The sequence below is a fragment of the Canis lupus genome, chromosome 21 (genome assembly GCF_048164855.1).
Source record: "Canis lupus baileyi chromosome 21, mCanLup2.hap1, whole genome shotgun sequence".
Classification (NCBI taxonomy): domain Eukaryota; kingdom Metazoa; phylum Chordata; class Mammalia; order Carnivora; family Canidae; genus Canis; species Canis lupus.
In genome coordinates this window covers 15,049,179-15,193,357 of record NC_132858.1, presented here as the reverse complement: position 1 = coordinate 15,193,357, position 144,179 = coordinate 15,049,179, and the positions used below count along the sequence as shown (strand labels likewise).

At 37.1% G+C, this 144,179-nt stretch overlaps 9 protein-coding genes, 1 long non-coding RNA gene and 3 pseudogenes across 13 annotated transcripts; 4 read left to right on the top strand and 9 right to left on the bottom strand.

Annotated features, from left to right (window-relative positions):
* Positions 1-17,158: 17,158 nt before the first annotated feature.
* Positions 17,159-18,076, bottom strand: LOC140613339 (olfactory receptor 4A15-like). The gene has a single exon (XM_072791872.1). It carries the CDS (start codon positions 18,074-18,076, stop codon positions 17,159-17,161), a length of 918 nt encoding a protein of 305 aa, XP_072647973.1.
* A 12,634-nt stretch (positions 18,077-30,710) lies between these two features.
* Positions 30,711-31,628, bottom strand: LOC140613338 (olfactory receptor 4A47-like). Its single transcript, XM_072791871.1, has one exon. It carries the CDS (start codon positions 31,626-31,628, stop codon positions 30,711-30,713), a length of 918 nt encoding a protein of 305 aa, XP_072647972.1.
* An 8,999-nt stretch (positions 31,629-40,627) lies between these two features.
* LOC140613337 (olfactory receptor 4A47-like) lies at positions 40,628-41,687 on the bottom strand. Its single transcript, XM_072791870.1, has one exon. The coding sequence runs from the start codon at positions 41,555-41,557 to the stop codon at positions 40,628-40,630; it is 930 nt and encodes a 309-aa protein (XP_072647971.1). The 5' UTR covers positions 41,558-41,687.
* A 4,846-nt stretch (positions 41,688-46,533) lies between these two features.
* On the bottom strand, positions 46,534-50,135 carry LOC140612758 (uncharacterized). The gene is made up of 2 exons (XR_012013913.1): positions 49,737-50,135; positions 46,534-49,622 (listed from the first exon to the last, which is right to left on the bottom strand). It is a non-coding gene; the product is annotated as an uncharacterized lncRNA (long non-coding RNA).
* On the top strand, positions 49,632-77,394 carry LOC140612757 (patr class I histocompatibility antigen, A-2 alpha chain-like). 4 transcript variants are annotated; one of them, XM_072790818.1, is made up of 8 exons: positions 49,683-50,009; positions 50,217-50,489; positions 50,696-50,971; positions 51,564-51,839; positions 51,940-52,053; positions 52,684-52,731; positions 52,856-52,897; positions 53,056-53,432. In XM_072790818.1, exons 1-8 carry the CDS (start codon positions 49,922-49,924, stop codon positions 53,082-53,084), a joined length of 1,146 nt encoding a protein of 381 aa, XP_072646919.1. In that variant the 5' UTR covers positions 49,683-49,921; the 3' UTR covers positions 53,085-53,432. The 4 variants fall into 4 exon arrangements, with proteins under 4 accessions (XP_072646918.1, XP_072646917.1, XP_072646919.1 ...); XM_072790816.1 differs by lacking the exon at positions 52,684-52,731 and having other exon boundaries at positions 49,647-50,009; XM_072790817.1 differs by lacking the exons at positions 52,684-52,731; positions 52,856-52,897 and having other exon boundaries at positions 49,632-50,009.
* LOC140613336 (olfactory receptor 4A47-like) lies at positions 60,089-61,018 on the bottom strand. The gene has a single exon (XM_072791869.1). The coding sequence runs from the start codon at positions 61,016-61,018 to the stop codon at positions 60,089-60,091; it is 930 nt and encodes a 309-aa protein (XP_072647970.1).
* Positions 77,395-79,330: 1,936 nt separating the features above from the next.
* Positions 79,331-83,541, bottom strand: LOC140613604 (POU domain, class 5, transcription factor 1-like; annotated as a pseudogene).
* A 2,032-nt stretch (positions 83,542-85,573) lies between these two features.
* Positions 85,574-86,503, bottom strand: LOC140613335 (olfactory receptor 4A47-like; annotated as a pseudogene).
* Positions 86,504-96,400: 9,897 nt separating this feature from the next.
* On the bottom strand, positions 96,401-97,953 carry LOC140613603 (olfactory receptor 4C12-like). Its single transcript, XM_072792037.1, has 2 exons — positions 97,058-97,953; positions 96,401-96,440 (listed from the first exon to the last, which is right to left on the bottom strand). Exons 1-2 carry the CDS (start codon positions 97,951-97,953, stop codon positions 96,401-96,403), a joined length of 936 nt encoding a protein of 311 aa, XP_072648138.1.
* Positions 97,954-101,399: 3,446 nt separating this feature from the next.
* Positions 101,400-104,125, top strand: LOC140613602 (large ribosomal subunit protein P1 pseudogene; annotated as a pseudogene).
* A 4,499-nt stretch (positions 104,126-108,624) lies between these two features.
* LOC140613333 (olfactory receptor 4C46-like) lies at positions 108,625-112,891 on the top strand. The gene is made up of 2 exons (XM_072791867.1): positions 108,625-109,542; positions 111,902-112,891. The coding sequence occupies exon 2, from the start codon at positions 111,931-111,933 to the stop codon at positions 112,858-112,860; it is 930 nt and encodes a 309-aa protein (XP_072647968.1). The 5' UTR covers positions 108,625-109,542; positions 111,902-111,930; the 3' UTR covers positions 112,861-112,891.
* A 4,067-nt stretch (positions 112,892-116,958) lies between these two features.
* On the bottom strand, positions 116,959-117,888 carry LOC140613334 (olfactory receptor 4C12). Its single transcript, XM_072791868.1, has one exon. It carries the CDS (start codon positions 117,886-117,888, stop codon positions 116,959-116,961), a length of 930 nt encoding a protein of 309 aa, XP_072647969.1.
* Positions 117,889-136,772: 18,884 nt separating this feature from the next.
* Positions 136,773-137,770, top strand: OR4C5 (olfactory receptor family 4 subfamily C member 5). Its single transcript, XM_072791866.1, has one exon. It carries the CDS (start codon positions 136,838-136,840, stop codon positions 137,768-137,770), a length of 933 nt encoding a protein of 310 aa, XP_072647967.1. The 5' UTR covers positions 136,773-136,837.
* Positions 137,771-144,179: the final 6,409 nt, after the last annotated feature.

The following is a 144,179-nucleotide window of genomic DNA, read 5'->3' as shown; positions in this document are numbered from 1 at the left end:
CTGCTATGGCCAATGTCAAAGAGGTTGCTTCCTATTCTCCTCTAGGATTTTGATGATTTCTTGTCTCAAATTTAGGTCCTTCATCCATTTTGAATTTATTTTTGAATATGGTGACAGTATCATACTGTCCTGATGACAATAGCTTTGTAATAAAGCTTGAAGTCCAGAATTGTAATGCCTCCAGGTCTGCTTTTCTTTCTCAAGATTGCTTTGTATATTTGGGGTCTTTTGGGGTTCCATACAAATTTTAGGATTGTTTCTACTAACTCTGTGAAAACTGTTGGTGGTATTATCATAGAGACTGCATCAAATGTGTAGATTGGTATGGATATTACAGATATTTTAACAAATTTATTCTTCCAATCCATGAGCATGGAATGTCTTTCCATTTCATCTGTCATCTTCAATGTCTTTCATCAGTGTTCTATATTTACAAAATATATATATCTATCACACCTTTGCTTGAGCCTATTCCTAAGTATCTTTTAGTTTTTGGTGCAGTTGCAAATAAGATCAATTCTTGATTTCTCTTTCTGCTTCTTCATTACTGATGTATAGAAATGCAACATATTTCTACACATTGATTCACGTTGGTGGAGTCTTTCAGGTTTTCAACACAGAGTATCATGCCATCTGTGAACAGTGAAAGTATCACTTCTTCCTGTTGGAAGGCTTTGGATGCCTTTTATGTCTTTTTGTTGTCTATTGCTGAGACTAAGACTTCCAGTACTGCATTAAATAGTAATAATGAGAGTGGAATCCCTGTCTTGTTCCTAAATGTGGAGGAAAAATTTGCAGTTTTTCCCCATTGAAGATGATATTAGCTGTGGTTCTTTCATATATTGCCTTTATGATGTTGAAGTATGTTCCCCCATTCCTAGTTCACTGAGGGTTTATATTAAGAACAGATGCTGTATTTTGTCAAATGCTTTTTCTGAATCTATTGAGAGATCATATGGTTCTCATTCTTCTTTTATTAAAGTAGTAAATTATGTTGATTGATTTGTGAATGTCAAACCACCCTTACAGGCCAGGAATAAACCCCACTTGATCATGGTGAATAATTCTAATAATGTATTGTTGTATTCAATTTGCTAGTATCTTGTTGAGAATTTTTGCATCCATGCTCATGAGGCATATTGGCTGTAATTCCCCTTTTAAGTGGGGTCTTTTTCTGGGTTTGGATTCAAGGCAATGCTGGCCTCCATAGAATGAGCTCGGAAGTTTTCATTTTATTTCTACTTTTTGAAACAGTTTAAGAGAATGGATATTAACTCTTCTTTAAATGTTTGGTGGAATTCCCCTGAGCAGCCATCTGGCCCTGGACTCTTGTTTATTGGGAGATGTTTCATTACTGATTCAACTTCTTTGCTATGTATGGGTCTGTTCAAATTATCTATTTCTTCCTGTTTCAGTTTTGGTAGTTGCCCTGTTTCTAGGAATTTTTCCATTTCTTCCAGATTCCCTAATTTGTTGGCATATAATTTTTCATGATACTCTCTTATGATTGTTTGTATTTATGTGGTGTTGGTTGTGATCCCTGCATTTCATGCATGATTTTATTTATTTGGATCTTTTATCTTTTGTTTCGTTTTTTTTTCTGTTTTTTTTTATTTATAAATTTATTTTTATTGGTGTTCAATTTGCCAACATATGGAATAACACCCAATGCTCATCCAATCAAGTGCCCCCCTCAGTGCCCATCACCCAGTCACCCCACCCCCCGCCCACCTCCCTTCCACCACCCCTAGTTCTTTTCCCAGACTTAGGAGTCTCTCATGTTCTGTCTCCCTTTCTGATATTTCCCACTCATTTTTCCTCCTTTCCCCTTTATTCCCTTTCACTATTTCTTATATTCCCCAAATGAATGAGACCATATAATGTCTGTCCTTCTCTGATTGACTTATTTCACTCACCATAATACCCTCCAGTTCCATCCACGTTGAAGCAAATGGTGGGTATTTGTCATTTCTAATGGCTGAGTAATATTCCATTGTATACATAGACCACATCTTCTTTATACATTCATCTTTTGATGGACACTGAGGCTCCTTCCACAGTTTGGCTATTGTGGACATTGCTGCTATAAACATCGGGGTGCAGGTGTCCCGGTGTTTCACTGCATCTGTATCTTTGGGGTAAATCTCCAGCAGTGCAATTGCTGGGTCGTAGGGCAGATCTATTTTTAAATCTTTGAGGAGCCTCCACACAGTTTCCCAGAGTGGCTGCACCAGTTCACATTCGCACCAAAAGTACAAGAGGGTTCTCTTTTCTCCACATCCTCTCCAACATTTGTTGCTTCCCATCTTGTTAATTTTCCCCATTCTCACCGGTGTGAGGTGGTATCTCATTGTGGTTTTGATTTGTATTTCCCTGATGGCCAGTGATGCAGAGCATTTTCTCATGGGGTTGTTGGCCATGTCTATGTCTTCCTCTGTGAGATTTCTGTTCATGTCTTTTGTCCATTTCATGATTGGATTTTTGTTTCTTTGCTGGTGAGTTTAATAAGTTCTTTATAGATCTTGGAAACTAACCCTTTATCTGATACTTCATTTGCAAATATCTTCTCCCATTCTGTAGGTTGTCTTTTAGTTTGTTGACTGTATCCTTTGTTGTGCAAAAGCTTCTTATCTTGATGAAGTCCCAATAGTTCATTTTTGCTTTTGTTTCTTTTGCCTTCGTGGATGTATTTTGCAAGAAGTTACTGTGGCCGAGTTCAAAAAGGGTGTTGCCTGTGTTCTCCTCTAGGATTTTGATGGAATCTTGTCTCACATTTAGATCTTTCATCCATTTTGAGTTTATCTTCGTGTATGGTGCGAGAGAGTGGTCTAGTTTCATTCTTCTGCATGTGGATGTCCAATTTTCCCAGCACCATTTATTGAAGAGACTGTCTTTTTTCTAGTGGATAGTCAATCCCATTTACAATTGCACCCAAAAGCATAAAATACCTAGGAATAAACCTAACCAAAGTGGTTAGTGTCCCAAACTACAGGACACTTCTGAAAGAAATTGAGGAAGACACAAAGAGATGGAAAAATATTCCATGCTCATGGATTGGAAGAATTAATATTGTGAAAATGTCAATGTTACCCAGGGCAATTTACACGTTTAATGCAATCCCTATCAAAATATCATGGACTTTCCTCAGAGAGCTAGAACAAATTATTTTAAGATTTGTGTGGAATCAGAAAAGACCCCAAATAGCCAGGGGGATTTTAAAAAAAGAAAACCATAGCTGGGGGTATCATAATGCCAGATTTCAGGTTGTACCACAAAGCTTTGGTCATCAAGACAGTGTGGTACTGGCACAAAAACAGACACATAGATCAATGGAACAGAATACAGAATACAGAAGTGGACCCTCAACTTTATGGTCAACTAATATTCGACAAAGGAAGAAAGACTATCCACTGTCTTTTGTTTTGATAAGTCTGGTTAGGGGCTTACCAATCTTATTCATTCTTTCAAAGAACCATCTCCTAGTTTCATTCTCCTGTTTTAATGATTTTGCTGTTGTTGTTGTTTCTGTAACATTTATTTCTCCTATACACATTCTTATTTCCCTACTTCTGCTGGATTTAGGCTTTATTTACTGTTTGTATTTTATTTCCTTTAGGTGTAATGATTGGTTGTGTTTTTGAGATATTTCTTCCCTATTGGGGTAGGACTGTATTGCTATATACTTCCCTCCTATGACAGCCTTTGCTTCATCCCAAAGGTTTAAAACATGCTTTTACTTTCATTTGTTTCCATTTATTTTTTATTTCATCTTTAATCTCCTGGTTAGCTGATTCATTCTTTTAATAGGGTATACGTTAATCTCCAGGTATTTGTGGTCTTTCCAAATCTTTTCTTGTGGTTGACTTCAAGTTTCATAGGGTTGTGATTAAAAAGTATGCATCATATGATCTCAATAATTTTGTGCCTGTTGAGGCCTGATTTGTGACCCAGTATGTGATCTACTTTGGAGAATGTCCCATGTACACTCAAAAAGAAATGTGTAGAGAGTTGGGACAAGATGACGGAGAAGTAGGGGTCCTCAATTCATCTGGCCCCACCAACTTACCTAGATAAATTTCAAACCATCCTGAAAACCTATAAATCTGACCTGAGATTTAAAGAGAAAACAGCCAGAATGCTAGAGAGAAGGGTTTTCGCTTCTAGCAAGGTAGGAAGGCGGGGGAAAAAATAAAATAAAAAAGAATCAAGTGGGGAAGGGGCCCCGCGAGGAGCCAGGCTAAGGCTGGGAGGCTAAAGCCTCGGGAACAGGAAAGCCCAGCCCCCAAGAAGCAGGAACTTTAAAAAACCCATGCCATATTCTTCCTGGATGGAAAGGCGTTTAGCAGGGAAATCGGGCAGGATCGCAGGAAGGACAGAGATGCCTCCAGTCTCCTGTAGTCACTAAGAGAGGAAGTGTGCCCCAGGGGAGAGCATACCACAAACTATGGGCTGATCCTGGTAAAGGACTGGAGCAGGCCCGGTGGGGACTCGGGAAAAACTCAGGTGCGGCTTGGAGCAGAGGGGACTCCGCCCCGCTGCCTTCGGGAGCCATGGCCCTGGGAGCGCAATTCTGGCAGCATAGGCCCCAGATCCCAGGCGCCAGGGGACACAGCCCAGGATCCTGCGCTCCACCTGGGATGGGCAGAGACGGGAAGGGCACAGGACAGCGAGGACTCTCCTGCCGCCAGGTGCACCCAAGTTGTTCAGGTCAGCGCTTCCACCCACACCCCCACCCTCCAGGGAGCACCTAGGCCAGTGAGGACTGGGAGCTGCAGTAGTTACTACGGAGCTGACTCCAGAGCTGGAGACCTGGCCACTGCCAGTGTGTCCAAGAGGATCACCCTCTAAGACCCCTGAAGTAGACTACATTCTCCCTCCACTACATTTTTTCACCACCACCATCTCACAGTCCCCCGCTTTTTTCTTCCACTACTTTTCTTTCCTTTTTCTGCTTTACTTTGCTTTTTTCTCTTCTTTTTTTCTCTTTTCTTTTTCTTTCTTCTTCGGGATTCTTGGCCTTTTTTTTTTCTACTTTGTTTTAAAATTTGCTTTTCACTTTAGTGGTCCTTTTGTTTTATTTCATTCTGATCTTTGTTTTCAAATTCTGGTCTTGGACTTTGTCAGAATCATTTAGGGTGAAATTTACTTGGTTCCTCATTGATATTCTTGATGCAGCTGGCTGGATGACTGAGCAAAATTACTAGAAGGAACAACTCACCACAAAAGATAGAACCAGAAACAGTACTCTCTACCACAGAGTTACAGAATTTGGATTACAATTCGATGTCAGAAAGCCATTTCAGAAGCACAATTATAAAGGTACTGGTGACTCTAGAAAAAAGCATAAAGGATTTAAGAGACTTCATGACTGCAGAATTTAGATTTAATCAGGCCAAAATTAGAAGTCAATTAAATGAGATGCAATCCAAACTGGAGGCCCTAATGACGAGGGTTAATGAGGTGGAAGAAAGAATGAACAACATAGAAGAAAAGTTGACGGCAAGAAAGGAAGCTGAGGAAAAAAGAGACAAACAATTAAAAAACCATGAGGAAAGGTTAAGGGAAATAAATAACAGCCTCAGAAGGAAAAATTTATGTATAATTGGGGTTCCAGAGAGCACCGAGAAGGACAGAAGGACAGAAAGCATATTTGAACAAATAATAGCTGAGAAATTCCCTAATTTTGAGAGGGAAACAGGCATTCAGATCCAGGAGATGGAGAGATTCCCCCCTAAAATCAATAAAAACCATTCAATATCTCGACATTTAATAGTGAAACTTGCAAATTCCAAAGATAAAGAGAAAATACTTAAAGCATCAAGAGACAAGGAATACCTAACTTATATGAAGAGAAATATTGGATTAACAGCAGACCTCTCCACAGAGACCTGGCAGGCCAAAAAGGGCTGGCAGGATATATTCAGGGTCCTAAATGAGAAGAACATGCAGCCAAGAGCATTTTATCCAGCAAGGCTCTCATTCAGAATAGAAGGAGAGATAAAGAGCTTCCAACTTAGGCAGAAACTGAAAGCATATGTAACCACCAAACCTGTTCTGCAAGAATAGGAAGGGGGCTCCATAAAAGAAATAGGAAGCCCAAAGAAATACTCCAAAAAAACAGGGATGAGTAGGTATTATGATGACACGAAATTCATATCTTTCAATAGTAACTCTGAATGTGAATGGCTAAATGATCCCATCAAAAGATAAAGGGTTTCAGACTGGATAAAGAAGCAAGACCCATCTATTTGCTATCTACAAGAGACTCACTTGAGACCTAAGGACACTTACACCCTGAAAATGAAAGATTGGAAAACCATTTACCATTCAAATGGTCCTCAAAAGAAAGCAGGAGTAGCAATCCTCATATCAGATAAATTGAAGTCTATCCCAAAGACTGTAGTAAGAGATGAAGAGGGACACTGTATCATATTTAAAGGGTCTATCCAAAAAAAAAAAAGGGGGGTCTATCCAACAAGAAGACCTAACAATCATGAATATATATGCCCCTAATGTTGGAGCTGCCAAGTATATTAAACAATTAATAACCAAAGTTAAGACATGCTTAGATAATAATACAAATAGTAGGAGACTTCAACACAGCACTCTCTGCAAATGACAGATATTCTAAAAACAACATCTCCAAAGAAACAAGAGCTTTAAATGATACACTAGAACAGATGGATTTCACAGATAATTACAGAACTTTACATCCCAATGCAACTGAATACACATTCTTCTCAAGTGCATGTGGAACTTTCTCCAGCATAGTCAACATTCTGGGTCACAAATCAGATCTCAACCAATACCAAAAGATTGGGATTGTCCCCTGCATATTTTCAGACCATAATGCTTTGAAACATGAACCCAATCACAAGAAGAAATTTGGAAAAAAACCAAACACGTGGAGGTTAAGGAGCATCCTGCTAAAAGATGAATGGGTCAACCAGGAAATTAAGGAATAATTCAAAAGGTCATGAAAACTAATGAAAATGAAGGTACAACCATTCAAAATCTTTGGGATATAGCAAAAGCAGTCCTAAGAATGAAATACATTGCAATACAAGCATCCCTCAAAAAATTGGAAAAACCTCAAATACACAGGCTAACCTTGCAATTAAGGAACTGGAGAAAGAACAGCAAATAAAACCTACACCAAGCAGAAGAAGAGAGTTAATAAAGATTCGAGCAGAACTCAATGAAATAGAGACCAGAAGAACTATAGAATAGATCAACAAAACCAGGAGTTGGTTCTTTGAAAGAATTAATAAGATAGATAAACCATTAGCCAGCCTTATTAAAAAGAAGAAAGAGAAGACTCAAATTAATAAAATCATGAATGAAAATGGAGAGATCACCACCAATACCAAGGAAATACAAACGATTTAAAAACGATTTTTAAAACGTGTTATGAGCAGCTATACACCAATAAATTAGGTGATATAGAAGAAATGGACACATTTCTGGAAAACCACAAATTACAAAAACTGGAACAGGAAGAAATAGAAAACCTGAACAGGCCAATAACCAAGGAGGAAATTGAAGCAGTCATCAAAAACCTCCCAAGACACAAAAGTCCAGGGCCAGATGGCTTCCCAGGAGAATTCTATCAAACGTTTAAAGAAACCATACCTATTCTACTAAAGCTGTTCCAAAAGATAGAAAGGGATGGAATACTTCCAAACTCATTCAATGAGGCCAGCATCACCTTAATTCCAAAACCAGACAAAGACCCCATCAAAGAGAATTATAGACCAATATCACTGATGAACATGGATGTAAAAATTCTCAACAAGATACCAGCCAATAGGATCCAACAGTACATTAAGATTATTCACCATGACCAAGTGGGTTTATCCCCGGGATGCAAGGCTGGTTGAACACTAATAAAACAATCAACATGATAGATCAAAATTAGAGGAAAAAAAAGAACCATATGATCCTCTCAATGGATGTAGAGAAAGCATTTGACAAAATACAGCATCCATTCCTGATCAAAACTCTTCAGAGTGTAGGAATAGAGGAAGCATACCTCAGTGTCTTAAAAGCCAACTACAAAAAGCCCACAGCAAATATCATTCTCAATGGGGAACCACTGGGAGCCTTTCCCCTAAGATCAGGAACACGATAGCGATGTCCACTCTCACCACTAGTATTCAGCATAGTACTAGAAGTCCTAGCCTCAGCAATCAGGCAACAAAAAGAAGTAAAAGGCATTCAAATTGGCAAAGAATAAGGAAACTCTCCCTCTTCGCAGATGACATGATATTCTACATAGAAAGCCCAAAAGACTCCACCCCAAGATTGCTAGAACTCATACAGCAATTCAGAAGTATGGCAGGATACAAAATCAATGCCAAAAATCAATGACATTTCTATCCACTAACAATGAGACTGAAGAAAGAGAAATTAAGGAGTCAATCCCATTTACAATTGCACCCAAAAGCATAAGATACCTAGGAATAAACCTAACCAAAGAGGTAAAGAATCTATACCCTAAAAACTACAGGACACTTCTGAAAGAAATTGAGGAAGACACAAAGAGGTGGAAAAATATTCCATGCTCATGGATTGGAAGAGTTAATATTGTGAAAATGTCAATGTTACCCAGGGCAATTTACACATTCAATGCAATCCCTATCAAAATACCATGGAATTTTTCAGAGAGTTGGAATAAATAATTTTAAGATTTGTGTGGAATCAGAAAAGACCCCGAATTGCCAGGGGAATACTGAAAAAGAAAACCAGAGCGAGTAGCATCACACTGCCAGTTTCAAGTTGTGCTACCAAGCTGTGATCATCAAGACAATGTGGTGCTGGCAAAAGAGCAGACACATAGATCAATGAAACAGAATAGAGAACCCAGGCAATGGGCCTCAACTCTATGGTTAACTCATATTTGACAAAGCAGGAAAGACTATCTCCATTGGAAAAAGGACAGTCTCTTCAATAAATGGTGTTGGGAAAACTGGACAGCCACGTGCAGAAATATGAAACTAGACCATTCTCTTGCACCATACACAAAGATAAACTCAAAATGGATGAAAGATCTAAATGTGAGACAAGAATCCATCAAAATCCTAGAGGACAACACAGGCAACACCTTTTTGAACTTGGCCACAGCAACTTCTTGCAAGATACATCTATGAAGGCAAGGGAAACAAAAGCAAAAATGAATTATTGGGACTTCATCAAGATAAAAAGCTTCTGCACAGCAAGAGAAACAGTCAACAAAACTAAAAGACAACCTACAGAATGGGAGAAGATATTTGCAAATGACATATCAGATAAAGAGCTAGTATCCACGATCTATAAAGAACTTATTAAACTCACCAGCAAAGAAATAAACAATCCAATCATGAAATGGGCAAAAGACATGAACAGAAATCTCACAGGGGAAGACATGGACATTGCCAACAAGCACATGAGAAAATGCTCTGCATCACTGGCCATCAGGGAAATACAAATCAAAACCACAATGAGATACCACCTTACACCAGTGAGAATGGTGAAAATTAACAAGGCAGGAAACAACAAATGTTGGAGAGGATGTGGAGAAAGGAGAACAATCTTGCACTGTTGGTGGGAATGTGAACTGGTGCAGCCACTCTGGGAAACTGTGTGGAGGTTCCTCAAAGAGTTAAAAATAGAACTGCCCTACGACCCAGCAATTGCACTTCTGGGGATATACCCCAAAGATACAGATGCAGTGGAAAACTGAAACACCTGCACTCCAATGTTTATAGCAGCAATGTCCACAGTAGCCAAACTGTGGAAGGAGCCTTGGTGTCCTTTGAAAGATGAATGGATAAAGAAGATGTGGTATATGTATGCAATGGAATATTACTCAGCTATTAGAAATGACAAATGCCCACCATTTGCTTCAACGTGGATGGAACTAGAGGGTGTTATGCTGAGTGAAGTGAGTCAGTCAGAGAAGGACAATCATTATATGGTTTTACTCATACTGGGATATAAAAAATAATGAAAGGAATTATAGGGGAAAGGAGAGAAAATGAGTGGGAAATATCAGAGATACAAGATACAACCAAGAGTATATGAGAGACTCCTAACTCTATGATATGAACAAGAGGTATTGGAAGGGGAGGTGGGCAGGGGGATGGGGGTGACTTGGTGATAGGCACTGAGGGGGGCACTTGACGGGATGAGCACTCGTATTATACTATATGTTGGCAAATCGAACTCTAATAAAAAGAAAGAAATGTGTAGTCTGGTGCTTTAGTATAAAATGTTCTGAATATATCTGTTAAATCTATCTGGTCCAGTGTGTCATTCAAAGTCATTGTTTTCTGGTTGATTTTTTGTTTAGATTATCTGTACATTGCTCTAATGGAGTGTTAAAGTCCCCTATTACTATTGTATTGCTATCCATGAGCTTCTTTCTCTTGTTATTAGTTGATTTATATATTTTAGTCTCCTGAGATGGGGGCATAAATATTATAACTGTTAGGTATTCTTGTTGGATAGACCTCTTTATTAGGATATAGTGCCATTCATCATCTCTTCTTTTTTATTTTCTTTTTCTTTTTTTTCATCATCTCTTCTTATAGACGTCAGTTTAAAATCTACTTTGCCTGATAGAATTATGGATCCTCTGGCTCTCTTTGACATCCATTAGCATGATAAGTGGTACTCCATCCTCTTATTTTCAATCTACAAGTGTCTTTAGGTCTAAAATGACTCTCCTTTAGGCACCATATAGGTAGGTCTTGTTTTTATCCATTCTGATATCCTGTGTGTGTGTGTGTGTGTGTGTGTGTGTGTGTGTGTGTGTGTGTGTTTATTGGAGCATTTACTTCATGTGGAGTGATTATTGATAGATATGAATTTAGGGCCATTATACTACCCTTAAGGTAGTGTTTCTGGTGATTTTCTCTGTTCCTTTCAAGTGTTTGTTGCTTTTGGTCTCTAATTCCCACTGAAAGAGTCCCCTTTAATATTTCTGGCAGGGCCAGTTTACTGGTTGTGATCTTCCTTAGTTTTTGTTTGTCCTGGAAACTCTTTCACCCCTTCTATCTGATTGATAGCCTTACTTGATAAAGTATTCTTGTCTGCATATTTTTCCCATTCAGCAAGTTGAATAAAACATTCCACAGCCTGAATCCAGTAGATCCCTCACTTATCAGTTAAATAACAAAATGACTTCAGTTCTAGTCTCACGAAGCAGAAAAAACACTCAGCAACCTCTGCCTGGATTTCCAGCCAACAAAATTTTTAGATAAATTAAAATGGCTGTTGTTTTAGGTCACAAAATTTTGGAGTCATATGCCATGTATGAAAAGATAACCAGAGCAAAAAGTGGAAGTTTTCTTTCATAAGAAAAATGTAAAGCATATGGTATTGGCTTTGGCATCAGGAGTGGATGGGAACTGAAAAGGCATTGAAGTGTCTGTTATTAAAGCCTTAAAAGACAGGAGAAATCGTGATTGGAAGCCGAAGAAAAGGTGATTCATGTTACCAACTGTTAGAAGAATCCAGCTATCCCTCACCGGTAGTAATATGGAAAACAGGAAATGTCCCATGAACATATGGATTTAACTGTGATTTCCAAGAAGAACACAGAAAGTGCTAGCTGTTTCCTCAGCAGTGTATGATAGGTTGAAGATGAAAAAAAAGAGGTGAGTTAAAAGAGTAACTATTAAGTTCTCAAGCAGAATTTGGGAGCAACATGAAGGAAGCCAAGACCTGCTTGGTCCAAGTATAATACTGGTTCTCATCCCCAGACTCACCAAAGAGCAAAAAGCTCTCAATTAAGAAATGTACCAAAATAAATATCAACTCAAAATGGTATAGGTAAGACCCTAGTGGAGGCTTCAGGAAGATTTCAGGTGTGTCTCATAAAGTCTCTTAACTAAGAAAAAATATGCCTAAGAAGATTAAGGGTATTATCCAATGGAACGCAGATTTCCAGCCCTAATCTGAGAAGAGTTAGTCTCAAAATATCTCTGGGTATGGCCCTTGTATAAACTTAAATTAAAACATATAGAAAGTCAGCAAAATTTTTAAGAAAATTGTAGGAAAAAAACCAACACAGCATTCCCTTTTAGATAGGAGTATCTGTTTGGTTATATTTTACACCTTCAAATGTATAAGATATATAGAAGAAACAGCATGTTTCTAGTACATAGACTTTCTCAGTTCTTAAAATATAATTTTCTTTTTAAAAAGATTTTATTTATTTATTCATGAGAGACACAGAGAAAGAAAGGCAGACACATAGGCAGAGGCAGAAGCAGGCTCCTCGGAGGGAGTCCAATGGGGACTCAGTCCCTGGACCCAGGATAATGCCCTGAGCCCAGGGCAGATCCTCAACTGCTGAGCCACCCAGGCATCCCTCAAATTTTTAAAATTAATTTATTTATGTTTTACCAGCTTAATAAGATACAATATATAACATTGCATAAGTTTAAGGTGTACAAGTTGATGATCTGATATATCCATATATTGCAAAATGATTCTCACAATCAGGTTAATTAACATACATATATCACCTCACAATTAGAATTTTTATGTGGAATGAGAATATTTAAGATTCACTCTCTTAGTGACTATTCCTATATAATACATTGCTGTTAAGTAGTACACCCTGCTGTATGTTAGCTCCCGAGAACTTATTCATCTTGCAACTAGAATCTGTACCTTTTGAAAAACATCTCCCTATCTCTCTCACCTCCCAGGCCCTGGCAACCACCATTGTCTTGGCTTCTGTAAACTGAGTTTTTTTAATCCACACAAAAATAAAAGCATTTGTCTGCCTTTGTCTAACATAATGCCCTCAAAGTCTCTCACTTAGCATAATGCCCTAAAAGTCTCTCATGCAGTTGCAAAAGGAGGATCATTGTCATTTTATAGCTGAATAATATTCTCTTGTGTATATATACCACACTTTCTTTTTCTGTTCATCTACTGATCGATGCTTAGATTGTTTCCATGTATTGGCTATTGTGAAAAATACAGCCACGAACATGGGAGTGCACATATCTCCTCAAGATTCTGATTTCATATTCTTGGATATATTCACAGAAGTGGCATTTCTGGATCATATGATAGTTCTCCTTCACTTAGTTGAGGAAAATCCACACTGTTTTCCATAGGGGCTTAAAAAGTTTATATATCCAACAAGAAGAAGCTAGGGATCCCTTTATTCTCCATCCTCTCTAACACATATTATCTCTTAATTTTTTATACCTTCATCCTAGAAGGTATGAGGCAATATCTCATCATGGCTTTGATTTGCATTTCCCTAATGATTAGTAATGTTGAGCACCTTTTCATGCTCCTATTGGCCATTCAAATGTCTTCTTTGGAAAATGTCTGTTCAGGTCCATTGCTCCTCTTTAAATCATTTTTTGTTATTATTCCCATTTGCTATTTAGTTGTATACAGTCCTCATCCATCTTGGATATTAAACCCTTTTGAGGCATATGATATGCAAATATTTTCCCCATTTCATAGGTTGTCTTTTCTTTTGGTACAATAGCAGTCTGGATTTAAAACTTGAGATCCTGAATTTCAAGTTCATATCAGGATGGGATGACTTCTTAACTGGCATAATTGTTTTGTGTCTTCCCTCTGGAAGTCCTGAACTGCCATTTTGCAAGTCTGACAAACTCACTTGGAGAAGGAGAAGGAGCCAGAAGAGACTAGTCATTCTAGTCTCCCCTGACAAGGCACCATTCGTATGACTAAAGTCATCTTACACACTTTCTAATAGCCCAGCAATTAGCTGAATACCAGAGAGGGACCTCAGTCTATGCCACATGGGACAGAAGAATTGTTCAGTCAAGTCCTCCCAAAATTCACATGCAGGCAGATACAGACCTGGGTATGGCAACATATAGCCCTGTGTCTAGACAGATACAGGCCTGTGTGTGATCATATCAAGTACACATACATACACATATGCATTCATATGGGTAGTCAGATACTCACCCATGTGTTGTCAGATACAGACCTCTGTGTCTTCCCATATAGACACTTATGTGAAGTTGGATACAGACCTACAGATCATTGAATATGTACCTATATGTGGTAATACAGAGGTAATACATGAGGTCAGATATAGATCTCTGTGGTTGAATACATATTTGTGTATTGTCAAATGCAGGCCTATGTACATTCGCATACAAACATACATCCATGCCTTTAAGAATCATGCTAGCAAAAGATACTGAGCCCTTTCTGATCAGCTAATTGAAAATGTGAATCAAATATAAATAAGCCAAGCTCATTTTTAATTAACAAAGCCAAAAGGCAAGATTTATGTTCATTCTATGGAGATAATTAAAAATTTTTACTGAGACATTGATCAAGCACTCACAATACCTGTCTCATTCTGGACGAGAAAACAAGATATGAAAACATGCCATTTTCCTAAAAATCAATGTGGCAGGTTATGAAACTCTAAATATAGTTTTATGGAAAGATTTCAAACTTCACAAAATAATCTTAGATGTATCAATAAAAATAAATATTTAGAAATTGCAAGAAAATTGAAAAGGCTGACTAAGGGAGATTATCCCTACAAGGTAAATGAACATTAAAATCCTTCAGCACTGACATAGAATGTTAGTGGTAGGGAAAGATGCCAAAGGAAAAGAAGGAAGAGGAGGCAGAAGAGGAGGCAGAAGAGCAGGGGAAATCTGCCTCAAATCAAACACACTAGGTGTATAAAATTTAACATATTAAATAGAAAAATTTTAAATTATTACCAAAATTACTAATAACCCTGGCAGATCATTTTTCCTGTTTGAGGAAGATAGGCTTAGATATGTCTTCATCACAAACAAAAATAAATCCTAGGTCAGTTGCCTGGGTGGCTTAGTGGTTGAGTGTCTGCCTTTGGCTTGGGGTGTGATTCAGGAGTCCCAGGATCTAATCCCACATGGGGATCTCTGCATAGAGCCTGCTTCTCCCTCTGGCTACATCTCTGCCTCTCTCTCTCTCTGTATCTCTCATGAATAAATGAATAAAATCTTTTAAAAATTACAAATAAAAATAAAAAATAAGTCCTAGATCATTTTAAAAGAAAACTTTTTAAAGTTATTTTTATTTTATAAAAATATGTTAAAATTTATAAATTCACTAAATTAAAGTAAAAATTTTTCCAAGATGATATGATAGAAAGAATGTGGTGTCATCATTATAGAAAATGATTACAACATAAACAAGGTAAAGATTTTGAGCAAATATCAAAGAAGACTACTATAAGAAATATACATATTTAATGTAGAAAAAGTTCATTAAAATTAATCAGTAAAAATTCTCCAATAGATCAAAAATATAAGTAACTGACAAAGTTTATGGCATGGATTCTATGTCAGATGTGTGCAATTACAGAGTACAAAGACAATTAAGTAACTTTACCTGACTTAAGGGAACTTACAGACCAATGAACATAGACAATTAACCAGGATTTTTATCTTATCACTTGAAATAACTATACAAATTTGGAAATTAATGAAAAGTCCGAGGCCATTTGGGCTGCTATAACGGAATACCATGGACTGATTAGCTTCAACAACAATCACTTATTTCTCACAGCTCTGGGGTCTGGGAAGTCCAAGATCAAGACTTGCAGACTCCACATCTGGTGAGAACCTACTTCCTAGTTCATCCACAACTGTCTTTGCACTGCATCCTCACATGGCAGAAAAATCAAGTAAGGTTGTGAGATTTCTTTTTTAAAGACACATTAGTTCTACTCAGGAGAGTTCTACTTTCATCACCTAATCATCTCCCAAACACTCCATCTCCAAATACAACATATGATATAGAGTTTAACTCATGAATTTGGGGGAAAACAGATACTCACTCTATAGCAACATCCAAACGTAAATAACTTTTATCATATAATCCTTGATAAAATCAAATATTTACTATTATTTAATGAAAGTGTATGTTTGGGAAGACTTTGAGATGACATAAGAAATTTCCATGTAATAATAATTGGGATAAAAATCGGGATATAAAGTTTCTCATACAGTGTGATTTACCAATGAAAACCCTCTGTTCCCCTTATCCCTGGCACTTCATGATTCCAGACTGAATAAAGAAGGTGGAACCATGCATTTCTTTACTATTTGTTTCCTACCATTTCGGAGACTTAGTATCTTCTTTCAAGCCTCATTCAGAAAGAGAGAGGCCTATGAAAGAGGTCCCTGTTAAAGAAATCAATATATGTTATGACCTCTTTATTACCTAATAATATGCATTCCATTAAAAGCAGAGGTAAGAATGGCATGCCATATTGTCAGCATGATTCTTATCAATTATATCAAAAATATCTAATGTCAGGTTCTATATTGGATATATAAAGCTCATGAATTATGGATTATAGTATTTCAAATATGAGGAGCCTAGTTCCCTAAAGAAGGTTATGAAACACTGTAAGTAAAAGAAGAAATGAGGATACTAAAAAATGGCAAAGATATTATCAGACATTCTAAATTATTGGGAAGATCAATGGATCATCCAATGAAAATATACCATGAAACAAAGCTAACCTACTTGGAAGATAATAGGATTCTGCACTCAAAAAAGTAAGTAAATCTTACTTATTATATCTACGTCTTTTGTTCAGATATTTTTCTATACTTCACTTCTTTATGATTAATATTATAACTTAGAAGCAGCATTTCAATCTCATATTCTAAGCAATATGAACAAAATTATAGACTTAAATATTTTGCAGATACAAAAATAAGAAATATACTTCAAGTATTAATATGGATTGTCTTTGTATGGGAGGAGTGAACCAGGTTATTATGCCCCACTTATTAATTTCCCTCTCTGAAATATATAAGGAGCACTATTAATTCTGAAAAGAACAATTCTGAGAGAGAGAAAAATGTGAAATTGCACTCTAATGAAAAAGGCACAGTATTAACTATAGTATAAGTCACATAAAACACAGTTTCAACAGATACATTTTATACCTAAAAGCTAAACATCTATTTTCCTAAGATTTATGAAAATCTTAAAAGTTTATTTTGATTATTGGAAATACTTACATCTTCAATGCTTTTCATCATGTACAAGTTTATTAAACCTGAGGGGAAATTTACTACAGAAAAATAATCCTTTCCTGGAGGGAGCAACTCTTCATTGAAAAGAGGCGACACATTTTTCTTCTGCTTCATTTTCTTCTTCTGGTCCACAACTTTTTCATGGCATTTTTCATCTCTCCATTTCTCAGAGTATAGATTAGGGGATTTAACATAGGGGTAATAACTGTGTAAAACACAGTCAATGATTTATCAATGGGTAAGGTAGAAGGAGGTCTCACATACATAAAAATGCAGGGGACAAAGAAGAGGACCACCACTGTAATGTGGGAGCCACAGGTGGATAAGGCTTTGCGCCTCCCTTCCTGACTAAGATTCTTCAGGGAGTGGAGAATAACTCCATAGGAGATGAGTAAGACCGTAAAAATGACGACACAGATTGCCCCATCATTAGCAACCACGGTGAGGCCAATAACATAAGTGTCAGTACAGGCAAGTTTTAGTAATGGGTACATGTCACAGATGAAGTGGTCGATGACATTGGGACCACAGAAAGGAAGGTTGTAAACAAAGAGAAGTTGAACTACAGCATGCAAAAACCCTCCAAACCAAGCCAACAACAGCAACAGAACACACACTCGTTGATTCATGATTGTCAAATAATGCAAGGGTTTGCAGATGGCCACGTAGCGGTCATAGGCCATGACCACCAGGAGTAAAATCTCAGCACCACCAAATAAGTGCCCTATAAAGAGCTGGGACATGCAAGCTTGGAAGGAAATGGTTTTCTTCTCATAGAGTAAGTCTATGATCATATTTGGAGTAACTGTAGTAGAATACACAGCATCCATAAATGATAAGTAACCAAGAAAGAAGTACATAGGGGCATCCAGGCTTGGACTGACCACCACAGTTACCACAATGAGTAGGTTGCCCACCATTGTCACGATGTAGATGAGCAAGAACACAACAAATAATATTTTCTGACCTTGGATGCTCTGGGTGAGCCCCAAGAGGACAAACTCAGTCACATTGTTCCTGTGTTCCATATGTTCTTTTGCATGTCCTTATTTCAGAGTTCAGACAAAATTAGCTATAAATATAACTATTCCTGCTAACTTCCTGAAATCTTAACACAATCTGTTTATTCATTCAACACATAGGCATTATCATTTCTTATGTCCCGGGACTTTGAGAAATTACAATACAAGACTTGATTAAAACATGTTCCCTACCCTCACCAATCTTGCAGGTTAAGGGAGAGAAAAGTTATTAAAGACATCCTGAGAAAAGGACACATTAACAAACAAATGGGGTGCCACAACCAGCTTTCCACCTGGAAGCTAGTAAAATTGTACATAAAACAAATTATTCTTATAAAAAATTTTAAATGCATTGTTTTAATGAAAAATTAAAGCAAGACTTATATTTACTTCCCAGGTAATAAAAGAGATGACATTCCAACTTATAGACTTCTCTTATCTAATAAATGAAATTCATATATTTTACAATACTGGAATATCTTAAGGAGTCAAAAAAGATACCATATCATCAATAAATTAGATGGAAGAAAAAAATCTACATTTTAGGGAATATATACAGAGTTAATATCAAGATAGACACAGATATCTAAGCAATTAAATAAAAGACAACCAAACCAATGACAACATGAGTGAATCATATAAACAAGCAACTAAAGGATGGCCACCACACATATGCTATGATGCTGAAACTCACCTGTGGACAGAAACATAGGAAATGAAGTAACAGCCTCATTATGAAAATGAGAATTTGGATTCTTCAAAATCACTCATTCAAGTTCTGTGGACGATATGCCATCCTTAAAACTTTCACAGATGGCAAACAATGCTCAGAAAACATACCAATTGAAGCCACCATTAGGGATAGAAGTATCTGCCCATTAAAATATCCCTAAACCAGAAACTAGTTTCTAAAAACTTGACATTAGAGAAAGTAAATTTATTCTGGGTCTTTAAATATGAAAATAGCCAAAAAGAATACTACAGAACTGAGCAATGCCCATGTATTCTGGTTACTGTAAAGAATCCCTAACATGGCTGATTCTCAGAACCACACAGCAGAACTTTTAAAAGACTGTGAATTCCCACACCACCAAAAGGTAAAATGTAGAGCCTACTTTGAAATCTTACATCTAATTTCACTTCCTGGATTACCTGAATACTAAGACAAGCATTCAATACAAGCTCTGGGTTGTAGTCCCTTCTCTGTTTTCTTTTGTACACTGATGCCATCTGTCTGCATGAACACGCAGCAAGAAAACACAGGCACCATCATTAAAGCTTAAACAGTTTCCATGTGAACAATGCTCTCCATGCTTACAGAAAGTCTCGCTGGTTTCAGTCTTTTAAAAAAAGGTTTCCTTTTAAATTGTTCAGATTTTTCAAAATGAATACAAAAGTCCTGTAACCTAAACAAGTCTAAATCTTCACTCTGAACAGAGATCCAAAATCTTCATTGTTGGTAGAATTTGCCCTAATAACAAACAAATGTTAAATCATCACTTTGAGGTTTAAAAAAAAAAAAAAGGCAAATTTGTGGGATAGAAAATTCTGAATTGTTTAAATAAAGATTGTGTGGTGTATTTTTAATGTTAATATAAGTCAAATAGTGAAACAGCCTTTACAACAGTCAATTCTCAACAAATTATACTGGTCTGTCTTTACAAAGCATAGTTAATCTTAGGATTCCCTGTATGGGGTATAATTTCATAAACATACTTCATTGTGTTGAGTCCTTCATTTCAATTTCTGCACAAGATAGTCATTGAACACTGATCCAAATACTTTCTGAGGTCAAGACAAGGGTCTGTAAAGACTTTATCTGTATTTGAAATACAACACATATTGTTGAGTCATTCAACTGGTACATCTCCAAGAGTGATTCTTCCCTAATTAAATTCACTGGGACCTTCATCATAATTTTGAGAGTAGACCTACATCTCCAGAGATGACAGCAGGAAAATTGCCATGTACAACAGAATTTGAGAAACTTGTCCTCTTAAGGGAAATCACAAAAGACCAACTTGAGTGAATCACCAAAAGAGAAATGTCAACGTGGATGGAACTGGAGGGTATTATCTGAGTGAAGTAAGTCAGTCGGAGAAGGACAAACATTATATGTTCTCATTCATTTGGGGAATATAAATAATAGTGAAAGGGAATATAAGGGAAGGGAGAAGAAATGTGTGGGAAATATCAGAAAGGGAAACAGAATGTAAAGACTGCTAACTCTGGGAAACGAACTAGGGGTGGTAGAAGGGGAGGAGGGCTGGGGGTGGGAGTGAATGGGTGACGGGCACTGGGGGTTATTCTGTATGTTAGTAAATTGAACACCAATAAAAAATAAATTTAAAAAAAATAAAGAAAGAAATAAAGAAAAAAAAAGAGAAATGTCCAGCATGGACAGAAATAAAATATGTTTTTTTTTTTTAAAAAAAACCTCTCTTCTTTAAAGCATGAATTTCAAAATATTCAAAGCTGGTTCAGTTAGGCTTAAGCTATGTCTTTGCACGAAGACACCTGAATTGACTTCCAGAAGACCATGAAACAAATTTCAGAACAAGCCATTTAAAACTTGTCTCAAATGTAGGAGCAGATTGCTCCCCTAAGGGAAGAGTCTTGAGTTTGTCACATAGGGGCACACAGGCAAGTTGTAAGAAACTGTGTTAAAATGGGAGTGGGGACAGAGAAAAGACTGTGGGAAAATTCCACTTAGAGTGCTCGGGAAACATTCACCAAAATAGACACGGGGCTGGGCCAGAAAACAAGTGCAATGCATTTCAAAGGACTTAAATTATACAGAATATATATAATTAAGTTCAACATAAATATAACAATGGGAAACAATGTTTCCCAATTATTTACAAATTAACAACATAAATTTAATTACCATGGATTAAAGAAGAAATATCAGTGAATAGCTTTTAAAATAAAGTTTCAACATAAAAATAATGAAACATGGTGTGTGTGTGTGGGTGTGTGTGTCTATGTGTGTGTGTGTATACGGGATGTAGTTAAAGGAGTGCTTAGAAAGAAATGTATAGCTTTAAATAGAAGTATTAGGAAAAGAGGTATTACAAATAAAGTAAACCTCCATCCTAAGAACCTAATAAAAGGAAAAGCAAAATTTAGCCGGAGAACATTGTAGAATTGAAATAGTAAAAAAAGACAAAACTCATGGAAAGAAAAATTAATTGAATAAGAATTAGAATACAAAATAAAATAGAGAAAATATATAAATCCAGGAAGTGATTCTTTCAAAGATTCATAAAACTGAAAAGTTCCTAGCAAAATGGATTAAGAAATGCTAAGAGAAAGTACAAAGGATGAGAATCAAGAATGAAGAGAGTACCATTACTCCAGTCTACTGATCTGAAAATGATAATAAAAGAACATCATAAATGAATCCATAGCAGCATACATGCCATCTAAGAAAGTGGAGCTCTGTTATAAAAGATACAACTCTCTAAAGACACACAGAACAATAGTTAAATACTGGAATAATTTAGGGTGCCTGGTGGCTCAGTGGTGGAGCACGTGGGTATTGATCTCAGGGTCGTGAATTTGAGCCCCGTGTTGGGTATAGAGATTATTTTAAAAACTAATAATATTTTTAAACTAGAATAGTCCAATACTGTTAAATAAATTAATTCTTTAAAATCTTTCCTCTTTCAAAAAAGAAATCTTTCCTCTTCCAACATAAAATTTCACTCCCATATAGCTTTTTCACTAATCCTATATAAAAATTAATCAAAACATAGTACCAATCTTACATAAACATGTTCAAGGATGAAGGGAAATTAAAATACATCCTGACTCATTTTATGCACCTAGCATAACCCTTATGCCAGAATGAAATAAGAGCATCACAAGAATAATCAGACCAATCTAGAAAACCTCCCTATTCACAAACAAAATAGTTTCATACGTAAGAAATCCCAAAGAATCTACAAAAATAGCTACCAGAATTAATTAGTGGGTTAGTAAGGTCATAGGATACATACATGGTCAAAAAATTAATCTTATATCTACAAACAAACCAATACAACTTGAAAATGAATTTTTTTTAATGTACCATTTAAACTAACTATAAAAATCATGAACTCCTTAGGCATAAAATGCATAAATATATGCTATAATATGCTTAAACTAAAAAATATTGATGAAAAATGTCAAAGGAAAACAAAACATGTGGAGAGATATACCATAGTCAGGAATTAGAAGGCTCATTATTGCTAACATCTCAAATCTCAAAATGATTGAATCTGTAGGTTCCTTGCAATTCTCAACAAAATCCCACTAAGTTTTTGTGTGTGTGTAAAAATACATTGATTCAAAAATTTATATAGAAATATAAAATAACTATAATAGCCAAAATTAATTTTGAAAAGAACAAGTTCAAGAACTTAAACTACTTGCTTTCTAAACTTAATATACATCAGCCATTAGAAACAATGAATACCCACCATTTGCTTTGATGTCAATAGAACTGGCGGGTGTTATGCTGGGTGACGTAAGTCAGTCGGAGAAGGACAAACATTATATGGTTTCACTCATATGGGGAATATAAAAAAATAGCAAAAAGGGAATATAGGGGAAAAGAGAGACAATGAGTGGAAAAAATCAGAGAGGGTGACAGAACATGAGAGACTCCTAACTCTGGGAAATGAACAAGGGGTAGTGGAAAGGGAAGTGGGTGGGTGTTGGGGTGACTGGGTAATGGGCATTGAGGGAGGCACTTGACGGGATGAGCACTGGGTGTTATATTATATGTTGGCAAATTAAACTCCAATAAAAAATAACAAAACAATAAAAATAAAAAAATAAACTTAATATAAAGTATTGGAGACAGGGTACATATGTAGATCAATGAAAATGAATGGATTAGAGACAGACCCTTATTATATGACTTACAATAAATGTGTAGAGGCAATTCAATATAGAAATGGTCATCTTTTCAACAAATGGTGCTGAAATAAAAGGATATCTATTTGCAAAACATGAATTTTAATCAATGCCTCTAGCCATAAATAAAAGTTAATCCAAAATGGCTCAAATAGCTAAATGTAAGACCTCAAACTACAAAACTGGGGATGCCTGGGTGGCTCAGCGGTTTAGCACCTGCCTTCAGCCCAGAGTGTGATCCTGGAATCCCGGGATCGAGTCTCACATCGGGCTGCCTGCATGGAGCCTGCTTCTCCCTCTGCCTGCCCCCCCATTCTCTGTGTCTCTCATGAGTAAATAAATAAAATCTCAAAATAAAATAAAATAAAATAAAATAAAATAAAATAAAACTACAAAACTTCTCAGTGAGAACATCAGGAGATCTTTGTGACCTTGAATTAGGCAAAGATTTCCTAGGTATGACAAAAAAAATAAGCATGATCAATTAAAATAATAATAAATTTGACTCTTTAACACAGAAATTCTGCTCTTTAGAGGATATTTTAAGAAAATGAAAAGATAAGACATAGACTGTGAGAAAACATTTGCAAACTATACATCTGATAAAGAGCTTGTTTTCAAAATAAATAAAGAACTTTCAACTTTCCATAATAATAAACAAGTCAGTATACAATGGTCAAAGGAACTGAACAGACATTTCACCAGAGAGGAAACATAAATGGCAAAAAAGCACATGAAAATTCGCCAACATCATTAGCTATTCAGGAAATGCAAATTAATTTTTATTTATTTATGATAGTCACACAGCAGAGGGAGAAGCAGGCTCCATGCACCAGGAGCCCGACGTGGGATTCGATTCCCGGTCTCCAGGATCGCGCCCTGGGCCAAAGGCAGGCGCTAAACCGCTGCGCCACCCAGGGATCCCAGGAAATGCAGGTAAAGCCAAATGATATCATTATTTGGACACCTGGGTGGCTCAGCGGTTGAGCATCTGCCTTTGGCTCAGGGCCTGATCCCGGATTCCCAGATCGAGTCCCACATAGGGCTCCTTGCATGGAGCCTGCTTCTCCACCCTCTGCCTGTGTCTCTGTCTCTCATGAATAAATAATAAAATCTTAAAAAAAAAAAAAAAGTAATCATTAATGACTTATCCAAAGGACAAAATTAAAAACTTGACAATACCAAGTTCTGACAGAGATAGAGAAAACCTAGAAATGTCATTCATTGCTAGTAATATGCTGCACCTTGGAAAACAGTTTAATAATGTTTTATGAAATCATGCACCTATCATAAAACCCATCTCTTCTGCTCCTAGGATTTTATCTAATTTAAATGGGAACTTACATTCATGCAAAAATTTATACATGAATATTTATAGTAGTTGCACTCATAATTCTGAATATCTGGGAACAATCAAAATATCTCTTAATTAAAGAAGGGATACATTTACATTTTACCCAAAACCATAGGATATCTAGGAAAAACCTAACCAAAAGGTAAAGGATCTGTACTTTAAAAATGGCTGAACATTTATGGAAGAAATTGAGACACAAAGAAATGGAAAAATATCCCATGCTCATGAATTAAAAGAATAAATATTGTGAAAATGTCTATGGTAATGCAATCTTTACCAAAATACCATGGGCTTTATTCATAAAGCTGGAACAAATAAGCCTAAGATTTGATGGAATCAGAAAAGATCTCAAATAGCCAGAGGAAGGTTGAAAAAGAAAACCACAGCTAGGGGCATCACAATGATTGATTTCAAGTTGTATTACAAAGCTGTAATCATCAAGACTGTATAGCAGTGGCACAAAAATAGGCACATAGATCAATGGAACAGAATAGAGAATCCAGAAATGGGCCCTCAACTCTATGGTCAACTAATATTCGACAAAGCAGGAAAGGCTATCCACTGGGAAAAGGACAGTCTCTTCAATAAATGGTGCTGGGAAAATTGGACATCCACATGCAGAAGAATTAAATTAGACAATTCTCTTACACCAGGCACAAAGATAAACTCAAAATGGTTGAAAGATCTAAATATGAGACAAGAATCCATCAGAATACTAGAGGAGAACGTAGGCAACACCCTTTTTGAACTTGGCCACAACAACTTCTTGCAAGATACATCTATGAAGGCAAGGGAAACAAAAGCAAAGATGAACTATTGGGACTTCATCAAGATAAAAAGTCTACACAGTGAAGGAAACAATCAACAAAACTAAAAGACAACCTACAGAATGGGAGAAGATATTCGCAAATGATGTATCAGATAAAGGGCTAGTATCCAAGATCTATAAAGAGCATATCAAACTCAACACCAAAGAAACAAATAATCCAATCATGAAATGGGCAGAGGACATAAACAGACATTTCTCCAAAGAAGACTTACACTTAGCCAACAAGGACATGAAAGGACATGAAAAGATGTTCCATATCACTTGTCATCAGGGAAATACAAATCAAAACCACAATAAAATACCACTTCACACCAGTGAGAATGGCTAAAATTAACAAGATAGGAAACAACAAATGTTGGAGAGGATGTGAAGAAAGGAGAGCCCTCTTGCAATGTTGGTGGGAATGTGAACTGGTGCAGCCACTCTGGAAAATAAGTGTGGAAGTTCCTCAAGAAGTTAAAAATAGAGCTACACTACAACCCAGCCATTGCACTGGTATTTATCCCAATGATAGAAGTAGTGAAACAGGGATCCCTGGGTGGTGCAGCAGTTTGGCACCTGCCTTTGGCCCAGGGCGCGATCCTGGAGACCCGGGATCGAATCCCACCTCAGGCTCCTGGTGCATGGAGCCTGCTTCTCCCTCTGCCTGTGTCTCTGGCTCTCTCTCTCTCTCTCTCTCTCTCTCTGTGACTATCATAAATAAATTTTTTTTAAAAAGTAGTGAAACACCAGGACACCTGCATCCCAATTTTCACAGCAGTAATGTCCACAATAGCCAAACTGGATGGAGCCATGATGTCCTTCAACAGATGAATAGATGGAACTGGAGGGTATTATGCTGAGTGAAGTAAGCCAGTCGGAGAAGGACAAACATTATATGTTCTCATTCATTTGGGGAATATAAATAATAGTGAAAGGGAATATAAGGGAAGGGGGAAGAAATGTGTGGGAAATATCAGAAAGGGAGACAGAACGTAAAGACTGCTAACTCTGGGAAACGAACTAGGGGTGGTAGAAGGGGAGGAGGGCGGGGGGTGGGAGTGAATGGGTGACGGGCACTGGGGGTTATTCTGTATGTTAGTAAATTGAACACCAATAAAAAATAAAAAAAATAAAAAAAAGAATATGTGGTTTATATATACAATGGAATATTAATCAGCCATCAGAAGAGAGAGATATCCACCATTTGTTTCAACATGGGTGGAACTGGAGGTTATTATGCTGAGTGAAATAAGTCAATCAGAGGACAATCATCATATGGTTTCACTCATATGTGGAATAGAAGAAATAGTGAAAGGGACCATAAGGGAATGGGGGGAAACTGAGTTGGGAAAAATCAGAGAGGAAGACAAATCATGAGGGACACCCAACTCTGGGAAACAAACTAAGGTTTGCAGAAGGTGAGGTGGGTGGGAGAATAGGGTAACTGGGTGATGAGCATGAAGGAAGGTGCCTGATGAGATGAGATAATGAAAAAAAATTGAAGGGATTAACAAATTCTCATATAACCATAGGATGGAATAGTACTCAGCAATAAAAATAAATGAACTATTGTTAAACACAATATGCATAAATTTCAAATGCATTATAGTAGGATAAGCCAGATTTAAAATACTACATTTTGGACACTATCTTATATTTAAAAAACCCCAACATCTCCACCAAAAACTGTTAAAATTAATAAACAATCTCAACAAACTTGCAACATACAAAATCAACATACAAAAACCAGTTGTATTTATACATACTAACAACAAACTACCCAAAAAAGAAATTAAGAAAATAATCTCATTTACAATACCATCAAAAGAATAAAATATTTAAGATTAAATTTAACTAAGTAAATGAAAGATTTGCACCCTTAAAATAATATGACACTAATGAAGGAAATTAAATATACAGACAAAGGGAAAGATATCCTATATTCATGGATTGAAAGAATATATGTTAAAATTTCCATGCTATCGAAAGTAATCTACAGATTCAATACAATCCCTTTCAAAACTCCAAAGGCATTTCTCACAGAAATTAAAAAAAAATCATAAAATTCATATGAAACCATGAAAGACCCCAAACAGCCAAAAAATCTTGAAAAAGAACAAAGCTAGAGACATCACAAAATACATTACAAAATTAGAGTAATCAAAAGGCTATTATTGACATAAAAAGAGGTATGAAAAAATAAAAATAGGTATGCAGACCAATGGAATTGAATAGAAATCTCAGAAATAATTCTATGTATATGTGGTCAATTTATCTTTGAAAAGGGGGCCAAGAATAAACTACGGAGAAAGGAAAGTCACTTTGTTGTGCTGAGAAAACTGAATATCAATAAGTAAAAGAATGAAATTAGACCTGAGTTATTGTTTGAATGTTTGCATTCCCCAAAATTCATATTTTCAAATCCTAGTGTCCAATGTAATGGTATTATGTGTGCCTTTGGAAGTTGATTAGATCATGAGGTCAGAACCCTCATGAATGAAATAAATACCCTGATAAAAGCAGCATGTTGGTGAGGACATAGAAAAGGTGAAACCCTTCTACACTGTTGGACAGAATGTAAACTGGTGTAACCACTATGAAAAACAGTATGGAAATTCCTGAAATAGTTAAAATAGTTAAAATGATAGGAGTACTCTCCTATCATACAGCAATCATACATCTAGGTATTTATACAAAGGAAATGATATAAGTATCTTGAAGAGATATCTGAATCCTCGTGTTCATTGAAGTGTTATTCACAATAGCCAAAATAGAAAAACAATCTGTCTACTGATGGATGAATGGACCAAAAATGGGACATATATAAGTAATGGAATATTATTCAACCACAAAAACAGAGGAAATTCTGCTTTTTGAGATATGGATGAACCTGGTGGACATTAAATGAAATAAGCCAGATACAGAAAAGGAAATACTATATGATCTCATTTATATGTGGAAGCTAAAAAAAAAAGTTGTATATATAGAAGCAGTGAAGAGAATGATGATTGCCAGGGACTAGGGGTTGGGGGAAATGTTCAAAAACTACAAACTTTCAGTTATAGTATGAGTAAGTTTTGAGGATCCAATATACAGCATGGTGGCTCTAGTTAATAATCCTGTATTGTTTACTTGAAATATGCTAAAAGTACATTTTAAGTGATCTTACCATAAAAAAAAGAAAAAGATTATGTGACATAATAGATGTGTTCATTAGCTTGATTGTGCTAACCACTTCACAATGAATACATGTATCAAATTATCATATGTCACATCTTAAGTATATGCAATTTCAATTAGTCAACTATATCTCAATAAAGCTAGAAGAAAAAAACTTTATCCTGAGGATTCAATTTATAAAAAATTCTGGAAAAGATAGAATTATGGACCAGAATTTGCCAACTCCTAGAAGCTAGAATAAAAGGGACTACAAAGATGCATGGGGAATTATTTTTGGTGATAAAACATTTGTACATCTGTTGTAACAGTGGTTACATAACCACAAATACATAATAGTATGTATTTGTCAAAACTTGGAAAACTTAGACTTAAAAGGATGAATGATGCACTGTGAAAATTATATCTTATTTAAAAGTGGAAAAGGACAGATTTTATACATTGAAACAAAAGACATCTGGAAAATACAATAGAAGGTAAGATTCTATTGGCAAAACAGCATAAAATAAATTTACTCAAAAAGACTAAATTTACAAAGAAACCTACTAGGTCTATATGAACATCAAAGAAAGCTTGTTAGGTGAAAAGACTTACCCAGTTTTTGGATAAGAATTCTCAATTCTCTAAAGATATTAGCTCTTACTAATTCAAATAATACGTAAATATTAATTAAACATAGTTTTTACTAGAGTAGCCTATTAAAAGATTTTAAAACATAAATACAAAACAATAGATATAGTTCTGATAAGAAATTACTGGATATGAAAATGTCCCATAAATTAAGTGCAATTACAATATGTCTTAAATGGCATACAAATATTTTAAAAAGTGGAAAATAACAGAGGTCTGAATTGGATCCAAGCATATGCAATATTTTTTAATACAAACTTAAGATATCAAAGCAGTGGGGAAAATAAGTACACATTTCTATAAATGCCCACCCAGAAAAATAAATAAAATTTAATCCTTAATTAAGTCTTTACATCAAAGTGTAGATGGATCCAAAATTCAACATAAAATGTAAAACCACGAAACTATTAAACAAATGTTGGAAACATGTGGAAGAATATTTTGTTAACATTGAAATAAGGAAGACTTTCTAAGCAAGATTAGAAAGTCAAAAAATGAATAGATTTAATTATGTATATGTAAAAATATTTCCAAACGGCCAAAAATATTTTGCATGATATAAAAACATCCAAACTTGTTGGCTGGAAAAATAATACACATACAAAGATGAAAAGGGATAGCTTCTTTAGTGTATGATGAAATCATAAAAATTCATATGAAAAAGATCAACAATCAAACAAAACAGGTAAAAGTCAATAAAAGATCATGCACAAAAGACAATAATTTTAAACCTGTAAATCAAATTAAATTATATTTGTTAAATTTCAATCAAACAAATGAAATATAATTTCTTTAACAATCAGATGCTCAAATATCATAAATATTCATCAAGCACTGGTTATTGAGAATGTGCACAAATGGGTATTTGTATAAACTGAGGAAAGTAGCACAGTATGGTATAAGCCCATGGATGGCATTTGGACAATTACTGTGAACACTGACAATTTTAAATACATGTACCAATTGATTGAACAGTTCCACTGATAAAAGCTCATATTTGGAAAATTTCAGAAAGACTGCACTGCAGAGCTATTTATCATAGAAAAATATTTTTAAAAAACCATGATGAAAATTGGAAACGCTAATTTTACCATATCTTTATAAAGAAGTTTTGGGCAGTACAAGGAACCTAAAAATGAGTTGTATCTGTGTATTGGTATAGAAAGATGTTTAGAAGGCTGACTAGTAAATATGAAAGTTATACACAGACACAAAGACAAAAACACATATATGAAAATATGATTTTATTCCCAAAGATTATTAATTGAACAGTCTTAGAAACAATAACAAACTTTATATAATGATACTAATAGAAGAACAGGGAGACTCTGGTGAGGGACAAGTAGGATGTTCATTCCACACCATTTCCACTTTGTAAGGATTCTATATTTATATTTATTATTATCTACTATGCTTTCAAATATATTCTAAAAAGTAAAATGTTACACAAAAAATTTAATATGAAAACAAATTAAAGAGAAGGTAGTCTATATAGCAACAAATATTTTAACAAGGACAGGAATGAAAATACAAGAGGAGAAACTGACCAGAAATAAAAATAAGAATGAGAGAAAACTTACAAAAGCAAATGCAGCAATTACGATTTAGTGTAACTCTATAAATATTTCATTGACTATTTCTTTGCACATTACTTATTGACTCTGACTAGAAATGCATTTACAGTAAAATAGACTTTAACATTTGAGGAGATTGGCCCTGATGTTAAATTACTTCCTTCATGACGGATGAAGCACTGATTTACTACTTCATGTGACATTTCTCCTCCAGAGCTTCTTTATAGCATTTGTCATCTCAGAATTTCTCAGAGTGTAGATCAGTGGGTTCAGCATGGGGGTTATGACTGTATAAAACACACTCAGGGATTTGTCAATGTAGAAGGTCTTAGCAGGTCTTGCATACATGAAAATACATGGAACAAAGAAGAAGACCACCACAGTGATGTGGGAGCCACACGTCTGGAGGGCTTTCCGCTTCCCCTCTGGACTAAGGTTCTTTAGAGAGTGCAAGATGACACCATAAGAGATGAGCAAGAACACAAACACAATAGTGCAGATCATCCCTCCATTGGCTACAACTAACAGCCCAATGACATGGGTGCTAGTGCAGACCAATTCTAGTAAGGGGTACATGTCACAGGAAAAATGATCAATGACATTGGGACCACAAAATGGGAGCCCATAAATGGTGCTAACTTGAATTACTGAATGCAGAAAACCTCCAATCCAGGATACCACCAGCAGCACAACACACACCCATTGCCTCATGATAACCAAATAATGCAAAGGCTTACAGATGGCCACATAGCGGTCATAGGCCATCACCAGCAGAAGAAAGACCTCTGATCCACCAAAAAGGTGCTCCATAAATAACTGTGTCATACAAGAATGGAAGGATATGGTATTTTCCCCAAAGAACAAGGTTGAAATCAATCTGGGGGAAATGCAAGAGGAATAAGTGACATCCATAAATGATAGGTTAGCAAGAAACAAGTACATAGGTGAGCCCAGGGTCTTACTGAGAGCTATAGTCAACACAATGAGCAAGTTGCCCACCACTGTCAAAATATAGAAGAGCAAGAACATAAAACAAAGGACCTTCTGTTCCTTAGGATCCTGTGTGAGGCCCAAGAGGACAAAGTAAGTTACGTTGTTTCTTGGTTCCATCTAGTCTGGATAGGAGCTGACTTCTCATATAAGAAGCAGGTGATCTACAAAACAAGGGGGGAAACCTTTACATGTATTATTAAATCATGCTTTTATTGACCAATTCAATTAAAAGACTGTCGAAGGAGCACCTGTTTGTGTCACATGTGTAATGGACATTAAGATTCTCAAGTTGAATAGGCCATGGTTTCCAACAATCAGTAATAGTATACATAATAATTATCAATGTAATACGTGTAATTATAAAAAAAGTCACACAATGCAAAGGCCAGGGATAGGAAAATATCAACCAAAACAATCAAAGAAAGCTTCCCAAAGGAAGCATACTTCTTGAGTTTTAAAGGAAAAGTGCAAGGACAGAGGGCAAGGAAATTCCATGAAAAAGTATACAGCTTATAAAGTCACAAAAGTGAAATATTTGACCCTCAAGGTAATCGACATCAAAAGTGAGTAAATTAAACTAGGAATAGAAGGTCACTGACCTGGATTGTCTCTTCCCTCATAAAACCTCTTTCTTAGGATCTTTGGTCAGATATGTCACATTTCCTGAACAATAAATTCATTCAAAGCACTCCAGAGTTTTCTGTCTCTTAATTTTTAAACTTCATATGCACAACATCTCAACTATGAACATCTCCAAATGGGATATCAGTTCAGTTGTTATGAAACTAAATTTTTAATTTTTCACTGTAAACATAGTGTTCCACAATTCTTAATGGTACCACCTTTCAGGTAATTGCTCAGACAAGAAATATCACCATACCCTCTGTGCCATTCTTGCTCTTGTATCATATATTGATACCTCTAATAAATCTTATTAATCCTCTTTAAAATATATCACAAACTTGAACATTTCCCTCCACCCACTACTTCTCTGGCCCACTGTCTTCTCCTTTTGTTCTGACTTCCATCAGTTTGTTCTCCTGAGGCAGCACAAATGATCCATTTTAAATCTGATTCTGATCTAATCACACCACTGCTCACAACACTACAGTAGATTCCAATCACTCACAATTTAATGAATCACATTTCATATTACAGTAAGAGGAACTGTAAACCTCATTTCACAGTTGAACAAACTGAGGCTCCGAACATTGGATAAATTTTCCCAAGGTCACCCTAAATGATACAACTAGACTTTGAAATAGTTCTTGCATTATCTCAAAGTGATCTTAATTTTTATATGATAAAGCTACTCAGCAATTGCAAAACCTGATTTCCACTATTTACTGTTAGTCTTACCTTAGAAAGGCAAGTCCACAATATGAAGGAACACTTTTGACTATTCATAGGGACCTGAAATTCTTCTGTCATCCAGTTTGACAAGACAGGGCAAAAGCTGCATTATTACTTGAGGATATATTTTATTTCATTCAACTGTCTATCCATTTTCTCCATGGGCGTCTTCTGATTATATAGAATTTACATTTATGTATACTGTAGATTACTTCCTAGGAATTCCATGGTTCACACAGAAAAACAAAACTATACCACATTATGATAATTTATCAAAAAAAAGAGAGCCTATCCTTACATAAGAAGATACCAGCGGTTTCCTAGGGAGATTTTTCTCAAGTAACTTCTTTGCTACTAATTTCTGAATAGAAAATACCATTCAGTTGGTTGGTCTTTCTTATTGTATCATGTAGGTTTGACCAGAACACTTGACTTGAAATTTTGATGTGCTTTTCCTTAGGTAATGTTTTAAGCCTAGTAAGGGCTTTCTGAATAGTTTATCAGTTCTTAAGAGAATAGCATCTTCTTCCCTACAAGGTCAAAGAACACTAGACATTTCTTCCTTTCCAACCACATTTATCATCAAGTCCTAGAATTGGAAAGTTTCCAAGAATCATTCTTACTTAATTGCATTCACTGGGATTTTACAAAAGTTCAAACATACATCTAAATGTAAAGATATACTAGAATAAATCACTTAATGAAGACCTAAAATATATCACATGGAGACAAAAAATAGCTTTACGGTCCTAACAGAACTTTACACTCAGGAATAAAATTTCAGCCCAGTCATTTTGTTCCAATAAAGATTAATTTGTCATTTATTTCCCCACTTACAGTAAATTTTTCTTTCATTTTATTTAATATTCAATATACTCTGCTTAGAAGTGTGGTCACATATGTTAAATATATTATACACAAATTTAATTGTAATGACTACTCAAGGGTTTTTTTTTTGTCTTTGTTTTTATTCTTTAGTACTTTTTTATTCTTTAGTATTTTTATTATATATGGTGCCTATTTAATGCCGGGAAATGTGTTATAATTAAGGATACAGCAATAAGGAAAAAAAATCATATCCTTTCTGCACGGACCCTATATTCTCATAGTAGTGTCAGACAGTAAATAAGGGGACAATTTAGTAAACTAATTATATCCTTCATCAGGGTTATTGATAGAGCAAATAGGGTGCTCAGGGAGATTTCTACTATGGAGATGGTGATCAAGGAAGACCTTTCTTCAAAGGTGATACTTAAGCTGAGATCCAAAGGATAGAAAGTGGCTACCATCAGAAACACTGGTACAGGTAATAAAAATTAATTAAGTAAAATAATCTCAGAGCTATTTGAAAAGGAAGGGTGAGCTTAGGCACTCTCATCTCGTGCCTGATAGTAGTGGGAAAGCTTTCCACCTTTCCTTGCTGGATGTCATGTTAGCTATGGATCTGTCATATGGCCTTTAGAGTGTTGAGGTAAAGTTCTTCTATATCCAATTTTTTTTTTGAAAGTTGTTTGCTTCTTCGCTTGTTTTCACAAAAAAATAAAAAATACTGAATCTCTGTACTACCAGTGACAACCCAGAGAGGATTAAGAAAACAATTCCTTTTACTACAGCACAACTAGAACAAAATACTTAAGAATAAACTTAAACAAGGAGGCAACATTTCTACAGTGAAAAATGACAGGGTGTTGCTGAAAGATATTCTAGAAGATATAAATAAATGGAAAGATTTTCTGCAACTGATATAGTTCTTGTTTTTGAGATGTCAGTGCTACCTAAAGTAATCTAAAGATTCAATGCAACTTCTAACAAAATCCAAAAAACTTTTGCAGCAATACCAAAATCCATCCTAAAATTCAGGTGGAAACCCAAGACACTCCAAGCAGTCAAGGTAACCTTGGGGGAAAAAAACAAACAAAAAGTTGGAGGACTTCCTGGTTCTAAAACTACAAAGCTATGGTAATCAAAACAGTGTGATATTGGCATAAAGGTGGACATAACAATGGAATCAAATACAGAGCCCAGAAAAAACCTTTGCTTATGTGCTCAAATGATCTTTGATTGGTGACAAGAGCATTGCTGGGAAATGACAGGTGGTTTAAAAATGGTGCTGTGAAACTGGATATCCACATGTGAAGGAATGAAACTGAACACTTAACAACATACACCATACACAAAATGGACTCAAAATAGATCAAAGATCTAAACTATCAACTAGAGCTATGAAATTCGTGGAAGAAGACATGAAAGAGAGCTTAATAACTTTGGATTTGGTAATGATTTCTTGAGTAGGACACCAAAAACATGAGCACAAAAAGAAAACATGCATAAATTATACTTTGTCAAATTTAAGACCTTTGCACGTCACAGGACACTATTGGCAGAGAGAAAGGGCATCTTACAGATGAGAGAAAATATTTGCAATTGATATATTTGATGAAGTGTTAGTATCCAGAATATATAAAGAATTTCCACATCTCAAAAACACATGCAAAAAAACACCATCCTGGTTTAAAATGAGCAAAGGACCTCACTGGACATTTCTCCAAAGAAGATATGTGAATGCCGTATAAGCACATGAAAAGATTTTCAATGTCACTAATCATTTAGGGAACTGTATCTTAAAATAATGATGCAATACCACTTCACATCCAACAGGACAGCTATGATCACAAAATGTAAAAATAGTAACACACGTAAGACAGTAAACAAATAAAGAAAAACTGTGCTTTGGTGATGGGAATGTAAAATGATACAGCTGCCATGGAAAATGTTATGTTACTTCCTAAGAAATTAAGTAAAAAAATATTTTTTGATCCGCAATTCCATTTTAGGGTATAACACAAAATAATGGAAATCACAATCTTAGATAATTTATTTTACCCATTTTCATGGTAGTGTAATTCACAATACCTAGAAAGTAGAAGCAGCCAAAATGTGTGCAAATAGATAAATGTTTGAATAGAATGAGGTATATGCACACAACAGACTTTTATTCACCTTAAAATGAAGGCAATTCTGACACCTGCTAAAATATGCACTGATCTACAATTCACTATGCTAAGTGAAAGAAGACACTCACAAAAAGACAAACATTGTATGATTCCACAGACATAGGTACTTAAAACAGACAAATTCATAGACAGAAAGAAAACAGAATGGTGGTTGTCTAAGGCCCAGAGAGAGAGAATGGGGAATTATTGTTTAATGAGTGTGGAATTTCAGTTTGGAAGATGAAAAAAACTCTGAGATTGGTGGTGCTGGTACTTGCATAACAAATGGTTAACTTAATTAACCATCATGACACTCTGAAACGACTCAGTGCCACTGAACTTTATAATCACAAATGGTTAAAACCATAATTTTTGTTATTTGTGTCTTGCTACAAGTTAAAAAACACATTTAAAAATTAAGTTGACTTTATTAATAGGTGCATGATATCAACATAAACTACAGCACAATGGCTAGAGTATATGCACTTATCATTGGATTTTCGCACACTTGTTTAGAAAATAGGTACATCATCCCAAATAAAACTAGCAAATTAAAATCTTTGGAGCTGTATCCCAACAATTTGCATTTTACCAGAACTCTAATTCCCATGGTACATTGAACTTTGACAATCAATTTGACAACACATAAATCAAATATGATATATTTACAGTGATAAATAATTTCCTCCCTGGATCTTTCCTCACAGTGGCTTTATATCAAAATAAACATAATTTGGACAAATAGTGTTCATGAGCCTCAGTACCATAGAAATTATCTTCTTTTCTCTTTTCCATTTAAAAGACAAAATTATTTTCTAAAATTATGGATATCTCTTGAAGTTATTTTTACCCTAGAACTTCCTCATGGCATTTTTCACCTCCAAGTTTCTGAGTACACAGGTTTAACAAGGGAATTAGCATGGTATAAAACACAGACCTTGAAGAGTGGATAAGGTGGTGAGGTGGTGAATGGGTGCAAATACTTAAGTATGCAGGACATGATATTAAGACCACCACAGTGACATGAAAGACACAGATGGACATGGCTTTGTGTCTATCCTCCCAGCAATAGGTATTCAGGGAGCATAGGATGATCAGTTAGGAGTTCACCAAGGGAAAATTTTAACAAGCTGATGAACTCACTGTTGACAGCAACAAAGAGACCAAGAGTATGAGTGTCCATGCAAATGACTTTCAACCAAGGATTTACATCACACACAAATGGTCTATGACATTGGAGCCACACACAGGCAGCCACACTATGAAGAGGACCTGAGTCTTCTTCTGAGACAAGGACAAAGCCTCTAGCACGTGCCACCTGGAAGACGAAGCTGTATCCCTGTCACTTGTGATGATTCCATACTACAAGTCTTTGCAGATGGCCACATGGATACTCAGCAAAGACATAAGTCATGCACTAGCATTTCAGGTGTCATGGATGAAGAACAGCAGATATCTAGAAGAGATGAGCCACATGGGCAGAAAAATGGAAGCAGTACCCAAGGTCATGAAAGATGATTTGTTAAATGAAAAGATCGCTCATGGATAACAGTTCTCAGTACTGGAAACCTTTAAACTCTTCCTAAATTGATATTCTTAAATTGAGTCTTCTAAAAATAATAATTGGCTTTGGTTTTGCAATTAAACCAAGATAAACTTATTTTACCTTCATTGTAAACTTATTTTAATGTTAAACTTATCTTTCTTATCTAAATGTAAACTTACTATTTCATTTTACACTTGATTTGGAAATAGAATATGCAAGACTAGTATACTGAAAGAATAGTAATGAGGGACTGTTAGTCTCATCACATATCAGAAGATGATATATCAAAGCAATCATGTTACAAATCAACTGGGACATGAATAAAGAGATCAATGAAACAGAATTGAGTCCTAAATTAGATCCAAATATGTATGAGGGTTTAGAATATAATAGTTAGGATTTTAAGTCAATAGAATAAAAAAAAGCATGAAACTATTTTTAAAAACCTGAATTTTAGAAAGTAAACTAAAATTCTAATACTCTTTAACTCCTGTGTCTAAATAAATTCCAGATGGACCAAAAGTTTTAATGTATGATACACAACCTCAAAAATGTTTTAAAATTTAAGTACTAACATAAAGTTGAAGAATATTTTTATATGAATGGTCTTTTTAAAAGCAAAAATCATTACATGTTAAATTAAAAAAAACACCTTTTACATGCCAAAAGCATTCTACATACTATATAAATATTAAACATACTGTTAGCCAGAAAGATAATACTTATATATATACAATAATAAAAGGGATCATTTCTTTAGAATGTAACCAATCATAAAAAACCAGTATGTAAAATATCAACGATTGAATGAAGTATGTAAAAGCATTAATAGATGATTCACAGAAAAAGGAATACAAATAATATTAAACATGAAGAGATAAACTCAATGATATGAAAAACATTACAATTTAATCAGATTGTCTTATATTGAACAATTGATTGTCTTATTGAACATTTATCAGGTATGGTTTGTTGAGAATGTGGACACAAATACTCTCACAGACTATAAGTAGAAGTGTAGCTACTGGTAAAATCTCAAGGTTGACAATTTGGCAAGAACAATAAATATTGACATTTAATCATTAATTCAAATACATATCGCAACAATTCCACTCCTAGGAGCTCATACTTACACATTATCACAAACATATAATTATTGCAAAATTTTTTGTTATAGAAAAAGGTTAGTAATAACAGGAACAGAAATGGATACATTTCTTTTAGCATATATAAGTAAGTAATATGGAGCACTAAGAGATTTCTAAGGACTGGTATGGAATATCCTCAAGATGTTACAACACTTTTATGTGTAATTTTTTAAAACCAAACAAATAAATAAACAAAAACCAGAAACAGACTCAGACATTTAGAGAACAGATTGGTGGTTGCCAGAGCAGAGGAGGATGGACGGATAGGCATAGTATGTGAAGGAGATGAAAGGAACAAAGTTTCAGTGATAAAATAAATATGTCACAAGAATGAAAAGGACAGCATAGGGAATACAGTAAAAAATGATGTGGCAACTTTGTATGGTAACACATCAAAACTACACTTATCACAATAAGTATCCCTTAATGTACATCATTGTTGTCTGTATTGTATATCTGAAACTAATGTAATATTGTATGACAATTATGCTTCAACTAAAAAATTAAAAATTAAATTATCCTAACTTAAAAGTTTATTTTATTTTACTTTTTATTTTAAAAGATTATTTATTTATTTAAGTTAGAGAAAGCGAGGAAGAGAGAGCACGAGCAGTGGGGAGAGGTAGATAAAGAGGAAGAAGTAAACTCCCCATTGAACAAGGAGCCTGATGCAAGGCTGAATCTCAGGACTCTGGGATCATGACCTGAGCCAAATGCAGATGCTTAACTACCAAAGCCACCCAGGCACACTAAAACTTTATTTTTTTAAAAAAAGAAGTTGCATAATAAAAGCAAACATTTAAATACATGAGAAAAATTCACATACATATATTTAAATCCAAGTGCATTTGTAAAGTTGTTACCTCAAGAGTCTGCAAGAGATTAAAAACTAGCTAAAGGAAGAGGAGTAGAGACCATGCTGAGAGATAAGTAGGCAATTTATTCAACATTTTATCCCATTGTATAAGCTTTGCATTTATTTATTTATTATCCATTACATTTCAATCTTTCTTATAAAAACAAGTATTACACTTTTTATTTTATAACTAAGAACAGAAATTTAATAAATAAAACAGTCTATATACATCATTAAGAATTACAGATAATATAATAAAGAGAATTACCTTATTATTTTAAGATTTTTTTTATGTCTTTATTTGAGAAAAAAGAGACTTGAGGGGAGGAGCAAAAGGAGAGGATCAACTGACTCCACACTAAGCAGGGAGCCTGATCCAAGGCTCTATCCCATGACCCTGAAATCATGACCTGAGGAGAAAACAAGAGTCAGATGCATTAACCCACTGAGCTAGCCAGGTTAAGTTATAAGAATATAACTAAAATAGGGCAGCCCGGGTGGCTCAGCGGTTTGGCGCCACCTTCAGTCCAGGGCCTGATCCTGGAGACCCGGGATCAAATCCCACATCAGGCTCCCTGCATGGAGCCTGCTTCTCCCTCTGCCTGTGTCTCTGCCTCTCTCTCTTTCTCTCTCTCTCATGAATAAATAAATAAAATCTTAAAAAAAAAAAAGAAAAAAAAAGAATATAACTAAAATAATGCTAAGTATCAGAAAAAAACTTTAAAATATAAACTGATTAAAACGTTGTAATCATATAAATATTTCCTCATTAATTCATTGCATATTGTTGATTCTTGCTATAAAGGCATTACACCATTAAATGAAGTATCTACAAGGTATTATGGACCTTACATTCTAGCAGTAAGAGAAAGTATAATTATAGCACAATAATCCAGTTCATTCTTTAATTATAATTAACTTGAGTTATTTTTTTAAAAAAAGGAACTCAGATTCATTTAAGAATATTTCTGGGACACCTGGGCAGCTCAGTGGTTGAGCGTCTGCCTTTGCCTCCGAGTATGATCCCAGAGTCCTAGATTGAGTCCCATATTGGGCTCCCTGCATGGAACCTGCTTCTCCTCCCTCTGCCTATGTCTCTGCCCCTCTCTCTGTATCTCTTGTGAAAAAATAAATAAAATCTTTTTTTAAAAAATGAATATTTCTGTATTCATAGAAAATGGGCCCATGTAAAAGAATTCTGTTCATGGTGGATAATACACTTATCTACTAAAAGATATAACATTTCTCCTCCAGAGCTTCTTCATAGCATTTGTCATCTCAGAATTTCGCAAAGTGTAGATCAACGGGTTCAGCATTGGGGTTATGACTGTAAAAAACACACTCAGGGATTTGTCAATGGGGAAGGTCTTAGCAGGTCTTACATACATGAAAATACATGAAACAAAGAAGAAGACCACCACAGTGATGTGGGAGCCACAGGTCTGGAGGGCTTTCCGCTTCCCCTCTGGACTAAGGTTCTTTAGAGAGTGCAAGATGACACCATAAGAGATGAGTAAGAACGCAAACACAATAGTGCAGATCATCCCTCCATTGGCTACAACTAATAGCCCAATGACATATGTGTCAGTACAGACCAGTTCCAGTAAAGGGTACATTTCACAGATGAAATGATCAACAACATTGGGACCACAAAATGGGAGCCCATAAATGGTGCTAACTTGAATTACTGAATGCAGAAAACCTCCAATCCAGGATACCACCAGCAGCACAACACACACCCATTGCCTCATGATAACCAAATAATGCAAAGGCTTACAGATGGCCACATAGCGGTCATAGGCCATCACCAGCAGAAGAAAGACCTCTGATCCACCAAAAAGGTGCTCTGTAAATAACTGTGTCATACAAGAATGGAAGGATATGGTATTTTCCCCAAAGAACAAGGTTGAAATCAATCTGGGGGAAATGCAAGAGGAATAAGTGACATCCATAAATGATAGGTTAGCAAGAAACAAGTACATAGGTGAGCCCAGGGTCTTACTGAGAGCTATAGTCAACACAATGAGCAAGTTGCCCACCACTGTCAAAATATAGAAGAGCAAGAACATAACACAAAGGACCTTCTGTTCCTTAGGATCCTGTGTGAGGCCCAAGAGGACAAAGTAAGTTACGTTGTTTCTTGGTTCCATCTAGTCTGGATAGGAGCTGACTTCTCATATTAGAAGCAGGTGATCTACAAAACAAGGGGGGAAACCTTTAAATGCATTGTTAGATCACGCTTTTATTGACCCAATTAAAAGAATGTGGAAGAGATACCCATTTGTGTCAAATGTTTCATAGACGTTATGATTTCCAATTTGAACAAGCCATGGTTTCCTGCACTCAGTGGTAGCATACAAAATAATCATCAATGAAATAGTGCCATTATAAAAATAGTCACACAATCTGAAGGCCACACGGTAGGAATTTATCAACCAAACAGCAATTAAAGAAAGTGTCCCAGAGGAAGCAATGCTTTAGCTGAATTTCAAAGGAAAAGAGAATGACCAGAAGAAAAAGGGGCAAGGGAATTCCATGAAAAAATGTGCACATTTTATAAAAGTGAAATACCTGAGACCCAGTTAGGGTAATTGACATATTCTAAGTGAGTGGATGAAACTGGGAATGGAAGGTTGCTGACCTAGATTGTCTGAAACCTCTTCCTTAGGATCTGTGGTTGGATATGCCCACTTTTCCTGACCAAGAAATCTGGAACCATTCCAATGTTGTGTCTCTCCCTTAATTTTTAAACTTTCAGTATGCAACATCTCCAACTCTGGACATTTCCAATTTGATTATCAGTTCAGTACTTATAAAACTAACTTTTTAATTTTTCTCCATAAACATGGGAGTTTCCCATCTCACTAATTGGTACCACTTTCCACATCATTGACCAGACAAGAAATATTACAGTATCCTTCACACCTCCCTTGCTCTCATATCATTTATCAATACCTTTAACAAATTATATTAACCCCCTTCAAAATATATCACAAACTGGATCATTTCCCTCCCCTCTCCATTTCTGACCCACTGCAGTAACCTTCTGCAGTGTCTCTTCCCTTTCATCTGGCCTCCATCAATTTGTTTTCCTAACACAGCCCAAATGATCCTTTTTAAAATCTGATTCTGATCTAATCACTGCACCGCTCATAATTACAGTGGATTCCAATCATTCACTTACAAATTAATGAATCACATTTTATATTACAGTAAGTGGAACTATAATCTCCTTTTCACATTTGAGCAAACTGAGGCTAGAACATCAAATAAATTTTCCCAAGGTCACCCATTTTTAAGTAATAAAACTAGAATTTGAATCCAAGCTTGCTTTATCTCAAAGTGATCTCACTTTTACATAATAAAGCTACTCATACAATTGCAAAGCCTGGTTTCCACTATTTACTGTTAGTCTTACCATAAGAAAGCGAGTCCATAATCTGAAGGAACACTTTTTACCCATTCACAGCGACCTCAAATTCCTCCACCATTCAGTTTAACAAGAGAGAGCAAAAAACTTCAGCAGTACTTGCGGGTGTATTTTATTTCATTCAACTATCTATTTTCTCCACGGAGTCTTCAGTTATTTGGAAGTTTGCTTTTATTTGCACCGTAGATTATTCCCTAGGAATTCCACTTTCCATACAGAAAAACAAAAATATGTCACGTTAGGATAATTTATCAAAAAGATGGTATACAATGGAATATTACTCAGCTATTAGAAATGACAAATACCCACCATTTGCTTCGACGTGGATGGAACTGGAGGGTATTATGCTGAGTGAAGTAAGTCGGAGAAGCACAAACATTATATGTTCTCATTCATTTGGGGAATATAAATAATAGTGAAAGGGAATATAAGGGAAGGGAGAAGAAATGTGTGGGAAATATCAGAAAGGGAGACAGAACATAAAGACTGCTAACTCTGGGAAACGAACTAGGGGTGGTAGAAGGGGAGGAGGGCGGGGGGTGGGAGTGAGTGGGTGACGGGCACTGGGGGTTATTCTGTATGTTAGTAAATTGAACACCAATAAAAAATAAATTAAAAAAAAAAAAAAAAGATGGGATCCCTGGGTGGCGCAGCGGTTTGGCGCCTGCCTTTGGCCCAGGGCGTGATCCTGGAGACCTGGGATCGAGTCCCACATCGGGCTCCCGGTGCATGGAGCCTGCTTCTCCCTCTGTCTCTCTCTCTCTCCCTGTCTGTGACTATCATAAATAAATAAATTAAAAAAAAAAAAAGACAAGTAAGTCTTCACATAAAAAGAGAGCAACTGGCCATTTCCCAGGGAGGTTTTTCTCAAGAAACTTCTTTCCTACTAATTTCTAAATAGAAAAATACCATTTAACTGTTTAGTCATCTTCATTCTGTCCTGTTGGTTTGCTCAGATAAGCTGACTTGATATTTTAGGAGACATTCTTGTGTTTTTCTTCAGATAATGCTTAAAACCTACCTGAATCCTCCTTAAAAAATGTGTATTAGTTGCTAGGAGCATAGCATCTTCTCCCCAGTAGGAACAAAGATCATTGGACATTTTATCCCTTCTAACCGTATTCCTCATTCAGTGCTAGAATTGGAAAGTATCCAAGACTGATTTGTGTTTAATTAAATTCACTGGGACTTTCCACAAAAACTTTTAAAAACATCTCTTAAAAAGATACTAATAGGGCAAATCACATAATTAGCTTCAGAAAGATGTAACATAATAAAAAAAATAGCTTTAGAACTGTTGTGAGACTACTGCTGGTAAAGAATAAAATTTCAGCCCTGTCATGTTGTGTTAGATGAGATTAATTTATCATGTATTTCTCCATTTGTCATAGATAGTTTTTCTTTCCTTTCATTAAACACTCAATTTTTGCTGCCTTGAAGTGTGATTAGATGTTCTAGATATATATTCACAGATTAAGGCATAATAACTATTAATATTAATCTCTTTAATTTGGAGATCCTATTGTCTGCTACGAACTTTGCTATGAATGGGAACAGAGGAATTAATGAAATTGGGGGGGAAATTATGCAAAAGGTCCTTTCTGGGTGGACCTTATATTCTCATAATGGAGTCAGACAGTAAATAAGGGGAAAATTTAGTAAACTGATTATATCCTTCATCAAAGTTAATGATAGAGCAAATAGGGTTCTCAGGGAGATTTCTACTATGGAGAAGGTGATCAAGGAAGGCCTTTCTTCAAAGGTGATACTTAAGCTGAGATCCAAAGGATAGAAAGTGGCTACCATCAGAAACACTGGTACAGGTAATAAAAATTAATTAAGTAAAATAATCTCAGTTCACTGATGGCTAAACATTTCTCAGGGAGTTTTATTCCAGAGCTATTTTGAAAAGGAAGGGTGAGCTTAGGCACTCTCATCTTGTGCCTGATTGTAGTGGGAAAGCTTTCCACTTTTCCTTGCTGGGTGTCATGTTAGCTATGGATCTGTCATATGGCCTTTATCGTGTTGAGGTAAAGTCCTTCTGTATCCAATTTGTGTTTTTTTTTTTTTTGAAAGTTGTTTGCTTCTTCGCTTGTTTTCACAAAAAAATAAAAAATGCTGAATCTCTGTACTACCAATGACAACCCAGAGAGGATTAAGAAAACAATTCCTTTTACTACAGCACAACTAGAACAAAATACTTAAGAATAAACTTAAACAAGGAGGCAACATTTCTACAGTGAAAAATGACAGTGTGTCTGAAAGATATTCTAGAAGACATAAATAAATGGAAAGACTTTCTGCAACTGATATAGTTCTTGTTTTTGAGATGTCAGTGCTACCTAAAGTAATCTAAAGATTCAATGCAACTTCTAACAAAATCCAAAATACTTTTTGCAGAAATACCAAAATCCATCCTAAAATTCAGGTGGAAACCCAAGACACTCCAAGCAGTCAAGGTAACCTTGGGGGAAAAAAACAAACAAAAAGTTGGAGGACTTCCTGGTTCTAAAACTACAAAGCTATGGTAATCAAAACAGTGTGATATTGGCATAAAGGTGGACATAACAATAGAATCAAATACAGAGCCCAGAAAAAACCTTTGCTTATGTGCTCAAATGATCTTTGATCGGTGACAAGAGTATTGCTGGGAAAAGACGGGTGGTTTAAAAACGGTGCTTTGAAACTGGATATCCACATGTGAAGGAATGAAACTGAACACTTAACAACATACACCATACACAAAAACGGACTCAAAATAGATCAAAGATCTAAACTACCAACTAGAACTATGAAATTCGTGGAAGAAGACATGAACGAAAGCTTAATAACTTTGGATTTGGTAATGAATGATTTCTTGAGTAGGACACCAAAAGCACGAGCACAAAAAGAAAACATGCATAAATTATACTTTGTCAAATTTAAGAACTTTGCACGTCACAGGACACTATTGGCAGAGAGAAAAGGCATCTTACAGATGAGAGAAAATATCTGCAATTGATATATTTGATGAAGTGTTAGTATCCAGAACATATAAAGAACTTCCACATCTCAAAAAAAAAAAAAGTCTTTGCCTCATTTCATTTTTTTTAATAATAAGTTTATTTTTTTATTGGTATTCAATTTGCCAACATACAGAATAACACCCAGTGCTCATCCCGTCAAGTGCCCCCCTCAGTGCCCGTCACCCATTCACCCCCACCCCCGCCCTCCTCCCCTTCCACCACCCCTAGTTCGGTTCCCAGAGTTAGGAGTCTTTATGTTCTGTCTCATTTCATGATAGCAGTGTCCTTGTTGCAGCAAGAGCCCCAAGTCAGGCTTCTTGCTCAGCAGGGAGCCTGCTTTTCCCTTTACCTCTGCCTTGCCCAAGCTTGTGCTATCTTGTGCTCTGTCTCTGTCAAATGAATAAAATCTTAAAAAAAAAACACCATTCTGATTAAAAATGAGCAAAGGACCTCACCAGACATTTCTCCAGAGAAGCTATGTGAATGCCCTATAAGCACATGAAAAGATATTCAATGTCACTAATCATTTAGGGAAATGTATTTTAAAACCATGATGCAACACCACTTCACATCCAACAAGACAGCTATGATCACAAAATGTAAAAATAGTAACACATGTAGAACAGTGGACAAATCAGAGCAACTGTGTTTTGCTGGTGGGAATGTAAAATGATACAGCTGCTATGGAAAATGTTATGGTACTTCCTAAGAAATTAAGTAAAACTTTATTTTATGATCCATATTCCAATTTGGGATATATACATAAAATAACAGAAATCACAGACTCAGACAGTTACTTCTATGCCCATATTCATGGCAGTATAATTCATGATAGCCAGAAGGTAAAAGCAGCCAACATGTGTACTGACAGATAAATGTATGAACAGAGTGAGGTATATACACACAACAGTTTTGTATTTACCCTAAAAAATGAAGGAAATTCTAACACATGCTAAAATATACATTAACCTACAATTCACTATGCTAAGTGAAAGAAGACAGTCACAAAAAAAAAATATTGTATGATCCCACAGACATAGGTACTTAAAATAGACAAATTCATAGATAGAAAGAAAACAGAATGATGGCTGCCTAAAGCCCATAGAAAAGGAATGGGGAAGTAATGTCTGATGAGTGTGGAATTTCAGTTTGGAAGATGAAAAAGCACTTGACATGGATGGTGCTGGTGCTTGCATAACACATGTTAATTAACTTACTTAATGAATATGACAATGCAAAATGACTCAGTGCCACTGATTTATGCACTTACAAATGGATAAAATCATAATTTGGAGTAGCTAGGTTGGCAGCATAGTAGGAAGACCCTAAGCTTCCCTAGTCCATCGAACACAACTAAATAACCTTCAAATTATTCTGAGTACCCAAAAATTTATCTGAGGACTGACAGAATAAACTGCACAACTAGAGGAACGCAATAAGCCACATGGAGGAAGGTAAGAAGTATGATGATGTGCTTTGTGGGGAAAGGGATCCCAGTTCCTGAAGGGGGAGAGCCCCATTTGCAGAGAATGGTGAGAGAGAGTGGAGAACACAAGGCTACACACAAGGAGCCATTGGTAGGGATAATAAGAGGGGCTGATTTTTGTAAGTGTTTGCAACCAGTGGGGCTCAAAGACTGGGTTCCCTGGTCTTGGCTAGGACAGAGAGATATGAGGTTGCTGCCTTACTTCTGGAAAAGAGACAGGCCGGTAATCCAGGCAGATAGCACAATCTAAGGATCGCTTAAGGGGCATGGGGAGACATCATTTTTACTTTTTGGAGCACATCTTTGAGAGGTAGCATTGCTTCTCTGGGGACAAAAGAGCCAGAAGGCACCATTTCCCTTCTCCACCCATCAGCATAGGAACAGAGACACCTGCTAGGGGTGGTTTACCTGGACACTGGCTCTTTAAGCTGCTTTGCTCTAAATCGCATGCCCCTGCACTCTAACAAAACTGTCCTTCTGGGTCAAACATGCAAGGGTTCCAACACAGTGAGACCCTACTCCAGAAGACCAGTGTGGGTTTCTGTACACATCATGAAGTTTAGAGTTTTAAATGTCAGCAGGCTTGTCTGGATTAGAGCCCAAGGTGCACTGCACTGCTCTAGACAGGCAAGTAACCAGATGCAGACAGTGTGTGAAATCAGAGACCTAAAAAATACTGGGACACTTGAGGGGAAATTATTTGCTCCTCTGAAACTGCTTTCCTGAGAGCAGCAAGCATGGACCCTACTCTCTGGGGACAAAGGATATTGCTAGTGCTATTTCCCTCCCTTACCCATCAGCATAAACCAGCTTCAAAAAACAGCACATTGCCAAACTGGCTGCCTAACCTACTTATACCAAGTCCCTCTTCACTGTACCCTGATGGTAATGCTTTTCTTGGGCAAGTGTACCCAAGGACTAGTGCAACAGGTCCCTTTCCCAGAGGACCACCAGAAATCCCTGCATTCACCACACATTCTACTGACCACAGAATTCTTCAAAGCTTCACTTCTAGTGGAAATAGCATCAGGTCTCCTTAATCAAGCAGACCAGAGCATACCTAGTTAAAACTCACTGCATTCTGGCCAAAGACCAAACGATCTCCTCCGGATGCAAACAGAATCTTTGCAGACAATTGACCTGAGTGACAGAGCAGCCAAAACACAGTCAGAGTACATGAAGCACACACCAAAGACATTTTCTGAAGCATCAGACCCTGGACACTATATGACCTCTTCTACATAAAGCCATTACTCTAAGGGACAGGAAACACAATAGACTTCCCTAACACAGAGAAGAAGCAAAGTCCTAGTCAAGATGCCAAAAAAGAGGAATCCATCCCAAAAGAAAGAACAAGAAAAGGTCATGGCCAGGGATATAATCAAAACAGATAAAAGTAATAAGCCTGATGTGGACTTTAAAGCACAATCATAAGGATATTAGCAAGGCTTGGAGAAAAACAGAGAAGACATCAGAGAGACCCTTACTACAAAGATGAGTGAAGAAACTATCAGGATGAAATAAAAAATGCAATAACTGGATGTAATGACTACAAGAATGGAAGATGCAGAGAAATAAATAAATGCTATAGAAGACAATTATGAGCAATACTGAAATTGAAAAAAGAAAGAAAAAAATTCTGGATCATGAGAGTAGACAGGGAATTCAGTGACTCAATCATATGTAAAAAACAGTCATATCATATGAGTCCTGGAAGAAGAAGAGAGAAAAAGGAACAGAAGGTTTATTTTAGGAGATTATAGCTGAAAGTTCCCTAATCTAGGGAAGGAAATAGTCAACCAAATTCAGAAGACACAGAGAACTCTCATCTAAATCAACAAAAGCAAGTCAACACCAAGATATTGTAGTTAAATCTGCAAAATATTGAGATAAAGAATAATCCTAACAGCAGCAAGACAAAAGAAGTCTCTAACCTACAAGGGAAGACCAATAAGGTTTTCAACATCTCTCTGGAGAAACATGGTGAGGCAGAGGAGAGCGGGCATGATATATTCAACATGCTGAATGGGGAAAATCTGCAGCCAAGAATACCCTATCCAGCAATGTTATCATTCAAAACAGAAGAAGAGGGATCCCTGGGTAGCTCAGCGGTCTAGCGCCTGCCTTTGACCCAGGGCGTGATCCTGGAGTCCCAGGCAATATTGATAGATATAACCATAGCCCCCACACACAAAATCTTTCTTGGAGGTCCTCACTAACTTGTAGATATCCTGACAACGAAATGTTTGAGAATCACGGACTGCAGCAGTGAGACCATGTGACAAGAGCACTCCCTGCAGGAGAAGAGGGGTCAAGGACAAAGTCATAAATCCCCAGGCCTGTCGCTCAGGCTGTCCGCGCAAAGGCAGTGTCTGGGGCGGGGGAAGCCCTGCTTGGGGAGTCCCCACATGCGCTGGTTTCACTTCCTCTCACATCCTGCTTGAGGTCCTTCTGCCGGGATACTCGTGACGCGACTCCGGGTGGCATTCCCATTGCCAGTCGGGTTTCTAGAGAAGCCAATCGGCGTCACCTCACCGTGGCTCAGGGCTGACAGTGTCTCCTCTGCAACTCAGTTGCTGCCTGGAACACGTGGATGCCTGTCATGCGCCCCCGAACCCTCCTCCTGCTGCTGCTGCTGCTGCTGCTGTCGGGGACCCTGGGCCTGGCCCAGACCAGTGCAGGTGAGCCTGGGGTCCGCAGAGAAAGCGCCGCAGGCGGGGAGCGGGGAGGAAGCCCTACTCCACCCGGGATGGACCCAGGCCCTCACCTCCGCCTCGCCCACACCTCGGCCCCACTCACCTCCCGCCCCTGGCCCCTTCCCCACCGACCAGCCCCTAAGCCCCCGGGACCCCCGCCCGGGAGGAGGCTCAGCCTCTTGGCGCCCGCAGGCTCGCACTCCCTGAGGTTCTTGAACACGGTCGTATCCCGGCCTGGCCACGGGGAGCCCCGCCACTGGGCAGTCGCCTACGTGGACGACACGCCGTTGGAACGGTTCGACAGCGAACGCGAGGGTCGGCGGCCTGAGCCGCTGGTGCGGTGGCTGGAGCAGGAGGGGCCTGAGTACTGGGAAGAGCGCACGCTGGACTCCAGGACCTGCACACAGTTCCTCCGAGGGACGCTGAACGAAGTTTCGCAGGACTACTCCAATCAGAGCAGGACCGGTGAGCCACGGGGGCGGGTCCAGGTCGCCATCCCCGTCTCCGCCCACGGGCCGAGGTCGCCCCGAGTGTCTGGGGCCGAGGGCCACCCCCAGGCTGCGGGACTCACCCGTCCCCGTCCCCGAAAGGGAAGGAGACTCCTGGGGACGCGACTGGGTTTTGTTTTCAGTTGTAGACTTTCGTGCTGACACACCGTGGGGCGGGGCCAGGGTCTCACACCTTCCAGATTATAGCAGGCTGCGACGTGGGACCTGATGGGCGCTTCCTGCGCGGGTACCTGCGTCACGCCTATGACGGCCTGGATTACATCACCCTGAGCGAGGACCTGCGCTCCTGGATCGTGGAGGACCCGGTGGCTCAGATCACTCGGCGCAAGTGGGATGCGGCCAGTGTAGCTGAGAACCGTAAGAACTTCCTGGAGGGCAGGTGCTTGGAGTGGCTCCGCAGACACCTGGAGAATGGGAGGGAGACGCTGCAGCGCGCAGGTACCAGGGGCCTCCCCATCTTCACTCTGCTGGGGCTGGCTTCCCCCAAGGAAGGGAGGGTGGACTCAGTGTCAGAATACTGCCCCCTCCCACAGGTGGGAAGAAAAAGATCCATCTCAACATTCATATTCCCACTACAGAGTAATTCTTCAAAAGAGCTGCTTTCCTCTAGAGGACAACTGAGGAATCCAGTCTCCCTGGAGGCAGGTGGAGACCATCCCTGAAATAACTCATCAGAGTTCTCCTCCATCCTGGAAACCACCTTGTGAACCATGGCTTTCCTTCTCAAGGCCTTGTTCTCCATCGGAGAACATTTTTGGAGGTCTGACTCCAGGTTTTCTGAGTCACTGACCCTCTGCTGCAGTCCAGACCGTTAGTGTGTTCCCCACTCTAGACCTGCACTCTCCTGTCCCGGGATCTTTCCGTGATTCTAAAATGTTATTCCAGACAACCAAGTCTAGGCTGTGTCAGGGTTTTGTGCTTTTTCCTTCTAAACCAATTGTCCTCTCCATCCTCAGCATGGTCACAAGTGCTGCTTTAATGACCCATGAAGGTAACCCAGAGTGTGGATTTTCTGATTCTTCTTCTTCAGACCCCCCCAAAACATCTGTGACCCGCCGTCCCATCTCTGAGCATGAGGTCACCCTGAAGTGCTGGGCTCTGGGCTTCTACCCTGCGGAGATCACCTTGACCTGGCAGCGTGATGGGGAGGACCAGACCCAGGACACAGAGCTTGTGGAGACCAGGCCTGGAGGAGATGGGACCTTCCAGAAGTGGGCAGCTGTGGTGGTGCCTTCTGGAGAGGAGCAGAGATACACATGCCATATTCTGCACAAGAGCCTGCCCAAGCCCATCACCTTGAGATGGGGTAAGGAGGGGTTTGGCATAGACACTCTTCTCAGAGAACAACTGTGAGGTCATGACTCAAGCCTGAGGTCTGGGCCCCTCGCCTTCCCTTCCCTTTCCAGAACCACCTCCTCAGTCCACCATCCCCATAGTGAGCATCATTGCTGGCCTGGTTCTCCTTGTGATCACTGGAGCTATGCTGGTTGGAGTTGTGATATGGAGGAAGAAGCACTCAGGTAGGGAAGGGAGTGGGGGGAATCTGAGTTTTCCTGTCCTACTGGGAGGTTTCAAGCCCAAAGTAGAAGTTTGTCCTGTCTTGTTAATAAGAAGTGCCATCTGGAGTAGCTGGGTGACTCAGTGGTTGAGCATCTGCCTTTGGCACAGGTCACGATCCCGGAGTCCTGGGATCAAGTCCTACATCAGGCTCCCTGCTCAGCACAGAGCCTGCTTCTCTCTCTGCATATGTCTCTGCCTCTCTCTGTATGTCTTTCATGAATACATAAATAAAATCTTTTAAAAAGAGACAGAAAAAGAGGTACCATCCACATACATGTGCTAGCCAGCTGCTAACATTCACTCCTTAGTAAAGACTTGTGCAAATGAAGGACAGATTTTTCACCTTTCTATTCTGGCATTGGGGACCTGAGCCCTAGCAGCTGAAGGTAGGGGGAATTCCCTGATACAGACAGACCTCCGGGAAGACAGTTGGCCCAGTGCCCCTACATATACTTTCTCTGTGGTCTCCGATACAGCCGTGAGTCTTCAGTTAACAGTCCTGGAAACTGCATTTTGGTACAGGACTAGGGTATTCCTTTGGATACCATAGCCTTCTCCTTAGCCTCTGACATGATATTTTCTTCCCACAGGCAGAAAAGGAGGGAGCTACTCACAGGCTGAAAATAAGTATGGAGGGAGTGATCCTTGAGACCCTGGGATAGTATAGATAGGACCCCATGGGGGAACTCAGCCACCCTATATAGCTCCTCCTTTAGTCTCATCTCTTGTGGGTTTTGACCACATCCTGTTGTTCTACCGTAGGCAGTGCTCAGGACTCTCAGATGTCTGTCATGGCTCCTAATGGTGAGACCCTGGAGGGCCTGAAGCCAAGGGGAGTGGTTGGGGCAGAGGGGACATGACTGGGTTATGAGGATTCTTTGAGTGGAACATTATAAGCATGTGGAGATGTCAGCACTTAACATGATTGACCTGAATTTGTTCATGACTATTTTCTTTCACAGAGCAAGCCAGCTGCCTTGTGGGACTCTGAGTGATGCAAGATTTGTTCACACTCCCACTTTTTTGACTTCAAGAGCCCCGGATATCTCCATCTGCTAATGGTGTCTGAAAGTGACTCTGTTCCTATTAGCATAATGTGAGCAGGTGGGGAAATTGGCCCACCTCTACTCATCATGTCCCTTCCCCCAACTGACCTGTGTTCTTTCCCTAATCTGCTTTCCTCTTCCAGCAGAGATGGGACTGGGTCATTACCATCCTTGTCTTTACTTCATATTTGGCTGGGAAGTAATATTTAACTTGTCTTATTCTGTATGTTAGTAAATTGAACACCAATAAAAAAAAAATAAATTAAAAAAAAAGTTAAAAAAAAAAAAGAAAATCTGGATATGACTTTGTTTTTCCTATTCTTGTCATATAAAATTGGCATGGTAATAAAGTAGAAGACTCTTAAAGTTGAGATACGAAATAAATGGAAGCACTGAGAACCTTCCAGAATCTGCCAGATTGCTGTGCTGTCTGTTGTAGGTGGACCAGGAGAGGCTGTGAGGAGCCAAGTGTGGACAAAACCCTGCCTGGTCAGTACTCAGTACATTATGGGCTTTAACATGGTCACTCCCCAGTTGAGTCATCTTTGCTATAGCTGGTCACTTCAGTGGAATTTTGTCACACCAGGACCTGTGATCACAGGGACTCAGACATCACCTGTCTTTATGACTATGGGCATCAAGAGCTTCCTATGACCAGGTCAGCTTAGGCCCCAGCTTGGATCAAGCCCTCAGCCCCCAGCTTTTGGGTGTTCTTTCTCTTTGTTAATATAGAGAATTAGGTCTATTTTTACTCTCGTGTGTAAGTTCTGGTCTTATTTTCTCTGGTGTTCCCCTGTCTGTGATGGTCGCAGGAGTCCTAAGCCTCTCATTGTTTCCACAAGACCCAGTGAACCCTTGCACATAGGAGTCTCTGTGGTATCACAAGATGCATTTTCAGATCATTCATCTCTTCTCCTCCTTCTAGGGCTATTCTGGATTATTCTTTCCATTTTTTCCTCATCTTTTTTAAAAAGGCAGATTCTGGAGTTAGAGAAAAGATCTGACTGTTTCTAATCTTTATTAAATTAGTTAGTTTCTGTCTTCTCTGCTCATCTACCTGCTCCCTACCCATAGATCTAGTGATCTAGTTCTGGTTCCACTTCTAATTCATAGAGTGATAAAGCAGCGTCTAATTTCAATTCACATTTGTCTGGCATACATGACCCATTAGCCTAGGTACAACTTTTTCTGAAGGAGAACTATAATTGTTTCCTGTGCTGTGCAGGGGGGGGTGGTATGGAATAGAGGCAATCAATGGAGGTTATGGGGGGAGATCAGCAATGAGGAGAAAAGCAACACCATGTAACAGCTATGGCCTGAGGATCATCTGGAAGAGAGAGGGGGCAGTATGCTGGTCACTCATTCAACTGATAATTGTCAGACACAGGAACACTATTTTAACATCTAAGACACTTCGGTGGACTAGAAATGGGCTACATTTGCCCACCTTGTGAGGCACATGTTCTGGTAGTAAGGGGCAGAACAAGGGAAGAGTGTATGTTAGAAGTTGGGAAGTGCTTCGAGGAAGGTGACCCAGAGTAAACCTGTGTGGGGACAGGAAATATGGCTACTTTACTATAGCGGTGAGTGTGAGCCCACCAAGAAGGTGACCTCTGAGATATTTGAAGGTCATGAAACAATTGTTTAAGTGGTTATCTGGGGGAAGTCCTCTCAGGCAAGGGAAACTCTAGTGCATATGCACTAGGGCAAGAGCATGTCTTGTGTTCAAGGAAGGGTGAGGAGGCCACTGTAGCTGGAGCAGACAGCAATTGAAATGAAGTCAGATGTTAGGCCTTAACATTAGAAGGGCTTGGAGTTTCCTCTGAGTGAGCTATGGAGTTGTAAGACAGTTTTTTTTTTTTTTTTGTAAGACAGTTTTGAAAGATAATCCATTCAATACAACCTCTCCTTAGAAGCATCTGTTGGCATATTAGAGACCCTTAACTCCAGGAAACAAACTGAGGGGCCCTAGAGGGGCAGTGAATGGGAGGATGGGCAAACTGGGTGATGGGCATTAAGGAGGGCACTGGATTTAATGAGCACTGGGTATTATATGCAACTAAGAAACCACTAAATTCTAGCCCTGAGATTAATAATACAGTGTAAGTTAACTAAATTGAATTTAAATAAAAAATTTAAAAAATAATAACATATATACATTTCATATATTCACTTTGAAATATACTTTAATATTTATATTTCTTGTGCATAATTCACATTTTATATTTATAATTTATAAGATATATATCTGTATGTATGTGTGTGTTTCCATATAAACATATAGTTTCAATTAAAACAACTTGGAATCTGTTGTTCAAAACAAGGAGCAAGGAATCCATGATGGTATACTTTCAGAGAACAGAAATTTTTTCCAGTTTTATTGAGAATAATTGACATATAACCTATTGTAAGTTTAAGTGTACAACGTTTTGATCTGATACATTTTTATGCTGCAAAATGATTACCACCATAACATTAGCTAACACCTGCATTGTCTCACATACTTTATTGTTTCTTTCTTTGTGTGGTGAGAACATTTCAGTTCTATTCTTTTAGCAAGGAGAGTTTTTCTTGTCAAGCTCATACCACTTCTTTAATCTGCCACCTGGCTGTACCCCTTGGGAGAGAAACCTCCCAGCACATTTTGCATTTTTCTTCCTACAAAAAATCATTTAGATTTGTACGTAAAGGAGAGGAATAAAGATGGCAGAGGAGTAGGAGAAGCCTAAGTTTGTCTCGTTCGAGTACAACTGGACAGTTGTCAAATCATGCTGAAAACCTGAGAAATCAAAGATCTAAGAACACAAATGCTGCACCTCTAGGAGTAGAAAGGCAGGAAGGTGCAGAAGCTTGGAAGGCAGGAGGTGCAGAGACTTGAACTCTGTGTGATAAAACTGAGGATATGGGGGAGGAGAATGAGCCTGCTTAAGGAGGCTACTGCAAAGTATTATAAGGAGCAGAGCCCCACACTGACACTTTTAGAAGTCTGCTACAGTGGAGGAAGGGCCTGGCCTAAAGGTAGTGAAGCAGGTGGAATCCCAGGCATGACAACACAGTCTCAGGATCCCCAGGGTCCCAAGAAGAATGAGGGTGCCTGAATGTAGTAGAGTTCCCAGACATAAGAGGGAGGAAGCCAGCATGAGAACAGTCTAGGTGCCAGCATTCTGCTCTGTGTTGCCATATACTGCAAACTGTGGCATGGTCCTAGGACCTCTCTCCTTGGATGAGTCCAGCAAAAGGCAGAAGCATGAGAAATCCTGCCCCTCTCCTGTGAGGAACAGTATGGATCCACCTCAAGGGAGTCCTTAAAATTTGGAGTACTGAAACTCAGTCACAAGCTCAAGATAAAAATGCTCAGTGACAGGCCAGATGGACACAGAGTTGACAAGAAGACAAGAGTGATTAATTGCTTTTCTGTGAGGGCTCATTGGAATGGGAGACCAATGCTTTCAGGTTAGCTCAGAAGCTAGAGAGGGCACAGCAATATAAATCCTACCCATCAGTGCTGAAAGCCTTCAGGGCCCAAAACTGTGCCACCTACTGAAGTCTAGAACTGCTTATACTGAGCCCTGCTTCCCTGTGCCCTGGAGAAGCATTTCCACTAGGGCAGAACCACTTGAGAATCAGTGCAACAGATGCTTTCTCTGGAAAACCAGCACAAACAATTCATTCTCACCAGGTTTTAATCATAGAGGACTACAAAAGCTTCAGCTCTTGAGGAAAGCAATATATAGAATTCTTTATATTTTCATTTAATTTTTAGTATAATTTTTTGTTATTTTCTTATTTTTCCATTGTTTTCTTTTTTCTTTTTTTCTTTTTTATATACCTTATTTTTTTGTTTCCTTTCATATTATTTTATTTTATTGTTTTACTTTCCTTTTGGATTCTTGTGCTTTTAACAAGACCAAAACCCTCCCAGGATCTAGTTTTTTGTTTGATTTTTTAGTTGCTGTTATTGTTTTTGTTCTTTATTTTCTTTTTCATTCATCTTTTATTTTCTAGAAAAAATGACAAGATGGAGACATTTACCCCACAAAAAAGAACAAGAGGCAGTACTCCCTGCCAGGTATTTAATCAATACAGATATAAGTAAGATGAACTACAACTTAAAACAGTGATTATAAAGACACTAGCTGGGCTTGAAAAAAAAAGCATAGAGCACACTAGAGAATCCCTTACTGTAGAAATTAAAGAACTAAAATCTAGTCAGGTCAAAATTAGAAATGTTATTACCAAGATGCAGTCCCAAATGGAGGCCATGAAAAGAAGGATAAATAAACCAAAAGAGTGAATCAGTGATACAAAAGATTAAGTGATGGATAATGAAAAAGCTGAAAAAAAAGAAAGAAAGAAAATAGATCATGAACATAGACATAGGGAACTCAGTCATTCCATAAAGCAAAATAATATCCATATTCTGGAAGTCCCAGAAATGAGAAGCAACAGGAAAAAGAGGTAGAAGATTTATTTAAATGACTTATAGCTGATAACTCCCCTAATCAGGGGAAGGAAATAGGCATCCAACTCCAAGAGGCACTGAGAACTCCCCTCAAAATTATCAAAAATAGTTCAACACCTTGGCAGATTACTGAATCTTGGAAATTACAAAGATAAAGAAAAAATCCTGAAAGTAGATTAAGGTCCTTAACCTACTTTACCTATAAGAGGTCCTTAACCTACAAGGATAGACACATAACGCTGACAGCAGACCTGCAGTAGATCTGTCCACAGAGACCTGGCAGGACAGAAAGGACTGGCATAATATATTCAAGGTGCTAAATGGGGAAATAAAGCCAAGAATTCTTTATCCAGCAAGACTCTCATTTAGAATAGAAGGAGAGATAAAGAGTTTCCAGTACAGACAAAAGCTAAAGAATTTGTGAACACTAAAACAATCCTGTAAGAAATAGTAAAGGGGATCCTTTGAGGGAAGAAAGAGGCCAAAAGTAACAAAGACCAGAAAGGAACAGAGACAATCTACAAGGACAGTAACTTTACAGGCAATAGAATGGCACTAAATTCATATCTTTCAGCAATTACTCTTTTTTTTAGGATTTTTTAAAGATTTATTTATTTATTTATGATAGACACAGAAAGAGAGAGAGAGAGAGAGGCAGAGACACAGGCAGAGGGAGAAGCAGGCTTCATGCTGGGAGCCCGAGTGGGACTCGATCCTGGGACTCCAGGATCGCACCCTGGGCCAAAGGCAGGCGCTAAACCACTGAGCCACCCAGGGATCCCCTCAGCAATTACTCTTAATGTAAGTGGACTAAATGCTCCAATCAAAAGGCATAGGGTATTTGAATGGATTTTTTTTTTAAAAGACTCATCTATATGTCATTTACAAGAGATTAATCTTAGACCCAAAGACATCTCCAGATTCAAAGTGAGGGGTGGAGAACCATTCATCATGATAATGGACATCAAAAGAAAGCTAGAGTAGCCATATTTATATCAGACAAAATAGATTTTAAACCAAAAACTCTAAGAAGAGATGAAGAAGGACATTATATCATAATAAAAGGGTCTATTCAACCAGAATATGTAACAATTGTAAATATTTATGCCCCCAACTTGGGAGCAGCCAAATATATAAACCAATTAATTAAAAATTAAAGAAACTAATTAATAATAGTAAGAGGGGACTTTAACACCCCATTAATGGCAAAGGACATGTCATCTAAGCAGAAGATCAAGGAAACAAGGGCTTTGAATGACACACTGGACCAGATGGACTTCACAGATATGTTGAGAGTGTTCCATCCTAAAGCAGCAGAATATACATTCTTTTTGAGTGCATATGAAACATTGTCCAGAATAGATCCCATACTGGGCCACAAATCAGTTCTCAACCAGTACAAAAAGACTGAGATTATACCATGCATATTTTAAGAAGACAATGCTATGAAACTTGAAGTCAACCACAAGAAGAAATTTGGAAGGACCACAAATACATTGAGGTTAAAAAATACCCTACTAAAGAAGGAATGAGTCAACCAGGAAATTAAAGAAGAATTTTTAAAATTCATGGGAACAACTGAAACTGAAAACACAACAGTTCAAAACATTTGGGATGCAGCAAAAGTGATCCTAAGAGGATGCTTATAGCAATACAGGCCTTCCTCAAGAAGTAAGAAAAGTCTCAAATACACAATCTAACCTTAACCTAAAAGAGCTAGAAAACAATCATTATATGGTTTCACTCATACGGGGAATATAAAAAGTAGTGAAAGGGATTATAGGGGAAAGGAGAGAAAAATGAATGGGAAAAATCAGGGAGGGTGACAAAACATGAGAGACTCCTAACTCTGGGAAATTAACACAAGGGGTAGTGGAAGGGGAGGTGGGTGGGAGGATGGGGTGACTGGGTGTTGGGCACTGAGGGGGGCACTTGATGCATTGGGTGTTATACTATATGTTGGCAAATCAAACTTCAATAAAAAATATACCAAAAATAAAAATGAATAAATAAATAAATAATAAAACCTTCCTTTTTTATAAAAAAGGAAATGCACACATACATAAACAGATCTATATCTTATAAATTAATATAATATAAAAAACGAATTATGCACAATAAATATTAAAGAATGTTTTAAAATAAATGCATAAAATAGATAAAAATTGTTTTCTTCCTTTAAATTCCTTATTTAAATTCAATTTAGTTAATATACACTGTATTATTAGTTTCAGAGATAAAATTTAGTGATTCCTTAGTTGCATATGATACGCAGTGCTCGTTCTAAATGAAGTGATCTATAAGACACTATAAACTTCACATTCTATGAGAAAGGGAAAATGTTATTATACCATAATCATCTTGTTTATTCTTTAATTAACTTAAATTCTTGACACAAAAAGAGTCAGATTCATTTTTTAAAGATTTCTACATTCTTAGAAAATGGAATCCAATATAAAATAACTCTCTTCATGGTAAATAATACACTTATCTACTGAAAGATATAGTATTTCTTCTCCATAGCTTCTTCATAGCATTTGTCATCTCAGAATTTCTCAAAGTGTAGATCAACGGGTTCAGCATTGGGGTTATGACTGTATAAAACACACTCAGGGATTTGTCAATGGGGAATGTCTTAGCAGGTCTTGCATACATGAAAATACATGGAACGAAGAAAAAGACCACCACAGTGATGTGGGAGCCACACGTCTGGAGGGCTTTCCGCTTCCCCTCTGGACTAAGGTTCTTTAGAGAGTGCAAGATGATACCATAAGAGATGAGCAAGAATGAAAACACAATAGTGCAGATCATCCCTCCATTGGCTACAACTAACAACCCAATAACATATGTGTCAGTACAGACCAGTTTCAGTAAGGGGTACATGTCACAGAAAAAATGATCGATGACATTGGGCCCACAGAATGGGAGCCCATGAATAGTGCTAAGTTGAATTACTGAGTGCAGAAAACCTCCAACCCAGGATACCACCAGCAGCACAACACACACCCATTGCTTCATGATAACCAAATAATGCAAGGGCTTACAGATGGCCACATAGCGGTCATAGGCCATCACCAGCAGAAGAAATATTTCTGTTCCACCAAAAAGGTGCTCTGTAAAGAGCTGAATCATACAAGAATGGAACGATATGGTATTTTTCGCAAAGAATAAGTCTGAAATCAATCTAGGGGATATAGAAGATGAATAAATGACATCCATAAATGATAAGTTAGCAAGAAACAAGTACATAGGTGAGCCCAGGGTCTTACTGAGAGATATAGTCACCAAAATGAGCAAGTTGCCCACCACAGTCAAAATATAGAAGAGCAAGAATATAACAAAAAGGACCTTCTGTTCCTTTGGATTCTGTGTGAGGCCCAAGAGGACAAAGTAAGTTACATTGTTTCTTAGTTCCATCTTCTGCATAGGAGCTGACTTCTCATATTAGAAGCAGGTGATCTACAAAAGGAGAGGGAAAACCATTAAATGCATTATTAGATCACTCTTCTATTGACTCATTTAATGAAAAGAATGTGGAAGATGGGGTTCTTGGGGCTCAGTCAGTTAACTCTCTCCCTTCAGCTCAGGTCATGATCTTGTGGATCTTGTGGAATCAAGCTCCACATTGGGATCTCTGCTCAGCAGTGAGTCTGCTTCTTCCTCTTCTATTATCTCTCTCTCTCAGTCTCTCTCAAATAAATATAAAATCTAAAAAAATAATAATAAGGCTGTGGAAGGAGTACCTGTTTATGTCACATGTGTAATGGACATTATGATTTCAAAGTTAAATAAGTCATAGTTTCCTATACTCATTGATATCATACATAATAATCATCAATGAAATAACTGCCATTATAAAAACAGTCACACAATGCAAAGAACAGGGGTAGGAATATATTAACCAAAGATAACTCAAAGAAGACTTCCCAAAGGAAGCAATGCTTTAGCTAAGTTTCAAAGGAAAAGAGTAAGGACAAGAAAAGAAGGCAAGGGAATTCCAAATAAAGGTGCACAGTTTATAAAGTCACAAAAGTGAAATACTTGAGAACCATTTAAGGTAACTGACATATTTAAAGTGAGTAGATCAATCTAGGAATGGAAGGCCACTGTCCTGGATTGTCTGTCCCCTCCTGGAGACCTCTTTCTTCTGGTCTTTGGTTGGTTATGACCCCTTTACTTGGCCAATAAATGGGAAAGCACTCCAGCATTGTATCTCTCTGTTAATTTTTAAACTTCATATATACAGCATCTCCAACTGTGGACATCTCCAATTAGAATTCAATTCAGTACTTCTGAAACTGAATTTTTTATTTTCCTCAGAAAATCATAGGTGTTTCCTACCTCACTAAATGGTACCACTTTCCACATCATTGCTCACATAAGAAATACCACAGTATCCTGCATGGCTTTCTTGCTTTCATATGGCATATTGATGCCTTTAACAAATTCTATTAACCTCCTTTAAAATATATCACAAACTGGATCATTTGCCTCCCCCCCCATCACTTATTCTTCCCCACTGCACTAACCCCCTCCCACCCCCTCCCCTTTCATTCTGGCTTCCATCAATTTGTTACCTGAAGCAGACAAATGATCCTTTCTAAATCTGATTCTGATCTATCACTCCACTGCTCACAACTACAGTGGATTCCAATCACACACTCACAACTTAATGAATCACATTTCACCTAACAGTAAAAGAAACTGTAATCCTCGTTTCATAGTTCAAGAAAGTGTGGCTCAGATCATGTAATTAATTTTCCAATGTCACCCATTTTTAAATGATAAAACTAGAATTGGAATCCAAGTTTGGTTTATCTCAAAGTGGTCTAACTTTTACATAATAAAGCTACTCACACAATTGCAAAGCTTGGTTTCCATTATTTTTTGTTAGTCTTATATGTGTCGCATATCCACAATTTGAAGGGACACTTTTTACTCACTCATCAGGACCTGAATCCTTCTGTCATCCAATCTGACAAGAGAGGGTAAAAAGATACATTCCTTGACAATATATTTATTTCCTTCAACTGTCTATTCGTTTTATCCAGGGAGTCTTCTGGTTATTTAGTCAGTTGCTTTAACTTGCACTGTAGATTACTTCCTAGGAATTCCAGTTTCCACACAGAAAAAGAAAAAGGTATCACATTAGGATAATTTATTAAAAAGACAAATAAATCTCATCTTACATAAGAAGAGAGCAACTAGCCATTTGCAGGGGGAGATTTTTTTCAAATAACTTCATTCCCACTAATTTATAAAACGAAAAATATCATTCAACTGTTCAGTTGTCCTCATTCTGTCCTGTTAGTTTGCTCAGATAAGCTGACTTGATATTTCAAGAGATATTCTTGTGCTTTTATCGGTAACGCTTTAAACCTAACTGAAACCTCCTAAAAAATATGTATCAGTTGTTAGGAGCATAGAATCTTCTTCCCAATTCGAGCAAAGATCACTGGACATTTTATCCCTTCTAACCACATTCCTCATTAAGTCCTAAAATTGGAAAGTGTCCAAGACTGATTCTTGCTTAATTAAATTCACTGGGACTTTCAACAAAAACTCTGAAAATATCTGGATACAGGATTAGGTCAAATCACATAGTTTGAGCCAAAAAGATGTAACACAAACAAAGTATATAGCATTAGAACCATGATAAGACTAATTCCAGTCAGGAACAAAATTTCAGCCCAGTCATTTTGTGTAAGGGAAGATTAATTTATCATATATTTCCCCACTTGTCATAGTAAGTTTTATTTCCTTTTATTTAATAGACAATTTAAGTGTGGTTAGATATTTTATTTACTTACAGATTTAGACATAGTAACTATTAAATTATTAATTTATTTAACTTGAAGGTCCTGTTTAGCGCCAGGAACCATTCTATGAGGGAGAACATAGCAATTAGTGAAATAGGGGGGAAATTTATGCAAAAGGTCCTTCCAGCATGGGCCTGGTATACTCATAAAAGAGTCAGACAGCAAATAAGGGGACAACTTACTAAACTAATTATAGTCTTCATCAGAGTTAATATTATAACAAACAAGGTACTTAGGGAGAATTCTACTATGGAGAAGACCTTTCTTCAAAGGTGAAGCTTAGGCTGAGATCCAAAGGATAGAAGGTGGCTACCATCAGGAACATTGTTAAAGGCAGTAAAATTAAATAAAGATGCTAAGTAATTTGTTCTCACTCCAATGATGGTATGACCTACATGCAGAAAAATGCTAAAAATTTCCCCACGATTTTTATTACACTGCTATTGTGAAATGGAATGGTGAATGTAGGCACTCTCATCTTATTCCTGATAAGAGTGGGAAAGTTTTCAACCTTTCCCTCTTGAATGTCGTATTACCCACATTAAATCTGGCCTTTATATGTTGAAGTCAATTCCTTCTGTATCCAGTTTGTTGAGAAGATTTTTTTTTCATTCTTTAAGTGATTTTTACTTTACATTTCCGTATGTTTACAGAGCATCTAATTTCTTGTGCTATTGGCAAAAGGTATGTGAGAATTCTTTAGTATTTTTGCAACTTCTTTGGAAGTTTAAATTTATTTTTTTAAGATAAATAAGATATGTTATTTTACCTTACTTTGACCCTTCTTCAGTGGACTGTATTTCTTTTCTTTTCTTTCTTTCTTTTTTTTTTTTTTTTTTTGATGCTTATCCTATCCTTTTTATCTCTATCTTTAATTAGCATGCAGCTTTTGGCTTTGAGACATTATAAACAAAAGTACATGTAAGTTTCTTATCAATATATGGAAAAAACATATGAATATAGAATTTCTATATTATTTATACATTATTTTTCCATTTCCATTTATTGAAGTTCTATTTGCCAACATATAGTATAACACCAACTGACTGTTCATCCCTTCAAATGCCCTCCTCAGTGCCCATCACCCAGTTACCCCAACCCCCTGCCCATCCCCCCTTCCGCAACCCTTTGTTCATTTCCCAGTTAGGAGTCTCTCATGGTTTGTCTCCCTGTCTAATTTTTCCCACTCAGTTCCCTTCCTTTCCCTTATAATCTCTTTCACTATTGCTTATATTCCCTATATGAATGAAACCATATGATGATTGTCCTTCTCCAATTGACTTACTTCACTCAGCATAATACCCTCCAGTTCCATTCACGTCAAAGCAAATGGTGGGTATTTGTCATTTCTGATGGCTAATAGTCCATTGTATATATACATACCACATCTTCCTTATCCATTCATCTATCAAAGGACATCAGGGCTCCTTCCACAGCTTGGCTATTGTGGACATTGCTGCTATAAACATTGGGGTGCAGGTAGGTGAACTGTGTTTCTTTATGTAAATTGAAGTTTCTGTTTTGTTTTGTTTTTCTTCTATTTATTTAGTTATTTAGTTAGTTGTAGGTTTTTATTTAAATTCCCATCAGTTAAAAAAATAAATAAATTCTAGTCAGTTAACATATAGTATAATGTTTGTTGCAGGAATAGAATTTAATGATTCATCGCTTACACACAACATCCAGTGCTCATCACAAGTGCCCCCCTTAATGCCTGTCAGCCATCTAACCCTTCTTCCCCGCACCTCTCCTCCAGCAGCCCTCAGTTTGTTCTAAGATTTTTTTTTAATTTTTATTTATTTATGATAGTCACAGAGAGAGAGAGAGAGAGGCAGAGACACAGGCAGAGGGAGAAGCAGGCTCCCTGCCGGGAGCCCGACGTGGGATTCGATCCCGGGTCTCCAGGATCACACCCTGGGCCAAAGGCAGGCGCCAAACCGCTGCGCCACCCAGGGATCCCTATATAAGATTATCTTATGGATTTCCTCCCTCTGTTTTTATCCTATTTTGTTTTTCCTTCCCTTCTCCTATGTTCATCTGTTTTGTTTCTTAAATTTCACATATGAGTGAAATCATATGGTATTGTTATTCCTCAAGCTGACTTATTTCACTTAGCAAAATGCAGGATAGCTCCATTAACATCGTTGCAAAAGGCAAGATTTCATTCTTTCTGATGGCTGAGTAATATTCCTGTGTGTGTGTGTGTGTGTGTGTTTATACATACACACACCACCTCTTCTTTATCCATATGTCAGTCAATGGGCATTTGGGCTCTTTCCATAATTTGGCTATTGTTGATAATGTTGCTATCAACATCAGGGTGCAAGTGCCTCTTTGAATCGGTATTTTTGTATCCTTTGGTAAATACCTAGTAGTGCATTTGCTGGGACATAGATTAGTTCACTTTTTAAGTTTCTGAGGAACCTCCATACTGCTATCCAGAGTGGCTGCACGAGTTTGCATTTCCACCGACAGTGTAAGAGGGTTACGCTTTCTCCACATCCTCTCCAACACCTGATGTTTCTTGTGTTGTTCCTTTTAGTCATCCTGACAGATAAGAGATGATTTTTCATCCTGGTTTTGATTTGTATTTTCCTAATGATGAATGATGTCAAACATCTTTTCATGTATCTATTAGACATCTGGATGTCTTCTCCCCATTTCTTAATTGGATTATTTATTTTGGGGGTGCTCAATTTGATAAGTCCTTTATGGATTTTGAATACTAACCCAATATCAGATATGTGAATTACAAATATCTTTTCCATTCCAGGGATTGTCTTTTATATTTGTTGACTGTTTCCTTCACTTGCAGAAACTTTTTATCTTGATGAAGTCCCAGTGGTTTTGTTTCATTTTGCTTTTATTTCCCTTGCCTTTGGAGATGTGTCTAACAAGAAGTTGTTGCAGCAATGTCGAAGAGGTTGCTGTCTGTGTTCTTCTTTAGGATTTGATAGATGCCTGTCTCACATTTAGGTCTGTCATTCATTTTGAATTTATTTTTGTGTATGGTGTAAGAAAATTGTCCAGTTTCATTCCTCTGCACGTGGCTGTCCAGATTTCCCAATATCATTTGTTGAAGAGACTATCTCTTTTCCATTACATATTCTTTCCTGCTTTGTTGAAGATTAATTGACCATATAGTAAAGGGTCCATTTCTGGGTTGTCTCTTCTGTGTCATTGATCAAGATGTCTTTTTTGTGCCAGTATTATACTACCTTGATGATTGCAGCTTTACAATATACCTTAAGGTCCGGAATTGTGATGCTTCCACTTTAGTTTTCTTTTAAACATTACTTTGGCCATTTTGGGATCTTTTGTAGTTCCATACAAATCGTAGGATTGTTTATTCCAGCTCTATGAAAAATGCTGGTGGTATTTTGATAGTGATTGCATTGAGTGTGTAGCTTGCTTTGGGTAGAACAGTCATTTTAACAATATTTATCCTTCTAATCCATGAGCATGGAATGTTTTTCCATTTTATTGTGTCATCTTCAGTTTCATTCATAAGTGTTCCATATTTTTCAGAGTAGAGATCTTTTACCTCATTGTTAGGTTTGTCCCTAGGTATCCTATGGATTACGGTGCAATTGGAAACAGGATCAATTCCTTTATTTCTCTTTCTCCTGCTTCATTATTGATATGTAGAAATACAAGAGATTTCTATATGTTCATTTTGTTTATCCTGTAACTTTGTTGAATGTGTGCATCAGTACTAGCAATTTTTTGATGTACTTTTTTTTGGGGGGGTGGGTTATTTATATGTATTTTTTTATTTTTAAGTTCGATTTGCCAACATATAGTCTTTAGGGTTTTCTACAGAGAGTATCATATCATCTATGAATAGAGAGTTTGACTCCTTCTTGCTGATATGGATTCCTTTTATTTCTTTTTGTTGTCTGATTCCTGAGGCTAGGGTTACAAGTACTATGTTAAATAAGAATAGTGAGAGTGGAAATCCATGTCTTGTTCCTGACCATGGAAGAAAAACTCTCAGTTTTTCCATATTGAGCATTATTTTACCTGTGGGTCTTTCCTATATGCCCTTTTTGATGTTGAGGCATGTTTCTTCTATCTCTACCCTCGTGAGGGTTTTTATCAAGAGTGAATTCTTTATTTTGTCAAAAGCTTTTTCTGCATCTATTTAGAAGATCATATATCTCTTGTCCTTTATTTTATTAATGAGGTAGGTAATGTTGTTTGATTTCCAAATACCAAACTAACTTTATAGCCCAGGAATAAACTTGTTGTGGTGAAAAATTCGTTTAATGTACAGTTTGATTTGTTTTCCTTCTATCTTATTAGAATTTTTGTATCCATGTTTCAGGGATATTGATCTGTAATTCTTCCTTTTTAGCGGGGTCTTTGTCTGGTTGTGGAGTCAAGGTAATGCTGGCCTTATAGAATGAGTTAGGAAGTTTTCCTTCCATTTCTATTTTTTGGAAGATTTTGAGAAGAACAGGGACGGGCACTGGGTGTTATTCTGTATGTTAGTAAATTGAACACCAATTAAAAATAAATTAAAAAATAAAAAAAATAAAAAATAAATGATTCATAGAATTCCCCTTGGAACCATCTGGTCCTGGACTCTTACTTTTGGGGAGATTTTTGATTTCTGCTTAAACTTCTTTGCTGGCTATGGGTCTGTTCAAATTTTCTATTTCTTCCTGTTTCAGTTTTGGTGGTTTATATGTTTCTAAGAATTTTTCCATTTCTTCCAGATTGCCAAATTTGGTGGCATATAATTTTCCCTAATATTCTTTTATGCTTGGTTATACTTCTGTGGTGTTGGTTGTGATATATCCTCTTTCACTCATGATTTTATTCATTTTGGTTCTTTCTCTTCTTTTTGATAAGTTAGCAACGTATTTATCAATTTTATTAATTTTTTCAAAGAACCAGCTCCTAATATCATTGGTCTGTTCTACTGGGGCTTGGGGAGGGGGCTGTTTTTTTTTGTTTATATATAATTTATTTCTACTCTAATCTTTCTTATTTCCCTTCTTCTGCTGGCTTGAGGCTTTATTTGCTGTTTCTTTTCTACTTCCTTTAGGTGCAAGCTAAGGTTGCATATTTGAGATTTTTCTTACTTTTGAGTAAGGCCTGTTTTGCTATATACTTCACTCTCCTGACTGCTTTTGCTGCATCCCAAAGATTTTGGATGGCTATGTCTTCATTTTGATTTGCTTCCATGTATTCCTTAAATTTCTAGTTAACCTATTCATTTTCAGTAGGATGTTCTTTAATCTTCGTGCATTACTGTACTTTCCAAATTTTTCCTTGTGGTTGACTTCAAGTTTCATAGCACTGTGGTCAGAAAATAGGCATGGTATGATCTCAATGTTTTTGTAGCTGTTCAGGCCTGATTTGCAACCTAATATGTGATCTATTCTACAGGATGTCCCATGTATACTCAAAAAGAATGTGTATTCTGCTGCTTTAGGATGAAATGTTCTGAACATATCCCTTAAGTCCATGTGGTCCAATGTGTCATTCAAAGCCTTTGTTACCTTCTTGGTTTTCTGCTTACATGATCTGTCCACTGCTGTAAGGTGGGTGTTAAAGTCCCCTATTATTACTATATTGTTATCAATGAGTTTCTTTATTTTCTCATTAATTTTTCACAATGAGAAACTTGCACTCATAACCCAAAGTCAAGACCTGAGCAGAAATCAAGAGTCTGATGCTTAACCAACTGAGCCACTCAGGTACCCCAGGCCACTTTATTATGATATAGTCCCCTTCTTCATCTATTATTACAGTCTGAAGCTTAAAATCTAGTTTATCTGGTATAAGTATGACTACTCCAGCCTTCTACTGATGTCCATTAGCACACGAGATGGTTCTCAGCCCCTCACATTCAATCTGCAGGTGTCTTTAGGTCTAAAATAAGTCTCTCAAGGGGTTAAGATGGTGGAGGAGTAGAGGGACCCTAAGTTTTTCTCATCCCTCGAATTCAACTAGATAGTTATCAAATCTTTCTGAACACCCAAGAAATCAATCAGAGATCTAGGAAAACAAATGTTGTAAGTCTACAAGTAGAAAAGGGACCACTGCTTGGAAAGTACAGGTATAGAGAATTGATCCTTCAATCCCACGTGATAGCTGAGGCTGTGGTGCGGGGGGAACTTGCTTAAGGGGGCTACTGCGAAATATTATGACAAGTGGAGTGCAAACTGAACCTTTTAGAAGTGGGCTACAGTGAGGAATGTACCAGGACTCAAGGTGCCTAAGTGGTGAACTGGGGAAGAATCCCAGGTGTGACAGCATGGTCTGAGGAACCCCATGGTTGCAAGAAGAATGGTTGGTGCCTGCGTGTGGTAGAATTCCCAGGCATAGGAGTGAGGAGGCTGGCATGGAACAGTGAGTGTAGGTTTCCGCTTTCTGCTCTGTGTTGTAATAAGCTACAACTTCTCTGAGATCATGTGATCACTTTCCTACAAAAGACTGAAGCATGGTCAGACACCCCCGCACCCCAGAAGGAACAGCGCAGGTCCATGCCGCGGAGGTCCATAGCCTTTGAAGTTTGAAACTCCCTTACGTGCCTGAGATAAAAACACTCAGTCACAGGCCAGGTGAACACAGAGTTCTGACAGAAACTGGGATAAAAGAGTGACTAATCGATTCTCTGTGAAGGCTCACTGGAATTGGGGGCAGGAATTTTCAGCTCTGGAGCAAGAGAGAGGGCACAGCCATATTCATCCTGCCCATCAGTGCTGAAATCCTTCAGGGAGAAAGAAGAAATAGACTCTCAATTCTATGGTCAATCTTCAACAAAGCAGGAAGAATATCCAAGGGAGGAAAGACAGTCTTTTCAATAAATGGTGTTGGGGAAATTGGGCCACATACAAAAGAATGAAACTGAACCACTTTCTCACACCATACCCAAAAATAAATTCAAAACGGGTGAAAGACTTAAATGTGAGAAGGAATCTATCAAATCCTAGAGGACAGGGCAGCCCTGGTGGCTAAGTGGTTTAGCACCGCCTTCCGCCCAGGGCCTGATCCTGGAGACCCGGGATCAAGTCCCATGTCAGGCTCCTTGCATGGCGCCTGCTTCTCCCTCTGCCTGTGTCTCTGCTTCTCTCTCTCCTCTCTGTGTATTCTCAGAAATAAATAAATAAAATCTTTAAAAAAAAATCCTAGAGGACATCACAGGCAGCAACCTCTTTGACATTGGCTGCAGCAACTCCTTGTTAGACACAGCAAGGGAAATAAAAGCAAAAAAAAAAATTGCCTCACAACAACAACAACAACAAAATATTGGGAGTTCATCAAAATTGAAAGTTTCTGCAGGTGAAGAAAACAATAAAAAAAACTGAAAGGCACTATATGGAATGGGAGATGACATTCACAAGTGATATATCAGATAAAGGACTAGTTCCAAAATCTACAAAGGACTCATCAAATTGAACACCTAAAAAACAAAAAAATTCAGTCACAAAGTGGGCAGAAGACAAATAGACATCTCTCCAAAAAAGACAAACAAATGGTTAACAGACCTATAAAAAATATGCTCAACATCACTCAGCATCAGGGAAATCCAAATTGAAACCACAATAAAACATCATCTCACAGTGGTCAAAATGGCTAAAATTAACAACTCATGAAACAACAGATGTTGCTAAGGATGCAGAGAAAGATAACTCTCTTACACTGTTGGTGGGAATGCAAAATGGTGCAGCCAATCTGGAAAACAGTATGAAGGTTCTTCAAAAAGTTAAAGATACAACTACCCTATGACTCAGCAATTGTACTTGTAATACTAGGTATTTCTCCAAAGAATACAGAGTCATTTGAAGCGTTAATGCCCCCCTCCCATGTTTATATAAGCAAGGTCCACAATAGCCAAAATATGGAAAGGGAACAGATGTCCATTAACAGATGAATGGATAAAGAAGATGTGAGTTTTATATATATGCATGATATATATATATATATATATATATATTCCATTATATATATAATGGAATATTACTCAGCCATCAAAAAGAATGAAACGTTGCTATTTGCAGTAATAAAGATGGATCTAGAGGCAAGTATGCTAAGGAAAATATGTCAATCAGAGAAAAACAAATACCACATGATTTCACTCATACGTAGAATTTAAGAAACAAAAGAAATGTACACAGGATAAGAGAAGGAAAAATAAAATAGGATAAAAGCAGAGGGAGGAAAACCATAAGAGACTCTTAACTATAGGAAACTAAGTGGGGGTTGGAGGGGAGGTAGGTGGGGGGATGGGGTAAGTGGGGGATGGGCATTAAGGAGGGCACTTTAAGTAATGAGTGCTGGTTGTTATACACAACTGATGAGTCACTAAATTCTACCCCTGAAACTAATAATACATTATATGTTAACAAAATTGATTTAAATTAAAAAAATTTAAAGTAAAATAAAATGACAAAAATGAGTCTCTTGCAGGAAGCATATAGATAGGTCCTGTTTTGTTTTGTTTTTATAGGTCTTGTTTTTTTAATCCATCCTGGTGCCCTATGTCTTTTGATTGGAGCACTTATTCCATTTACATTTAGAATGATTATGATAGATATATATTGAATGCCACTGTATTACCTGTAAAGTTGGTATTTATGAAGATTTGCTCTGGTTCTTTCTAGTCTTTGTCACTTTCCATCTCTCTTTCCCACTTAATATTTCTTACAGATCTGATTTAGTGGTAACAAACTGCCTTAGTTTTTGTCTGGGAAACTATGTCTCCTTCTATTATGAATGACATCCTTGTTGGATAAAGTATTCTTGGCCCTATATTTTTCCCATTTGGTATATAGAATATATCATGCCACTCTCTTCCAGCTTGCCAAGTTTCTGTGGACAGACGTGATGTGAACCTGATCAGTCATCCCTTGTAGTTTAGGGATATCTTTTCCCTTGCTGCTTTCAGGAGTCTTTCAATATTTTGCAAATTTGACTGCAATATGTCTTGGTGTTGGCCTGCTTTTGTTGATGTTAACAGGAGTTCACTATGCTGTCTGGATGCGGTGTCTCTTTCTTCCCTAGGATAGGTACATTACCAGCTATGTTGTGCTCAAATAAACCTTCTTCCCCTTGTTCTCCCTCTTTTTCTTCTGAGGCTCCTATGAAATGAATGTTATTATGCTTTAGGAAGCCACTGAGTTTCCTAAATCCACATTCATAATCCAATAATTTTCTTTCCCTTTTCTTTTCAGCTTCATTATTTTCCATAATTTAGTCTTCTATATCACCGATTCCTTTCTCTGCTTCCTCATTCTTACGGTCATTACATCCAGCCGGTTTTCCATCTTGGTTGTCCCATGTTTTATTTCAGCCTAACTTTTAGTTTTTAGGTCTTTTATCCCTGAAATAAGAGATATTGGTGTCTCTAGTGACTCCTATGCTTTTCTCAAGCCCAAGTAGTAGCCTTATGATTACTCTTTTAAAATCTAGTTCAGGCATATTACTTATATCTGTTTTGATTGGATCCCTTCCCATGACTCTTCTTATTCTTTCTATGGATTCCTCCATCTTGACATTTCATCTAGGTCTCTGTCTTTTGTGTGCTAGAAAGGCCTGTTATGTTTCCTGCTCCTGAGAGAAATGGTTATCTGAGGAAGAGGTCATATACTGTCAAGAGGCAGGCACGTCAGGAAGTGTTTCTGGTGTAGTCTGTCTGCACTGTGCTATTGTGTTCTGGCTTCTCTTTCCCTCAGGTGAGTCATTTGCAGAGTATGTCCTTGCGTCCACTGGGGAATGTTTGGACCTTGTCTACCATGTGTTGAGTTTGGCTAGGTGTGTTTTGGTCTGCCTATTAAAAGAGGCTAGATCCTTTATCCCCTAGAGCTGGAGCTTTGCAGCACTCTATGGTCATTAGATTTGGTGCATGCAGGGGTTTGTGCTGGTCTTTGGTGGGACACTGATGCTGACTCTCAGACACACTTGCCCAGGGGGGAAAAAAGCACCTGCAGAGTACAGGGGGATGGGGCTTGGCGTAAGCAGTGCAAGTGTCCACTGTGAGTACTGTGTTGATGGGTGTGGGTAAAAATGGCATCAACTGGCTCTCTTGTCCCTCGAGAGGGGAATTTGCACCCACCACTGTTCAGGAAGCCCTCACATAAAGAAAAATCTCCCCTCATTTGTCCCAGGCTTCCCTCAGGCCCAGGCCTTTACCCTACATCAGAATTATCTGCCCACCCAGCAGCAGAGTGCTCCTGTGTTTTATCTCAGACATTCTAGCTTGATTTCAAAACTCCAAATGTTAGGAACCTGGCATGGCAGAGTTGTGGTGATCATCTGAGGGAGGGTCTCGCCACACTATGGCTGGTGCCAATTTGTCCCAGAAGGGCAGTTGCATGAATGCACAAGCCCTTGGAGTTTATGGCAAAGCACAGCAAAAAGCCAGCATCGGTTAGCAGGAGTCTTTGCTCCTTTGCTAATGAACTGGGCAGCTCAATGACACTCTTGGGCTCTCTCACTGCTTGTAAAAACTTACAATAATCAGCCCTCCTCATATTTCCTAATAGTGGTTTGGGGAAAGTATGCAAAGCCTTGTGCTCTGTTCTCTCTTTCTCTCCTCCCTCCCTGATCAGGGCTCCCTCCCTTCTACTGGACTGACCATTCTTTTCTCCCCCAGATCACATCACATACTTTCCATGATGTGGCCTCTTTTCTCCTCCTGGTTCTGCATTTTTCTCTCAGTACTCAGAACAATTTCCTTGGTGTCCAGATAATTTGATATTTATCAAGTTGTTTTCAAGGCATCAGGCAAGCATATGCTCCCCATAATGCTCCCCCATATTAGCTCCCTGATAAGTTTTTGGTTTTTATTTTCTTGTTTTGGGTGGTGAGGAGGGAGTTTGAGAGAGAGAGAGAGAGAAAGAGAGAGAAAGTGGTGATCTGTGGAATGGCAAGTGGAGAGGGAAAGAGAGAGAACCTTAAGCAGGCTCTATGCTCAACATGGAGCCCAATGTGGGGCTCGACTCACTACCCTTGAGATCGTGACCTGAGCGGAAATCAAGAATCAGATGCTTAACTGACTGAGCCACCCAGGCACCACAACCCCAAGAGGGTTGTTTTTTCTTAAAGAAAACACATTGAATTTCTGTGTTACCAGTTATAACCCAGAGAGGTTTAAAAAAACAATTCCTTTTACAACAGCATCAAAAGGAAAAGAACACTTAGCAATAAACTTAAAGAGGAGGCAAATGTCTCCTATATTTTAAAACTACACACTGTTGGTAAGAGATATTCTAAAAGACACAAATAAATGGAAAGACTGTAATGAATTGATATGGGTCATGTTATTAAGATGTCAATACTACTTAACATGATCTAAAGATTCAATGCAATCCCTATAAAAAATCTTTAAAAAATTGTTTTTGCAGAAAAAGAAAAATTCATCCTAAAATTCAGGTCAAAACTCAAGTCATTCCAAGTATCCAAAATAACCTTGGGGAAAAAAACAAATAGTTGGACTATATCTAGGTTCTAAAACTTACTACAAAACTATGGTGATCAAAACAGTGTGATATTGTCATAATGACAGCCATAGCAATGGCGCAGAATACAGAGCCTAAAAATAAACCTTTACATAGGTGTCCAAATGATTTTCAGTGAATAACAAGAACATTAATAGACCAGACCAGCGTGTTCAAAAAAAATATGACACTGTGAAACCGAATATCTACAAAGTACTGAAACTGAACCCTTAACATACATCATATATAAAAATAGACTCAAAATGGACCAAAGACCTAAACTACTGACTAGAACTCTGAAAATATTAGGAGAAAAATTCATAACTTTGGATTTGGCAATGAGTTTGGTATGACACCAAAATCACAGGCAAGAAAAAGACATAAGTTATACTTTATCAACTTATGTACTTTGAACATCAAAAGACACTATTGACAGAGAGAAAAGGCTTCCTACAAATGAGACAAAATATCTGCAACTGATACATTTGATAAAGTGTTTAAATCCAGATTATAGGAAGAACTTTTACATCTCAAAAACACACACACAAAATACCATCTTGATTAAAAATGAGCAAAGAACTTCAATAAATATTTCTCCAAAGAAGATATGTGAATGCCCTGTAAGCCCATGAAAAGATGCTCAATGTCACTAATTATTAGAGAAATGCATTTGAAAACCATGATGCAATACTACTTCATATCCAAGCTATGACCATAAAATGCAATAAATAACACATACAAGACGCTGGAGAAATTGGAACAAGTGTGCATTGCTGGTGGGAATGTAAAATTATACAGCTGCTAGGAAAAATGTTATTATACTTCCTAAAAAATTAAGGAAAACATTATTATATGATCCACAATTCCACTTTGGGGTGTATAAAATAATGGAAATCATGGTCTCAAACAGATAGTCCCATACCCACTTTCATCGCAGTATTATTCACAAGAGCTAGAAAGTACAAGTAGCCAAAGTGTGCACTGACAGATAAATGTATGAACAGAATGAGATATATGCACACAACGGATTTTTATTTACCCTTAAAAATGAAGGAAATTCTGACACCTGCTAAAACATACATTAACCTACAATTCACCATGCCAAGTGAAGTAAGACAGTCACAAAAAGACAAACATTCTATGATTCCACAGACACAGGTACTTAAAATAGCCAAATTCATAGACTGAAAGAAAACAGAATGGTGGTTGTCTAAGGCGCAGAGAGAGGGAATATGGAATTAGTGTTTGATGAGTGTGATATTTCAGTTTGGAAGATGAAAAGGCACTGGACATAGATGGTACTGGTGTTTGCATAACAAACATCAATTTACTTAATTAACCATCATGACAATGTGAAATGACTCAGCAGCACTGAACTACGCATGTAGAAATTTTTGTTATTTGTATCTTACTGCAAGTTGAAAGCTACATTTAAAAATTAAGTTGATTCATTAATAATTACATGATTTCAATATAAACTGCAATGGCTATTTATCATTGGCTTTACAGACACCAGTTTAGAAAGTACATATGTCATCCAACAAGAAAACTGGTAAATTAATCACCAGAGCTGTGTCCTGACACTCTGCATTTTATAAGAACTCTAATTCTCACAGTACATTGAACTTTGACTATCCATTGGACAATAAATTCATAAATCTAAGTGGGATATTTTTACAGTGATAAGTAATTTCCTCCCTGGACCGTTCCTCACAGTACCTAGATGTCAAAATAAGCATACATTGGACAAATAGTGTTCATGTGCCCCTGTACCCCAGAGATTCTTTTCTCTTTTCCATTTAGCAGAAAAATTTATAAAGTTGTGGATATCTGTCAAAGTTACCATTTTTACCTCAGTACTTCCTCATGGCATTTTTCTCTTCCAAATTTCTGAATGTGCAAGTTTTAAGTTTAAGTTCAACAGGAGAGTTACCATGGTATAAGATACAGCCAAAACTTGCTCAGTGGAGAAGATGGTGTTTGGATGCAAATATATAAATATTCAGGACACAATACTAAAACCACCACAGTGACATGTGAGATAAAGGTAAACATGTCTTTGTGTCTGTCTTACAACCTACAGGTCCTCAGGGAGCATATGATGACCAGCTAGGAGACCATCAAGAGGAAAATGTTCACAGGCAGATGAACACACATTTGACAGCAACAAAGAGACCAAGGGTATGAGTGTCCATGCAGATGACTTTCAACCAAGGATTTACATCACACTCAAGTGGTCTATGACATTGGAGCCACACACAGGCAGCCACAATGTGATGAGGACCTGAGTGGTTGCAAGGACAAAGCCTCTAGCACATGCCACCTGAAAGACAAAGCTGTATCCCTGTCACTTGTGATGATTTCATACTACAGGGATTTGCAGATGGCCACATGGGTGCTCAGCAAAGACTTCAGTCATGCACTTCTTGAAAAAGATGGTTTTTCTTACTGCAAAAATGCCAAGCAGCATTTCAGGGGTCATGGATGAAGAGCAACAGATATCTGGAAGGGTTGAGACACACAGGCAGGAAATAGAAGCAGTACCCAAGCTTATGAAAGATAACTTGTTGAATCGAAGATCCACTTATGGATAACAGGTCCCAGTACTCAAAGCAGTAAACTTAAATAAATTGAATCTTAAATCAATCTTCTTAATCTTAAATTGAATCTTCTTTAAAGTAATAACTGACTTTTGTTTGTAACTAAGTTATTTTAAACTTATTTTAACTGACAACTTATTTTAATGCTAAACTTATCTTATCTCAATGTAAACTCATTATTTTAAGTTTGAATTTGAAACATAAATATGCAAGACTAGGCATAAATCTGAAAAAGATCAGAAATGAGAGACTGCTAGCTTCATCACATATCACAATATCTTATATATGAAAGCAATTTTATTGTGTATCAACTGGCACATGAATAGAAATTAATGAAAGAGAACAGAAACTTAAATGGGATCCAAGTATGTATGGAGCTTTAGAAGATAATAGAATTTCAAGTCAATGGCAAGAAGAAAATTCTGCGACTATTTAAAAAACCTTGAAATTTAGAAAACCAACTAAAAATCCATATATTTTTAATGCCTATATCAAAATAAATTCCAGATGGAGCAAAAGTTTAATAGATACACAACCTCAAAAGTGCTTTAAAATTAAATGATAAAAAAACAGAATATTTCAATATGAATGAAGTGGGGAAGTCTTGGTAAGCAAGTCATTAATATTAAATTAATTAGAATTAATATTAAATTAATATTAAATTAATTAGAATGTTGTTTACATGCCAAGAGCATTCTATACAGTATACAAGTACTAAAAACACATCACAAGCTAAAAAACCAACAATTACTTATACAACAGTAGAAGAGATTATTTCTTTAGTATAATCGACTCACTAATATCAGAATGGAAAAGATCAACAATTACATGAAACAGGTAAAAGATGTTAATAGACAATTCACAGAAAAAGAAATATAAATTATACTAAGCATATGAAAAGATACTCAAACTCAATACTATGAGAAAGACTACAATTTATTCAGATTGCCTTATGCCATGAGTATTTATAAGATAGTTGTTGAGTATAGGAACAGAAGTATTCTCATAGAATGTGACAGCAGGATAGCTGTTAGTACAATGTCAAGGATGACGGTTTGGCAACAACTATGAAATTCAACATTTAACTATCTGCACATTGACTCAAATACATGTAACAATTACTCTCTTAGGAACTCATACTTCCACATATTCACAAATATACAATTGTAAAATTCTTTGTCATAAAAAAGTAATAATATAAACAGGAATGAATACATTTATTGTGGTACATATTTATAAGTGAGTAATATGGAGTACAAGAAAAACTAAAGGATCTACATGGATGGTGAGGGATATCTTCAAGATGTCACAAAAGATTTCACTTCCATGTGGAATTTAATCAAGAAACCAAAACAACCAAAGAACAAAACCAGACTCATAAATACAGAGAACAAATTGGCAGCTGCCACAGGGGAGGGAGTAGAGGAATAGGCGAAATAGGTGAAGGGGCTGAAAGGTACAACGTTCTGGGAATAAAATAAATAACTCACAAGAATGAAAAGTACAGCTTAGGGAATATACTCAATAATATTATAGTAACTTTGTATGGTAACAGATTGAAGCTACACTTTTCATGATTAGTATTTCCTAAAGTATTTTTTTTTTTACTGTGTCCCAGGCTTCTTTATTTAAAAACAAAGTGATAAGTGATGTGAGGATTAAAAACAAGAGCATCCTTGAACTTTACGTTCCCTCCAACCAGTTCCCCCCAAACTCTGTCCCCACACCCGTTGTAGTGCCAAACCCTTTCTACAGTGAATGGAGAACTTTAATCCCAAAGCCCTGGTACTAACCCTAGGTTCTCATTCCCTAGCTCTTCCCCTTCCTCTGCCCCCATCCCTGGGAAGGGCTGGCTCCTCAGTTTGAATGCAAGAGAGAACCCAGAGCGGTGACAGACACAGAGGAAAAGGCTTCACCCTCAGAGAGAGGCACCAAGGAGCCCAAAGTAGTAAAGTGAGGGCCCCCATAGCCTGGGGTACCAGAAAGGGGCCCTGGTGCCAGAGGGAAGGATACTGGTGCTCCTGAGAAAAAAGACCCAGAAACCTCAAAGTCCTCTCCTTGCCATTAGTCACTACTAATTACAGAAATAAGCTTGGACCACATCCTTTACACGCCCAAGCTGCGGGCCTGATCAGAAGCACAGGGGCTTTCCAGCCCTGCAGGAACATGTTCTCCAGGTTACCTCACTCGGTTCTCCATCCTTGTTCACTTCCTCTTTGCAGCCTGCACAAGGATCCTTGCTTTGTTCCTACCTCCCCTGCAGATTTTCATTGTTGTCAGCTTCCACCCACACTTCTGCAGCAGGAGCCACAGCTTACATGTGTTCGAGAAATTGCACTGTTGAGCTTCAAAGGGACAGATGACTGTTTGGGGAAACACATTCCAAAGAGAATCTGCAGGGTGAGCCCCATATCAGCCTGAGTATATCCTAGAGTGATCCACTTCTGCTTCAGAGGCTTGGCAAATTGTTCCAGGTCTTTTTGCAGAGCTTTGCTGTCCTGGAACTCCTTGGGATTTTGCTCCAGTTTTTCCTTATCTGGCTTCACAGATGGATCAGGGCTCTGCCCAGGGAAGGCACCCCCGGAGCTGACTCTCCACCTCGGAACATGGCTCTCCCTTCCACTGAGAGGACTCCAGGCTGCCTTGGGGCACCCATCCCAACCCAAACTGCAGTCCTCAGTATGCTCTCTCCTGCAGAATTCAAAACTTCATCTTCGCATTCTTTACCTCCAAATTTCTGAGTACACAGTTTTATGTTTAACAAAAGAGTTACCATGGATTCTTGGCTTGATCAGTGGAGAAGCTGGTGATTGGATACAAATATATAAACACTCAGGACACAATATAAGGCCACTACAGTGACATGAGAACACAGGCAGATATGGCTTTGGGTCTCCACTCCAAGCTACAGGCCCTCAGGGAGGACATGATGACCAGCTAGGAGACCATCAAGAGGAAAATGTTCACAGGCAGATGAACGCACATTTGACAGCAACAAAGAGACCAAGGGTATGAGTGTCCATGCAGATGGCTTTCAACCAAGGATTTACATCACACACAAATGGTCTATGACATTGGAGCCACACACAGGCAGCCACAATGTGACGAGGACCTGAGTGGTTGCAAGGACAAAGCCTCTAGCACATGCCACCTGAAAGACAAAGCTGTATCCCTGTCCTTCTGATGATTTCATACTACAGGGATTTGCAGATGGCCACATGGGTGCTCAGCAAAAATTTCAGTACTGCACTTCATAAAAGAGATGGTTTCTCTATTGCAAAAATGCCAAGCAGCATTTCAGGGGTCATGGATGAAGAGCAACAGATATCTGAAAGGGTTGAGCCACACAGGCAGAAAATAGAAGCAATACCCAAGCTTATGAAAGATGAGTTGTTGAATGAAAAGATCCGTCCATGGATAACGGTTCTCAGTACTTGAAAGCTGTAAACTTTTCTTAGATTAATCTCCTTAAATTGAATTCTTGAACCTAATAATTGACTTTGTTTTGTAACTAAACCATGTTAAACTTATTTTACTCAACTTATTTTAATGTTAAGATTATTTATCTTATTTGCTAAGTTATTTTTTTACATTTGAATTTGAAACATAAATATGCAAGACTAGGCATAAATCTGAAAAAGAATAGAAATGAGAAATGTTAGTCCCATTACAAATCAAAATGTATTATGTATCAAAACAATGTACTGCATATCAATTGGGCTATGAACAAAGAGGTCAGTAAAACAGAATAGGGGATCCCTGGGTGGCTCAGCGGTTTAGTGCCTGCCTTTGGCCCAGGGCACAATCCTGGAGTCCTGGGATCAAGTCCCAAGTCAGGCTCCTGGCATGGAGCCTGCTTCTCCCTCCTCCTGTGTCTCTGCCTCTCACTCTCTCTCTCTCTATGTCTATCATAAATAAGTAAGTAAATAAATAAATAAATAAATAAATAAATAAATCTTTTAAAAAAATAAATAAAAATTTTAAAAACTATTTAAAAAAATAAAATAAAACAGAATAGATTGGAACCAAATATAAATGGAATATATAGTCAGGATTTCAAGTTAAAAGATAACTATGCAACTATAAAAAAACTATGCAACGAAAATTTAGGGGAACAAATAAAATTCAATCCCTACTTAATTCCTATGTCAAAATAAATTTTGAGGCATTTTACATCATATAAAAGAAGTTAAAAATATGACAAGCCAGAAAAATAATGCATATACAATAGTAAAAGGGATCATTTCTTTAGTACATAAATGACTCAAAAATCAGCATTGGAGAGATCAATAATAAATGAAATAAAGTCTTTAATAGTTAATCCACAGGAAAAAAAGTGCAAGTCATGTTAAATTTATGAGAAGATGCTTAAACTCAACTATATTAAAAGGATTTTGAAAAGCTGTGGTCATCAAGACAGTGTGGTACTGGCACAAAAACAGACACATAAATCAATGGAACAGAATAGAGAACCCAGAAGTGGACCCTGAACTTTATGGTCAACTAATATAAGATAAAGGAGGAAAGACTATCCATTGGAAGAAAGACAGTCACTTCAATAAATGGTGCCGGGAAAATTGGACATCCACATGCAGAAGAATGAAACTAGACCACTCTCTTGCACCATACACAAAGATAAACTCAAAATGGATGAAAGATCTAAATGTGAGACAAGATTCCATCAAAATCCTAGAGGAGAACACAGGCAACACCCTTTTTGAACTCGGCTACAGTAACTTCTTGCAAGATACATCCACGAAGGCAAAAGAAACAAAAGCAAAAATGAACTATTGGGACTTCATCAAGATAAGAAGCTTTTGCACAGCAAAGGATACAGTCAACAAAACTAAAAGACAACCTACAGAATGGGAGAAGATATTTGCAAATGATGTATCAGATAAAGGGCTAGTTTCCAAGATCTATAAAGAACTTATTAAACTCACCAGCAAAGAAACAAACAATCCAATAATGAAATGGGTGAGAGACATGAACAGAAATCTCACAGAGGAAGACATAGACATGGCCAACATGCACATGAGAAAATGCTCTGCATCACTTGCCATCAGGGAAATACAAATCAAGACCATGATACCACCTCACACCAGTGAGAATGGGGAATGTTAACAAGGCAGGAAACCACAAATGTTGGAAGGATGCAGAGAAAAGGGAATCCTCTTACACTGTTGGTGGGAAGGTGAACTGGTGCAGCCACTCTGGAAAACTGTGTGGAGGTTCCTCAAAGAGTTAAAAATAGATCTGCCCTAAGACCCAGCAACTGCACTGTTGGGGATTTACCCCAAAGATACAGATGCAATGAAACGCCGGGACACCTGCACCCCGATGTTTCTAGCAGCAATGTCCACATAGCCAAACTGTGGAAGTAGCCTCGGTGTCCACCGAAAGATGAATGGATAAAGAAGATGTGGTTTATGTATGCAATGGAATATTACTCAGCCATTAGAAACGACAAATACCCACCATTTGCTTCAACGTGGATGGAACCGGAGGGTATTATGCTGAGTGAAGTAAGTCAATCGGAGAAGGACAAACATTGTATGTTCTCATTCATTTGGGGAATATAAATAATAGTGAAAGGGAATATAAGGGAAGGGAGAAGAAATGTGTGGGAAATATCAGAAAGGGAGACAGAACATAAAGACTTCTAACTCTGGGAAATGAACTAGGGGTGGTGGAAGAGGAGGAGGGCAAGTGGTGGGGGTGAATGGGTGACGGGCACTGAGGGGGGCACTTGACGGGATGAGCACTGGGTGTTATTCTGTATGTTGGTAAATTGAACACCAATAAAAAATAAATTTATTATAAAAAAAAAGAAAAAAAGGACTTCTATTAAAGTATTAAAATGAAATAAAATAACTTTAATCAGATTGTTCTGTCCCTTAAGTATGCACTGGACACAGTTTGTTGAGTATATGGACAGAATGCATCTCAGACTGTGAGCAGCAGTGTAGCTGTTAGTATTACCTCAAGGATGGCAGTTTGGCAATTACTATGAATATCTGATCTTGACTCAAATACATATAACAAGAACTCCACTCCTCAGAACCCATCTTTGCACATATTCAAAAACATGTATTTATTGCAAAATTGTTTGTCATACAAAAAGGTAAGGAACAATCTGAAGAGAAATGAAGACATTAATTTTAGTATATACTTATAGGGGAGTATTACCTAATATAAGAAAAACTAAGAGATCTATATAAACAGGTATGGAAGGTCTTCAATGTTGCAGATAATTTGACTTTTATGTAGAATCTAAAAAAAAATAAACAGAAACAAAATAGACTCAAACACAGAGAACAAACTGATGATTACCAGAAGGGAGAGGCTGACAGGACAGGCAAGATAGGTGAAGATGATTAAGAGGTACAGGCTTCCAGTTATAAAATATTTAAGTCAAAAGATATAATGCAACATAAGAAATAAATACTGTAGTAATTACCCTTGGATGGTGACAGATGATGACTACACTTATATGGTGAGCATTCTTATGTCAGGCTATAATTGTCAGAGCACTATCTTGTACATCTGAACCTAAGACAGTACATCAAGTATACTTCAGTTTAAAATGAAAATGAGAGACTCTTAACCCCGGAAAACAAACAAGGGGTAGTGGAAGGGGAAGTGGGCAGGGGGATGGGATGACTGGGTGATGGGCACCGAAGGGGGCACTTGATGGGATGAGCACTGGGTTTTATACTATTTGTTGGCAAATCGAACTCCAATAAATATATACATATACATATATATATACACACATTATGTGTGCATGTATATATATAGAGAGACAGAGAGAGAAAATAAAAACATAAAAACAATCATAAAATTAAAAGTGTATTTTAAAGAGGTATTGCATGAGCAATAAGAAGGGTGCGTGATGTAATGAGTATAATATGGAACTGATGAATAACTGAACTCTACATCTGAAAGTAATGATATACTATATGTTAATTAATGGAATTTAAATAAAATAAGATAAAACATTTTTTAAATGTTGCATAGTAAAAGCAAACATTTACATACACGGAAAAAAAACACATTTGTATATTTAAATGCACATGTATTTGTAAGATTGTTATCTGATACAAGTCTTCAGAAACCAATCAAGTGACTGCTCCCAGGGAAGAAGACTAGAGACCATGAGAGATAAGCAGGAAAATTATGCTACATCTTATCCTATTTTTTAAAGATTTAATTTGTTTATTCATGAGAGACACAGAGAGAGAGACTGAGAGGGAGAGAGGCAGAGACACAGGAAGAGGGAGAAGCAGGTTCCATGCAGGGACCCCGACGTGGACTGGATCCCAGGTCTCCAGGATCACACCCTGGGCTGAAGGCAGCACTAAACCACCAAGCCACCTGGGCTGCCCTACATCTTATCCTATTTTGTAAGGTTTTCATTTTTGCTATAATTACCTATTACACATCAACTTTTCTTATATAAGACAATCAAAACTTAACAAGGAAGACATTCTATACATGTTTGAATATTTTAAATAGTATAATAAAAATGATGAAATGACAAGAATCTAATTAAAAATAATACCAAATTTCAGGAAAAAAACTGAAAGATAAATACATAAATTGATGACAGTTTAGTGTAATCATACAAAAATTTCCTAAATCATCACCTATTATTGAATCCTTGCTGTAAAAACATTACATCATTCTAAGTGAAGTGATACACAAGACTTTAAAGACATTATATCCTAGCAGGGAGGAAACCTTATTATAGTACAATCATCTAGTCCATACTTTAATTATAATTACCAGAAATTCTTTAAAGAAAGTAAATTCAGAATCAATTTAAGAAGACTTCTGCATTCTGGGGCACCTGGGTGCCTCAATCAGTTAATCATCCAACTCTTGGTTTTGGTTCAGGTCATGATCTCCCGGCTCGGGGATTTAGTCCCATGTCAGGCTCTGTGCTTAATGCAGAGTCTGCTTCAGATTCTGTCTCTCTCGCTCTCACTCATTCTCTTTTAAATAAATAAAACCTTTTAAAAGAAGAAGAAGAAGACTTCTGCATTCTAAGGAAATGAACCCTAATGCCAAATGACTCATTCATGGTGGCAGATGTGCTCATTTGCTGCAAGATATGATACTTCTGCTCCAGAGCTTCTTCATAGCATTTGCCATCTCAGAATTTCTCAGAGTGTAGATCAGTAGGTTCAGCATGGGGGTTATGACTGTGTAAAACACACTCAGGGATTTGTCAGGGGGGAAGGTCTTAGCAGGTCTTAAATACATGAAAATACATGGAACAAAGAAGAAGACCACCACAGTGACATGGGAACCACAGGTCTGGAGGGCTTTCCGCCTCCCCTCTGAACTAAGGTTCTTTAGAGAGTGCAAGATGACACCATAAGAGATGAGCACGAGCACAAGCACAATAGTGCAGATCATCCTTCCATTGGCAGCAACTAAGATGCCAATGACATGGGTTTCAGTACAGACCAGTTTCAGTAAGGGGTACATATCACAGAAAAAATGATCGATGACATTGGGGCCACAGAATGGGAGCCTCTAAATAGTGCTAACTTTAATTACTGAATGCAGAAAACGTCCAACCCAGGATATCACCAGCAGCACAACACATACTCATTGCCTCATGATAACCAAATAATGCAAGGGCTTACAGATGGCCACATAGCGGTCATAGGCCATCACCAGCAGAAGAAAGACCTCTGATCCACCAAAAAAGTGCTCTGTAAACAGCTGGATCATACAAGATTGGAAGGATATGATATTTTCCCCAAAGAACAAATTTGAAAGCAGTTCAGGAGAAATAGAAGAGGAATAAATGACGTCCATAAATGATAAGCTGGCAAGAAAAAAGTACATAGGTGAGCCCAGGGTCTTACTGAAAGAAACAGTCACCACAATGAGTAGGTTGTCCACCATGGTCAAAATATAGAAGAGCAAGAATATAACAAAAAGGACCTTCTGTTCCTTTGGATTCTGTGTGAGGCCCAAGAGGACAAAGTCAGTAACATTGTTCTTTGGTTCCATTTCCTTGGCTCTTTCTATTCCTTATAGGTCCTGACCTTTGTTATTAGAAACAGTTTATCTTTAAAACAAAGAAAAAACTTTTAAGTATATTATAAGCTTAATTTTTATTTATTCAATAAAAAGTGTGCATGCAAAATCTATTTCTATCAAACCTATCATAATTGATATCACTTAGTTAAATACAATGTGGTTTCTTCCTCTCATTGATTTCATATATAGGGAGTCGGACCATTATAGATCAATTTAATAAATGTCACTACAAGTATATTCATGTAGACTATGGATTCCATGTGCCTTAACACATAAATCAACTTGTGATCTGGGAAGGCTTCCCAGAGAAAGCAGTACTTTAGTTGAGTTTTAAAGGAGAAGTGAGAGAACAAGATGGAAAGGAAATTTCTTGAAAGACACACAATGTATAAAGTCCTACACAAAGTGTAATTCCTAAATGAAGAATCTCTCAAGGTAATTTACATATTCAAAGTGGGAGAACAATTTATGAATGGCTTTCTGTATACATCTACCTAATTGACATTTCCAAATAGATATCAATTAAGTATTTAGTAAGATAAGTTTTTAATTTTCCACAATAAATCTATTCCTTCCTAAATGATCTCCATGTCATTATATGGTACAAAGTATTTTAATGAGAGGAAATGGTAACACTGCAAGAACAACATCTATTATTTATCATGCATAACTCTATATCATGTGCTATTTCCACACTTACATAGGCATTTTATATGTATATATATATGTATATATATATGTATATATGTATACATATATACATCTATATCTATACATATGCACAGCTATATAGATCACAGTTAATGTACACTTTATCTTTACAGTAGCAAGCACTGCTATCCCCATTTTATAGTTGAAAAAACAGGCTTAGAATACTTAAGTTCTCAAAGTCATATACCCTTCAGTGACAGAGATGGGATTAAAAACTAACTTTGAACAAATAATTGAATCATATTTACAACAGAAATAAGCAGTAGTGTTTTTTCCTCTGTACATATGTAAAATTTGCTTATAGTTTTAGAGTAGTATTTACTGTGTTACACTGCAGATCATTAGTTAACATGTCTTCTCTGCTAGGTTGTCTATAACTCTATCATCTATGCCAGGGATTTATATTTTATTTTAATTGTATTTAAAAACATTTATATATTAAATGTTAATATGTGATACATACATAATTTTGGTAAACTTGCTTTTATATTTCTACTTTTCTTCTTCTTCTTTCTTCTTCTTCTTCTTCTTCTTCTTCTTATTATTATTATTATTATTATTATTCTTATTCTTATTCTTATTCTTATTCTTATTCTTAGTCTTCTTTTTTAGGTATCCTAACCTAAGAGGACTCTCTAATATCCAATTCTGGTTACGCGTTTAGACATTTAACATTTTTAATTATTATGGCAATTTTTTCAATTATCTATTCTCAATTCTTTACAATTCTGCATGCAAATAAAGCAGCTTATGAGTCAAAAAAAAAAAAAAAACTAACTTTGATTGACTTCAAGGCTCCCGTGAGTCTGAAGGACTTTTCAATGTTCAATTCCCATAAGCTCAAGTTTGTAAGAATTTTCTGCATAATAAAATAATTCACACAATTGAAAATCTCCACCATTAACTCTTATAGGCTTACCTTTTGAAAGCTTGCTTACAGTCAGCAGGAGGACTTTTAAACTAACTCATAAAGACCTGGAAATGCCTCTCCCATCCAGTATGACCAATGAGGTCAAAAAGCTGCATTAGTCCTTAAGGATATATTTTACTTCACATGACCAGATGTGTGCTTTTTCTGCAGAGTCCTCTAAGTACTTCAGAAAATTGTTATTACTTGGTTGTAGATCTACTTAAAAGGAAATCCATGATGCAAATAGAAAACCAAAATTTTTCCACATTAGGCTAATTTATTGAGGCAGGCAAATCTATTGGCATAAGAAGTCAAAGTCAGCAACAAGCTCTTTTAAAAGGAAAATTGTTCTCCAAAAACTAAATTCTTTTCTAGTAACTCAAAAAAAGAAAAATAATAATTCCCATTTTGGGGCCATCTTATTCTGTTTGTATGGCAAAATTAGTTATACTGAGATCTAGAGAGGACATTCTTGAAATGTTCTGAAAGAATAGTAACAGTGCTGAAGAGAATAGCATCTTCTCCCCAGTAAAAGCAAAGATCACGGGCCATTTTTTGCCTTCCAACCAGATATATTATCAAGTCATGCACTGGGAGTATGTCAAGACTGACTCTTGCTTTATTCTATTTACTTTGACTTTTCCAGCAAATTTTAAAATTTTTAAAGAACATCTAGATGTAAATATTCTTTTAGATCTATCACATTATGGACAGGTCAGATGAGAAGCACTGGTGAACTATACAGTCCCAGAGTACAAACTCACCAGAAGACTTAAATTTTATCATAGAACTCCAGAACACTGGCCCTGTTATATCACTAAAGACAAGAACAGGTGGATAATGTACTAAGAGAGAGAAATTCTAAGGAAAAATTGAAAAGAAATGCTAGAGATCAAAAACACTGACAGAATTCAAGAAAGCCTTTGACAAGCATTAATAGACTGGACACAGCCTCAGGACATGGCAATAGAAATTTCCAAAACTGAAAATCAAAGAAAAAAAGCCTGAAAAATAAAATTAGACAAATAAACAAACTAGAACAGAATATGCAAAACAGTGGGACAACTACCAAACAGGTAACATACATGTAATGGGAATACTAGAAAAAAGTGAAAATAACAGAGGCAAGATTTTAAGCAATAATGACTGAGAATTGCTCCCCAAATTAATGTTGAACACAAGATTCTGGAAGCTCAGGTAATACTTCATAAGATAAATGCCTAACAAAAAAAAAAAAAAACAGATAGAAGTATGTCATATTTAAGCTTCAGAAAATCAAAGGTAAAATTTTAAATCTTGAAAGAAACCAAAGAAAAAGTATTTTACCTATAAGAGAGTGTCTGACATTAAGCCCTTTGATTGTACTGTAAGTGCTTGCTTGACATTAAGTTTTTGATTGACAAAACATCCATTTCAAAAGCATCTATCATGAATAAACATATTACCAGCTATATGACACAGCTACTAGCAAAGCAACCAGGTTAGGAATTAAGACACCTCCACTCATGAAGTTTCCTCTTTCAGAAAGCCCTGGATGACTTCAACAACTGACCAGTTTAGTGACCCTGCTTATCCTTTTCTGTGCCTTACTTCTCACTCTCATGCTTTAAATGAGCCAATAAATAGTGAACCCATGAAACCCTGCATTGGCCCCCACTGCCATCAGACCCTAATAAAGGCATAGCCCCAGGTCTGTACTCTTGCTCCCTTTAACTGCAAACTCAGATGTGGCCCTCAGATATGCTGTTTACCCTCTAAGACTAGTGCATAGAAAATCATGTACCTTGAAGCTCCCTGATCATTTTTACTGCAGTCAAGTGTAACCTGAAATCATAGTAAGAACCACAAGAACCAGTCCAGCCACAACACTGGCCTCAGAGGGGAATAGTCTGTGGGGACTTACTACAAGTAATACAAGCCCAGGTGAGTGCCACAGGCATTCCTAGACAATCACATCACTATCACTAGACTGGGACCACCACCACGAGAAGCAGAAGAAAGAATTAGATCCAACTTCTCAGAAACCATGCAAGAAAGAAGTGAATGGAGTATTTAAATGCTGAGAGAAATGAAAAGAAAAAAAATCCACCAAGTTAAGTTCCTGAGCTGTATGTAATTATCCTTCAAAATTGAAGAAGAAAAGTCGAACTCATAGAATCAGAAAGTAGAACAGTGGTTGCCAGGAGGTTGGGATAAGGAAAGACGGAGATGTTGACCAAAAACTACAAACTTCCAGCTGAATATGAGTAAGTCCTGAGTCCCTTTCTGATATTTCCCACACATTTCTTCTCCCTTCCCTTATTTTCCCTTTCACTATTATTTATATTCCCCAAATGAATGATAACATATAATGTTTGTCCTTCTCCGACTGACTTACTTCACTCAGCATAATACCCTCCAGTTCCAACCACGTTGAAGCAAATGGTGGGTATTTGTCATTTCTAATAGCTGAGTAATATTCCATTGTATACATAAACCACATCTTCTTTATCCATTCATCTTTCGTTGGACACCGAGGCTCCTTCCACAGTTTGGCTATCGTGGCCATTGCTGCTAGAAACATCGGGGTGCAGGTGTCCCGGCGTTTCATTGCATTTGTATCTTTGGGGTAAATCCCCAACAGTACAATTGCTGGGTCGTAGGGCAGGCATATTTTTAACTGTTTGAGGAACCTCCACACAGTTTTCCAGAGTGGCTGCACCAGTTCTAATAATCAGTATGGTGACATAGTTAACAATATTGTGTTATATATTTGAGAGTAAATTTTAAATGTTCTCCCCCAAAAAATGTAATTATGTGAAGGGATGAATGTTTTAACTTACCTTATTGTGGTAATAATTTCAACATATATGTATGACAAATCACATTGTACACATTAAACTTATATTATGTGCCAATTATACTTTAATCAAGATGAGAAGGAAAAAAATCTATGCATAGATGTTTCTAGCAACTTTATTCATAATTGTCAAAACATGAAAACAACCAAGACACTCTTTGGTGGGTGAGTGGATAAATAAAGCTGTGGTACAGACAGAAAATAAAGACTATTTGGCACTAAAAGGTTGACCTATCAAGTCAGGAAGGGACATGGGAGAAATTTAAATGTGTATTACGAAGTGAAAGAACGCAATCTCAAAAGGCTACATATTGTATGATTCCAACTATGTGCAATTGTGTCAAAGGAAAAATGATGCAGACAGTGAAAAGATCAGTAGCTGCCAGGAGTTAGGGGAGAGAGAAGGATGAACAGGCAGTGCACAGAATATTTTAAGGCAGTGAAACTACTTTGCATGATACTACAATGGTGGCTATATGGCACTATACATTTGTCCAAACCCATAGAATGTACAGCACCAGAGGTGAACTCTAAAGTAAATTATGTAAGTTATTAGGGCTTTGTGTGATAATGTTTCATAGGTTCATCAGTTGTAACAAATATACACAGTCTTGTGAGAGGTCCATATGGGATAAATTTGCATGTGTAGGGACAAGGATTATACAGGAACTCTCTGTAGTTCTTGCTCAAATAGCCAGAATCTGAAAACTTCTCTAAAAGTAAAGTTTATTAAATTTTTTAAGGTGACATGTGTCCAGGAAGAGGAAGCACACAGATGCATGTGGATAAGCTGAATATCCTGGAGGCCTGCATTAAGAGCCAAGATCCAACTAGATGGAGATCTGAGGTAAGATGAAATGAGTGTACCCTTTTAAACCTAGACAACTGTGGATTTTAAACAGAATTTCAAATGTGTTGGAGAGAGGTGACTAGGATTAATTTGCCTTCTTACCTACAATAGCATAACTTTGAGAACATTATTTTAAATATCCCTCAGCCTCATTTTTTAGCTCTAAGAGAATAATGTGCACTTCAAGAAATCATGATGATTGAATGATATAATGTATGCAAAGTGCCTGATACACATAGTACACAATACATTTTGGGGTGCTTTTTTAAGAAGATGAGAGTCACTAAACCAAGACAAGCATTTTTGTTTATTATTGAGAAAATTTTCCTTCTAATAAACATTTCAAAATTAAGCTAGAAGAGGTATTTGGGAAGTGCTACTGCATCATACCCTACAGTATGCTAATGCCACAAGGTGAAAGACAGTGCTGTCCATTGCGTTTCTACTTTAGCACTAACCACAACTATTAGCACAGCAGGTATAAATGATATGAATAACTCTATGGTATCAACAATTTTCCTGCCCTCAGCTTCCTTGTGGTCATTTATTTCTGCTTCTTCTCCTAGATCTAGGATAGAGACTGGGATACTCTTAAACTCTGTGGAAATAAAAAACTATCTATGGGATAAATGAAACCCATTTTGTGAGCTCCCATCCCCAATTGTGCACATCCGAGTGTGTGGCTGCCCCAAAATCTCTTAAAAGCATGCCACACATGTTAGTTTCCAAGGTATGTATCCACTATTCCAACATAAAATCCAAAGAATCTCCTTTCCTTGTTTCCCTGCAACAAAGGTGCAGACATGTGATGGGTTCCGTCAACCAAGAGTCTGTGTGCAAGTCTTGGAGCAGAAGTCAGTTATCTGGGGATAGGTAGTTCCAGAGCAGCTTTGAGGTCAGGAATGTGGTGGCACCACTGCAGTCTAGTCAGGGCAGGATGATCCTGATTAGAGCAGAGGCAGCATCTCCCTTGCATGCCAGTCCAGTCAGGTATGCTTCTGCAAGCTCTTCCTGATAGCTCAGCCTTCAATCTGTGATTCCCACTCTTCCAAATATCTTTAAAATATTTAATTGCATATCAAATATCCCTTCTACTGAGACTATCTACAGAGATGCTGGATCATCAGCTAAGAACCCCAGATGATATATTCAACTGACCTAAAATTCTCCATTTCAATTTATCACCAAGAATGGAAAGTCATCAACTTCAGGAGCTTCCAGTTAACAAGGGTCTCTTTTAAAAATGCATTTATTCTAAGAAGGTTAAGTGGAAATGATGTCCTTTTATTCAGTAAGTCTGTATGAACCATTTACCGTGTGCCAAGTCTACTCTAAGTGCTGGCAATACAGTAGGGCGTAAAATAGCCAAAACACCTACTTTTCGTGAAGCTTGCATTCTAATTGGAAGAGACAGAGAATAAACAAGTAAATCAGATAATCAGATGGCAAAGGTGCTATAGAGAAATTGTGAGTACTGTGACAGAATAACTCAGGGAGATAGAGGATGGCTTTACATGGTGATGGTGGTTAAAGACCTCTAAGGAGGTGGCCATTGTGTTGCAGACTGAGTGAGGACAACAATCCAAGCAATAGGAAGGCCTAGAGGAAGAGCATTTGGGGAATAAAGGACTAGTTCAAAGGCCTATAGGCAAAAGTGAAACCATTGCAGCTGAAGTTAGTGGGTAAGGGAGAGAATGAATATAACAGGGTCAAAGAGATGTGCTTGAGTGGGACAACTATACAGAGATGTGCAATTTAAGCAAATGCTTTCACATGGGAAAAAATTTGTGGAAATTAAAGAAGCCATGAAGAGGCAAAGTGGAGATGAATGTCATTGGCTACACCAAGTCCACCAAAGAAAACACCTGCCAGAAAGCACATACAGGTTCTGGGGAAAGACGGTTGCTTGAGTCCAGATGTTTTATTTCACTTCATCTGACTTTAATTAGAGCTGAATTAATTGTAAGGTTAAGGTTGCTTGGCGATATCCGAATCAGAAGGGAGTAGTTAATGACACTCACCCATATCAGATAAAAATCCCCTTCCCATGTACAGAAACTCCTCTCTAGTGGTTTTACTCATGGCCTTTCAGCTCTCTGCTCTCATACCTGGACACAGATAAACGCTATAAATTCTTGCTTTGAGGTCTTCCTTGAACACAAAACCTAGAGTGGCCCCTTGTCTTTAGAGTTACTATAACATTGACTACATCCTTAAATTTTTAATCACTTGAATGTAACTTTTTTCATATATATATTAACTTATTTATTGTCTATCTCCCTACAAAGTGTATGTGATCTGTCTCTATTATGAAGTATACCGTAGTGTTTAGGAGCACCGGTTCTAAACTGCATCTCAGGCATTTTCTAGCGTGACCTACAGTAAATTATTTAAATTTTCCATACTTCAGTTCTTCTAGAAAGAAATAATAATAACATTATTTCATAGAGATCTTAGGGGATTAAACAGTAACTTGCCTTTGTAGCAGCAAATGTAAGAAGTAGGAACCACTTTTACTACAATTACTAATTATTGTAATACAGTTTTTTTTTAATCACAGAAAGTGTCTCAAATTTTGGCGTTTTCTTTCACCTAATTGTAACTTCAGAGACACTCACATTTTAAGGTGAATTTTGTAGAGAGTGAATCTCATCCATCTTGTATTAATTTTTAGGGCTTTACTCTCAGAATTTGGAAAGTGTCTCATGGCCTTGTAATAGAGATATCTACCTAGAGTTGAATAACATGTATAAATCAGAGTGTTTTTTTTTAAAGTCAGACATAAATAGAATACAAATGAACAATTGACGGAGCAACAAAGACAATGACGTTTATTAGATACCCACTAAGTGACAAGCATTGTCCTGGATATTTGGCATGCAGTGTCTCATCTAATGCTTAAAACTACCATACGAAAAAATGTATTACCATTTCACTGTCCATGGGAGCTCAGATTAAAATAAGACCCTCAGGGATGCCTGGGTGGCTCAGTGGTTAAGGGCTCTGCCTTCGACTCAGGGAGTGATCCTGAAGCCCTGGGATCAAGTCCCACATTGGGCTCCCTGCATGGAGCCTGCTTCTCCCCTGCCTATGTCTCTGCCTCTCTCGCTCTGTGTCTCTCATGAATAGATAAATATAATCTTTAAAAATAAATAAATAAATAAAATAAGATCCTCAGAGTTGATGAAATTCACACAATATTACATAAACTTAATCAGAATTCAATACTAATTCCGTTTACTCCATAACTCAAATCTTTCCACATCACCCAAAACTGCCACTAACACTAACTTCCAGAGGCTGAATAATATCATAAATTCAATAAGGCTCTTACCTAAAGTTCAAGGAAAAGGTTATCTGACATAGTATTGATCATATAAGGAACTAGCTGTCTTTTTCACCTAAGGAGGCAGGGACCAACAACCATAGAGGTGTTGACCCAAACATAATGAGGACCCTGCTAGTTCAAAAAGAGATATAAGCAAAAATCTGTCCATATTAAGAGTTAGTCTAGCACTGTTTTTTTTTTATTCTTTTAAATATACTTTTATAATGTTTACTACATGCCAGGAACTTTCATAAGCATTTGGCATTTTGAAACTCATTTACATAGCCCAAATATATTATGAAATTTGTATTATTATTACCATTTTTACAGATAAAGAAAAACATTGTAGAAGGATAAAATAATTTCCCCAGGTTGCATTCAAACTCAGGAAATCTGACTCCAGATCTACTTTCACCACACCACCTCCTCTAAACAAGTAACTCACTTAATTCTGTTTACATTCTGGTTGCCTATTTTTGTTGATTTCAGGTTCATAATAAAATGACTTTTTGGCCTTTCTATTAAGACTTGTCAGAAGAAAATCATACCAAAAAATGGGCCAGCCCCAAGGCCTAGGAAGCATGAGGCTAACAGAAATGAGAAAAACAGGAGAATGTGAGAATGTAATGGTCAAGGGTGTTGGGAAACATTCCAGACACCAAGAATTTTACAAGGCCAGTGAGTATAGAATATTATTCTTCAAAGAAGGTAGAAAGATACTACGTATTATCCATTCCAATGCTCAAAAACTGGATTAAGTGGTTCTGCAATATTATAGAGACTCCAGTAATAAATTTCATAATAGCTAACAGCCTTTGAGAATTTATTGGTAATAAAAGATTTATAAAAATTATGTATTAATCTTAATAATATCTCTATCACTCACCTTTAACTCAAAGATACTGTAGTTTCCTAAAGTTCACAATGAATGTGGTAAAACTAAGTTTTGATCTCAGAACTATCTCACTTAGAGACTATTCTCTTAATGATTAGAATACACTAAACTCATTCCTACAAATGTGCATATAAAAAAATGCTACATAATATCTCCTTCACACAGCAAAATCATGACAATAATATTCTCAATGTAAATGACTGTTATTGCAATAACAATAAATTTTAGTCCAAGTAACCTAGCAAGGATAGTAGGTCTTTCCTTTGGAAGCAAGAGAGGAAAAGAGAGAATCAGACTAGATATAACAAAAGATTAAAAAGTATAGGAAGTGAAGTTAAAGAATAGAGAAATCCTTTTCTACCTTCACAGAATACTACATTTTTGTTTTGCCATTGCAAAGGTAGTGAGCTTGCACTGCATGACTTATGAAGAGTTGAGTTTCATGATGCTCATAGCATAGCAATTTCTATGAAATATTCTTCCCAGGAAATGCTCTAACAAAGTGATCTTATAATAAGGTAAGGATGCAAACATAGTCTATAGCATTATTGCTCAAAGTGTATGCATAGATCACCTGCTTAAACATATCTACGTAATTTCTTTAAAATGAAAATATGCTAATCCAAGAACAGTCCCCCAATGAGTTAGAATCTCTGGAGTCTATATCCTGGAAATGTGTGTTTTAACAAGAATTCCAACTAATGTTTGCCTTTCTCCAATTGACTTATTCCAACTGATTCTGAAAGTAATCAAAGTTTGACAACTAAATGGGCAATAAATAAATCTGAATGTCATAGTTTTAAATGATTAATAAATCCTGCCTGGGTCTTTCCTCAGAAAACTTACATGCCAACATCAACATACTTTTACATACAATGTTCACTTGGCCCTGAACCATTGAAATTATATTATCTTCTCTTTGCCATTTAAAAGATAAGGTCATTTTATGCTATTGTGATTATTTCTCCATTGAAGTCACCTTTAGATCCAGAGCTTCTTTATAGCATTTTTCACCTCTGCATTTCTCAAGGTGTAGATTAAAGGGTTTAACATAGGAGTTATCATGGTGTAAAACACAGCCACAGCTTTATCAATGGAAAAGGTGATCGCTGGACGCAAATAGACAAATATACAGGGCACAAAGAATAAAATGACCACAGTGATGTGAGAGACACAGGTAGAGAGGGCTTTACGTCTCCCCTCCAAGCTGTAGGTCCCTAGGGAGTGCAAAATGACCATGTAGGAGACCACCAAAAGGAGAAAGTTTAACAAACAGATGAACCCACTATTGGCAGCAACAAAGAGACCAAGGGTATGAGTGTCCATGCAGACAAGTTTCAACAAAGGGTTTAAGTCACACATGAAATGATCTATAACATTGGGCCCACAGAAAGGCAGCCAGACTGTGAAGAAGATCTGAATGGTTGCATGGACAAAGCCTCCAGCCCAGGCCACGCCCACAAGGAGGCTACAGACCTGTTGACTCATGATGGTTGTGTAGCGCAAGGGTTTGCAGATGGCCACATAGCGGTCATAGGCCATTACTGTAAGGAGGATAATCTCAGCAGCACCAAAAAAATGCTCAGCAAAGACCTGAGTCATACATCCCCTAAAAGAGATTATTTTTCTCATAGTAAGAGTGTCAGCAAGCATTTTAGGGGTCATGGAGGAAGAACAGCAGCCATCTATAAGGGACAAGTAAGACAGGAAGAAGTACATGGGGGTTTCCAGGGCCTTGCTGGTGCTGATGGTGATCATGATAAGCAAGTTGCCTGCCAAAGTGACCAAGTAGACAATTAAAAACACAACAAATGAAAATTTCTGAAGTTCCACATTTTGAGTCAAGCCCAGGAGGATGAATTCCGTCACATTATTCATCTTCTCCATCAAATCCGTTCAAGTGACAAGTGACATCCCTGAAAAGAAAGTCACACTCATCCTCAATAATGACACTTTCACCTAATGAATATTCATGGCATGCCTTATTTTTTCTAGTTTTGCAGAAGGTGAAAACAAGCCCCAAACCCTATTGACTGTTTCATATTTTGTATTCTCGTAAGTGACAATGTAGGTGCTATTGTTTTTGTTTTTTATAATTTTCTGATTTTTTTGAGAGAGAGAGAGAGAGAGAGAGAGAGAGAAGGAAAGAGAACACAAGTTAGGGAGAGGGGCAGAAGGAGATGGGGTGGCAGAGAATCTTAAGGAAGCTCAACACCAGTACAGGCTCAATCCCATGACCCTGAAATCGTCCCTAAGCTGAAATCAAGAGGCTTAATCTACTGAGCCACCCAGGCATCCCTTGTTTTAATTTTCTACAACAAAAGTGTGCAACATTTAAAATCAGAAAAAAAAAAATGCCATGCATCAATTTGGAAGAGCCAATCAATGATATAGCCATGGATGTGGCAGATTCACAAATACCCAAAGATTTGTGTATTTTACCTCCAAAGTGGCTGGACATGTTTACTAGTGAAAAATCCATTTTTTTCTAAATGAGGTCATGCAAAATACTCAAAGATATATAAAGATTCTTTCACAAGCCATACTTTTTCGTACTTTACCTGTCTGGTAGCTTCTCAGCTTCCTCAAGACTTAAAATAGTATTGCTACTTCCTTCCAATCTCACTGAAGTTTGCAAATCGCCCTAAAGGCTTGTGCCACATTGTCTGGTACTCATATCTCATTCTTCAACAGGGTGCATCCCTGAAGGCAAAAATGTGCCTTAATGCATTGTAATCATTCATTCTTGTATTCCCAGTGATGGCCAAAAGTAAACAGTCATAAAGCATCACTGAGAGGGAGAAGAAAAAAAGAGGCAAAAGAAAGAGGGAGGAAAATATAAGGAAAAAGAGCAAAGAGAAGTGAGCTTAAAATTCAAAGACTTAGCTTAAAATCTGGGATACACCACTTATTAACTACATAGCATCAATTTATTTGATCTCTCTGGGATTCAATGTTTTCATCTGTTAAAGTGGGGAATAAATATATCTGTATTTAGGAGTGTCATGAAGATCAAATCATTTTAAATTTACTATTGTTGTTGTTAATATGATTTTACTGTTCTCACAAGAGTATCACCAAAAAAAATCTTTCAAAATTGTCTCTGACCATCTCCAAAAGGCAAAGATGCTAAAAATATAAGCTAACCAAGTGAGAAGAAACAGGAGAAAAAGAAAAAGTAATAAATGGCAAAAAAAAAAGTCATCAGATTTAAGAAAAAAATTTGAAAGCAAGTGATTAAAAGACTCTTTAATATAAATATTAAGCTATTTAATTTGCTTGCTTTGTTTCTGGAATTTATCCTCTATTCATTAATTGATTTGTTGAAGACGTATTCTAAATACAAAATAACATACTCCTTCCGAATTTAACTCTATGACCAAGCATGGATTTTTCCAGGAAACAGGAAACAATATAAACCTTGTTCATTATTCAAATAAGTGCTTTGTACAGTGTTGTGTCTTACTAGTTTTATAACCCTATTCAATTTTGCATCCACAGTGATGACCAACATTACGTATTAGAAAGTATTTGAACACTAGGGTATAAGAAATAGGTCAGAGGAGCATGAGGGGAAGGGAGGGAAAACTAATGGGAAGTCATCAGAAAGGGAGACAAATCATGAGAGACTCAAATATAGGAAACAAACTGAGGGTTTCTGGAGGGGAGGTAGGAGGGTGGATGGGATAACTGTGTGATGGACATTAAGGAAGGTCTGTGATGTGATAAGTACTAAGTGTTATAGGCAACTGATGAATTATTGAACACTACATCTGCAACTAATAATGTACTATAAGTTGGCTTACTGAATTTAAATTTTTAAAAGGCGGGGGAAGCATTTGAGAGAGAGCAACAAAGGAGATGTAGAGACAGAACAAAGGGAGAAAGGGAGAAAGAAAAAGGAGAATAGGTAAAACCAAAAAAGGAAAAGAGAAAAAAAGTCAAGGGAGGGGGATGAAAACACTACACACTAAAGTAATCTCAGACTTTAGTAAGTGTATTGTAATATTTCCAACATGTGCTACATCTGAAATCTGAACTTTTATCAAATTTACTTGCTGATTATAGTCCTCCAGGTCAACATCAGAGAAAAATGCTGACAAATCAAGAAGTCATAGGTTGTCCTTACAAACACACTGGTCAGAAAAAAAAAGTTAAAAAAAAAAAAAAAGAAAAAAAAAGTTGCTTTTGCCTACCTTGGTGCTGAGGGTTATAAACTACAGTCTTGTCAACAGTTGGTCCTTTGCAGCTTCAGTAATACTTAACTCCATTAGGGTTATCTTCAATTCAAGGTATATGAAACCCAAGTCATAGTCATTTAATTTATGTAAATTTACTGTTCAAAGAAAAGAATCAAAATGTTTCCAGAAATCAAAAAGAAGAAAATTATGCTCTTCTTACATACACACCCTCCCTATATCTTGTATGTCTGGGACTTCTCACCGTGGCATGATTTGTTCAGATAAGAAACTATTCCCGATAGTAGACACATTCACTTTGTATTTAAAAGGAATTTGAGTTGGGAGGAATGGGGAGGAGCTTCAGCAGATTAGCACATTTCTACTTCTGTGGGATTCACATCAATCTATAGGTTTTTAAGTTTTTTGTGCAGATGTTGTTGTGAGACACTTGATACAAGCCCTAAGCACATGGAGCCAGAAAAGTAAACTCAATTACCAAAACATCAGCAGTTGACTAAGACTCTCTGAGATGAGGAATCCCTTGAAGCCAATTCTGAGCCTTTTTTCAGAGCATTTATGCTTAGTGCTGAGATACGTACTTTGGTCCTTGGGGTGCACTGCTTTCTCCCATCATTTCACTAGCTCCCCATGTCCAGGCACAGACATAGTCAAGAAGAGGTGCTGCCTTTATGGTTCACTCTGCCAAGGAATCCTCACAGTCCTACTTCTCAACTCCTTCAATTCTCACGAGAAAGGCATCAGTTTTATTTAAATGGTGACTCACCTCTATGCTATTCCCCCAAAGGAAGAGTAGTTAATTTTAGGAGTCTTTGCCAAAGTGGTAGCCAAATGCTTCTCTCTTCCTCCTATAGTCCCTCTGACTACAGAAGGACTTTTTTGACAAGGGTTAGAATTGACCTCCAGGAATAGGATAATTATTCCTAGTTAGAACCTTAGATTATTTGTTTCTTTTTTTCCCCAATAAATGTTCATGGAACATCTAAAATATACCAGGCACAGTGTTGTTCAATAATAACAACAGTAACTAGTGAGTGCTATATGCCAAGCCCTGTATTAAACACAATACGTGACGTACACCTTGTGATGGGCACTATTATTAATTTTTATTCTACAAATGAGGAAACTGGCACTATGAATATAGGTAATTTACCCAAGATCAGAAGCTGAGTAGTGACAGAACTAAAATTTATTTATTCATTCTTTTAAATATGTATTTATTTTTTTAGAGACGTCCAGAGAGCATGCATGAGGGGGAGGAGGGGCAGAAGAAGTGGGAGAGAGAGAACCCTGAAGCAGACTCCCCACTGACCATGGAGCCCAACATGGGGCTCAATCCCAGGACCCCAAGATCATGACCTGAGCTGAAATCAGGAGTTAGATGCTTCACTGACCGAGCCACACAGGCAACCCATAAAACTAAACTTTAAATACATATTTACCCCCACAGCCCAGATAGTTTCTCTGCCCTCATATGAAAGAATTCAACTATTAAAAAAAAAGAAGAGACAGCGGTGAGCATTATAAAAAAAAGAACACAGTGCCATAATAGGAACATGCCTTAAACTAGTGTGAAGATGGAATTCTTGGAGACAAAGTAATGTTGAAGTTGAACCTACAAAAACATTACCCAAGGTCTAGATTAGATACGTAAGAGAGGAGATTGAGCCAGACTATACCATTTGGTGAATGTCAACAATGAACAAGGTTTATGTTTGAGCCCACCAATGGCATTTGTGGTTTTATTCTGTTAGAGTTAAGACCAATCAACTGTACTTTTCCAATCATATATTCAAGTTGACTACAAGTTTCATTGCCACTATCAATTACCTGAAAATTACTTTAGTAGAAGAGTTAAAATGCATAAAGCAGCTGAAAAACCCCAGTTGTAACCAGCTTCTTGAAAGGAGGAATAATTAAAAATCCGATACATTACTATAAGGATATAAAATGGTCTAGAGCTCATCCGCCACCCAGTCACCCCCCCCAACCCCCGGCCTCCTCCCCTTCCACCAACCCTAGTTCATTTGTCAGTTAGGAGTCTTCATGTTCTGTCTCCCTTTCTGATACTTCCTATTCTGTATGTTGGCAAATTGAACACCAATAAAAAATAAATGTATTATTAAAAAAATAAAATAAGGGGATCCCTGGGTGGCGCAGTGGTTTGGCGCCTGCCTTTGGCCCAGGGCGCGATCCTGGAGACCCGGGATCGAATCCCACGTCAGGCTCCTGGTGCATGGAGCCTGCTTCTCCCTCTGCCTAGTCTCTGCCTCTCTCTCTCTCTCTCTCTCTCTCTCTCTCTCTGACTATCATAAATAAAAAATAAATAAAAAAAGAAAAAAATAAAAAATAAAAAAAATGAAAAAATAAAATAAATAGAATAAAATGGTCTAGAGATGAGGAAAAACAGTTGGTGGTTCTCAAAAACTTATTTGTGTATATAAAATATCCAGAATCAACAAATCTATAGAAATGGAAAACAGGTTAGTGGCTGGCTAAGGGGCTAGGGAAGGGGAGAACTAGAAATGGACTATGTAACTGGTATAGGGTGATAAAAAATGTTGTGAAATTAGGTAGTTGTCATGATTACACAGGTAGAAAAATAAGAGGAAATTAATCAGAAAGTAGAAGATAGGAAATCATAAGGATAAGAACAAAAATTGATGAAACAAAAAATGAAAAACAATAGAAAAAATCGATGAAATGAAAAGCTGGTTCTTTGAAAAGCTTAAATAAAATTGACAAAACTTTAGCTAGAATAACAAAGAGGAAGGGAGAGGGAAAGAGGAAGAGTAAGAAAGGATAAGAGAGAAAAAAGAGGCAAATCACTCATATCAAGACTAAAACATGGGGTGTCTGGTGGCTCCATCAGTTAGGCATCCAACTCTTGATTTTGGCTCAGGTTATGATCTCAGGGTTGTGAGATTGTGCCTGGGGTTGGGATCCACACTGGGCATGGAGCCTGCTTCAGATTTGCTCTCCCCTCTTCCTCAGCCCTCTCCCACCACCACTCATATGCAAGTGTACTCTCTCTCCTCTCTCTCTCTCTAAAAAAAGGAAAGAATAAAAGATAATAGAGCATTATATATTCTGCAGACATTAACAGGATACTAGGAAATATTATGACAAACTAATGCCAATACATTTGACAACTAAAAACGGAAATATTATGACAAACTAATGCCAATACATTTGACAACTAAAAACCAATTATTTTGAAAAGTATTATAAGATCTGACTGAAAAAGAAATAGAAAACCAAAATAGTCCTATATCAGTTAAAGAAATAGAATTTGTGGTTAAAATCCTTCTCAAAATAACTCCAGTCCCAATGGCTTCAGTTTTAATTATACATTTTTTTTCAAATTCCATATATTTTAAAAATAAGGAATGCTGCTTTTGCTTAGCTACTGCCAAGAGTTTCAGTCCTCAGAAGAAGGTAAGTCTACATTGGGGTGAGGCCCTAACTTCACCCAGCAACTAGAACCAACCCCAGCAAGGCCCACCCGCAACTCGCCCACACTATCACCTTGGTTTCAGACCTCACCTGCATCTACTCAGCCTACATCACAAGAAGGTGAATGTTAAGGAGGAAAATATCAATGCCATCATTAAAGCAGTCAGTGTAAATGTTCGACTTTTCTGGCCAGATTTGTTTGTAAAGGCCCTGGCCAATGGCAACATCAGGAGCCTCACCTACAACACAGGGGCTGGTGAACTTGCCCAGCAGTTCCTGCTACAACAGCAGGAGGTCTTGCTCCATCTGCCATCACTGCCCCAGATGAGGAGAAGAAAGTGGAAACAGACAAAGAAGAATCTGAGGAGAGTGATGATAACATGAGTTTTGGTCTTTTTGACTAACCCTCTTTTGTGACATGTTCAATTAAAAAAAATGACTGACTGAATAAATATGTAAGGAAATAAAACTAATCCTATACAAACTCTTTCAAAACATAGAGGAGAAAACACTATGCAGCTCATTATTTGACCCTGCATTGCCTAAATTACAAATGACATTACAAGAACATGTGCAAAAGACTTTTAACAAATTTGAGTAAATCTAATCAGTAATTTCTAAAAATCATAATGCACCAAAATCATACCCAGATTGTCCTAAGAATAAAGGTTGGTTTAACATTCGAATATCACTCAAAATAAGTCACTATAGAATAAAGGAGAACTACATGATCATGTCAAAAGATGCCTAAAAATGGATAAATTTCAACCCAGATTTAAGGTTTCTTTTAGAAGTTAGTAAGTGAACAGTAGAAAATTATTTGTTCAAACTGATAAAAATCATCTTCATAAAATCTATAGATGTCATCATATTAATGATGTATACTCCTCTTGATCTTGAAGATGGATAGGGATATACAATCTTACTATTATATATTGTACTCTAGGTCCTCATCATTGAAACAAGAAAAAAAGAAATAAAACACATAGAGACTTGAAATGAAAAAGTAAAATTGTAAAAATTTTTTGTGCAGATGGCATAATTGTGTACAGAGAAAATGTCAAGTGTGCTAAAATAAATGATTTACCCAATCAGTGAATTTGGCATAGCCATAGTTTATGTCAATATTAAAATATCAACTATACTTCTGCGAAAAACATTAAACAATTAGAAATTGAAATTATAACCAATATTTAAGAAATGAAATATTAGGTTTACATTTTTACATTTACATAATAAAAATATTACGGTGACATATAGGTAATATTTATTCAACAGGTGTATGAAACCATATAATGTTTGTCCTTCTGCCATTGACTTATTTCACTCAACATAATACCCTCCAGTTCCATCCACGTCGAAGCAAATGGTGGGTATTTGTCATTTCTAATGGCTGAATAATATTCCATTGTATACATAGACCACATCTTCTTTATCCATTCATCTTTCGATGGACACTGAGGCTCCTTCCACAGTTTGGCTATTGTGGACATTACTGCTATAAACATCGGGGTGCAGGTGTCCCGGCATTTCATTGCATCTGTATCTTGGGTAAATCCCCAGCAGTGCAATTGCATTATATGGTCTCATTCATTTGGGGAAATTAAAGAATAATGAAAGGGAATAAGGGGAAAGGAGAAAAAATGAGTGGGAAATATCAGGGAGGGAGACAGAACATGAGAGACCCCTATTTCTGGGAAACAAACAAGGTTGGTGGAAGGGGAGGTGGGCGGGGGATGAGGGTGACTGGGTGACAGGCACTGAGGGGGGCACTTGATGGGATGAGCAGTGGGTGTTATTCAATATGTTGGCAAATTGAACACCAATAAAAAATAAATTTATAAAAAAACAAATACAGAAAGCTAGGTAATTCTCAGTCTATAAAATAATTACTGTAAGTAAATTTTTGTTTTTGAAATTTAGTAGTCGAGCATGTTGAAAGTCATAACAAATAGAGTGTTATCTAAGAGAAGAAAAAATTTGGTTTCATGCCTTTCTATAAAACTGATCTTCTATATCTATAACTTAAAAAAACAGGTATATGAAAAGTAGAAAATATTGCAAAGAATATTTAATACAGGGGATCCCTGGGTGGCGCAGCGGTTTGGCGCCTGCCTTTGGCCCAGGGCGCGATCCTGGAGACCCGGGATCGAATCCCACGTCGGGCTCCCGGTGCATGGAGCCTGCTTCTCGCTCTGCTTCTCTCTCTCTCTCTCTCTCTCTCTCTCTCTGTGACTATCATGAATAAACAAATAAAATCTTTAAAAAAAAAAAAAAGAATATTTAATACATAAAGGGAGATGTGTACATGTCATGGACTAGAAAACCCAATATTTTTACCGTATCATTTGTAAATTTTCAATGTGATTTCCATAAAAACCCCAACAGGATTATTGGAGAAATCAATAAATCTGTTCTAAATTTATTTTAAAAATGTATAAATTTTAAAGTGTCTATAATAGCAAATCACTCTCAAAAAAAGAACACATTTGAGGAACTTATTTGACATCTAATTTCAAGGTTTATTCTTAAGGTCCTGGAATCAATATTGTGTCCTAATTGGCATAAAGACAAACAGATAGATATGTCCAGAAACATAACAGAATGTTCATAAATAAACTCAAATGTATTTTTTTACAAAGATAGCAAAGTATTTTAATGGTTAAAGAATAGACTTTTATTTTATTTTTTATATTTTTTTAAATTTATTTTTTATTGGTGTTCAATTTACTAACATACAGAATAACACCCAGTGCCCATCACCCATTCACTCCCACCCCCCGCCCTCCTCCCCTTCTACCACCCCTAGTTCGTTTCCCAGAGTTAGCAGTCTTTACGTTCTGTCTCCCTTTCTGATATTTCCCACACATTTCTTCTCCCTTCCCTTATATTCCCTTTCACTATTATTTATATTCCCCAAATGAATGAGAACATATAATGTTTGTCCTTCTCCGACTGACTTACTTCACTCAGCATAATACCCTCCAGTTCCATCCACGTTGAAGCAAATGGTGGGTATTTTTTATATTTTTTACTTAAATTCAATCAGCCAACATTCCAGAGTGGCTGCACCAGCCTGCATTCCCACCAACAGTGTAAGATGTTTCCCCTTTATCCACATCCTCACCATTTGTTTTTTCTTATCTTAATTTTAGCCATTCTGACTGGTGCGAGGTGGTATCTCATTGTGGTTTTGATTTGTCATCTCCTGATGACAAGTGATGTGGAGAATTTTTCATGTGTCTGTTGGCCATTTGTATGTCTTCTTTGGGGAAATGTCTGTTCATGTCTTCTGCCCATTTCTTGACTGGATTGTTTGTCTTTTGGATGTTTAGTTTGATAAGTTCTTTATAGGTTTTGGATACTAAAAAAGGTTTTCCTTTATGTGTTATGTCATTTGCAAATATCTTCTCCCATTCTATAAGTTGCCTTTAGATTTGTTGACTGTTTCCTTTGTTGTGCAGAAGCTTTTTAGCTTGATGAAGTCCAAATAGTTCATTTTTGGTTTTGTTTCCATTGTTTTTGGAGATGTTTCTAGCAAGAAGTTCCTGCAGCTGAGATCAAAGAGGTTGCCACCTCTGTTTTCCTCTACAATTTTGATGGGTTCTTGTCTCACATGTAGATCTTTCATCCATTTTCAATTCATTTTTGTCTGGTTTCATTCTACATGTGACTGTCCAATTATCCAAACACCACTTGTTGAAAAGACTGTCTTTTCTCCATTGGATACTCTTTCCTGCTTTGTCAAAGATGAGATGACCATAGAGTTGAGAGTCCATTTCTGGGTTCTCTATTCTGTTCCACTGACATAAGTGCCTATTTTTGTGCCAGTACATACGGTCTTGATGATCACAGCTTTGTAATATGGCTTGAAATCTGACATTGAGATGCACCAGTTTTAGTTTTCTTCTTCAAGATTCCTCTGGCTCAGGGACCTCAGGGTCTTTTTTGATTCCATACAAATCTTAGGATTACTTTTTCCAGTTTTGTGAAAAATGTCAATGGTATTCTGATAGGGATTGCATTGAATGCGTAGATTGCTCTGGGTAGCATAGACATTTTAACATTAACTATTCTTCCAATCCATGAGCATGGAAGGTTTTTCTATTCCTTTGTGTCTTCTTCATTTTCTTCCATAAGTGTTCTATAGTTTTTAGAGTACAGATCCTTTACTCCTTTGGTTAGGTTTATTCCTACATATCTTATGATTTTGGTGCAATTATAAATGGGATTGATTCCTTAATTTCTCTTTCTTCTGTCTCATTGTTAGTGTATAGAAATGCAACTTATTTCAGTGCATTGATTTTTATATCCAGCCACTTTGCTGAATTGTGGTATGAGTTTTAGTAATTTTGGGGTGGAGTCTTTGGGTTTTCCACAAAAAGCATCATGTCTTCTGTGAAGAGAGAGAGTTTGGCTCCTTCTTTATCAATTTGAATGCCTTTTGTTTCTTTTTGTTTTCTGATTGCTGGGGCTAGGACTTCTAGTATTATATTGAACAACAGTGGTGAGTGGGCATTCCTGTCATGTTTCTGACCATAGAGGAAAAGTTCTTTTTCCTGAGTGATAAAATGTTAAATTGCTTGGTTGTGGTGATTATTTCACAATGTATACTTATGTTAACATATCAAGTTATACATCTTAAATTCACACAACTTTATTTGTTCATGATATTTCAATAAGCCAAAGAAAAAAGAGGTCCAAGAACTATAAAATGGCTGTCCATTTGCTTTATGCCCTCACTGCTCTAGCTCTTAAGGAATCATTAGTGGGTTCCTAAAAAGATTTAATATTGATTATTAAGGAGAAACTCCTCTGTGACATCAGCCTACAGGGGAACTACATCACAGTTCCACTGGAATTATGGCATCCTTCTATTTACATGGAATCTGGCTTGCTTGCTTTCTTTGTAATTTTATTTATTTATTCATGAGAGACACATAGAGAGAGGCAGAGACATAGGCAGAGGGAGACGTAGGCTCCCTGCAGGGAGCCTGATGCAAGACTCTTCATCCAAGGGTCCCAGGATCATGACCTGAGCCAAAGGCAGATGCTCAATCCCTGAGCCATTCGAGTGCCCTGGCATTTAGTTTTCTGAACAACCCAAGACACAGAGAGGAAGGAGACTCACAGGCTTAGGTTCCAAGTGTAGGAAATACAATTCTCCACCTAAGAATGAGTGTTTGTCAACACGTCTCCTTAGAATACTGTTTCTAAGACAAAGCCTTTCCATCAAAGGAGATAATTAATTCCTGGGAGAGGAAACAAGAGCTCCAAGACAAAGTCCCTGAACATTGATGCAAACCTGTTTAAATATCTTTACAGGGAAAAGTTAAAATGTTTCTGTTCACCTCTCCAGAGCAAGATTCATCATGAGCAGAATGAACCACCTGAATGTAATTTTTCCACACTGTCTGCCTCTTGCTCCACAGGACCAAAGCCATAAATAGATTATTTCTCTGTAGTGTTTCGAGTGAATCCATTCTAAATTCAAAACCAGAAAACACATTTCAAATAGATTTTCTGTGAAAAAGTTTTGAGGTGTTAGGCTCAATGGAAAGATTTGGACTCGTAAGAGTACTCTTTTATTTTAGTAGACTCATTGAGGAATAATGATATACTCCCCAAAATTGCACATATCTAATGTATACAGTTTCTTAATAACTGTTGAATTGATAGCGAATTATCTGAATAGGCCCTTCCCAAGTGTGATATATTTTTCATATTGAAAATTACTTATTACAAGTAGAGGTCAGTTTAAAGATGGGACTGTTGCTGAATATACGCGCAAACATCACTAAGATCATCCAAGACAGCTAAGGTAAGTTTTTCAATAGTGCTGATACTTTATTAAAGAGTGTTACTTCCCACATATATTACTCATTATTTTTCAACACCTTCCAAACATAGTAATAGAATAATTTATCCTTATCCCAATGCTTCAAAAGATGATTTATGAATATTATTAGCTAATATGACACTTAAAAAATTGGGGGCTCATTAAGAAAATGGTAGGACCCTGCTTTCTGACACTAGGCACCATGCTTTGACCATAAGACACCTCCTAATAATGAAGAAAAATCATAATAATTAAAAGACATTTTTATTACATTACAAACTCACAAATATGAAAATTAAATCAAAAAGATCAGCAGCTGTTTGTCCAAGCACAAACATGGAGAACAGATCCTGGGATTAACTTCTATGCATGACACAAGTCTCTATTGTTTCTTTGAGTGTAAAATTGGTGGTGATCCTTCCTAAACTCATTGCATAGTTAAATGTTTCTGTGGTATTATTACCCAAACTGTCAATTCTTCCTATCTCATAGGGGCAATCACAGTCATAAAATTAAATGAAAGTCCTTTGTGTGTCCCAAACAGTGTGGTCAATGTTTCAAATAATTGGGATAACCTGTGAGGTGGATATTATTATTCTTCCTTTATAGATGAGGAAACAAGGATGTAAGGTACTAAGGTAATGCACCCCAGATAAAATAAATTGCAAATGGAAGAACAAGGATTGTACTCTGGTCTTTCTGATTTTCAAACCAATACAATTAACCACGGGGATAACTGGTTTTTATATTTTGCAGAAGAGTGTAGCAGCCCAATTTTTAGAGGAAGATACAGTAAGAAAGACTTAGTACTTGGGGAGAGATCAAGAAAAAAGGGTTGTTCAATGAAAGAGTACCACATTTTTAAGATTTGTGAGCTCCTATATGCCATTGTGTGTGCTGTGTGTCTGCGGATGAAACTGCTGCACATAAGCTTGCCTCTAAAGTTCTATTAAAGTAGGGATCCCTGGGTGGCTCAGTGGTTTGGCGCCTGCCTTTGGCCCAGGGCGTGATCCTGGAGACCCGGCATCAAATCCCACGTCGGGCTCCAGGTGCATGGAGCATGCTTCTCCCTCTGCCTGTGTCTCTGCCTCTCTCTCTCTCTCTCTCTCTCTCTCTCTCTCTGTGGCTATCATAAATAAATAAAATAAATAAATAAAGTTCTATTAAAGTAATTACAAGTATCATGGTCATATCAAAAAGAGATGACTAATTCAACTTGTTGTTTCTTGTAAAGTAACAATAAAGGGCATGGATTAAAAATTTGGAGGGCCAACAATTAACAAGTATAACCATAAGTATAACCTGACCTTTCTTTGCTCCAGCCTTTATTAGCTGCTCAGTCATCTTAGGCAAGATTCTTAACTTCTTCTCTATGCTTCTATTCCCTAATGTGTAAAATAGGGATTAAAATGAGCCATCCTGTAGGTTTGTAGTGAGGCTTACCTAACCAAATACAAAAACACTTAAAGCACACTAAGTGTTCAGTTAGCTTTGGTTAATATTGCCATCATTGTTATAATTATTAACATTTATCTCTGAGATTGTTTCCTCATCTGCAAAATGAACGATATTAATACCAACCACACAGGTCATCATATGAAAAAGGACCATGTACACAAAGTACTTGCTACATACCATGCACACAGCAATCAATTGTTCAAAAGTATATTTCTAGCTATTTTAAAGTCATTGGACTTAGGAAACATGCATTATGATTATGTGTAGGTAGCTCTTGTATCCATCCAATACATTCCCATCACCATTGCCCTGTTACTTTTTATTCAACTACTATGAATTGTCTGCCTCTGCAATTCCTGTGTCTTCCTTCCACCCCCTAAATGAACCTCAAATCATTTCAGGCAAAGCACACAAAGATCTTTACGAGAATAAAATCCAAGCTTCCTCCCTTCACAGTCTTCTTTATCCTACCACTCATGTTCTCAGTTACCTTCCATGGTTCTCCATTTCCGAGATGTTAAAGAGAAAAGTCTGAGGTTCTGTGTTTGGAGACTACATCCATCTACTACCACACCTCAGGTTTGGCTACCGTGGTGTGTACAATCTACTACTTCAATTTAGACTCTTGGTCACCTGGGATGACTATATGTACACATGTAGTCTCTGCCTGTGTTTCCAAAAGCTCCATATGCCCATAATCTTAACAAAGACTTCAACTGAGAGGCAATCTGAATAATTTTCAAGCACCCATAATCTGTATTTCCAACACATACACAACCTCAAAAGAATTCACAGTTCAATAGAATCCATAAATGTATTATATATTAGAATGGAAAGTTTAGCAAATTCAGGGTTGCATTAATAAAAATTATTTTCTCTTTAGGCAATATAATTAACTATCAGGTGAAGCGCATGGAGATTAGGAACAATGTGACAGAGTTTGTTCTACTGGGGCTTACAGAGAATCCAAAGATGCAGAAAATTGTATTTGTTGTGTTTTTTGTCATCTACACCATCACTGTGGTAGGTAATATGCTCATTGTGATCACCATCACTGCCAGCCCATTGTTGGGATCCCCCATGTACCTTTTCCTGGCCTCTCTCTCCTTTATTGATGCCTGCTACTCCTCTGTCAATACTCCCAAACTGATCATAGATTCGCTCCATGAAAAGAAGACTACCCTATACAATGGATGCATGACCCAAATATTTGGAGAACATTTTTTTGGAGGTGTTGAAGGCATCCTGCTTACTGTGATGGCCTATGACCATTATGTGGCTATCTGCAAGCCACTGCACTACACAACCATCATGAATCGGCGAGTGTGTGGCCTGTTAATGGGAGTGGTGTGGGTTGGAGGCTTTCTTCATGCAACTATACAGATCCTCTTCATTTTCCAATTACCCTTCTGTGATCCAAATGTCATAGATCATTTTATGTGTGATCTGAATCCTTTGATCAATCTTGCCTGCACTGATACCCACACTTTAGGGCTCTTCGTTGCTGCCAACAGTGGATTCATCTGTCTGTTAATCTTCCTCCTCTTAATGGTCCCCTATGTGGTCATTCTATGCTCCCTCTGGAATCACAACTTGGAGGCAAAGCGCAAAGCCCTCTCCACCTGTGTCTCCCACATCACAGTGGTTGTCCTATTCTTTGTGCCCTGCATATTTGTGTACTTGAGACCCGCAGCTACGTTATCCATTAATAAGGCAGTTGCAGTGTTCTACACTATTATAACTCCCATGTTAAACCCCTTAATCTATACCTTGAGAAATGCCCAAATGAAGAATGCTATTAGGAAATTATGTAGTAAGAAAGCTATTTCAGGTGACAAATAAATGTGCCTGGGGCTCAACATTGATTCAGTGGAAACAAAGGCCAAAATGACATTTTGGATGATTTCCACAAGGAATGCCTAAGGGAGGGAGAAATAAATTAACCACTATGAATCATAAATTCTGTATTGAGAGTAGCACCAATGGATGCAAGAAAAGAGAAAACATAACCCAGGACGACTTTGCATATTCAGAAAACTCTACCAAATTGGGGTTTAGTTTTACTAGCTTCAACCATATATACGGATTCATAGGCTTTCCTTCTAATAACAACTTAAAGAAAGAATTTATTGCTATCCAAGGAGGTAGGCCCTGCTATCATCACTGATTATAGAAACTGATAGAAAGGGGAAACGGGTGAGGAAACAGAGAAAAGGAAAGATACCGATACATTGGAAAGCCAGTAATAATCAGAACTGGCTGATTTCCCAGATCATGTTCTTAAATGCTGTTAAATGCCAGGCAAATATACTAGTTCATTATCTACAACAAAAGCCTAATAGTTTTTCAGGAATAACTGCTTGTTTTCACATATCACAATTGATTGTACATGTTGCCTATAACACTATGACATGTAACTGTTTAGGGCTATAAAAGATTTAGCCATTTAACATCTAAAGGGGTAGGTGAAGATTAGGCCAGGCTTCCAAGTTCTGTTGTAGGTTCAGAACCATTTTTTATTGCTAATATCAGCCATCTTACACTGTTACCCTATCAGAAAGAGTAATGACTCAAAGAATATTTTGATTTCAGACAGAAAATTCTATTTATTAAATATACAGTCATACTCTCTAAAGTACTTGTCTACTACGTAACAATAGCCTCTACGAGGTAACATGATGTCTGGTGCACAATACATATTGAGTGAATGAATGAATGAATGAAAAGTATAAAGGAAGATGAATAAATTCAAAAATAAAGAGCACGAAAGTAGTACTGGAAGCTAGGGAATTCTTTCCCACCTTTATCTGATTCAACTCTAAGGAGAATTCTGGCTAGGGCTCTCAGGGGAACTACAATTTGTTTTTATTCCTGCTTATACTAAGGATGGAAAATAAATTAAAACTATAATTCTCAATATATAAGCAGATAGTTTACCTTGATATTCTCCCACCTTCGGTGACATTTTAGTATCTTATGAATGTGGCCTGCTTATGTTACGATTTTTTGTTAATCAGCTTACTTTCTTAAAGATTTTATTCATTCATGAGAGACAGAGAGAGAGAGAGAGAGAGGCAGAGACACAGGCAGAGCTGAAGCGGGCTCCCTGTGGGGAGCCCCATGGGGATGCAATCCCAGGACCTTGGAATCACAGCCTGAGCCAAAGGCAGATGCTCAAACACTGAGCGACCCAGGTGTCCCAATCAGTTTAGTTTTTGGTACCACATCATTATTAAAATATGTGGCTCTTTCTAAACACAAGTCTCAGGATAAAATATCCCATTCGTTCTTTTGTCCTTCCTTAATTTATCAACAAATATTTTTGAGCCCAAGAAATGTATCAGGCATGTTTATAGCTGCTGGGGCTTCAGTGGTAAATAAAAAGAGAACCAGATTCTCCCTTCACAGACCTTAGAATCCATTGAAAGATTCCCAGGAGGAAGTTTTACAAGTGTTACGAATGTAAGAGAGTGGAGTCACGAGGTGCTATGAAACTACATTGGAGAGACACATAGGATCAGAAGATTCCTGGATGAAATAACATAACAAACAGAACCCAGTGGTGGAAATAAGTCAATTGGCAGAGTGTCCTGGAAGATGGAATATGTAAAAAAGGCCAGGAGGTAACAAAGAGTACGGAGGAAACCTAGTCAATTCAATATGGCTAACCAATTCAAAAACATTGAAAGTTTGTTTTTAATCCAGGGAGTGGTATAGTTAGATTTGAGTTTCAGAATGATAACTCTGGCTACAGGGTGGGAAATGGATTGAAGGGGATAAGACTAGCAAAGGAGAGTAGTTAGAGGTTGCAGTGATGATTGGGATGTGAAAGTTTGGAGGCCTACACTCTGGTAGTGTAAGAACTTTGAGTATATAGATGGCAATTAAAGCCATAAAAGTATCAGATATCAGTTATGGAAAGTGTGATTTGGTCAACTATGGGTGGTCTTCAGTGGTCTATCAAGTAGCCATTTTGACATTTTTAGAAAGAAAAAAAGCAAAAAAAATATCCAAAACTCAAACTATAAAAGTGTCAATTTGTCTATTATTATAAATCCAGTAGGATACCAAATTTATAAAACAAAAAAAAAGGCTATGAAAGAAATTTTAAAAATCAGATTGGCATCAGAATTTTTGTTAGCAAAAGTAGAAATTAGGATCTAATGAAAAAAATCTTTAATGTTCTCAAGGAAAAAAGCTATAACCAGTAATTCTGTATCATGCAATATAGGATTCAAATATGAAAATAAAATTCATTTTCAGACATGCAAAGACTCAGAAATTTTATTGGTCAAAAATTAAACCTCAGCAAAACTGAATTCAAGGCATTCAATACCATGCGCCATGACCAAGGGGGATTAGCCCCATGATGCTAGATTTGAGTTTAAAATATGCAAATAAATTTGATATTGATATTTTTATTTTTATTTTATTTTTATTGGCTAGACATGTTTAATAAGCCAATAATGTGACAATATCATGAAGAATCAAAAATCATGACATGTAAATAATGGTTATAGTAACTGAAAATATTTAATCTAGAGAAGAAAAGACTTGAGAAACACATGATAGCTATTTTTATATATACTTTAAAGGGCAATCACAGGGAAAAAGGACTAGATTTCCTATTTACATGGTGAAATTTATAGAAGCATACTCTTTGACTTGATATAAAGGAAGATTTTTTTATTTTTTTATTTTTAAATATGTAGTCTTTTTTTAAAGATTATACTTATTTATTTATTCATGAGATATATATATATAGAGAGAGAGAGGCAGAGACACAGGCAGAGGGAGGAGCAGGCTCCATGCAGAGTGTGTACTTGAGGGAAGAGGCTGGAAAGACATCTAGTCATATTGACACTGCCACCTCCATGGATGACTTCCCAATGAGTTTCAGTGGCACTTCTGCAGACAGGTTCCAAGGAATCTCACAGGCACCCAGAAATCAGGTTCTCAGTTCAGTCGACCTGCACCATAATTGGGGCGTTTTCCACCAGCCTTGGTCCAACTGCAGCCTTGAGGGTTGTTTCCTGCTTGCCAGTCGAGGCCACAGTCCTCTGTTTACCTGCCTCAGACAACCAGTGACCCAGTGGGATGTTCCCACCTTACTAGTCCCTTTTTTGCCTGTCAGTCTCTCTCCATCTACCATGAACTAGTTCTGGCCCAAGACAAGCTAGTGAACTTCACCATCCAATGGGCAACAACTACTCCTCCAAAAGATGAATCCCTGCCTTGGGGAAGGATTCCACCTTCTAAACATGTTCCTTTCTATGATATTCATCTCTCAGTCCCAGGGCGTTCTTTGGAGTAATCATTAGCCATTTCCAGTTAATGCTCTGCTATAACAAACAATTGTATGTAAACATCCCCTTTTCAAATTACTGTGTTATCTGTCTCCTATATGAGCCCTGAGTGGTATAGTACCTAATACACCTATAGGCCTTATAGGCATTTGATAAATACTATCTCTTTTTACTGTATAATAAAAATTTAATAAACAAGAAAATTCACAAAAGAAAGAGGTTATATTGATACCAGAGCCCAAAATAAAGGAACATCATTAAACCTGTTATTCTCAATAATCAGTAGTAATCAACATCTCACTGTTACATAAGATTATTTTAATACCTATCCAATAAGATTATTTTAATACCTATCCAATATTCTAGATTCATGTGTTCTAGCTTCTAAAGATATTTGAGATTTTCAAGTAATAGGTAAGTATTTATGGATTAAAAAGCAGTAAGTTGTAATGACAAGAGTATAGGATAAGAGACAGGAAGTTTGGATTCCAGCTCAAGCCCTAGTTCTGTGCTTAAGTGGTTATCTGCTGATGTTATTCAGCTCCTTGTTAGAGTTGATGTCTTCATCTGTAGATCAAGAGGCTTGCACTAGATTACTTCTATTACTTCTAGATGTGGTGCTCAAAGGTTCTGCTTATTCATTATCTGAAGTCACTTTTTTTCTCCAGAGCTTCCTCATAGCATTTTTTACCTCAACATTTCTGAGGGTGTAGATTAAGGGATTTAACATAGGGACCACCATAGTGTAAAAGACAGCAACAGCTTTATCAATGGGCAGAGTGGTCACTGGACGCAGATACACAAATATGCAGGGCACAAAGAACAAGACAACCACTGTAATGTGAGAGACACAGGTGGAAAGGGCTTTGCGCCTCCCCTCCAAGCTATAGTTCTTTAGGGAGTACAGGATGACCACATAGGACACCACCAATAGGAGGAAGTTTAAAAGGCAGATGAAACCACTGTTGACAGCAACAAAGAGACCAAGGGTATGAGTGTCCATGCAAACAAGTTTCAACAAAGGGTACAAGTCACACATGAAATGATCTATGACATTAGGGCCACAGAAGGGCAGCCAGACTGTGAAGAGGATCTGAATGGTTGCATGGAGAAATCCTCCAGTCCAGGCCACGCCCAGCAGGAGAATGCACAACCTATGGTTCATGACAGTAGTATAGTGAAGAGGTTTGCAGATGGCCACATAGCGATCATAGGCCATCACTGTCAGCAAGATGATCTCTGTAGCACCAAAAATGTGTTCTGCATAGACTTGAGCCATACAGCCACTAAAGGAGATAATTTTCTTTTCATGAAGGGAGTCCACAATCAGCTTAGGAGCTGAAGAGGAAGAATAAATTGTGTCTATCACGGAAAGATGAGTCAGAAAGAAGTACATGGGGGAGTTCAGAGCCTGGCTGGTGGTAATGGTAACCACAATGAGCAAGTTGCCTGAGAGTGTTACCATGTACAGAATCAAAAATCCCAGAAATACTATATTCTGCATTGTGGGGTTCTGTGTAAGACCTATTAAAATAAATTCAGTCACATTTCTTTTATTTTCCATCTATGTGATATAGGTGATTAGAACTCCAGGGAGGAATGCTTTACCTTTAAAAAATGAAAGAAAGAAAAAAGGAACCATAAAATCATGAAACAGTCCAAAACTCTGACCTTTAACAGTACTCTAGCAATCTCACAGATGATTCCTTCCTTTTCTAAAACTCTGAAGGAATAGGTACTTCAAAACTTCTCTTAGTGGACACTCAATTAAACTTCAATATGGTATTTAAATATAGTATTCAAAGCTAAGTTTTGCCGCTTTTTCCTGGACCTCAGATTGCTTTATTCTCTGTATCTCAATGTACTCTTAAATGCCAAAGGCAGTGAAGTGTAAGATAAACTGTCCCTGTTACACATGGGCAAGGTACAGAATGAGGAATATGGAAAGAACACCTCTTCCAGATGATCCCACAAATTCTTCACTGAGAAGCTCGCCTTAGAGTTCCAAGGCCCAAGATAGTGGTCTCCATTCTGGAAGCCCAATGCATCAGAGAATCTTTCCAGGGACAAGAACCCTTAAGAAGAAAATTGAGCACACTTCTAATAGCCAACTCTTCTCTAGAGGAGATGGCCTTTGGGAGAACCAAAAATCAACTAATGTGTTTTTATAGCTTCTTGAAGGTCCAGGCTAAAAATGGAGTTTCATGGTCAAAATCAGACAGAAAACCCCAACTTTGACTAATTAATTATCATTATTTCATTTATTATTTCTTTCTTATCAATCTTGAAGTAAATTAAGTATATTTTTAAATGATTGTCTATTACAATTTTCATCTGTCTCATACCATATAGAAACAAACATACAAGCAGAATAACTTGGTCTTATGTCAAAATTGATGTATTTAATATCCGCTATTAATAGACAGACTCAAGCACAGGATCAGTTTCTTTTCTTGTCATAGTCCAAAGACCAGTAGTGTAACTATTACCACTCAAACCCTCTAATTCCCACTTTTTTGGATAAATGAGAACTACAGAAAGGTGTTGATCTAGCAGGATGACCCTGATCTTCCATAAAATAACCCTCAGATTGCAATTGAAAGTAAGGACTGAAGCTGACAAACTTCTTCCAAGCACAGAAATCTTTGTTGTTTAAATTCCATATACTCAAATATTCCAAAACGGAAACTTTTGTTTTATCTCTGTTTTACCCCATTCTTAATAGCAGGCAGAGATTTGTTTTTATACTATGTAGTTCCTACAATAATAGTTCATTTTTTGAGAGTTGATCATGTGCTAGGCATTATACTAAGTACTTCACATGCATTATTTCACTTAATCTTCAAATAGTGCTATACATGGTACACTGTTATCTATATTTTAAGTAAAATGAACCTCTAGTTAAGTGGAGATAAATGACTTGTTGAAAGTGATAAGGATTTTTTAAAAAGAAACAACTGTTTTTAAACCCCGAATGCCTGTCTCTAGCTCTTCAGCACTAAGTGCCTCTCCAGTACAGATACAGTTTACTTCTGAGAATCAGCCAAAGTCAGAGTTTGGACAAGTGGGTTGGTACCGAAAGCCACCACCTGTGACCATATAAAATCCATGAAAGTTCTTTTGCTAAGCTATTAAATGTAGAGTCAGATGTTAATGAGTTCAAGGAGGCATAGAACACTAAAATTGATATACGTTAAAAATGCACCAGTACTTTGCATTTTATCAACATATATGCTCCTAAAAGATGAGGATGCTGAGGTCCAGAGAAACAAAGTCCAAGAAAACACAGCTAATTGATTAGTATCAGACCACAAGAAAAAGTCTTCTAATGCTCAATACAATGATTTTTTTTTCTCCATCTTGCCTCCCTTAAGATGAATGTTTCCAAGGAAAAACCACTGTAAGGTGACAAAAAGAATTAACCTTCATCTCTTATCTTTAGTAATACCTATCTTGAATCCATAAGAAAATGGGCTAAGTCCAAGTTAAGAATGCAAAAATTCCATCATATTGTTGAGACTACATCCACTATATAAGAAATAAGGTCTTACCTAAGTTAGAACAAAATCCAAGAAAGTTTAACAGTCAGAATAGCAAGTGTCCCTGAGCCTGGAGTTTAGTTTAGTTTCCCAATTGCAGCAGGAGGTACATTCTTTTGTGTAGATTTTATATATTAACCCATTCTCCTTATGGTTCTCAGTTTTAGGGCTTAAGATTTCCCTTAAGAAATAGAATCCAAATGTTGTCCTTCTCTTCTCTCCCATGCTGACCTATCTTGACCACAGTGAAAGTCATACACCCTATATTGGCTTCATCTTAAATTTCCTTTTCTGTCTTTTTCAGTTGCCTCTCATCTCTCCTTCTATCACTAGAACAAATTCCCCCCACCACCGCCTCTTTCACTAGAAATTATGAAAATCAGAGCACTGCTTCAAGAATATGAGTGACCATACAAAAGCCAATCTCCATCTCTCCAAACCATCATATCATATGCCCTATCACTGACAGAAACTCTTCAGGGACCATCTAGCTTCAATCTGCTGCCCTGCTGCACTGTCTCCAGGTTCAAGAATCCATAAAATGTGAAATTATTCCTGATACATTATATATATATATATATATATATATATATATATATATATATATACACATACAGTGAGGAGAACAAATATTTCTGCAAAACATCCTATATCATCCCAAAGTGGTTCCCCATAAAATATCGAAAATAATATTTCAATGATTTTCATTATAAACCCTTTAAGGGAAAATGGAAATATAAGAAACTGGATTAAAAATCAGCAGTTCTAGTTAACTTACCATGGTTACCTCTGTTGTTAGGGAGAATGCTCAATGTATTTAAGAAAAAGAAATAACCATTATATACCATTGTACAAATTTCATGGTATGTACATGTATATTTCTCAATTTCCCACTGACTAGACAATGGCATTTTCAAAATTCCAATGCCTTGGAAATTCAAGTCAAAGAAGAAGAAAATATTGAATTTGAATTTGGAATCCAAAGTCCTTAGGTACTAAGGAGAATCTTCTGATCTTCAACACCTAGTTCTATGGCTATAGAAAAAAAAGACACAAATATTTCTATCACTTAATACCCCCCTCTTATTCTACCCTTAAAATAAGAAAACAGTTTCTTCTTGAACCATCACGTTTAGAGATGATACTGAGAACATCAAGGCTTTCTATCTAAGGATTTGCTCTCTCAGGAATTAATTATAGATGTTTTTTCTTTTAAGATTTTGCTTTAGAAATAGATATTTGGGAGAATCTGTCTATGAACAACACATCTTCACCTGAATGGCTCTTTTTCCTGAACGTTAAGTTCATGTATTAACAGCCTACATTCCTGGTCTATAAATTGTGTTGTAAAGCACTCCTCCTCCAAGCCCTTGAGTATTACAAAATGGAGCATGAAGGATGCTAAAAGCTGTAAAAATAACATGGGGTTTCATTCAGATCACATATCCCTGAGGAAATATCCTCCCTGGCTGAGGTCATTAGAGGAGGTTGAGATACTAATCCAATCTATTGACTGTACTATAAACAAACACGTAAGAACCTTGGGACTTAATATATTTTCAGGCAGAGTGAGATCTAGAGTTGGAGACCAAATTAAGGTAAAAATCCTTGTCCAATTTGTCTGATGTAGAAATCTAAAAAAAAAAAAAAAAGATTTGTATACCTTTTCAATTACTTTTTTTTTTTTTTAGAAGTGTAGGAGTTCCACTCGCCACCTGAAAATAGAAACCTTACCTAGGCAAACAGATTTCTTCAAATTTCTTCACACATAGTATTCTCAGGACAGTGGAGATGAGAACAGCCAAATATGTTCTGCAATCTTGCAAATGTGTACTGTACAGCCTGAAAGAAAGGATAATGTTAAAATCACTTATTGTGAGAATTGAAGCAGCTGCTATATTTAAATGTATGGCTAGGCAGTTGATAGCAGACTGGGAAAAATGTAATAGCTATCCTTACTGAGCATTATGTCCTTCTTCCCTTAATTTGGTGTAGTACATTGATTTTCCTATCTTGAACCAACGTTGCATTCCTGGATCAATCCCACTTGCCCTTGGTATATAACCCTTCTTATAGACTACTGGATTCAATTTAGTAGTATTTTGTTGAGGATTTTTGTATGCTTACATAAGAGATCTTGGTTATAGTTTTCTAGTGATAGTATGGTCTAGTTTTGATATTAGGGCAATACTGGTCTTATTGAATATGTTCCCTCCTCTCTTATATGTTGGAAGAGTTTGTGAAGGACTGGTGTTAATTCTTCCCTAAACGATAAAATTCACTTCAAGGTGAAGCCATTTTGGAGTGAGTTTTTCTTTGTGGCAAGGCTTACTACTAATCCAATCTATTTGTTATAAGTATATTCAGTTTATTCATTTATCTTGAGTTACTAGTTTGTGACTTCGAATTTGTTCATTTCATCTAATCTATATAAGTTGTTGGTATAGAACTGTTCATAGGATCTACTTATTTTTTTTTATTTTTGTAAAGCTGATAATAATGTCCTAGCTTTTATTTCTGATTTTAGTTATTTGAGTCTGAACTCCCTTTTTTTTTAAGTCAGTCTAGCTAAAGGTTTGTCATTTTGGTGATCTTGTCAAAGAATCCACTTTTGGTTTGATTGTTTTTCTCTTGTCTATTCTTTACTTCATTTTTTTTTCTGTTCTAACATTTATTTATTTCTTTTTGTTTGTTTTGGTTTTAGTTTGTTCTTCTTTTTCAAGTGTCTTAAGGGGGAACGTTAAACTATTTGAAGACTTCTATTTCTTATTCTTTTTATTTTTATTATATATATATTTTTTTATTGTAGTTCAATTGCCAACATATAGCATAACACCAGTGCTCATCCCGTCAAGTGCCCCCCTCAGTGCCCGTCACCCAGATCACGACAAATACCAAGGAAATACAAATGATGTTGAAAACCCCCCACCCACCTCCCTTTCCACCACCCATTGTTTGCCTCCCAGAGTTAGGAGTCTGTCATATTCTATCACCCTCTCTGATATTTCCCACTCATTTTCTCTCCTTTCCCCTTTATTCCCTTTCACTATTTTTATATTCCCCAAATGAATAAGACCATATAATGTTTGTCCTTCTCCGATTGACTTACTTCACTCAGCATAATACCCTACAGTTCCATCCATGTTGAAGCAAATGGTGGGTATTTGTCATTTCTAATGGCTAAGTTTTATTCCATTGTATACATAGACCACATCTTCTTTATCCATTCATATTTTGATGGACACCGTGGCTTCTTCCACAGTTTGGCTATTATGGACATTGCTGCTATAAACATTGGGGTGCAGGTGTCCCAGTGTTTCACTGCATCTGTATCTTTCTACAAATGACAGATCTAAGCACAACATCTCCAAAAAAACAAGAGCTTTAAATGATACACTGGACCAGATGGATATCACAGATATTTACAGAACTTTACATCCAAAAGCAACTGAATACACATACTTCTCAAATGCACATAGAACGTTCTCCAGAATAGACCACATACTGGGTCAGAAATCAGTTCTTAATCAATACCAAAAGATTGGGATTGTCCCCTGCATATTTTCAGACCATAATGCTTTAAAACTAGAACTCAATCACAAGAAATTTGGAAGAAATTCAAACACATGGAGGTTAAAGACCATCCTGCTAAAAGATGAAAGGGTCAACCAAGAAATTAGAGAAGAATTTAAAAGATTCATGGAAACTAATGAGAATGAAGATACAACCATTCAAAATCTTTGGGATACAGCAAAAGCAGTCCTGAAAGGGAAATATATCGCAATACAACCATCCCTCAAAAAACTGGAAAGAACTCCAGTACACAAGCTAACCTTGCACCTAAAGGAACTGAGAAAGAACAGCAAATAAAACCTAAACCCAGCAGGAGAGAGTTAATAAAGATTGGAGCAGAACTCAATGAAATAGAGACCAGAAGAATTGTAGAACAGATCAACAAAACCAGGAGTTGGTTCTTTGAAAGAATTAATAAGATAGATAAACCATTAGCCAGTCTTATTAAAAACAAAAGAGAAAAGGCTCAAATTAATAAAATCACGAATGAAAAAGGAGAGATCACCACCAATACCAAGGAAATACAAATGATTTTATTTTTTTTTTACAAATGATTTTAAAAACATATTACGAGCATCTATACTCCAATAAATTGCGCAATCTAGAAGAAATGGACATATTTCTGGAAAACCACAAACTACCAAAACTGGAACAAGAAGAAATAGAAAACCTGAACAGGCCGATGACCAGGGAGGAAATTGAAGTAGTCATCAAAAACGTCCCAAGAAACAAAAGTCCGGGGCCTGATGGCTTCCCAGGGGAATTCTATCAAATGCTTACAGAAGACACAGGGCAGCCCAGGTGGCTCAGCTGTTTAACGCCACCTTCAGCCCAGGGCCTGATCCTGGAGACCTGGGATGGAATCCCACATCAGGCTCCCTGCATGGAGCCTGCTTCTCCCTCTGCTTGTGTCTCTGCCTCTCTCTCTCTCTGTGTGTCTCTCATGAATAAATAAATGACATCTTAAAAAAAATAAAGAAAGAAGAAACAATATCTATTCTATTAAAGCTGTTCGGAAAGATGAAAGGATGGAATACTTTCAAACTCGATCTATGAGGCCAGCATCACCTTAATTCCAAAACCAGACAAAGACCCCACCAAAAAGAAAAATTATAGACCAATATCCCTGATGAACACAGATGCAAAAATTCTCAACAATATACTAGCCAATAGGATCCAACAGTACATTAAGAAGATTATTCATCATGACCAAGTGGGATTAATCCCTGGGATGCAAGGCTGGTTCAACACTCGTAAAACAATCAATGTGATTGATCATATCAACAAGAGGAAAAACAAGAACCATATGATCCTCTCAATAGATTCAGAGAAAGCGTTTGGCAAAATACAACATCCATTCCTGATCAAAACTCTTCAGAATGTAGGGATAGAGGGAAAATTCCTCAGCATCTTAAGAGCAATCTATGAAAAGCCCACAGCAAATATCATTCTCTATGGGGAAACACTGGGAGCCTTTCCCCTAAGATCAGGAACATGACAGAGATGTCCACTCTCACCACTACTATTCAACATAGTACTAGAAGTCCTAGCCTCAGCAATCAGGCAACAAAAAGAAATAAAAGGCATTCAAATTGGCAGAGAAGGGATCCCTGGGTGGCGCAGCGGTTTGGCGCCTGCCTTTGGCCCAGGGCGCGATCCTGGAGACCCAGGATCGAATCCCACATCGGGCTCCCAGTGCATGGAGCCTGAGTCTCTGCCTCTCTCTCTCTCTCTCTCTCTCTCTCTGACTATCATAAATAAATAAAAATTTAAAAAAAAACAAATTGGCAGAGAAGACGTCAAACTCTCCCTCTTTGCAGATGACATGATACTGTACATAGAAAACCCAAAAGACTCTACCCCAAGATTGGTAGAACTCATACAGCAATTTGGCAGTGTGGCAGGATACAAAATCAATGCCCAGAAATCAATGGCAGTTATATACATTAACAATGAGACTGAAGAAAGAGAAATTAAGGAGTCAATCCCATTTACAATTGCACCCAAAAGCATAAGATACCTAGGATAAACCTAACCAAAGAGGTAAAGGGTCTATACCCTAAAAACTACAGAACACTTCTGAAGAAATTGAGGAAGACACAAAGAGATGGAAAAATATTCCATGCTCATGGATTGGAAGAATTAATATTGTGAAAATGTCAATGTTACCCAGGACAATTTACACATTTAATGCAATCCCTATCAAAATACCATGGACTTTCTTCAGAATGTTGGAACAAATAATCTTAAGATTTGTGTGGAATCAAAAATAAATAAATAAATAAATTTGTGTGGAATCAGAAAAGACCCTAAATAGCCAGGGGAATATTAAAAAAGAAAAACAGATTCGGGGGCATCACAATGCCAGATTTCAGGTTGTACTACAAAGCTGTGATCATCAAGGCAGTGTGGTACTGGCACAAAAACAGACACAGAGATCAATGAAACAGAATGTAGTATCCAGAAGTGAACGCTCAACTTTGTGGTCAACTATTATTCGACAGAGCAGGATAGACTATCCACTGGAAAAAGGACAGTCTTTTCAATAAATGGTGCTTGGAAAATTGGACAGCCATGTGCAGAATGAAACTAGACCATCCTCTTACACCATATACAAAGATAAATTCAAAATGGATGAAAGATCTAAATGTGAGATAAGAATCCATCAAAATCCTAGAGGAGAACACAGGCAACACCCTTTTTGAACTTGGCCACAGCAACATCTTGCAAGATACATCTATAAAGGCAAGGGAAACAAAAGAAAAAATGAATTATTGGAACATAAGATAAAAAGCTTCTACATAGCAAAAGACTCAAACTCAAAATGGATGAAAGATATAAGGTCTTTTAACTGAATCATTTTACCTTCTTGCCTGAGGTATTCATGGGTAAAAATAGAAAATGTGTTGCTAACCTGTTTCTAACTCCTGACTTCCTAGTCCATCCTCTGACCTCAATCAATATCTCCTTTCTACATATTCTCAACTATCTTTTAAAATTAATCTCATAAAAAAAAATAAAATAAATAAAAATAAAATAAAAATAAAATTAATCTCATAACGCTTTCAACAATAAATTATATAGAAGAATAAGCCTAGTAATACTTCAGTGACCACTAGTATTGACCCATTCAACAGCAAATAAGAATTCTGCAAACACAGCAGACTGCTAGTGATCGAATTCCTACAAAAGTCTTTCAATATTTACTTCTAGGCCAAGTACTCTTTCATGCATTATCCAGTTATTTTAAATGTTTTTACAAATTAATTGAGTCATTTCATACAGTTTTAATTTCTCTAAGGCCAAATTCATTTCTTCTTTGCTCAATCCAATTCCATAGGGATTATAACAACTGTGGGATTCAAATCAACATCTCAAAATATTTTTTCATCAATGAACTTACACATCCTTTGTTCCACCAAAAAGCCATGTCAGAAGGATTACTGTTCCACACACCATAAAGCAAGTGAAGTTGCAGGATCATTCTTTTTTCCTTCCTAACAAATCTCCATGCACCACATGTTCCCAGTGACTGGAAGAGTGACTAGAGTCATTGTTTACTAAATTCTGGATTCCCTTGGTTTGTGGATATCATCATATTCCAGATATCAAAGTACAGAAGTACTGGCTTCCAAGTGTCATTGTGTAACACTATCTATCTGCCATCTCTTCCCTAATAGGATCAACACAGTCTCTTTCCTTTATCTTTTCAATCCCAACCAGTTGAACCACAGGGAAGATAAAATTGACAGAAATATCAGTAGTATCAGGCCATTACAAAACAATAAAGGCCAAACTGTGAAATAACATCCTGCCATAAATTAAGCTTACCTTAATGTTCCCATAAAAACCACCTCTTGGCCTTGGCCCTCTAGCACTCCTGGCTACTAGAATTCATAACCATCAGATTACACAGTGATTAAAATAGCCAGTATGTTTTCCTGCATAAGGTACAAGTCTGCAAGTCTTCTCCCATCAAAAGTGACAGGTATGATATTCCATTATAGCAAATATCCACTTTGTCCCCTCATTATTGCTTCATTATTCCAAGCCAACTTCTAGCCATAGTCTATCTCCTGCAAGATATCCCTCTAGTGTCCCTGTTTGGGGAAATAAATCTTTCTTATCATGAAACACTTCTATGAACATTATTTTGGACGGATTCAGTACCCCCAAACTCAGCAACTAAGATCCTTGCAGATTATAAAGAAAAGGTGGTTATTAAGTAACAGTGCTAATTAAATCACCAGATATTTTGTTACCATTGGACATGGATGGGTTTGTGCAGTTTGGGAAAAAGATATCACCAAAAAATACTGCATGCTCCTATGAGATTATCAATTGGCTATGTTCCATCCCAAATACTGTTCCATCTGGTATGTCATAGCAATTTCCATAAATATCTTTTACATAACTCCAAAGGAGAGAAGTCAGACATACTGGGCCATTAAAACAAACCCAAGTTGGCCTCCCTCAAGTCTGTCTGAGTTTCATTTCTGCTTTCCTTAAACACATTCTTTCCACTTCCACATTTTGTATATTCAAAGGATCAAATCAAGCTCTGTCATACCTGGAAGTCAGCAAGATTCTACTTCCCATCATATCAGTCAGCTTAGCAACTTATCATATCCATCTGTGGCCACGTGGAGTGTATCTTATTCAACCTTATATCTCCTATGTGATTAATTGGTAGTGCTTCTCAGGTCAACTGAAAAATGAGCACATGGTAAATATAGCCTATAAACCCCAAGCCAAACTCTAACTGTCCATAAATTGGGTTATCAATGTGTAACCTCACTTCTTTTCTCCAAATGATCAAGTTGAAGTTTTTAGGTACAGCCTGAAAATCAGGGTAAGTCCCCTACCATGAAGAAAACAAGTCTGCAGGTTTTTCTAGAGTCAGTCTTTCCTCATTGACATATGACAGAGGTGGTAAGAATACTCTCTTGTTCCAAAGTGGTCTCTTGAAAATAGCATGATTGCATTCTGCTCTGGAATCATGAGCCACTTATAAATGCTTCTGTCTGTTTCTATTTATTACTACTTTTGGCCCACAATCTCTCCCTGTCATCAGATTTTCTAGATCAACTATACTATTTTTTCCACAGGGCTGACTAGAACGGCAGTTATGTTAACACCTCTTTGGGTACACACCCAGGCAGATTGTCTAAGCTCTGATAGGAAAAGAATCACAGGACTGACCTTGCCACTTGGTAATGGAGCTACATTTACAGTTATCCCTAAATTGGCTACAGGAGATGAAGTTATGATCTTCCTTAAAATATCTTAGGAAAACATATTTTCAATTTTAATTGCAAAGATATTGTGTCTCGGGCATCAATATTAGCTTCCTTCAGTACACATAAGTTTAAACACATAATAATCTGCACTAGGTCAGGCAATACAACAGAAAAATGTTGTGAAATGGTGAAAATGTAAAATTGTGGAATTGTATCATTGTTCATCTCATTTTATGCTACTAACCCTAAAAATATTTCTAGGGGAGTCATCAACAGAAAAGATTTCACAAGTTTGCCTGTTTGAAAGGACTCACAAGCCCCACAAAACATACTCGCATAATGCTTTTTTTTAAAGACCAATGATACTGTGAAGCAAGCATCTGGCAAACACTGAAGGTCCAAGAGATATCCAAACAATCTCTCAAAAGTCCTCGTTCACACAGACAAGCAAGCGTCATCTTCAGTTGAACCACCAAGACCAGCATGAGAGAAATCTTAGCTTCAGGAGAACTCAAGGCATAAGTTTACAATGAGGTGTTTATGTCCCTCTGGTCAAGCCAGTTATACCAACTAAAAGCCATCAGGAAAAAATGATTCTTGGAGTCATCAGGGAAGTTTGGGACCAAAAATCCTACTGGTCTTATTCTAGCCAAGGGTCAAAGATCTGCATAACCAGAAATAAGAACAGACTTTCCTGTTGAGTAGTAAAATAACTTTCTTACACAGTCCACCCTCTGATTCTTGGTCAAGATTAAATCACTCATAATCATTCCTTCTCCTGCATGTTTTGCACCATTGATAGAACAGGCAAAAAAAAATCCACAAGTTCCAAAGTGCTAATAACTTGTGTCATCAAATAGGGAATGGGTATTGTTTTAAAGAAACATTTCAGTTAACCAAATATTCCACCACAAACTTGTTCACCATCATGCACAAGTTTAAAAAACTATTTTATCTCCTCCCACTACTGAAATTAAGATTTTATGAAAAGTATCAATATATTGATTTAGTATAACAATTGACTCATTGTTAACTAATTCTAGTCCCTCCTCTAACCAGATTTCACTGTATGGACATCATGGGGAAAAGTTAATTCAATTTCCCAATACATTTGATCATATCAGTATTATAGATTTTGTTAAAATAAAATTAATCCTACCAGTTACACCAGTATTAAACAAAATAACAGGTACATTATCATTAACTGATTGGCTCCCTTTCTAGCAGCAATTACTTCTCACTATTAAATTAATTTTCACTGGGATCCTTCATTTGATATAACCCAGGGTTCTCCTCATCTTTTGGTCATTCAATGACCCTTTTGCAGTCTGCATTGCCAGTCCATTGACTACTGCCCAAGCCTCAGAAAAGCCATACCATATCACGATAGCAATAATCTAGTTCTTCTGGTGCTACAAGGAACACCGCTCTTAACCCACTGAGTGGATTTAGTTTCCTCTTCAATTAATCAGCCTTTACACAGCTGCTTTCCAGACTGAGTGATGGCTCTCCAAACTCAAGCCATCATCTATAAACCATACTGTTTATTAGGCATCCCCCAAAAATTGATCATAAGGAAGGACCCATTTAGCAATGAAGTTAGGTAACTCCTCAGAAGGAGCTAATGTAGGGCTCAAAGGCAACATAGCCACTTGTTCATGTATTCAATAGGTTCCCCCTTTTGCAAGTTCTCTATTTACATTTCAATTTAATAAAAGAAATATTCTGTTCATTTCTCTACCTACTAGAATGATTATCTAATATAATCTGGGACTTATGGATATTTCAGATCTCCAAATAATGTTATATCCTTCCGTAAAAAAGCAAGGCAGTTTCAAATAAAGTCCAATAACAAGCAAGCAATCACCTTGCAAACAGTGTGCACCCTTTGGCTGTTTAAGGCAATTTTCAGTTCACATGCCCACTGATGCACCTCTAGGTGGCAATTCCAGCATCCTTTACAGAAGGCATTCTTCAGAGAAGAGAAATTTTTCTCATGATTCTCTTTTTAGGAACAGAGAAGCAACACCCAGAAAAAGTTCCATAGTTTCTATCTTGTTGCATTGGCCAGAATTGTGTCACATGCCCACCTTTAAACTGATCACTGGAAAAGAGGAGAAAATCACCTTAATTGCCTTAGGCTAATCCAGATTCACAACTCTGGCCTGGGAATGGACCACACTTTACCCCAAACACCTGGCCACCTAAACCAGAAGAAATGGAGTTTTGTTACAAAGAAAGAAGCTGCAAAATAGCCACTCTGTGGTGCCTCCGCTGCACACTCCTCAGATCTGTAATCAAACTCTCTGCCCCTCCCCCACCCTCTCTCTTAGCTCTACCCCACTAGCATTTAAACATGATCAAGTTTCTCCTATGCTGAAAAATATTCACCCTCAATCTCATATCCCATTCACTGACTAATTTAATTCTGATAACAACTCCATGACATAACATTCTCTATTTTGCAGAAAAGGAAACCAAGCTATGGAGAAGATGAATAACTTAGCCAAGATCACACAGCTTGGCCAGGATTCAATAAATAATAGCCAATAGTATCACAGTTGTATAAAATGCAAACATTTCTCTCAATTTATTTCAGAAAAATATTTCCCAAGTATTTTCTATGCATAACACACTCATTGGACGATATTATATTCAGTCTCTCAGTGTTCTTCCCAACAAACCAAATCTATTTAGGGCTGTTTTAGAGGCTCTACTAAGTGAAGTAACATATACAGAATCTTGTAAATAGAAGAACCAAGTATCACACCCAGGCTTATGGCTTTGGTGCATTATTTCTCTAGGACCCTACCACATCTCATTCATGTAGAGGATGTCCTTGGTCCTAACATCTGCTCAGTCATTCTTCTATTCTACAGGCATCAGAAAATTCCCAGAAACAAAACTTCCAAGATAATGTCTAGGCATATCTCCCATATTGGAGCCAAAAGCAGGAAAGGAAGATTAAAAATGTTTTTCTCTCTGTGGCTCTCCTCATGTCACTGCTACACATGGGATCTGTCTGAGGAATGTGTCCTGCCAGCCACTGGTGGTAGAACCAGGGCCTCTAAATAACCCACCAGGGTCTAGATCAGCACCCCCACACCCATCATTCCTAGTACATGAGACACATCACAGAATCAGTGTCTAACTGCTACAACAGCATAATTGCTACAGTTCAGGCTTAGAATTAGATTCTTGTATTTAAATACAAGCTCTACTAAAAAAAAAAAAGTGGGAAATATCAGAAAGGGAGACAGAACATGAAGACTCCTAACTCTGGGAAACGAACTAGGGGTGGTGGAAGGGGAGGAGCGTGGGGGGTGGGGGTGAATGGGTGACGGGCACTGAGGGGGGCACTTGACGGGATGAGCACTGGGTGTTATTCTGTATGTTGGCAAATTGAACACCAATAAAAAATAAATTTATTATTAAAAATAAATAAATAAATAAATAAATAAATAAATAAATACAAGCTCTACCAAAGATTAGCTTTTCTGATCTTGACCAAATAATGCTCACGTGAGCATCAACTTCTTCACACATAAAATATAATTACTAATATCTTCTTTATGGGGTTTATGTGAGAATTATATGAAATACCATACTTGGCATAAATTTATTATTTGTCAGTTCTCATTGTGTCCACATTTCCTTTATTCCTACAACCTTTTCAAGGACTCCCAAATTCCCTGTCAGATTTTTAGTGATGACAAGGTCAAATATTCGTAGCAAGATTTTGGAATTATACTGACTTATGAATCAGTATTTGATACTTTAAAACTTTCTTCTCTCCTTTCTGTATGTAGCCAGATTCTAGCAACCATAAGAGTAAGAAGATAAGTTATATCTATATAGCTTGTTAAAACAGAAAAATTAGGGATTGCAAGCACCATACTATATATTTATTATATTATATTATATTTTTATATTTATTATATTATATTATATTATATTATATTATATTATATTATATTATTATATTAGTTGGGGCAATTCTTGCCAGAGACCCAAACTGGTCATACCATGAGCTTTAATGTTCTGCACAGAAAATGGCAGACAGCAGTGTGCCTTTGCTCAATGCCAGGCACAATTCCAGCACTTCACATGCATTATCTCGTAAAACCTCACAACAGTCCTATGACGGGTACCATTATCACCCACTTTTTTATAGATGTGGGAACTTGGGTAAAAAGAGGCTGAAGAACAAAGTCACACAGTTAGCAAATAGAAGATACAGCAAAACATTTTCTTTTCAGCATGATTCAGATTTTTATTATTAAGAGCACTTTCTCTAGCCTACATGTGTCCATCCTTGGGGCATTAGCAATAGAATAGCAGTTTTTCACTGGTTTAGATACTATCATGTGTTATCTTGCTCAATCCCCACCCCACTTCCAGACCTCTGTGAGATAGGTAGTATTAAGGCTATTTTATAGACTCTCACTGACTCATGCATCCATACTCTCATGACTAGAATATTCTGTGCCATGTGTCCCATACTCTAAGATCATTTTCTAGACACAGTCATAGAGGGGCTGCTAACCCAACCCAACTGGTTCTCTCCTATCCCTTTGGTCACAGATGCCATAGCAACAAGAGAGAAATCATGAATTGGTGTGGCTACCATCTTGATTGAAGTTGCTAATTCTAATCCTTTGGGAGCTGAGAGGACAGAGCCTCCTTAACTCCTTGCACTTGAGTAATACCTATTTAAATACTTCCCTGAAACCACACAGGAAAATATTGATAAAGATAGATCCAGCTGACCACATAAAAATAACCAGCCACACATCACGGAAGCTGTTTTGTTCTGAGTTTCCAATACAGTTGGATCCAGATTTCCAAGACCAAAGGAGGTATCTCTGACTGAGCATAGTCTTACTAAGAAAAAGGCTTAAAGAGCTAACTTCAGCTAACTTTCCTGCTACTCCAAGGCATCTTTCATTTGTTGCTGATAGGATGGTGCTTGCAATCCCTAATTTTTCTGTTTTAACAAAGTTTACTATTATCAAGGCTTTAGATCAAGTGGCCTTTATAATATTCCTCATCTAGTCACCAAAAAAGTACTGGCAAATAGGCAGTAAGCTGGCTTGGAAAGAGATGTCCCCCCAATGGTTAGATTTTTTTTCCCTCTATATGGTATGAAGTCTAACACTTTGGAAGCTAGGTAAAGAAATTTATGATCTGAGCTGAGATGTTCATGTGTCACATTCAGAGGAAGGTACGACCCTAGGAAGCAAACCTAAACCTAGCCAATGAACTCAGAATTATTTAGGAAGTTTCTCTCTGCAATCATTTTCAAGTCACAAAGTGAATTAGAGAAATATTATACCTAACATAAAAATGAATGAACTTGCAAAGAAGCCACTAGGAATGGGTCAGTGATTGCTACCTCCATGTCAAGTGTGCTCCAAATTAAGATGAATCTGTTACTTTTTTCTCAAATGCATTCATGCAGGTAGGTACAACCTGTAATTTTTTAATTAATATTCTGTTCTCCAGGTGATACTAGGGTCCTCCATTTTAAGGTGAGTTAGATTTAAATATCAGTATCTACTGTCACATATAAGGTCTATTAAGAAAAGCAGTCACTCAGGATATTATGAACCCAAAAAGAGACTAAGAAAATATTTCTTTTACTAACTTGTTCCACTGATTATAAAAGTAATCTATTCTCCTTGTAGAAAATTTAGATTAAAAAAATTTAAAGAATATAAAAATTGCCCTTAACTTATAATTCAAGTAAGCACTATTAGTCTTTGCAAGGGACTTTTTTCAGACACTTTTCTATGTATATATGTCATTTGGAACAATTTAGATCATAATATATAAACTGTTTCATATCTTGTAGTTTCCACTCAATATGATTTTGGAAGGATCTTTCCACACTATTAACTTTTCTTGTAAATAACTTCAATGTCCACCTGATATTTCATCACTATAATTGCTCAGTTATTCATCTCTATGCAGAAATTTGGATTATGTTTAATTATTATTTAAAAAATACAAAATACTACCTGTATGCATAATTTTTGTCCATATTTTTTAACTAGAATAGATTCCCAAGCGTAAGGAGTTCTGGACATTACCATTTATAAAGCCCTTATTACATAGAGTCAAGTTTCTTTCCCAAATATTTTATATCAACACACAGCTGCCAGCACTGCGTAATATAACTGTCATAAATTTTTGCCAACTTGCCAGTTAAAAGCATCTCACTGTTTTTATATGGTACTTCTTTGATGACTTGTGAAATAGAGAATTTTTAGGTGTCTATTACTTTAACCTGAGAGTGATATTTTTATTAGCTTTGCCCTTGTTTTCATAATGGTATAAGTAGACCTTTTTAGTAAAAAAAAAAAAAAAATTCTATAATAATGGTTACTTGTTATACTTGTTGTAAGTATTTTTCCAGTTGCTCTAGATCTTTATGTAACTGAATCCATTTTCCTGTATCTCATACCAGTGCATTTTGCTTAACATACTCTTCCCCATTCAGAGATTATATATTTATTTCTTTGTGTTCTGTTTTTGAATGAATCTATATTTTATTTGAACGTTTAATACACTCTATTCTTTTTGTTCTCTCTTTTACCTCTTTTTTTTGGGGGTGATGTCATGAAGATTTATTCTATTTTGAAAAATACCTATCCAGATGTTGAAAAATGTTTTATGAACTACACATATCCTTTTAAATATTCTTTAAAAATAAGGTACTTTTGTAATATGATCACACTTGCTTCTTATTAAGCTTATTTCATTATCAGTTGTATTTGTGCATAGTTATTTGTACTTTTGAAATATTAAAAAAACTTTTGAATGGATTTATCAAATCTAGTATTTTTATGATATACTGATTTCTGCATTCAATCTTTTTTCTGGATATAACTGGCTGTTTTCTAACTTCTTCAATACTTCATTTATTTTATCTTCATGTATGTTCTCCCTTAATATTATGTCAATCAAATATTTCAAGGATAAGAATAATTATATGTGAAGTCTTTTCATTTTTATTCTTCTTTCAAGAATTTGGAGTGTGTAAGAAAGCTATGTTTTACCCTTGGGATAAAACTTTGGTCTATGTAGGAATGATATTCTTCAATCCCCCTGTGCTATTTGTTATTTTTCCTATTTTATAAGTGAGAAAGTTTAGACGCAGTAAGACTAAGTTCTGTACATATCATTGCATGACTGCTAAGCAGCGAAAACAGAATGAAGAAGCAGTCTATCTGACTGTAAAGAACATCCAACAAATTATATGCTCTTGCTTCCTTGTCTTTAAAAAATGTGTTTTCTAAATACATCCAGAGTTTCTCCTAGCCTTCCTTAAACTGAGTTTTTATATGCCAAATACCCTTGAAAACTACATAAAACAAATTCTCCCCACAGGGAATTCTAAAGTTTCTAATAAATCTGGAGAATTTTGCATTGAATCATGTTCTTTCATCCTCTTCAGGATATTCTCCCTTTTTCTTGTTTGATGATGTTCTTAGACAATTCTGTTTAAATGTGGTGTAAGCTCACCAATCTAACTGCCAGATAATCTCAGTGGAACCTCAAACATACACTCAGTTTTTTCTGAAATGTGACTACTTTATTCTTAATTTCAAATTGGAGTTGCCTGATATTTTATAGTCACCCTGAAACAAGTTACAAGCAACAAGAATAACAAATTGCTGCTTAGCCTCAGCAGCACAGGTGACAAGAGAAGAGACCCAGGGCAGTAGCTTCTCATGAATTCAAGCCTTTGCTCCTCCTTACAGGTCCTCCTTTCATTCCAGTTTTCATATGGGAGAAAACACAATCGCAATTGTTCAGAGAATATCCACCAGTGCGCAATTACAGGAAGGAGCGTACAATTGTAAAACTGTATTTATGTCTATGGATGAGTGTATGTGAATGTGTGTGTGCATATGTCTACGTATCTGTATCTGTCAGAGGCTAAAGAGGCTATGTTATGTGTTCATTATATGACCAGTAATAAGGCCCAACTTTATTTATGTATGAATTTATCTGCTTGGGGTTTCCATAAGTTTCACAAAAAACAATCCTGACAGAAATCATTTGCTGGATCAAAATGTGCCTGCAACAATTGCAATCCCTGTGCTGTTTGCAGATAAATCAATTATCCAGATGCCAAAGTAGGTTCACAGAACAAATGAACAACGTGACGGAATTCATCCTGCTTGGCCTGACACAGAACCCAGATGTGCAGAAACTCTTGTTTGCTGTGTTTATAGTCATCTACTTTCTCACTGTGGCAGGCAACTTACTCATTGTCGTGACAATCAGCACCAGCAGAGCCCTGGGCTCCCCCATGTATTTTTTTCTGTCTTTCCTGTCCTTCATAGATAGCTGCTGCTCTTCAACTATGGCTCCCAAAATGATATTTGACTTACTTGCTAAAAAGAAAACTATCTCCTTCAGTGGGTGCATGACTCAGCTCTTTGCAGAACATTTCTTTGGGGGAGTTGAGATTATTCTGCTCACAGTGATGGCCTATGACCGCTACGTGGCTATCTGCAAGCCCCTACACTACATGATCACAATGAACAGGCAAATGTGTGCCAACTTGGTGGCCATGGCCTGGGCTGGGGGATTTCTTCATGCTCTGATTCAAATTCTTTTTATAGTCTGGTTGCCCTTCTGCGGCCCCAATGTCATTGACCATTTCATCTGTGATCTTTTTCCTCTGCTAAAACTCTCCTGCACTGATACTCACATCTTTGGACTTTTTGTCGCCGCCAACAGTGGGCTGATGTGTCTGCTCATTTTTTCTATTCTTGTCACCTCCTATGTCCTCATCCTTTACTCTCTAAGAACTCACAGCACTGAAGGACAGCGTAAGGCTCTCTCTACTTGTGCCTCCCATGTTACAGTAGTTGTCCTATTCTTTGTACCCTGTATATTCGTGTACCTTAGGCCCATGGTCACCTTCCCCATCGACAAAGCAGTGGCTGTGTTTTATACTATGATAACACCCATGTTAAATCCTTTAATCTATACCCTCAGAAACTCAGAAGTGAAAAATGCCATGAGGAAGCTCTGGAGCCACAAAGTAATCTTGGGTAATAACAATTCATGTGACTAGAAAAGAAAAATAAGACAAACGTCATTCATATTTTAAGAACAAGTATGACTAACAGAAAGATCAATGGCCTTCAGGTCAAAATATGTGAGTTTAAGTATATTTTGCTTCCCTTGCTTTCTGTAATCTTTTTTTATTTGAATTCAATTAGTCAACATATGGCACATTATTAGTTTCAGATGTAGAGTTCAATAATTCATTAGTTGTGTATACCATCCATTGCTCATCATATCACATGCCCTCCTTAATGTCCATCCCCCAATTACCATATCCCCCATCCACCTCCCCTTCATCAACTCTCACTTTATTTCCTATACTTAAGAGTCTCTCATTGTTTTTCTCCCTCTCTGATGACTTCCCATTCAGTTTTCCCTCCCTTCCCCTATAATCCTGTGCACTATTTCTTATATTCCACATATGAGTGAAACTATATGATAATTGTCTTTCTCTGATTGACTTATTTCACTCAGCATAGTACCCTCTAGTTCCAGCCACATCAATGCAAATGGTAGGTATTCATTTATTCTGAGGGCTGAATAATATTACATCATCTTTATCCATCTATATGTCAAAGGACATCTTGGCCTCCTTCCATAGTTTGGCTATTATGGACATTGCTGCTATGAACACTGGGATGCAGGTGTCCCATTATTTCACTACATCTGTATATTTGGGAAAAATACCCTTGTGTAATTGGTGGGTCCTAGGTAGCTCTATTCTTAACTTCTTGGAGAACCTCCATCCAGTTTTCCAGAGTGGCTGTACCAGCTTGCATTCCTACCAACAATGTAAGAGGGTTCCCTTTCTCCATATCCTCATTAACATTTGTGGTTATTTTAGCCATTCTAACTGCTGTAAAGTGGTATCCCATTGTGGGTTTGATTTGTATTTCCCTGATGACACATGATGTTGACCATTTCTGTAATCTTTGATGGTTCATCTTTCATACCAGTAATTGATTAAATAATCATTTAAGAGACTAAAGTCTCTTCCAATTAGAAACCCCTCTGTATTTACAAGTTGTTGATCAAAAGGCATTGCTTATCAGCATAAAGTGTCACAATATATAGAAAATCTCTCAGCTTAAGAAACAATTCTCTGTAAAGCTTTGGGTATAGATTATATAACCAATAGGACAATTAAAATATTTAAGGTAAAGACATAATGGTGGGACACCTGGGTGCCTCAGTGGTTGAGCATCTGCCTTTGGCTCAGGTTGTGATTCCAGGGTCCTGGGATCAAGTCCCGCATTGGGCTCCCCACAGGAAGCCTGCTTCTCCCTCTGCCTATGTCTCTGCCTCTCTCTCTGTCTCTCATGAATAAATAAATAAAATCTTTTTTTTAAAAAAAGGCATAATTATTATGTGTTTTACTGAAAATTCATAGCTTTAATCCCAACTATGTAGTCAAAGTAGATTTATTATGCTGAGAAATAAAGATCAAACAAAAATGAATTTGTTTTGAAAAATGAGAGAGGATTCATCCCAAAATAAATGCTGCCTTGTTGCACGATTACAGGGGCACCATTTACACGGTAATCTGGGCTCTTCCTAGAATAAATTATTTTCTCTGCTTAAAGACAAAAAAATGATATGAAATTCTTCTAGATATAGCTATAGAACAATCTCACACATGATTCCCCAGAAAGATAATTTCCGGTCAAAGACACACTTCATCTTGATGAAGTCTCAGTGATTCATTTTTGCTTCTGTTTCTCTGGCCGTCATGGATGTATCTTGCAAGAAGTTGCTGTGGCCAAGTTCAAAAAGGGTGCTTCCGCACAGCAAAATAAACACTCAACAAAACTAAAAGATAACCCACAGAATGGGAGAAGATATTTGTAAATGACCCATCAGATAAAGGACCAGTGTCCAAGATCTCTAAAGAACTTATTCTACTCTACAGCAAAGAAACCAACAATCCAATCATGAAATGGGCAAAAGACATGAACAGAAAAGTCACAGAGAAAGACATAGGCATGGCCAACAAGCACATGAGACAATGCTCCACATCACTGGCCATCAGGGAAACACAACTCAAAAGCACAATGAGATACTATCTCACACTAGTGAGAATGGTGAACATTAAGAAGACAGGAAACAACAAATGTTGGAGATGATGTGGAGAAAGGGGAACCCTCCTGCGCTGTTGGTGGGAATGTGAACTGGTGCAGCCACTCTGGAAAACTGTGTGGAGCTTCCTCAAAGAGTTCAAAATAGAGCTGCCGTGCGACCCAGCAATTCCACTGCTGGGGATTTACCCCAAAGATACAGATGCAGTGAAATGCCGGGACACCTGCACCCCGATGATTATAGCGGCAATGTCCACAATAGCCACACTGTGGAAGGAGCCTTGGTGCCCATCGACAGATGAATGGATAAAGAAGATGTGTTCTACCTATGTAATGGAGTATTACTCAGCCAATAGAAATGACAAATACCCACTATTTGCTTCAACGTGGAGGGACCTAGAGGGTATTATGTTGAGTGAAATAAGTCAATGGGAGAAGGACAAACATTATATGGTCTCATTCATTTGGAGAATATAAAAATTAGTGAAAGGAAATAAAGGGAAAGGAGAGAAAATGAGTGAAAATATCGGTGAGGGTGACAAAACATGAGAGACACCTAACTCTGGAAAATGAACAAGGGGTAGTGGAAGAGGAAGTGGGTAGGGGGTTGGGGTGACTGGGTGATTAGAAGTGAGGGGGGCACTTAGTGGGATGAGCACTGGGTGTTATGCTATATGACAGCAAACTAAACTCCAATAAAAAAGTCTTTAAAAAAGAAAGACACACTTCACCTCTGAAATAGCTGTTATATAGATTTCTGCCTCAACTAATAGGAACAAAAGTATCTGGTACAAAAGAGAGCGTTAATGATAATTGAGTAATCAAAACAAAAAGTCTACACATTCAAATTTGAATGCCAACCTTTAGACCAATTACAGACCAATGCAATGGGAAATAATCTGAGTTACAGACACAGTGCCATTCTAAGAGAAAGAACCCATATAAAAGGAGATCCAGATTTGACTGAGAACAAAAGTTCTACAAAACAAAGAGAGAAAATCATGAAAGCATATCAATACTAAAGAATCAACAAAATACAAAGGAAGGCAGTAAGAAAGGAAAAGAGGGACGGAAGAACTACAAGACACACAGAAAACAAAATAGCAAGAGTAAGTCCTTACATATGAATAATTATTTTATATGTAAATGAGTTAACTCCTCAAACAAAAGACACAATGACTAAATGGATTTTTTTTAATATGACTATATGCTGTCTACAAGAGACTCACTTAAGATTTAAGGGCACACATTGTCTTCAAGTGAAGTGATGAAAAAAGATATTTCATGCAGTGGCAACTGAAAGAGGGCAAGGACTATACTTAGGTCAGACAAAATAGACTCTAAAACAAAAAATGTCATAAATAAGGACTTTATATAACTATAAAAGGGTCAGTTTACCAGGAAGATGCATTATAAATATTTATGCACCCAGCATCAGAATACCTAAATATATCAAGCAAATATTAAAGGATCTAATGGGAGAAATAGACAACAACACAATAATAGTAAGAGATTTAAATACTCCACTTTCAGTGATGGTTAGAACATATACACAGAAAATCAGTAAGAACACAATGGACTTGAACAACAGTGTTGACCAAATGGACCTAACAGACATATATAGAACAGTCCACCCAATAGCAGTGGAATATATATTCGTCTCAAGTGCACATGGAAGATTATGCAGGATAGATCATATGGTAGGTCACAAAACAAGTCTTGAAAAACTTAAGAAGATTAAAATCATACAAAGTATCTTTTCTGAACACGATGAAATGAAACTAGAAATCAAAAACAGAAGGAAAACTGAAAAATCACAAATACATGGAAATTAAATAACACATTATTGTACTATCTATGGGTCAAAGAAGAACCAAAAGGGGAATTAGAAACATTTCAAAATAGGGGATCCCTGGGTGGCTCAGCAGTTTGGTGCCTGCCTTGTCCCAGGGCATGATCCTGGAGTCCTGGGATCTAGTCCCACATCAGGCTTCCTGCATGGAGCCTGCTTCTCCCTCTGCCTGTGTTTCTGCCTCTTTCTCTGTGTGTCTCTTATGAATAAATAAATAAAATATTTTTTAAAAAGAAACATTTCAAGACAAAAATTTTAAACTGTACACCAAAACCTATGGGATGCAATACTAGAAGAGAAATTTTTTTTTAATTTTTTATTGGTGTTCAATTTACTAACATACAGAATAACCCCCAGTGCCCGTCACCCATTCACTCCCACCCCCCGCCCTCCTCCCCTTCCACCACCCCTGGTTCGTTTCCCAGAGTTAGCAGTCTTTACGTAGAAGAGAAATTTATAACAATTAATACCTACATTTAAAAAGGAGATCTCAAGTAACCTAAGAGTATACCTTAAGAAATCAGAAAAGAACTAACAAAAAAGAAAAAAAAGAAAAAAGAAATAAAAGAACTAACTCCAAAGTTGCAGGGGAAGGAGTGAATGAGATTACAGCAGAAATAAATGAAATAGACTAGAAAAACAATATAAAAAATCAATGAAACTAAGAGTTGTTTTTTAAAGTAAAACAAAACTGACAAACTTTAGCTAGACTGAGAAAATATCAGAAATGAAAGACTCATGCCACAGAAATAAAAGGATTATAAGAAATTATTACAATTATATGGTAATAAATTGCATAACCTGGAAGAAATATATAAATATAAATATACATTTTACCAAATCTGAAGCACGAAGAAATAGAAAATCTGAAAAAAACAATAATGAGCAAGAAAATGGAATCCATACTGAGAAACCTCCCAAGAAAGAAAAACCCCACACCAGAGGCTTCACGGGTGAAATCTAAAATTTAAAGGATAAATGCCAATTCTTCTCAAATACTTCTAAAAATCTGAAAAGGAAAAAACACTTCTAAACTTGCTTTATAAGTCCAGAATTACTGTTACCAAAAAAAAGAATTAAAAATTTAGAAATAAAATGAACTAAAAAGTTTGAAGATTTGTAAACTGAAAATGACAAAACATTTATGAAAGAAAGTAAAAACAAACAAAAAAAAGGCCAAAAAATGGAAAGACATCCTGTGTTCATGAATTGTAAGAGTCAATGCTGTCAAAATACTCATACTATCCAAAGTGATCTAGAGTCAGTACAATCCCAATGAAAGTCTGAATGAAATTTTTCACAGAAATGAAAAAACAATCCTGGGGCACCTGGGTGGTTCAGAAGTTGAGCATCCAACTCTTGGTTCCAGCTTACATCATGATCTCAGGATCATGAGATCAAACCCCAAGCCAGAGTCTGATCTCAATAGGGAGTCTGCTTGAGATCTCCTCTCCTTCTGCCCCTTCCTCCATTCACTCATGCCCTCACTCTTTCTAAAATAAATAAATAAATCTTAAAAAAAGAAAAAAACAACCTTAAATTCATATGGAACTACAAATTACCCCAAATAGTCAAAGCAACCTTAAGAAAGAACAAAGCTAGAAGCATCACACTTCCTGATTTCAAACTATATTACAAAGCTATAGTAATTAAAACAGTATGGTACCAGCATAAAGATAGACATATAGACCAATGCAACCGAATAGAGAACCCACAAGTAAAACCATGCATATACATATAGTCAACTATGTTTGACAGGGGTGGCAAGAATACATAATGGGAAAAGAATAATTTTTTCAACAAATGGTGCTGGGGAAAACTGGATATACACATGCAAAAGAACGAAATTGAACCCTTATACCTTCACAAAAAATCAACTTAAAATGTACTTAAAATGTAAGGTCTGAAACTATAAAACTCTTAGAAGAAAACATAGCAGAAAATCTTCATCACATGGGAATGGACTACAATTTCATGGATATGACACCAAAAGAACAGACAACAAAAGCAAAAACAGACAAACAGGACTACATCATACTGAAAATCTTCTGTACAACAAAGGAATAATTAACAGAGTGAAAAGACAACATATAAATGGGAAAAATATTTGCAAACATATATTTAATATGGGGTTAGCATCCAAAATGTACAAAGAACTCATACAACTCAATAGCAAAAATAGTCCAATTTAAAAATAAGCAAAAGAGGGACACTTGAGTGGCTCAGTGGTTGAGTGTCTGCCTTTGGCTCAGGTCATGATCCGAGGATCCTGGGGATTGAATCCCATATCAGGCTTCCCACAAGGAGCCTGCTTCTCCCTCTGCCTATGTCTCTGCATGTCTCTCATGAATAAACAAAAATAAAAGCTTTTTAAAAAATAGACAAAAGATTTGAATAGGCATTAGCACAAAGAAAATATGCAAATGGCCAACAAGTAAATGAAAATGTGCTTAACATTACTAATTATCAGGGAAATACAAAACGAAACC

Coding starts and splice junctions, on each gene's coding strand:
- OR4C5 (XM_072791866.1), top strand. CDS start 136,838: ATGAACAACGTGACGGAATTCATCCTGCTTGGCCTGACACAGAACCCA.
- LOC140613333 (XM_072791867.1), top strand. CDS start 111,931: ATGGAGATTAGGAACAATGTGACAGAGTTTGTTCTACTGGGGCTTACA.
- LOC140613337 (XM_072791870.1), bottom strand. CDS start 41,557: ATGGAACCAAGAAACAACGTAACTTACTTTGTCCTCTTGGGCCTCACA.
- LOC140613339 (XM_072791872.1), bottom strand. CDS start 18,076: ATGGAACACAGGAACAATGTGACTGAGTTTGTCCTCTTGGGGCTCACC.
- LOC140613334 (XM_072791868.1), bottom strand. CDS start 117,888: ATGGAAAATAAAAGAAATGTGACTGAATTTATTTTAATAGGTCTTACA.
- LOC140613336 (XM_072791869.1), bottom strand. CDS start 61,018: ATGGAACTAAGAAACAATGTAACTTACTTTGTCCTCTTGGGCCTCACA.
- LOC140613603 (XM_072792037.1), bottom strand. CDS start 97,953: ATGGAGAAGATGAATAATGTGACGGAATTCATCCTCCTGGGCTTGACT. Junction 96,441..97,057: donor AAAAATGCTATAAAGAAGCT/CTGGATCTAAAG, acceptor AACAAAAATGTA/GTATTCTGTGAAGGTAGAAA.
- LOC140612757 (XM_072790818.1), top strand. CDS start 49,922: ATGCCTGTCATGCGCCCCCGAACCCTCCTCCTGCTGCTGCTGCTGCTG. Junction 51,840..51,939: donor GCCCATCACCTTGAGATGGG/GTAAGGAGGGGT, acceptor TTCCCTTTCCAG/AACCACCTCCTCAGTCCACC. Junction 52,054..52,683: donor ATGGAGGAAGAAGCACTCAG/GTAGGGAAGGGA, acceptor TTCTTCCCACAG/GCAGAAAAGGAGGGAGCTAC.
- LOC140613338 (XM_072791871.1), bottom strand. CDS start 31,628: ATGGAACCAAGAAACAACGTAACTTACTTTGTCCTCTTGGGCCTCACA.